Genomic DNA, 139,178 nt, shown 5'->3' on the forward strand with positions numbered 1-139,178 from the left:
AAAATAAAAAATAAAAATTCCAAACAAAGAAAGTTTCTATTTAAAAAAAGCTTCTATGTAAAGGTGTATATTTTTGGGAAAGTTTCTTTAAAAAAGAAAGTTTTATGTAAGGACAGGGTACCCCTATACACATACACATGTGTTGTGCTAAATACTACATAAATTAATAGATAATATTTAGTACGTTTTAACTCGCAAGTGCACAATATCAAAACAATAGTATAGTGCAGCAAGTACGAGGTCGATCCCACGAGGATTGTGATTTTGTTTTGAATTAATTAAAATATCAAATTGTCACAGATTTGATATTAAGAAAAATAAAAAGATATAAAGATAAAGTAAAGGTAAAGGCAGGGCTTTGATATCCACCACTAATCATACTTAGATAATATAACAATATGTCAATGCTTTGATCATGTTATGCATATCTAATGTTTGTCAACCTAAGGGTATGGTGTATACTCTTTAAGCTATAGATTTTCCTAAGCGACGAGTTAGGCATGGCGTATACTCTAACTCTTTTCTTTTATAAGGGATTTAACATGGTGTATACTAAGTTGTTCCTTAGAAAAGCATATACTCTATGAAAATCAACAAATCTGGTGTATACTAAGTTGTTCTTTAGGAAAGCATATATTCTATGAAAATCGACAAACACATGAGGCCTAGGGCATGGGCGTATACTCCCGGTTCCCCATGTTGATTAACCCGAGAACCGCGGTGTGGGTTCTTTTGTAACTTTTATTAAACCCAAGACTCGGCCATCCAAATTGATTTAACTAACAAGTTCATACCACATGCATATGTTGATCAGGCACACACATATGAGGAATTCATGCAAGCAGGTATTAATCAAGTTAAATAGCATAACAAGATCATTACAAAGGCGCAAATATTGAAATATTAAATAAGCACAATTAGAGCTTCAATCTAGCCCTTCTAAAGAGTTAGTTACACATAATGAAAATAAAACTACAAAGAAAAGGGAAAGAAAGAACCGAAAACCGCTCCTAGAAGTAGCCTTCAAATTCCTCTCCCCAAGTTGTGCCTCTTCCAAGGATGTCTTTAATTGTGAGTCTTAGAGGTTTATTTATAGGGCTTAGGAGAGTCCTAGAAGCCCTAGTAATCCTAGAAATTTCGGAGATTTAAGTCCAGGTCTAATTAGGAAAAAGAAAACCTAAGTCCAAATCGGAATAGGATTCGCCCAGAATTGCAGTTCCATTTTACGGTGTGATTTTGGCCTTCCGCCACTCCGAATTGGGAAAATTGTATTTCAAAATTATTTGTAAAATTTTGAGTTAGCTTTCCAATGCCGCTTGAATCACCTCAATCGAATATTTAATCTGAAAGTTATGGTCAAAATACTGAGAGGTATGCAGAATCCAATTTTGCTCCAATCCGATTTTGACTATTATTTGAGAAATTTCGATTTACTCCTTTCCTTTATTGGATTAAACTTAACCATGATTGGTTAAGCTTAACCATATCTTCTAGGTCTTCCAAATTTGCCCTTTGAACTTGAATTTTTTTCCAGAAACGCTTTATTTTCTTCCAAAAACCTATAAAACAAAGAAAATACAAAAAAGAAGTAAAATGACATACATTAACCAAACTAAAGTATTAATACATGTAAGTTAAGGGCTAAAAATATGAATATTTTGACACTTATCACACCCCTAAACTTACATATTGCTAGTCCCTTAGCAATACAAAACTAAAAATAGGAATGGAAAAACAGAAAACAAAAGATAAATCCATCTTTCGTGGGGTGTACGATTGCATTTAGCGTATGCAACAAGCATTTTAAACCCCTAGGAATTCCCTAGTGGATAAGTGAAGTCTCGTGAGGGTTTTCCAGAAATGTTACTCACAAACATCATGCACAGTTCATGTTATTTCAAAAATTAAAGCATCACTTTAAGATCATAATTTTCATTCATAAGCAAGCTTAAAAAGATGAACTTCATCTTCACAATGAATTGAAATCTCAAAATTCAGTTACTTACAAAGGACATGCTAAAACATCTCAAGTTTGAAAGTAGTGTAAAGTGAACTAGCACAGAATTATGAGGCTTCTAAATCTTTCCAATATGCAATGTCTCCATATCTCAAAATTCATTAGAATCCCTATTAGAATGAACAACCATGGCATTTTTTTTTTTTTTCGTCAGGTTGTGCAATGTTGGTTCCCTTAAGCTTTCTATTTGACCCTTGTAGCGAGTGTTAAGTCAATGACTCCCAAACCAGATGGTTTTAGGGCATTAGGTGTAAAGACACCCCTAAGGACCTATTAACTCGAGTCAAAAAGGCTACAAAACCATCTAACCATGACATTGATCAAATCAACAATTTTCACCTTTTGACGTGAACACTCAATGCTTTTTGGCAAGAGGTCCAGTTACTCAGTGAAAAGCCATCAATGATCATTTATTTCACATCTCTTTTTTTTTTTTTTTTTTTTTAATCACTATATATATGCCAAGGTGTCCATCTAATAAATCATCAAGTTTCACCCAAGACATAGAAACACTCACATCAGACTTCATGTCATACCACATAAATTATGTGCTAATGTGCTTGTATAAGATTAGATCAAACATGTGAATTCTCAACTGTCCTAAGCAAGTAACCAAACTGAAAAACTCAATTATCAGATCATGTGTTCAAAATTTTAAGCTCACCAATGAAATCAAATCACAATTTTTAAGATCAACCAAAATTTTAAGACAAACACGAACATGCATTTTATATATATATATATATATATATATATATATATATTTCGAATAAACAACAAACACACAAATAACATGAAATTGGGACAAAGTGTGTGTAAACAACACGTGTGCCCATACCTCCAAACTTAAATGACACATTGTCCCCAATGTGTCTAAGTAAAGGAAAGAATGTATCCGGGAGATGGTCGATAAGATTTTGGAAAGCATGGCTCATTGCACACCCCCAAACTTGAATCGAAGCACACTTGTCCCTGCAAAATAAGAAAACACACAAACAAGTAAAAATAAACAAAACTAAAGATAAATAAAAAGATTAACTTAAAACACACTAAACAAAACAAAATAAAAAGATAACTATGGGATGCTGCCCAAGTGCGCTCGATCGCACGCATGGTGCACTCAATCCCAGTCGCGCAGTGGAGTGCATGTGTGGGTGATGCGCGCTCGATCGCACCTAAGGTGCGTTCGATCGCACTAACATAATGTACAACAGCCAAAAGTCGGTTACTGTGCTCGATCGTACTCAGGGTGCGCTCGATCGCAGTAACAGAATGCAATGAAACCACAGGTGGAGACTTGCGCTCGATCGCACGCAGGTTGCGATCGATCGCAGTAACAAAATGTAAAAACATGACAAAAAACTTAAAACACTAAAACACCAAAGTAAAATAAAATACAAAGGAAAACAAAATCAAAACAAAAGGATATGCTATGGGGTGCATCCCATGAGCACGAAGTTTAACGTCTTCAGCCAGACTGTGGCACTTTAAACTTAAAGCACCAGTCTTTTCTTCTCTTGCACCAAAGAGAATGAATCTTTTCTGTTGCAAGGTGCTTCCAATTGTCTATAGATCGGGGAGGACCACTCTGAGTTTCCTCAAACAGTTGCTCATCCGGTGGGGAATCATGAACTGAAATAAAGTAAGAAGAAAACTCAGGGAGCTTTTCTATCTCAATGTCCTCAATTTGCTCATGTGGTAGCTCTAACAGACTTCTCTCTTGGCCTCTTGGTAATTCGAGAATAGGAGCTAATATTGAAGAAGTCTCAGTGCTCTCTTCCTTTTCCCGATGTGGTTCCTCTAGAACCTTAGGTTGCCCCTCCTTCCTCTCTTCCACCTTGTTGTTCTCAGGAGTTGAATCCAATAAGGCCTCAGCTTGCTCACGTATCACATCAAGGTCCAGATCAAACTCAAATTGAGCAAAGTATTCTGCCAATGGATCCTCCAGACTTGGCTCACTAAACATCTTAGCTTGCTTGAGGAACTTGTCAAGATCTAGGTCACATCCAATTTGATCAAAACGCTCTCCCATTGGATCCTCAAGACTTGGCTCATTAGAAGTTTCAACATATTCAAGTAGCTTGTCCAGGTCTAGGTCACCTCCAAATTCATCACAGTGCTCTTCCAAAGGGTCCCAAAGACTTGGCTCACAAAAAATTTTCTCAACAATTTCTTCATTCTCAGGTGTGGTGGTTGTTTGCTCATGATAATAAATGCACTCTTCCTCCATGTATTGTCCATTGGGATTTTTCATCATCTGATTTTGACACTTTTCTTCTTGGTATTGTTGACGCCAATTGATGGGAGATGCCCTCAGCTCCCTGGCCAATTTTTCTATTTGTACTTCTAGTCTTTGAATGGACTGCTCATGCTTGGCATTGGTTTGTTTTTGATCAGTCATGAACTGCTGTTGAGAAGTCATGAACTGCTGTTGAGAAGTCACCAGGGTGTGTATCATATCTTTCAGTCTATTCAGCCTTGACTCTTGCTCCTGATTTGCAGACAAATGACACGTTTCAGTAGAATGATCAAAACAAGAGCATGTGGCACATACCTGGAATTGGGTGGCTGGTTGATTGGCAGAGAAGTTCCGACTAGCCATGGAATAAGTATATTCAATGTCTTTTGCATGGCAACCATCTGATCTTGTACTGGTGGATCGAAATGAAAGGAATATGAATGATTTCTAGGAGCTTGAGCTTGCCATGAAAGATTGGACTGTTTGCTTCATGTTGGGTTATAGGAATCAAAATAGTTATCTTTCCCCGGTCTAGAGAACGATGTGTTCTTATGCCCATTAATTTTGTTAGATAATATAACAATATGCCAATGCTTTGATCATGTTATCCATATCTGATGTTTGTCAACCTAAGGGCATGGCGTATACTCTAACTCTTTTCTTTTTTAAGGGATTTAGCATGGTGTATACTAAGTTGTTCCTTAGGAAAGTATATACTCTATGGAAATCGACAAACACATAAGGCCTAGGGTATGGGCGTATACTCCCGGTTCCCCATGTTGATTAACCCAAGAACCGTAGTGTGGGTTCTTTTGTTACTTTTTAACCCAGGACTCGACCATCCAAATTGATTTAACTAACTAGTCCATACTACATGCATATATTGATCAGACACACACACATATAAGGAATTCATGCAAGCAGGTATTAATCAAGTTAAATAGCACAACAAGATCATTACAAAGGCGCCAATATTGAAATATTAAATAAGCATAATTATGGCTTCAATCTAGCCCTCCTAAAGAGTTAGTTACACATAATGAAAATAAAACTACAAAGAAAAGAGAAAAAAAGAACCGAAAACCGCTCCTAGAAGTAGCCTCCAAATTCTTCTCCCCTAGTTGTGCCTCTTCCAAGGATATCTTTAATTGTGAGGCTTAGAGGTCTATTTATAGGGCTTAGGAGAGTCCTATAAGCCCTAGTAATCCTAAGAATTTCAGAGATTTAAGTCCAAGTCCAATTAGGAAAAAGAAAACCTAAGTCCAAATCGGAATAGGATTCGCCCAAAATTGCAGTTCCATCTTACGGTGTGATTTTGGCTCCGAATTGGGAAAATACTATTTCCCAATGATTTGTAGCATTTTGAGTTAGCTTTCCAATTCTGCTTGAATCACCTCAATCGGATATTTAAGCTGAAAGTTATGGTCAAAATACCGAGAGGTATGCAGAATCCAATTTTGTCTCTAATCCGATTTTAACTATTATTTGAGAAATTCCAATTTACTCATTTCCTTTATTGGATTAAACTTAACCATGATTGGTTACGCTTAATCATATCTTCTAGGTCTTCCAAATTTGCCCTTTAAACTTGAAATTTTTCCAGAAACGCTTTATTTTCTTTCAAAAACCTATAAAACAGAGAAAATACAAAAAAGAAGTAAAATGACATAAATTAACAAAACTAAAGGATTAATACATGTAAGTTAAAGGCTAAAAATATGAATATTTTGGCACTTATCAACATGTTAAGTTATATGATTATTGAAACTCTAAGGAACTAAAGAATGGATGAGGTGGAAGAATATTTGAAGAAAAGTTTTAAGACATTTGGCCCAAGTATTAAAAAGGAAAGGTATGTGGAGTACACCACACTCAGGTAACATCTACATGAAGGTATGACCATGACTAAGCTTGTCACGCCGAATGCACGTAAAAGTTAATAAGCTAGCTAAGGCGTACCTACGCCCATGAGTGTTGCCAGATCCTCGTAGGTTGGATCCCACAACCCCATGCATACGAAACATAATAATATGGGAAACCATAAGTAACAAGTAAAAAGACAAGCTTTTATTCATTCAAGAATCATGATTTATGTTAAGATTGATGAAAGTAGTTGATGTATGAAATCTTTTTTATAGAACTTGTTCACACAGTTTGCCGGCCATCGATTTGGGCTGTTCGAAGCTAGCATAAAAATTTCCTTCCTTTTTCTATTCAAAAGTTGTCTCTCTTTTTCATTTACAAAATTTTTCCTACTTATATTTGTCTTTCTTGGGATTTGCGCACTAACCACACTAAAGCTCGACACGTGTTGCATGGGGATCTGAGGTTGAGCAAGCATGTAAGGTCTGCCAAACTTCCATACGACTGTGACGACCTTTCACTACAAAAAATTGCATTTTTCTTGACCATCCATTTTTGACGTGTTAAGACTCTTAACATGTCACTAAAGTTTAGTGTCAAGGTGTCAAAATTGGGAATTTTTTGACGTGTATTTTTTGAAACTGCCACGTCAAAAACTTTATTGAAGTGGCAATATTGCCATGTCGCCTTTCTTATTGACTTGGTAATATGCCACATCAATAAATTTTTTGACGTGTCAAATAGTACCACATCAAAAAAGAAGGTGATGTTGCAATATCGCCACGTCAAGAAAGTTTTTGACATTGCAATTTCGGCATGTTTCTAAAGTTTAAAAAATTATTAAAAATAATAATAATAATTTTTTTTAAAAAAAAGTTTTTTTTTCAGGAATTTTTTTTACTCATGAAATTTCTCAGAGCCGTGCTTGGTTGCCGAGAAAACATCTGAACTAAGACTAATAAATTTTCTTTAATAATTTTCCACAGTTAAGGATGGAAAATTGCAACTAAAACTAATAAATTTGAATTTTACATGCTTTAAACTTAAATCAACAGAAAAAATGAAACTAAATAATTGTCTTCTTTTACTTTGCAGCATTTTCTTGGAGATCAAACAGACCAAACATGAAAAATGCAAAAAATTGTCTTGTTTTACCGATTGTGAGATTGTAGTGCCGGAGAGAAGCAAAAGAAGCAGAAAATGCAAGCATACTGAAAAATCAACCTAAAAAATAAAACCAAGACAATCAGAAAAATCAGTTTCAGAAAAATTTCAAAAACCCAAACTCATCAGCAAATAAAAATTCAAAATCCGAAACCCAGCAGAGAAAAAAAAAAAAGAAAAAAAGAAAGAAAGAAAGTAGTAGATCTTCTATTCTCTTTTTCTTCATATCTTCTCCTTTTCCTTTTCTTCTTCCCATCTGAGAGAAGAGGGAGCTGGGGGATGGGTGTGCAGAGAGAAAAGGGAGATAAAGAGAGGAGATCAGAGAGAGAGTGGGGGACAAAATAAAAGAAGAGGGAAAAAGTTAAATAAAGAGAGATTTGCGCGCATGCGAGGAGAAAGAAAGAGGGAGAAGAAAAAAAAAGAAAAGGAGGCAGCTGCCTCGCGCCTTTCCGATGGAGTTTACTGACGTGTTCACAGGTGACACGTCAATACTTTATTGACGTGCCATGTCAATTAGTGGCGTGCCACATGTGACACGTCAAGAAATTTTTTTTATATTATTATATTATTTTTCTAAACACTAATTAGTGTTTATAAGAGAAAAAAAGTCATCATATCATTTTTTTTTTCTCTTCTATTTTTTATTTTCTCTTGCATATGTTGTAATTATTTCAACACCCAAGCTAAATTCCTACCATAGATGAAAGGTCTAAATAAGTAGGATTTTGTTTAAGTATTGTCTATAGTTTTTTCAATGGTCTAGATTTGATTTTACTATCGCTATTTTTTTCATAAGAAACTTGGTATTATGATGTAGGACGTTCTCTCCTTACACTGGGGGAAAAGTTTCTCCTTACATTGGGAGAAAAGTCCCTCTATACCAGGACATTAATTCAGGGAGAAATTTCTCTCTCAACCGGGACTACTTGTCCCTTGGGCTCAACGACTATGATATAATTATAGACATATATAGGGTATACCAATTGAATTTTGTTACATAATATTTTTTTTTTTATAATTATTTAATTAATTAATTAAAATTGAAATTCCGTTATTGACGTGTGAAATAATGGCACGTCAATAATTTTTGACGTGTTAAAATAGCACTTCAATCATTTTTGACACGTCAAAAATTATTAACGTGTCATTGTGACACGTCAACCATATATTGGCGTGTCAGTTTAACACGTCAATAAAAGGTGACGTGTCAAAATGGCACGTCAAAAATTTTTGACGTGTCATTTTCACACGTCAAACATTATTTACATGTTGAAATAACACTTCAATCAAGAGTGACGTGGCATGATTCGCCACGTCTCTAATGGATATAATTCAAATATTTTTTTATTTTTAAATTGAATTTAAATTTACAACGTGGCAAAGATTGCCACGTTGCTATTTATTGACGTGTAGAGTTTGATGTGGCACTTTTTGCCACGTCAAAAATTAGTGACGTGGCAAAAAGTGGGTTACTGTAGACACGTTAAAAAATTTTCCTTTTTTTGTAGGCTGTGTTTGGTAAAGGAGTGGGCTGAACTGGACCCAAAATTTCAAAAAATTATTCTCAAAATCAACCCCAACATTCTTACTTTTTACATCACATCAATAACTTTTTATTACTATTCAAATAAAAAAATCACTACTAAACAAAAATTTTCACTTTTTTATACAAAACATTCTTATTTTTTTCTCTCACATCAATCAAATCTGCTACAGTTCTGGCTTACTTCTTAAGTCCACTCCTTTGCCAAACATAGCTGTAGCATTTCCAGATACGGTAGGGATTTGATAGGACGTGGACGTAACCGAATCCGTCTGACGTGACAACTAGTTTACTTTGATTGGACATCTACTTTTTCTCTTATCGAGGCTGGTAGAGCTTCGCTTTGGCGAACCCGTCCTGTGACGACGATGTTGGACTTGGATCGAGCTTCGCTCGAAGGTCTCGAAGCTTGTCCAGGCGATGTATATGACCTGTGAACCCCGATCTTGGTTGTCGAGACTGAACGTCAATGTTTTACTGTCAAAGGCAAGTACAACCTTTGGCGACAACCGCATGTCCGACCTAAAGTACTTTGGCCTTGGAAGTGGTTTGGGCTTTCTACGACATGGATTGTTTCAGGTTTGGCGATCTTCTTAATTGGCCGGACCTTGGTCCAACAGAACTTATGTTTTATTTGTAAGAATTCAATATATAATTAAATGCTAATTGATAATAAAATTAGCAGTGGAATGACTAATTATATAAATACCTCTAACCATGCCTTACACAAGCCAATTGAAGAACAGTTTCACAGAAACAAAATCTGGAAAACTAAAAAATATTGAGAGGTTCTTCTGACCTATGCCTACTAGTGAGTGCCAATTGATGGAATACACATGCCTTATTTATAGGTAGGTCAGGGACCCTCAATTAGAGCTGTTACCTTAATTATTTCTCCCATCAAGGAATAACAATCAAATAAATAATCAATACAGCTAATTGATTCCACAAAATACAATCAATAATGAATTAAAATATTTGTGTCCACAAGAATTAAATCGACAATTTAATTCAAAATATTTGATTTTATAGAATAAGCTTTAATTGGAATAAATCACTGAACACCGTAATTATATGTATTTTATAATTACAATAATATATGTGACATAAGGGACATACTTTAAACGAAATTTCTTACATTATTAAGAAAGATTAAGAAAAAAATAAGTTCATCAAGAAAAAATTATGTTATATGTCATATGTTATCTAAGATGCTAACTTTTTGCTTACAAGAATTTTAAACCAACTGTTTTTAATTGGTTGGGAATGTTAATTACTTGATGAGCCTTTTGTTCACTTTTAGTTTTTTCCCTTTTTCCAAGAACTGATGCAACCGAGATAGGAGGTCGAGATGTAACATGCACCATGGGTTTAAAACACAAGCCACAAGTATAAAATATATGAATTTTCCATGGGACTCTGCTACTTAATTTCTAAAATACTCGTAGTGGAAATAACTTGCAAACTCAAATCTATTTCATAATTTTTCTTAAGATGCACATATATATTATTGTGTACATGTGGAGAGAGAGAGAGAGTAGGGCTAAGAAGTTTGTGCCACGTGTGGAATTGGTGCTTAGTGATTGGGTCCTTTTTTGTGATGAGCTCCATCTTCTACAATGCATTGTAGGATACATCCCAAGATACAAATATTTTGAATTCTTTCTGAAACCTCTTTCTTCAAGCATTTGTTTGCGCAGAGATTAAAACAATTAGTATCATATACCCAGAAAGGCACAAATTCATTGGCTTGCACTATAGTTGTAAACACCATCATCATCATCATCATCAAACCAACTTTCCTGCTCGAACTTCAAAATGATTTTTTGTTACTGAAAAACTCATTACAACCCATCATCACTTAGGGTTTCAAAATGACAAAACCTTTTGAGTCGACGATGGATTATATGATTTCTCCTCCTTTCAATATTTAAAGGAGTTGTACGTACAAAAGTCTGTCCACGCAGCCTACCTGCTCTTCCCGTATCAGAGTATTTGGGACTCTTCTCTTACACCAACTTCACATGTACTGTTCAATCCAAATTAAAAATGCAAAAAGAGGCAATATCCCTTTACGGAATTAAAAGGCAAACAAATTAAAAAACTATAATATCTTTATAAACTGATTTGGTTTTGAAGTGACCAAATTAAAAATTATGATTTAAAAGCAAAAAAATAAAACAAAAACAAAAATAGAAGTGTTTTGCAATATTTTTTGTTTTTTTGTTTTATAATTTTTCCTTTATACCTCTTCGTACTTTCATGCACATCCAAAAAATAAAAAAATCCAAATACTCAAACCCACTTCGTAGTCAAGAAGGTGGAGAGAGAAAATCAGTTTTTTTTTTTTTTTCCTGCTTTATTTTTGTTGGTTTATATAAAGATACGTCTTAGAAAAATGACATTTTGGTAGGGGATGAAATTAAACTGTCCATAGAGAGAGAGAGGGTTTGGAGAATATTTATATATATAAGTTGATTTGAGATTGTGACAAATAACTTTAATAACACAGAGAGCATAACAGAGTGGGGGGAGGGAGTTACGACTCCCTCCTCTCTGCCCCCTTTCTCTTTCCCCCTTCTCCCTCCATTTTCCCGCCTCCACCATAGATCGATTAAGGCGCGTATGTCAATGGTTCTCAGGGTGCTTTTTAGCTGGGCGTGGCTGGCCGACGGTGGTGTGTGAAATGCGTGAGGGTGTTTTGGGTTTTTGTTATTGTATTTTCGTTGTTTTTAAATAAAAATTTATTCTCTCTAGATTTGCTTTTAGTAGCGATATATGAGATGAAGTTTTATTCGTTTTCTTAGGTTTTGTTTTCACGAATCCTTAAGAATAACATAATTAGTTTTCAGTCGGTCTTTTGTTTTCTTATGATTCATTTTCTGTAAGCAAATCATAAATCGATGATTGAGAAGTTATCAAGCATAAAGAAGAATTGTCACTTTGGTAAAGGCAACGAAGGTGATTGCGATTGATAAAGCAGTAGTAAGAAATAAAAAAAAAAAATAGCGAGAGAATCAAGGACCTAGAATCATGAGAATTTGCTGTAGATCTAAAACTGATTGAAACGGTGACTTTTCATAGATATTGTCTTATAATAGCACGAGAGGTTATTGTGTATGTTATAGATAATGTTTGAGTTGTGACGATTCCAAATTATATCTTTGGCATTGTACGAAACATTTTTCCCAATTTGATTATTATATCAATAAAGAGATAATTCGTTCAAAGAAAAAAAAAATTATTCATTATAAATAAACAATCACAAATTTAAGAATTGTATCACTTGCAATGCCTAACGTTCTTACTCTTTGGCCTGAGTGATAATATTCTATGTTGAACTCATGAATTTTATATGGGCTCTCTCATATTAATCTCAAATTACTAGTAATTGTGGTAGCTAATTGTTATAGATATGTATGCTTCCCTTTAATTTGTTTGTTTTGTAAAACCTCTTATTTGAATAAAGAAAGATATATATATATATATATATATATATATATATTATTTTAGTTCTTTTTACAAAGCTAATTAATAGTAAAGCTGGAATATGAGACATGAGACCATTGCCTATTATTAGTAAGGCATATCTGAAATGCCATTCTAGTATTTTTTTTTTTTTGGCCCCCCAAAAAGGTTTTAACTTGTAAATGAAGCAGCAAGCAAAATGAAATCAATTACGTCAAATATGTCCCCACGAGAATCGAAGGAGAATCGATTCCAAGGCTGCCAACCCAATATTACGCAATCATGAGAAACGTATGACGTCATGCTTCTATTCCATTCATATTTCTTCGGAATTATGAGGAAAGGGACAACTCCATGCAGGAATTTTCATTATTCCCTTCCCACATGAATCACCCTTTTTCTTTCATTTCTTTTTTATATTTTTTTCACTCATTTTTTTTTCCACATTTTTTATCATAATTATTTTTCACTGGCATAAGCCAACCAGTATAAAATGAGTATAATAATGAGTGTTGAGAATAATATTACGCCTATATTATGACAGATCTATGAAAGCTTTCGGTGACCTATTTTTGTTAATTTTTTTTTTTTTTTGTCTTTTCAATTTCTTAAGGGTTAATAACTTTTTTGGTACCTGAATTTTAAGGTTTTTCATTTTTTCTCCATAGGTTTTAAAACGTTACTAATCTAGTACCTCACCTATGGGAAAAGACAGAATTAATACCTCTGTTATTTTCTGTCAGTCCCAACTAACGGAATTCCACATGTCACTCCCACAATACGCCACGTGTCCTAAAATTTTTTTTTATAAAAAAAATTAAACCTAAAAAAAAAAAGGCGCTCTCCTGCCTCCTTTCTCCTTCTCCCTCGTCGTCTACCCAACCCTCCTCCACCTCATCACCGATCCTTTCCCCAAAAACACCCAAGTCCTCCTTCATGCCCACCATTTTGATTTCCATACCCACCACCATCATCGTCATCAACAAGAACCCATCTTCTCCAACAACGAACTCCTTTCTCTCCTCTACTCCCTCTTCATCTGCGCCTTCTCTCTACTCGCCGTCAGCTCCATCACCTTCAGTGTCTACCACGACTTCTATGCAGAATCAAACAAAACCGAAACAATGTCAGCTTTCAGTTGAAACCTGGTCGGAATAGAAGAAAATGGGTTCAAATTCCGGTTTGAAACGGAATTTTGATCCGATACATTTTGGGTTTCGGATCGGATCCAAAGTTGTCGCCGAGAAAATCGAAGGCTTACAATAATCTTCAGATTTGGAAAAAATTTTATAAACTAAATACAATGCAAAATTCTAATCCAATCTGTTCTCTCTCTCTCTAAAATTCTGATTGTCTCTCTAGATTTTTTTTTGTAATTCTTAGCTGCAATTCGGTTTGAATGCTTTATTTTAGTGCCACTATTGGTAAATAATCTTGGTGGGTGTGGAAATCGAAAGGGTGGGCACAAAGGAGGACTTGGGTGTTTTTAGGGAAAGGATCGTGAAGAGGTGGAGGATGGTTGGGTAGACGACGAGGGAGAAGGAGAAAGGAGGCAGGAGAGCGCTTTATATATATTATTTTATTATTTTTTATTATTTTTAATTTTTAGGACACGTGGCGTATTGTGGAAGTGACACGTGGAATTTCGTTAGTTGGGATTGACGGAAAATAAGGGAGGTATTGATTCCGTCTTTTCCCATAGGATGGGTACTAGATTAGTAACATTTTAAAACCTAGGGAGAAAAAATGAAAAACCTTAAAACCCAAGTACCAAAAAAATTATTAACTCATTTATTAATTAAAAGGAAGCTTCTAGTACCAAACCCTAGGGTTCAAGCCAACACACCTATCATTGTTGTTGAGATAAAGCGAGAAAAATATTGAATTTGATTCCATTGGAATCAATTGATGCAACATTAATGGGACAAAAATCAGTCGAAATGTCAAAAAGAAATTAAAACCAAAGCGACTTCCTTTTTATTGCTTTCATGAAAGTGGGGGACCTTTTTACTTGATGCAAACGTAAAGCACCTTTCACAGTTCACTTTGAGAATATTATCATCAAATTTACCAGGACTCTCTCAAATTTACTGCTAAGGTGGGACTTTTTCATATGGTTTGACAACTATTTTTATTTTATTTTTTATTTTTTAAATATTTTTAAGTTCAACAGTTTTTCAAACTTGTCCATTATTGTCCAATTTTCAATAATAAATTAAATAATAAATTCTAGCTTTCAGTCATTCACAAATAATAAATCTAAAGGAATTACTAAAAGCTATATATATATATATATATATATATATATATATTGTAGGTCTAAAATTTATTAGACATACTAAAAATTAATTAATATGGTTGTTTATTAATGTTTTTATTTCGATAACATAAAACAAAGAGTTTAACAATCAGGGCTGTTAATTTTTTTTTTTTAAAAAAAAAAAAACTACATTCCTAAATGAAATGGGTTTTAACTCGAGAACATTCCTTGCACTTCAAAGCTGAATCTGCCTGTTTAGAAATTTAAAGCTTTTTTTTTTTTTCCTCTTAACAATTTTTTAGAAATAAATGGAATTTTGAGAAATTAACTTATATTGCAGTTACGAGATTGAGTAAACTGACTAATAAATCCAAGCTTATATATAGCTTAAATATAAATGAGTAAGAAAAAGTATACAAAAACAAAAAATTACATTATAAAGACCCAATAGCAGAGCCACTTGACGCTTTGGGGATGCCAAAGCTTTTAATTTTTAATTTTTTTTTTGCTATTTTACTATCCAAGTTCCACATGGCACCCCCAAAAAAAGAAAAAAAAAATTATATTCTACTTATGTAAGTTACCACTTGGCACCCTAAAAAAAATTTTAGCGGCACCCCCAATATCAATTGTCTGGTTCCGCCACTAAGACCGAAAACAAAATTCAACCTTGAGAGCGATCTATCCATAGCTCCATACGAGATTCTCAAAGGCGGAAAAGACAATAATTAATTAAGCGGTGGAACATCAAACACAATTTAAAAAGAAGATCAAACACAATCTTGACAGCAATCCAACCATACCTCTCAATGTGTATTCATTCATGGGTCAAATCATCTAAAGGAAAAGAATATGAAGGATGATTATTTATAAAGATCTGCCCTCTCGCCCTAGGCTAATTCTATAGGAATTAGTAATTTATATGCAACGAACAGCTGTAAATGTAATGGGTACTCATAAAAAAGGTACTGCTCAGGTGTAATGGGTTTCCAAATAGCTTAGAGAATAGGAATTTTTATGTTAGGGTTGGGGGATAGCTTTAGCTATGCACCTTGTTTGGTTTTCTTTTTGTGTTTTGTCTTTTCACTATAGCTTTGCTTTCTCTCTTGTGCTGCACATGCAGCATGCAGGTCATGAGGTTGATTTTTTTTTTTTTTTTTTTTTAATTTTTTTATACATAGTGAATCCTAGCTTATAATTCATTCTTACTTGTGTGACAAGACTTGTTGGTTGTTTACATGTAAATTTTGAATAATTTAATTGGATTAGATTATGAGCTTTAAGTGAAAGACATAAAGATACCTAGTTTTCTTGGTATGCTTCTCTAATGTTTATTCCATAAATGAGCACCACCCTCTTGCATTGGGGATATTATGCTTGTACTTTATGCATAATCTTGTAAGTTAGAAACTTTTGTCGTCTATTCAAGATGGTAACTCTTTTCGATCGTGTGCTCGCCAGCTAGGGACGAATCAGGATTTTCTTTGCGTGAAGGATCCGAGCCTATGTAAATAAATAAATACATAGACACAATAAGTAATATAGAGTAGGAAGTTAAAGCATCTAGCCATCTAAGACGTGAAAAAGTTGGGCCAAGATTTTTATAAATTTTGGGGTTACCAAAGATCCCTCCCAACCACTAAGATAGGTTCAAGTTCGCCCTGCTCGCCAGCTTCGCAGGAAACTTCTGGCCTAAAAAATGAAATAAATAAATAAATAAAAATCATCCTTGAGGATCAAGCTGCACTGCACTAGTTTTGAAAAAAGTTGCAAATTCTTTGTTTTGTGTACTCAAATTTTTCTAGTTAAGTCCAGCATTGAAGTATTTTAATCCCCTATTAAGACAGTAGTGCCAACAGCATATGTTGTCCTCTTTATAGCAAACCCACAAATTAGTATCAAACCCTTTTTTTCTAATCCTCATTGATTCTTTCTTTAGTAGGGTGTGGGGTAAGGAAGGAGTTGACAAACAAAAAGCTACCCCTCCAATCTCTTCTCTAAAGAGGGAAGTGCCATAATATTGACCTAGGAAAGAAATCTGATGCCGCCATTTATTGCCATAACCAATCCTGGCCTGCCATGTAAGTAGGCTTTTTTCAACCCTTTTAGTCAACCACTTAAATATAGCTAGAGTTTGCTTTTTCTGCATTGACATTGTCTGATTTGTGTATAAAAGCCTAAAATATATTAGTAAGTAACAAAGTTAAAAGTGATAAATACTAATATGATAAGATCTTAACTAATTAATTTAAAAAACAATAGTTGGGATTTTAGGAATTTAGTGATAAGGAAGGATAGCGTGTTTAAAAGAAATGGAGATTTGAAAACGTGAAAAAATCAAAGTTTTTGTTAACTGGGTGTGTTTTTATAAACGCACGGTTTTAACTGCTAGACCAACTGGACAGTACTATATTTTGTAAAAGCAAGTCCGCTTTCTTTACACTAAAAAAAGGAAAAGAGGGGATTTACACATAATTATTAGTAGACGTTTGTTCTCAGAAATGGCTAGAGCATGAGAGCTCTTAGTCTTGGAAATGCATCTCAAAATTTATCATGTTAAGGACAGTATATATGCTGATGGCACTTTTAGCTAATTTAAATGTTTAGTGATCAGAGTATCTCAATTTGAAATGCAGACAAGGCTACAAGCCATAGGCAATTAATTGATATTATGTTCCACTGGAAAGTTTAAATAATTCCATAATTTGGCTGTGGAAGAAAATGGGAAGCCTCTATGCTTTTTGTCATTTTAACTTTAAGACTTTAGTTTTCAATGTCATATATTTAAGACTATAGTTTATATCTATTCTAAATTTGAAACCGCTGTCAACATTTTTGTCATAGATAAATGTAAAAATACAATTCTTCTCCTCAAATATATATATATTATTTAAAAAACAAAATAAAGGGGGTCAATGGTCGTGAAGCACAACTTAACCATGGTTGGGTCGTTGCCAAAACATATGGTTATGCTCTTCTATACCCTGTGAACGGGGTCACGAACCAACCCTTAAATAGGGAAGGCCACGAGCTGCCCCCTATATAGGAGATGGTTCTCAATCACCCCGATTTAAAGGGTGGTTCCACTCCTCATATTGGAGTAGCTGCGAGCCACCATGGATGGTGGAAAGCACGACCTAATCACGGTTGGGCCGTGCCACCAGCCACTGTTGTGGGTGGACTGCTTGAGTCAATTTTTTTTTTTTTTTTTTTGGTTTATAGTTCTTAATCTTTTATCTGAGAGTACAGTTGTATACTCGCAGTCATTGACAAATGTCTCCACTTTAGAATTGGCCTAAATGAAGTCTTAAATCTATCACATTGAAAACTGACATATTAATTTGGATATCATCAACATATTAGTCTAATTAAGGGATACAATACAAATTTAAAACATTCTGCTTTACTTTTGAGTAACAGAATACAGAGAACTAGCAAGAGATTTCGGAAATAAATTGAGTGCCATAGTAAAGAAATCAACTTTCATCAACAATTACTATGAAAAAATGCTTCTTCAAGATTTCTCTGCTGGGGATTTCTGTGATTCCACAATTGATTTTGAAGAACCACAGATAACTGTGTTAAGAACACACAAGATTATAAGCAGGTTTTGGTGGCACCAATATCATTCAAGAAAATCTCCTGTTCTGGACTTACTATGTGCTTGTGCTGTCCCCATTAGTATAAAAAAAAAATAAATAAAAAACTGTTATTGTGGGGCTTGAGTATTCGAACAACCAAAGTAAAATAGTGGCAGCGAAGAAAAGCAGGAATGCAACTATAGAAGAAAGAAAGAGGGAAGGAGAGGAAAAGTTCACAATCTTTTTCTTTTGTCTCTTCCACAAGAAATCCAGGTTGGTGTCCTTAATTGATAATATAAATTACTATTTACATTAGATGAAAAATTAAATATAAAAAAATGGAAATATACCCAAACCCCAATTTTCATTTTCTCCTTGAATTATTGACTAATTCCATTTTCCAGAGTTTTTTGAGGGATTGCGTCTCATAGATAAATAGGACACTGGAAACTTTGCTTTCAGCTTAATGGGTATCCATCAATCATCAAAAATGTATAAACAAATGATTGTAAAGAGATATTTTCTTTTACAAACCTGGATTATTCTCTCTTGTTTTCAGTAATATTCTTTCAGTTGTTGTTGGGATTTGCTTTATTTTCTGGCCACTGCCCACAAGCATAGATTCTCTCTATGTTGCAAAATCAGAGCCCTCTCTCCTAGCTGGGTGGCTTAGGAATGGATGAATGTGCTCTGCCTCTGCTTGGATTCTCTCTGTTCACAAAAGATTTGCTGCTTTTGTCCTTGCCTTTTTACCTTTCCTTTTCATGGATGCCTCGAGTTTCTAGGCGGTTTTAGGTGCAAGGTGCAGCTGGTGTACACAATACACTTACACAGTGATGCATACGTGCACGTTTTATTCCATCCATATGGGTATAAATACACATTAGCATTCTGTGTTTTTTCCATTGCAGTACCTATTCTTTAGTCATTGCAATAGGTTGTCTGTTTAGTGCAGATCCCACAACTGTGAAGATGAGCTATATGGGTTCTGGTTTGTATCCTTTCCACCTTCCATTGCCTTTTTCATCTCAAATATCATCTAGTGTGGACTGCTATTACCTGGAAAATTTCTTTCTATATATTCGTTTCGGTTTTCTTTGGTTTGATGCATGGTACTATTATAAATGAATGCTGAAGTGAATATATATATATATATATATATATATATATATATATATATATATATATATATATATATATATTTCATCTTTATTTGATTTGAACTTGTATGGCTTTTTGAGTGGTGACATTTTGATGACATGAATTCAGGTAGTCGAACTGCTAGAACACTCGAGTTCGGACGGACACATGTAGTGAGGCCTAAAGGAAAACATCAGGCTACTATAGTTTGGCTTCATGGACTTGGTGATAATGGCCCAAGGTGATGTTTTGTTGCTATTTTTCCCCGCTGTTGTCTTCCTTGCTTACCTCAATGTTCTTGCTTTATGCATTCTTGTGATTGTCTCTCAGAACCATTATCACAGATTTTAAAACTCTTCAAGTAAGGAAGCAAATAGTTTTATGTTTTCTATATGATGAGAGCTTGATAATTGTGGGGGAGAGGGAGGTTTAATACTGAGATGTTGGTAAATATAGCTTTAACGGCATGTTCAACATGGAATTTTAAGTATTTCAGCTTGCACATCAATGATAAAAACCTAGCTTTGGATCGTTGTTTACATTGACTTCTTTAGTTAATAGTGTGAGACATTTAGGTTAAACTCAAAAAATGTAGTGGTCTTTTTTTTTTTTTTTTTTTTTTAATTTTTTAATGCCCTGTCTTTTCCATCGAGGGTTGATGCTATTCTTTCCTTTTGTATTTTAGTACATAGCCGGTATTGGAAAGAAGGACTTTTTGGTTCCAAAAGGCGCCAAAAAAGAAGAGTTCAAGGATGTCAACATCCTGACATGGTCTATAATGTCAAATTATTTGATGTTGTGGGGGAGATTCTCATGAATAAATTTGATGGGAGAGAGCAGTAGCACCGTGAATGAGTATAATTAGTTTATTTGTCCTTTTCATCTCTTATTTGATTTGATGTAAACTTAACTAGAGAAGCCTTAATTTGGAAAAGAATATATGCCAAATTCATGAATGGGACCAGAAGTTCACCCTAAACAATTAGAGATGACCTTAACAAAGGATATTCATATGCATACAGAGAAATACAGTCATTGAGATTCTTCTAGGGAACTTGGTAAATTCAATAGGGTGGTGTGATTAAGGGAAAATCCAAAAAATTCAATGTAAAACTCTTCCAATTTTGAGTTCTTTGTGGACAATTACACTTTCTGGAAAATAAACATACTCAACTACTTGGTGTGTATTATGTACATATATTTTTATTGAAAAACAAATAATTAAAGAATGATATGGTTTCTGATTCCACGCTCTATTTGGTTGCAGCTCTTCCCAGCTCTTGGAATCCCTTCCTCTTCCAAATGTACAGATATATGTCTTTCATTATTTATGAACATAATCAGCTTGTACATGCTATTTTCTGTGCACATACTACTGCCTCCTTTATCCTAATTTTAATTATTCTTCTCCACAAGTATCTTAGGTTTCTGCTAAATTTCTGTGATGCAGATTAAATGGATCTGCCCAACTGCACCAACGCGCCCTGTTACATTACTTGGTGGTTTTCCTTGCACTGCATGTAAGGATCGATCTCCTTTTGGTCTCTCTTCTAAAATGATAAAATTAGTATCATATGTATAATATCACCCATCTCAGGTGTAAATAACACCATTTATCTTTTCATGCTTTGATCATCTCAATTGTTTCCGCGTTTCATATCAGGGTTTGATGTGGGAGAGCTTTCAGAAGATGGTTCAAATGATTGGGAGGCTTTAGATGCTTCAGCAGCACATATTGCAAACTTGTTGTCAACAGAACCAGCTGATGGTACTTTGAAGGCTAAATATTTGCAAAATAACTATCTCCCCATAATAACCGATTTCTTTATTATCATGGTTATAAACCATACTCTCAATGAGATTATTCAACAACCAGGAAGACCAATTTTCCTGCTGAGAATTGAAGTTCAAAACCCTGTAGTTTAACCTGATGTCAAAAGTAATAACTGATCAAATTTATTGTCTTGCTAAGCTATGCCTGTGTCGTCTTTCATGTTTAACTTTCCAAGTTATGTCTAGCATACTTCTTTTGAAAGAATATCTTGTCTGTATAAATTGATGTCATGCAAATTCAATTGTTGGAAGTTTCATTATCACACTATTTTTTTGACAGTAAAAGTTGGTATTGGAGGATTCAGTATGGGTGCTGCAATGGCGCTTTACTCTGCAACTTGTTATGCTCTAGGAAGATATGGAAATGGTAACCCATACCCTGTCAACCTAAAAGCAATTATCGGACTAAGTGGATGGCTTCCAGGGGCAAGGTAACTAAGACATCATTTAGAGCATATTCCTTTGCAAACAAACCCACATATCCAACCTCTCTTGTTTATGTTGAGAATGGCTAGCACTAAACCTGTGTACTAAAACATGTTTCAACTTTGGGGATTTGTTCTATGTGAGAAATTATAATGATCCGAAAGCGTCTGAATTCAAGCCGTTCCAGCAGTTTCTATATGATCCCCACCTGAATTACAAGCTTAATGGATCTCATCTAATGATCCTAATTTTTTTTCTTCAAAATATTCCCATGTTTGATAGTTAAATGGTGTTTTACCCTGCAGGAGCTTAAGAAGCAAAATACAAAGCTCACATGAGGCTGGAAGGCGTGCTGCTTCCTTACCCTTTTTGCTTTGTCATGGAATTTGTAAGTATCTGCTATAAATTCTATTTGTTGGGGCTGTCATTCCATTGTTAGGTTGCCCCTTGTGGTCACACTTCCCGTGTCAATTTGATATTTAGTAGACTATTATACAACTACTACACAACTTGATGATATCCAATTGTCTTATCTTGTTGTAGGCGATGACGTTGTCCTCTATAAATATGGGGAAAAATCAGCCCACTCCTTAACTTCAGCAGGATTTCGCTATGTAACATTCAAATCCTATGAAGGGTAACCATCCTTTTCTTTTCTTTTCTTTTCTTTTTTCTTTCTTCTTTTCTATGCATTAGCTAGAAAAAACTCAGGATCACTTGATGGAAACTGAAAAGAAAAAGCTCTTTGTGTTTGGTTTGACTTTGCAGGATTGGTCACTACACAGTACCTGCAGAGATGGACGAAATCTGCCATTGGCTGGCCCCAAAACTAGGGCTTGAGGGCTCTCGCCCATAAAAAGAATGTAGTTGGAGGTAGTGAGTAGGAGGAGCTATTCACAATAATAATTTTGAGAGGAGAGCATGTTTTGAATGCATATGTATAAGTAGGTAGTATATAGAATGGAGCATGGGGTATATGGTATATTAGCTATAATAACCTTCCTGATTCCTTATGTCATCTTCTGCCCTAAATAAAAGACTTCAGATATACTTGTTTTTGTGTTCAACTTTCTTGTGCTTTCCATATCAAGCAACTTTACTTTGTGTGTCCATGTTAAGCAAACAAGTAACGCTATACTACCCTCATGTTCCACTATATTCTATTCAGCTAATGTGTCACGTCATCGTTTGTTTTAAAGAAAAAAATTTCAAAGATTAATGAACACTGCCGCATCAGCTCAATAGAATGAGAGTTGGATATGAATATAGTATAGCATTACTCTAAGCAAATCAAGTTGAGGTAACTCCAAACCACGCCAAAAGGCAAAAGAGAATATAAAATGAATCATTCATGCCTTGGGGAACAAGAAGACAAAAGTAATATCCCAATTTAGTGGCAGGAAAAAAACAAAAACAAAAACAAAAAAACAAAACTCCGTTATTCTCATCAATTTTGATTGGTGCAACTTTCCAATAAGGCAATAATCTTTTTTTCTTTTTAAATTCCATGTTGGTGCCTTGGTGGAGTAATGGCTGGCGTGATGTCTACTTAGAGGTACCGAAATGTTAGCATTCATGTCCGGTTTAGCAAATCTTTATATAAAATTTAACTAAAGAATATTATTTTTTTATTATTATTATTTTAACTACTCACTTTTTAAACGCACCTATATCTGCTTCAATATTTTAACTATATACTTTTCAATATTTTAACTATATATATATATATTCTACTTACATTATTCCCAAATGATCTGGACCCCACATTTATTTAAGAAAAAAAAAATATAAATCTATTTATTTATTGAATGGACCAGATCATTTGAGAAAAGAAATTAGGGAAAAAGTAACCCCACATTTATTTAAGAAAAAAAAAACAATATAAATCTATTTATTTATTGAATGAACCAGATCATTTGGGAAAAGAAATTAGGAAAAAAGTATTGGGATGTCTAGTATTATCCTATTTTGAGTGTATTCTTGTGCTACTTTAAACCCGATATGAACGTAAATATCAAGTTGCGTTACTGGATAAATTAGGGTCGTTTTTTAGAGAAAACTTAGGCCTCCTTCAAACCTAGTTTGAATTCAAATTTTCTGAATGATTTTTATTAGGAGAAACATTACTTAATCTCCTAAACATCCATGCTTTTTGAAATTATCCTCCCGAAATTCAAAAACTATCAATTCAAAGTATCGATTCAATTTTTTGCAACATCCCCTTCTGTTAGAGTTTTCCATTAAATATGGTTAAAATTTTCAAAATACCCATATTTTTTATTATAAAAAAAATATAAAATAAAAAGTTATAAAAATTCAGGGTTGATCAGTATTTAATCGAATTTGCAAACAAATAAGGTAGATAATACTCAAACTAATAATACAACTAATTTGAATCCCAATTGATAAAAATACCTACTAATTCTTATTAAATAAAATCCGATTTTACATTTTAAAACAACTTATAACCTTATCCGTAGCACAACCTGAATGTGATAAATGTAAGCTGCCCATAACAATTTAAGCATTACCAAATGAGAACTCTTGTAGCACATGTAAAATTTGAACTATTTTCTTCATCTGCATGTGATCAAGTCCTCAATTTCTAGGATTCGTTCCACTTTCTGTTAGAATTTTTAACGGTGTGTTTGGCAAACCATTTATTTATTAATTTTTTTTAAAGTGAAATTTCATTCTTTCATCCATTCTTACAAATCAGATATTACAAACTATCCAAGCATACAACAGTTTGCAAAAATTCAAGATACTCCTCCATTCAAATTTTCCCAATAGATGTTTAGAGCGCCACATTTGCCAAAGTACGTGCCGTTATATTTGCTTCCCTTTTTCTATGCACCATCTTTCAATTAAGTCTGTGCAAGACAATCTTTACATCCTCAATCAAATTATCATACCTCTACCGCAATCAATCATCAATTTGATAAGCATGAAGTATTGACATAACATAAAAAGTAAAATAAGTTTTGAGTTTTTTTGTTTGAATAGTAATAAAAAATAAATGATGCAATATAAAAGTGAAATAAGATAATAGCTTTTGTGACAAAATAGTAAAAAAAATTGTTTTGAAAAGATGTTAATTTTTTTTTCCCCTTAGAAGTGAGAATAAGGGGAAGAAAAGGAAAGATGGATTGCCAAACCCATATATATTGAACACTTTCCATCTCTTTTAGATTAAAGTGAAGAGTCAAATTCACAATAGTGGCACAAGTCAAATATTACCAGTTTATTCATGAGTCTTAAAAAAAAAAAAAAATTAAAAATTAAAGCCGCAAGCATGTTATAGACAAACATTATTATGGCTACTGTCATTAATAGGAGACAAAACCTCTTCTATTTACAGCAATACCAAAATTATTGTATGGGGTAAGAGAAGGGAAAGAAGGCACAGCCTGCAAACTTTATTTTTTGTCTCTCTGGTTTGGGGAGCTAGCTTTCACCACGTCCTTGAGCATGGCAGTTATATCAATCTCCCCCTTTAAATCATCAAAGATACCGTCGAACTCAGGAGGTCCTTCCCATGTTGGTGAGAAATGCTCCATACTCGCATCATTTCCACCCTCTGCAACCTCCAGCTTCTCATAAGAGGGTTTATCACATCTTTCAGCTCTCCTATATGCTGTTTTCATAATTCCAGGGTTATGGATAGTTAGTTGTATGTAACCAGAGAAAAGAGATAATAAAAAAACCTCTAATATCCATTTTGATGCAAACTGTCTGTATTTAGTGCTTGCAATTTGCTTGTCAATGAAAATGCATTCTCCAACATAACATTCAAAGATTATTTGTCTCCAGTATATAATGACAGATATATATACTACAACTCATAACTCAGACAATGATCACTCTTCCCCAAAATGAACTGTAAGAAAATTCTGAGACTAAGGCCTGCACATATCACAAAAGAGTATATATCGAATGTCAGACAGTAAACTAAGTCAACCAACTCATTAGCTGCTCACTGATATCAAGAGATTATTGGCAACTTGCTAGCATCATTCAGACCAAGAATGCTCAAATACATTTATGCATAATTATTTTAAAAAAATTATTCCATTTGTTAAAAGTATCACCAATCACCCTCAACTGTTATTGTCAGCACAAAAGCATCCATCATTTTGTCCAATGCCACAGATAAAGAGTTTTAGAGCCTATTTGGGATTGCGTTTGAGAAATAAAATTTTTAAGTTAAACAGAGCTCTTGGATAAACACTTCATTTTTAAGCTTTTGCCAAAAATGTTTGTTGCCCATTTTTAGGCTTTTTGGACCATTAAAAGCTCTTTTAATTTTTTTACCAAACGAGTACTTTTTTTTTTTTTTTTTTTCAAACGGACTTTTTAAGTGTTAAAAGTACTTTTAGGCCCCTCAAATGCAATCTCAAACAGGCTCTTAGCCACACTATGTGGCCCTCTCAAACTGTATTTTTTAACTTGCCAAAGTTTGAAATTAATGTAAATCATACCCCATGGCGAAAACGTATGACTGCTACGAGTTCAATAAGACTGCATTTATGATGGCAAAACATGCTAAATTTTACCAAAATAAACTACAGACCAGATAATAAAAAATAAAATAAAATCTGACCTGTCTTCTTCCCAAAAGAATTTTGGCAACCCTGGCATCGACATCCATCGGAGCATCCGACTTTAGCCTTAAATAGAGCAAAAGCTGTGTCTAATTAGAATTAGTCAAAGAGCGAAAATGCATACGTACTTCCTATCCCAACTTCCTTACCTTGTTTGAACTTTATGTTTTTAAATTTCATTTCAAACAAAAAAGCAGTGACAATCAGTATGACATGAATTTTGGGAATGTCATGCCACAGTTATTAGGAAGGAGATTCAGAATAATGCAGTTGGAAGGAACAACACTTCCGGATATTATTGGCTAAAACAAACTTCAAGCCATCGCTGTAGAATGAACCTGATAACATTCACAATATCTTTTAAAACACTCTGACTTCCTGCAATTGCATCCTCTTCTGTGCCTGGCTGAAGATGGAGTATTCTGGTTCCCTTCTTCCTGCAGAGTTCTTTTGCTTATATATTTAATTCAATCACAATAAAGAACAAGATAGATACTCTGATAAGTGATTACCATAACATTTTTAGGAGAGTCAGTGGCATGCATAATAATCTTTGGAGTAAACGCAAGAGGATTACGAGATTCAATTTGCTGCCGTGTATCAAGAACCAAGTCATCATATTCAGGTTTGTTAATACAGCTTTCACATGAACAACAATCCACGCAATAAAGTCCAGCTGCAAAGCACTTACAATAACTGCAAATGACAAAAAATACAACTGAATCAAACTGCAACAGCAATGGCAGCTTAAAAGTTGAATGTTTTAGAAAAACGATACCGTCAGAAAATCTGTCATGGTTTATAAGCTCATAATTTCATTCACAAAATTCCATCCATTAAAAAATAAAAAATAAATAAAGGTTGAACAAGCTGAAGCTTCTTAGATATTACATTTTCACTCAATACATTTCAACATTCTGCCAAAAGCCCAGGTAAAAAGATACAAGTTTTAAAATGTGCTCAACACATGCCTCCTGTGCACTTACAGTTTCAAGCATTCGGACTTCCTACAATGACATCGTGTGCAGCCATCACTCTCACGTTTGTTTGCTGCCCTTTTCCTGCATGCATCCCAAAAACTCAAGTTGGCTTACTGTGAAAAACTAAATGAAGCATGACTAAGACAATAAAAGCATACTTGCCTTTTCCTTGTGCGGCTTACTTGGTTCGACGACTCCACACTGTCAGCATTTTGTGAAGTGGACATTCTCCCCTCACCAGAAGCCACCTGCTGCTCAATTTGTATCAAAGAAAAAGAACCACATGGGGGATTCAGACTATTAATGGCATAAGTGGCTGCCACACCAGCTTGCCTTTCCTGCTGATCTACATCTGCATGAGAAAACATTGGCCTAGCTACAGCTGAAATTGAGATACTATTTGGGTCCTCAGGCACTAGCTTATCTTGTGAACTCAGGTACCCAGTTGAATTCTTGCTTGCAAACATATCCGAGTCCAAGACAACAGATCTGCCGATGCTATTTACATGCAAACCAATACCAGAAGGAAGGGAATTTCCACTAGTCTGAGTGGATCTAACCTCTTCAAAGGGGCAGAAAGGGAACTGGGAATTTATGGACCGAGCATATCTGACTGACTCCCAAGTGTTGGAGATTGTACTTCTCTTGCCATGAGGCACAGCCACATTCTTCAAGTTTCGTAGGCTATCCCTTGAATTTGCCATATTTCCAGTAGCTACACTCTTGCTGGCTATATCAGGTTCAAAATGAAGATCTCTACGTGTACTGTGTTGGTGATAATTGGCCTCCTACATTTCAATACTCAAATTACTCTACTGCACAAAATCTTAAAAGAAATGACAAGGATAGATTACCTTCTCTCATGATGCATATGAAAGATCCTTATCAGGCAATTCAGTCACGTTCTTCCAATTTCATGGTTGCTAAGGATGATCATCCCAGAAGAGATAAAAATTGAACACAAAGATGATGCAAATAGTGATCTAAAACTTTTCTCCAAAAGTAATTTCTGTCATTCCATATGGTGAACTTTAGACATACTAGATATAACTTAGTACAACTAAATTAAAGACAAGTTGTATTGCTAAAATGATTAAAATCCAGTTACCATAATCAAATTCTCCCAAAAAGCCAAAATTATTTCTTTGATTGCTTAGAAAATGTAGAAGTAAAGAATTATAACAAAAAAAAATTAACTTCCACAAAACCTATCATCATTCATGTCCATAAACAAACCCTCAAGCGACCATCAAATTACCCTACAGTGCCAATTCATATAAAAAAAATAAAAGAAAATAAAAAAATGAAAATAGAGAAATAAACCCTATTTCTTTTTCTGATTTCACTATTTTCTCACCAAACAAACAGTCTGTGAACACAACCAAACACTATTAAAAAATTGAACGCTTACCTGCATTTCCAGAGACTTCGCCGGAGATGACAATGGGGCGGCGACCTGATTGCGCTGAGGAGAATCCATAAACGAATATTCAGTTTTCTCGTAAATTTTTTTTTTTTAAAAAAAAAAAAAATAGTTTTCTCCTAAAAGTGAAGTGCTTACGTAGGTTTTGAACTCTTTTTTTTATTTATTTATTTTTTTTTTTTTTATTTAATTCGAACCTTAAATAAGCGGGAAAACTCTAACCACAGGCCGCAAGAGTCGGCTTTTGTTTCGGGTGCTCCTAGGCCCATACTAGTCTTTCCCAACACTTTCCTTCACTTCCTAGGGAACCAACGTATTACATGCAACGAGTCCACCTCGTGTCTTGTCATGAACTAAAAAACGATGAGACCAAACCTTTAAAATGGGCTGGATACAGCCAATGTTTAGGCCTGGCCCATATATGGAACCAGTTCGGGTTTTAATTCGGATGGATCACCCGGTCCATGACCAGCCCCACCGGAGAAACCCTAGATAAACCCTGACAAGAGCTTCGAGGTTCATCCTAATCATCTGTTTGGTTGATTGAGAAAATTGAAAGTTTATTATTGTACAATTTAAAACAGCTTTACCTTTGATTCAAGCGATGAACTACCGGTTTCAAAACCTGCTGGGAGCCCCCTACCGAGGAGGCAAGGTGGTGATCACTAAAAACAACCTGCTAATCTCACCGGTTGGTAACCGCGTGAGCATTACCGACCTCGTCAAGTTCCAAACACTAACCCTCACGGTGCAGTCCTCCTCTGACATCTGCCGCCTGGCGGCCTCCCCGGACGGCGTGTTCCTCCTGATCGTCGACGGCAACAGCCGGTGCCTCCTCGTGAATCTCCACCGGCAGGTGGTCCTCCACCGGATCTCCTTCAAGAACGCCATGAAAGCCGTGGCCTTCAGCCCCTGCGGGTCCCTCATCGCCGTCGCCGTCGGCAAGCTCCACCAGATATGGCGCGCGCCCGGCTTCAGGAAGGAGTTCTTCCCCTTCGAGCTCATCCGGGTGTTTGGTTTGACTTTGGAGGATTGGTCACTACACAGTACCTGCAGACTGTGGCGGAGCCACGTACATTTTGGGGGTGCCGTGATTTTTAAAATTTATTTTTTTCACCCCAAAATTATATGTATATATTTCTTTTTACCTAGCCAACACACTGCTCCCCTAAAGTCCAAAACTCACTCTCTTTCGTTCTTTCTATCTCAAAGACTCGATACTTAATAATTTAGTACTTTTAAGAGACGGTAAAGTACAATTATATATATATATATATATATATATATAGTGCCGACATGTTACATTTCTAATATATTAATTTGAACACATATTTATGAATTTTTATAGATATTTTTTTGTGATGCATATATTATGAGAATTACTAAACTTTTAGGGTAGAGAAAATTTTTACTACGCTAAAAAAATTTTTAGCAATACCCCCAATATAAATTGTTTGATTCAATCACTGCCTGCAGAGATGGACAACTCTGCCATTAGCTGGCCCCAAAACGAGGGCTTGAGGGCTCTCGCCCATAAAAAAAATGTAGTTGGAGGTAGTGAGTCGGAGGAGCTATTCACAATAATAATTTTGAGAGGGGAGCATGTTTTCAATGCATACGTATAAGTAGGTAGTATATAGAATGGAGCATGGGGTATATGGTATCTTAGCTATAATAACCTTCCTGATTCCTTATGTATTGTTCTGCCCTAAATAAAAGACTTTATATACTTGTCTTTGTGTTCAACTTTCTTGTGCTTTCCATATCAAGCAACTTACTTTGTGTGTCCACCAAACGAGTAACGCTACATACTATCTTCATGTTTCACAATATTTTATTCGGCTGATGTGTCACGTCATCGTTTGATTTAAAAGAAAAAAATTTCAAGGATTGATGAACACTGTTACATCAACTCAGTAGAATGAGAGTTAAATGTGGATATAGTATATAGCATTACTCTAAGCAAATCAAGTTAAGGTAACTCCAAACCACGCCAAAAGGCAAAAAAGAATATAAAATGAATCATTCATGCCTTGGGAGCAAGAAGACAAAAGTAATATCCCAATTTAGTGGCAAGGAAAAAAAAGAAACAAAAATAAAAACAAAAGTCCGTTATTCTCATCAATTTTGATTGGTGCAACTTTCCAATAAGGCAATAATCTTTTTTTCTTTTTAAATTCCATGTTGGTGCCTTGGTGGAGTAATGGCTGGTGTGATGCCTACTTAGAGGTACCGAAATATATGTTAGCATTCATGTCCGGTTTAGCAAATGTTTATATAAAATTTAACTAAAGAAATTTTTTTTATTATTATTAATTTAACTACTCACTTTTTAAACGCACCTACATCCGCTTTAGTATTTTAACTATATACTTTTAGTGTATATATATATATATATATATATATATTACTTTCATTATTCCCAAATGATCTGGACCCACATTCATTTAAGAAAAAAATAATAATATAAATATATTTATTTATTTAATGAACCAGATCATTTGGGAAAAAGGAATTTGAAAAAAAAGTGTTGGGATGTCTAGTATTATCCTATTTTGAGTGTATTACTGTGGTACTTAAATCCGATATGAACGTAAATATCAAGTTGCAAAACTAGATAAATTAGGGTGGTTTTCAGAGAAAACTTAGGCCTCCTTCAAACCTAAGTTTGAATTCAAATTTTCTGAATGACTTTTATTAGGAGAAACATTACTTAATCCCCTAAACTTCCACGCTTTTTGAAATTATCCTCCTGAAAATTCAAAAACTATTAATTTAAGGTATCGATTCAATTTTTTGTAATATCCCCTCCCGTTAGAGTTTTCCATTAAATATAGTTAAAATTCTCAAAGTACCCATATTTTTTATTATAAAAAAATATATATAAAATAAAAAGTTATAAAAATTCAGGGTTGATCAGTATTTAATCGAATTTGCAAACAGATATGGTAGATAATACTCAAAATAATAATACAACTAATTTGAATCCCAATTGATAAAAATACCCACTAATTCTTATTAAATAAAATCCTATTTTACATTTTAAAACAACTTCAAACCTTATCCGTAACACAATCTAAATGTGATAAATGTAAGCTGCCCATAACAATTTAAGCATTACCAAATGAGAACTCTTTTAGCACATGTAAAATTTGAACTATTTTCTTCATCTGCATGTGATCAGTCCTCAATTTTTAGGATTCTTTCCACTTTCTGTTAGAATTTTTCACGGACAAAGTTTTCCTCCAAACTGGGTTGGAGGAATTTCCTCCAACCTACACTATAAAAGTGACATGTGTCTCTTTTTTTAATAACAAGTGAGATGCACATGAGTTTTTTATAAAATTTATTTCAACTTTGTCCCTGCTATTAAAAAAACATGTGCATCTCACATGTTCATGGGACACGTGTCACTTTTATAGATTAGATTGAAGAAAATTCCTCCAACCCAGTTTGGAGGAAAACTTTGTCCATTTTTCACGGTGTGTTAGGCAAACCATTTTTTTTTTTTAAAGTGAAATTTCATTCTTTCATTCATTCTTACAAATAAGACATTACAAACTATCCAAGCATACAATGGCATGCAAAAATTCAAGATATATACTTTCTCAATAGATGTTTAGAGCGCCGCCTTTGCCAAAATACGTGCCACCATATTTGCTTCCTTTTTTGTGTGCACCATCTTCCAATTAAGTCTGTACAAGACAATCTTTGCATCCTCAATCAAATTACCATACCTCTACCGCATTCGGTCATCAGTTCGATAAGCATGAAGTATTGACATAACATAAAAAGTAAAATAAGTTTTGAGTTTTTTTGTTTGAATAATAATAAAAAATAAATGATGCAATATAAAAGCGAAATAAGAAAATAAATTTTGTGAGAAAATAGTAAAAAAAATTGTTTTGAAAAGATGTTAATTTTTTTCCCCATAGAAGTGAGAATAAGGGGAAGAAAAGGAAAGAGGGTTTGCCAAACCCATATATATTGAACACTTTCCATCTCTTTTAGATTAAAGTGAAGAGTCAAATTCACAATGGTGGCGCAAATCAAATATTACTTGTTTATTCATGAGTCAAAATAAAAAATTAAAAATTAAAAATTAAAATTATAGCCGCAAGCATGTTATAGTCAAACATTGTTATGGTTACTGTCATTAATAGGAGACATAACCTCTTCTATTTATAGCAATACTAAAATTATTGTATGGGGTAAGAGAAGGGAAAGAAGGCACAGCATGCAAACTTTATTTTTTCTCACTCTGATTTGGGGAGCTAGCTTTCACCGCGTCCTGGAGCATGGCAGATATATCAACCTCCCCCATTAAATCATCCATCGAAGATACTGCCGAACTCAGGAGGTCCTTCCCATGTTGGTGAGAAATGCACCATACTCGCATCATTTCCACCCTCTGCAACCTCCAGCTTCTCATAAGAGGGTTTATCACATCTTTCAGCTCTCTTGTATGCTGTTTTCATAATTCCAGGGTTTTGGATAGTTAGTTGTATGTAACTAGAGAAAAGAGATAATAAAAAAACCTCTAATATCCATTTTGATGCAAACTGTCTATATTTAGTGCTTGTGATTTGCTTGTCAATGAAAATGCATTCTCCAACATAACATTTAAAGATTATTTGTCTCCAGTATATAACGACAGATATATATACTACAACTCATAACTCAGACAATGATCACTCTTCCCCAATATGAAGAGTAAGAAAATTCTTAGACTAAGACCTGCACATATCACAAAAGAGTGTCTATATCGAATGTCAGATAGTAAACTAAGTCAACTAACACACTAGCTGCTCACTGATATCAAGAGATTATTGGCAACTTGCTAGCATCATTCAGACCAAGAATGCTCAAATACATTTGTTAATAATTGTTTTAAAAAAATTATTCCATTTGTTAAAAGTATCACCAATCACCCTCAACTGTTATTGTCAGCACAATGACAAAAGCATCCATCATTTTGTCCAATGCCACACATAAAGAGTTTTAGAATTTGTATGAGATTGCATTTGAGAAATAAAGCTTTTAAGTTAAAAAGAGCTTTTGGGCAAAAATTTCATTTTTAAGCTTTTGTCAAAAGTCTTTTTTTGGCTATTTTTAGGCTTTTTGAACCCTTAAAAGCTCTTTTAATTTTTTTTACCAAACGAGTATATATATATATATTTTTTTCAAACTGACTTTGAGTGTTAAAAACACTTTTAAACCCCTCAAATACAATCACAAAGAGGCTCTTAGCCACACTATGTGGTCCTCTCAAACTGTATTTTTTAACTTGCCGAAGTTTGAAATTAATATAAATCATATCCCATGGCAAAAACGTATGACTGCTACGAGTTCAATAAGACTGCATTTATGATGGCAAAACATGCTAAATTTTACCAAAATAAACTACAGACCAGATTAAAAAAAAAAAAAAAAATCTGACCTGTCTTCTTCCCAAAAGAATTTTGGCAACCTTGGCATCGACATCCATCGGAGCATCCGACTTTAGCCTTAAATAGAGATTAGAATTAGTCAAAGAGCGAAAATGCATACATACTTCCTATCCCAACTTCCTTATCTTGTTTGAACTTGATGTTTTAAAATTTCATTTCAAACAAAAAAGCAGTAACAATCAGTATGACATGAATTTCGGGAATGTCATGCCACATTTATTAGGAAGGAGATTCAGAATAATGCAGTTGGAAGGAACAACATTTCCTGATATTATTTGCTAAAACAAACTTCAAGCCATCGCTGTAGAATGAACCTGATAACATTCACAATATCTTTTAAAACACTCTGACTTCCTGCAATTGCATCCTCTTTTGTGCTTGGCTGAAGATGGAGTATTCTGGTTCCCTTCTTGCTGCAGAGTTACTTTGCTTCTATACTTAATTCAATCACAATAAAGAACAAGATAGATACTCTGATAAGTGATTACCATAACATTTTTAGGAGAGTCAGTGGCATGCGTGATGATCTTTGGAGTAAATGCAAGAGGATTACGAGATACAATTTGCTGCCGTGTATCAAGAACTAAGTCATCATAGTCAGGTTTGTTAATACAGCTTTCACATGAACAACAATCCACGCAATAAAGTCCAGCTGCAAAGCACTTACAATAACTGCAAATGACAAAGAATACAACTGAATCAAACTGCAACAGCAAAGGTGGCTTAAAAGTTGAATGTTTTAGAAAAACGATACCGTCAGAAAATCTGTCATCGTTTATAAGCTCCTAATTTCATTCACAAAATTCCTTCCATTAAAAATAAAAAAATAAAGGTTTAACAAAACTCAAGCTTCTTAGATATTACATTTTCACTAAATACATTTCAACATTCTGCCAAAAGCCCAGGTAAGAAGATACAAGTTTTAAAATGTGCTCAACACATGCCTCCAGTGCACTTACAGTTTCAAGCATTTGGACTTCCTACAACTACATCGTGTGCAGCCATCACTCTCACGTTTGTTTGCTGCCCTTTTCCTGGATGCATCCCAAAAACTCAAGTTGGCTTACTGTGAAAAACTAAATGAAGCATGACTAAGACAATAAAAGCATACTTGCCTTTTCCTTGTGCGGCTTACTTGGTTCGACGACTCCACACTGTCAGCATTTTGTGAAGTGGACATTCTCCCCTCACCAGAAGCCACCTGCTGCTCAATTTGTGTCAAAGAAAAAGAATCACATGGGGGATTCAGACTATTAATGGCATAAGTGGCTGCCACAACAGCTTGACTTTCCTGCTGATCTACATCTGCATGAGAAAACATTGGCCTAGCTACAGCTGAAATTGAGATACTATTTGGGTCCTCAGGCACTAGCTTATCTTGTGAACTCAGGTACCCAGTTGAGTTCTTGCTTGCAAACATATCCGAGTCGAAGACCACAGATCTGCCGATGCTATTTACATGCAAACCAATACCAGAAGGAAGGGGAGACAATATTGCAGAATTTCCACTTGTCTGGGTGGATCTAACCACTTCAAAAGGGCAGAAAGGGAACTGGGAATTTATGGACCGAGCATAGCTGACTGACTCCCAAGTGTTGGGGATTGTTCTTCTCTTGCCATGAGGTACAGCTGAAATATATTGAAATTGCTTTAGGCTTGAATACCTAACCAGCACACTATCACGTTTATTATATAGAGTAATGTACAGTTTGAATTCTATATAATCTTTTCAAGAGAATTTGAATATGATACTAGAGTCCTACTTGGAGTACAATGTTATCTCTTAGAATATAAGATAAATAAGGAGATAAATATATGAGGAGATAATATAGAAGAAAAATATTATCTCCTTCTTGATCTTCATTCCTCTGGTGGCTTATCTTTGAAGTGGTCTTCTCTAATATGGTCTTTATCTCTAACAACAGCCACATTCTTCAAGTTTCGTAGGCTATCCCTTGAATTTGCCATATTTCCAGTAGCTACACTCTTGCAGTTCAAAATGAAGATGTCTACGTGTACTGTGTTGGTGATAATTGGCCTCCTTCATTTCAATACTCAAATTACTCTACTGCACAAAATCTTAAAAGAAATGACAAGGATAGATTACCTTCTCTCATGATGCATATGAAAGATCCTTATCAGGCAATTCAGTCACGTTCTTCCAATTTCATGGTTGCTAAGGATGATCATCCCAAAAGAGATAAAAATTGAGCACAAAGATGATGCAAATAGTGATCTAAAACTTTTCTCCAAAAGTAATTTCTGTCATTCCATATAGTGAACTTTAGACATACTAGATATAACTTAGTACAACTAAATTAAAGACAAGTTGTATTGCTAAAATGATTGAAACCCAGTTACCATAATCAAATTCTCCCAAAAAGCCAAAATTATTTCTTTGATTGCTTAGAAAATGTTGAAGTAAAGAATTATAACAAAAAAAAAAATTAACTTCCACAAAACCTATCATCATTCACGTCCATAAACAAATCCTCAAGCGACCATCAAATTATACTACAGTGCCAACTCATAAAAAAAAAATAAAAAAAATGAAAATAGAGAAATAAACCCTATTTCTTTTTCTGGTTTCACTATTTTCTCACCAAACAAACAGTCTGTGAACGCAACCAAACACTACTAAAAATTTGAACGCTTACCTGCATTTCCAAAGACTTCGCCGGAGATGACAACGGGGCGGCGACCTGATTGCGCTTAGGAGAATCCATTAACGAATATTCAGTTTTCTCGTAAAAGTTTTTTTTTTTTTTTTTTTTTTTGAAAATAGTTTTCTCGTAAAAGTGACGTGCTTACATAGATTTTGTACTCTTTTTTTTTTCTTATTTAATTCGAACCTTAATATATTATCACTATAATTTATATGATTCTATCATATGATCAATTGATCTTTAAATCATTTGATTATATAATAAAAAATTATAAATATATAATATGACATAACTCATAAGTCATAAGTATGTAAGTTCATACTAATATAACAATTAAGCATCTAGACACTTAATTCCAATGTATGTTATAAACTTATAAGTCCATATATGTTACAAATTATAATTATATATTATACATATATGCAATTATGCATATTGAATAATATAAATGTATAAGATCAATACTTAATCATATGATTCAATGACAATTCAAATACTTATTAAAGTTAATCATGTTATTAATGTACAATGATAATGTGATTCGTATAATATCAAATTAAGTAATTGACATTGGATTAAACAATGTGTTACTTCTAGCCACAATTAAAGTATTAATGTATTATCATTCTAATTTATATGATTATATAATAACAAATTATACATATATAATATGACATAAGTTATAAGTATACCAATTCATACTAATATAACAATTAAGTACCTAGAGACTTAGTTCCAATGTATGTTATAAACTTATAAATTTATATATGTTATAAATTATAATTATACATATATGCATATTGAATAATACAAATGTATAAGATCAATACTTAATCATGTGATTCAATGACAATTTAAATATTTTATTCAAGTTAATCATATTATTAATGTACAATGATAATGTAATTTGTTTAATATCAATTATTTAACTATTTTCTATTTTCAATTGTATAATATCAAGTTCTACTCAATTCTATTTTATATTTTCAACTGATTTGTATAATATCAAGTTAATCATATTATTTTTTTAAAAACTATTTTCTCTTAATTTCTTAGTAATTTTTTAAACCAATTGTTTTATGCAAAACCAATGGGTATATATTCATCATTTTCTTGATTTCATCTAACCCTAAGTCCTAACACTCTCTCTCTCTCCCGCCTGCCTCTCTCTCACTCTCACTCGTCACCGTTTTTCCCTCCATCACACTCCTGTCACTGTCTCCCTCTCACTCTCGGCACTGTCGCCACTCGCTGGGACTGTCTCTCCTCACAGGTCGTTGTTGCTACTCTGTCTCTGTTGCCGCTCGACAATGTTCATCATTCATTCATTCTTACAAATCAGATATTACAAACTATCCAAGCATACAATAGCATGCAAAAATTCAGGATACTCCACCATTCAAATTTTCCCAATAGATGTTTAGAGCGCCACCTTTGCCAAAGTACGTGCCGCCATATTTGCTTCCCTTTTTGTGTGCACGATCTTCCAATTAAGTATGTGTAAGACGATCTTTGCATCCTCAATCAAATTACCATACATCAATCGCAGGCAGTCATTAGTTTGATAAGCATGAAGTATTGACATAACATAAAAAGTAAAATAAGTTTTGAGTTTTTTATATGAATAGTACTAAAAAATAAATGATGCAATATAAAAGCGAAATAAGATAATAATTTTTGTGAGAAAATAGTAAAAAACATTGTTTTGAAAACACGTTAATTTTTTCTTTTTTTCCCCTTAGAAGTGAGAATAAGTGGAAGAAAAGGAAAGAGGGTTTGCCAAACCCATATATATTGAACACTTTACATCTCTTTTAGATTAAAGTCACAGTCAAATTCACAATAGTGGCACAAGTCAAATATTACCAGTTTATTCATGAGTCTAAATAAAAAATAAAAAATAAAAATTATAGCCGCAAGCATGTTACAGTCAAACATTGTTATGGCTACTGTCATTAATAGGAGACAAAACCTCTACTATTTACAGCAATACCAAAATTATTGTATGGGGTAAGAGAAGGGAAAGAAGGCACAGCCTGCAAACTTTATTTTTTGTCTCTCTGATATGGGGAGCTAGCTTTCACCGCGTCCTTGAGCAAGGCAGCTATATCAACCTCCCCCATTAACTCATCGAAGATACCGTCGAACTCAGGAGGTCCTTCCCATGTTGGTGAGAAATGCTCCATACTGGTATCATTTCCACCCTCGGCAACCTCCAGCTTCTCATAAGAGGGTTTATCACATCTTTCAGCTCTCCTGTATGCTGTTTTCATAATTCCAGGGTTATGGATAGTTAGTTGTATGTAACCAGAGAAAAGAGATAATAAAAAAACCTCTAATATCCATTTTGATGCAAACTGTCTGTATTTAGTGCTTCCGATTTGCTTGTCAATGAAAATGCATTCTCCAACATAACATTCAAAGATTATTTGTCTCCAGTATATAATGACAGATATATATACTACAACTCATAACTCAGACAATGATCACTCTTCCCCAATATGAACTGTAAGAAAATTCTGAGACTAAGGGCTGCACATATCACAAAAGAGTGTATATATCGAATGTCAGATAGTAAACAAAGTCAACCAACTCATTAGTGCTCACTGATATCAAGAGATTATTGGCAACTTGCTAGCATCATTCAGACCAAGAATGCTCAAATATATTTATGCATAATTATTTTAAAAAAATTATTCCATTGTTAAAAGTATCACCAATCACCCTCAACTGTTATTGTCAGCACAAAAGCATCCATCATTTTGTCCAATGCCACAGATAAAGATTTTTAGAGCCTGTTTGGAATTGCGTTTGAGAAATAAAGGTTTCAAGGTAAAAAGACCTTTTAGGCAAACGCTTCATTTTTAAGCTTTTGCCAAAAATGCTTTTTGGCCATTTTTAGGCTTTTTGAACCCTTAAAAGCTCTTTTAATTTTTTAACCAAACGAGCAAAGCACTTACAATAACTGCAAATGACAAAGAATACAACTGAATCAAACTGCAACAGCAAAGGTAGCTTAAAAGTTGAATGTTTTAGAAAAACGATACCGTCATAAAATTTGTCATCGTTTATAAGCTCATAATTTCATTCACAAAATTCCTTCCATTAAAAATAAAAAAATAAAGGTTTAACAAGCTGAAGCTTCTAAGATATTACATTTTCACTAAATCCATTTCAACATTCTGCCAAAAGCCCAGGTAAGAAGATACAAGTTTGAAAATGTGCTCAACACATGCCTCCTGTGCACTTACAGTTTCAAGCATTTCGACTTCCTACAATGACATCGTGTGCAGCCATCACTCTCACGTTTGTTCGCTGCCCTTTTCCTGGATGCATCCCAAAAACTCAAGTTGGCTTACTACAAAAAACTAAATGAAGCATGACTAAGACAATAAAAGCATACTTGCCTTTTCCTTGTGCGGCTTACTTGGTTCGACGACTCCACACTGTCAGCATTTTGTGAAGTGGACATTCTCCCCTCATTGGAAGCCACCTGCTGCCCAATTTGTGTCAAAGAAAAAGAATCACATGGGGGATTCAGACTATTAATGGCATAAGTGGCTGCCACACCAGCTTGACTTTCCTGCTGATCTACATCTGCATGAGAAAACATTGGCCTAGCTACAGCTGAAATTGAGATACTATTTGGGTCCTCAGGCACTAGCTTATCTTGTGAACTCAGGTACCCAGTTGAGTTCTTGCTTGCAAACATATCCGAGTCCAAGACCACAGATCTGCCGATGCTATTTACATGCAAACCAATACCAGAAGGAAGGGGAGACAATATTGCAGAATTTCCACTAGTCTGAGTGGATCTAACCACTTCAAAGGGGCAGAAAGGGAACTGGGAATTGATGGACCGAGCATATCTGACTGACTCCTAAGTGTTGGAGATTGTTCTTCTCTTGCCATGAGGCACAGCCACATTCTTCAAGTTTCGTAGGCTATCCGTTGAATTTGCCATATTTCCAGTAGCCACACTCTTGCAGGCTATATCAGGTTCAAAATGAAGATGTCTACGTGTACTGTGTTGGTGATAATTGGCCTCCTACATTTCAATACTCAAATTACTCTACTGCACAAAATCTTAAAAGAAATGACAAGGAGAGATTACCCTCTCTCATGATGCATGTGAAAGATCCTTATCAGGCAATTCAGTCACGTTCTTCCAATCTCATGGTTGCTAAGGATGATCATCCCAAAGGAGATAAAAATTGAACACAAAGATGATGCAAATAGTGATCTAAAACTTTTCTCCAAAAGTAATTTCTGTCATTCCATATGGTGAACTTTAGACATACTAGATATAACTTAGTACAACTAAATTAAAGACAAGTTGTATTGCTAAAATGATTAAAACCCAGTTGCCATAATCAAATTCTCCCAAAAAGCCAAAATTATTTCTTTGATTGCTTAGAAAATGTTGAAGTAAAGAATTATAACAAAAAAAAATTAACTTCCACAAAACCTATCATCATTCATGTCCATAAACAAACCCTCAAGCGACCATCAAATTACCCTACAATGCCAACTCATTAAAAAAAATAAAAATGGAGAAATAAACCCTATTTCTTTTTCCGGTTTCACTATTTTCGCAGCAAACAAACAGTTTGTGAACGCAACAAAACACTACTAAAAGATTGAACACTTACCTGCATTTCCAGAGACTTTGCCAGAGATGACAACGGGACGGCGAACCGATTGCGTTTAGGAGAATCCATAAACGAATATTCAATTTTCTCAAAAAAAAAAAAAAAAAAAATTAGTTTTCTATTGTTTACATAGGTTTTGAACTCTTTTTTTTGTTTTTTTTTTTAATTCGAACCTTAAATAAGCGGGAAAACTCTAATCACAGGGCACAAGGGTCAGCTTTTGTTTCGGGTGCTCCTAGGCCCATACTAGTCTTTCCTAACACTTCCCTTCGCTTCCTAGGGAACTAACGTATTACATGCAACGAGTCCACCTCATGTCGTGTCTTGAACTAAAAAACGATGAGACCAAACCTTTAAAATGGGCTGGATACAGCCAAGGTTTAGGCCTGGCCCATATATGGAACCAGTTCGGGTTTTATTTCGGATGGATCACCCGGTCCATGACCAGCCCCACCGGAGAAACCCTAGATAAAACCTAACAAGAGCTTCGAGGTTCATCCTAATCATCTGTTTGGTTGATTGAGAAAATTGAAAGTTTATTATTGTACAATTTAAAACAGCTTTACCTTTGATTCAAGCGATGAACTACCGGTTTCAAAACCTGCTGGAACCCTACCGAGGAGGCAACGTGGTGATCACTAAAAACAACTTGCTAATCTCACCGGTTGGTAACCGCGTGAGCATTACCGACCTCGTCAAGTCCAAACGCTAACCCTCCTGGTGCAGTCCTCCTCTGACATCTGCCGCCTGGCGGCCTCCCCGGACGGCGTGTTCCTCCTGATCGTCGACAGCAACAGCCGGTGCCTCCTCGTGAATCTCCACCGGCAGGTGGTCCTCCACCGGATCTCCTTCAAGAACGCCGTGAAAGCCGTGGCCTTCAGCCCCTGCGGGTCCCTCATCGCCGTCGCCGTCGGCAAGCTCCACCAGATATGGCGCGCGCCGGGCTTCAAGAAGGAGTTCTTCCCCTTCGAGCTCCTCCGGGTGTTTGGTTTGACTTTGCAGGATTTGTCACTACACAGTACCTGCAGACAGTGGCGGAGCCACTTACATTTTGGGGGTGCCGTGATTTTAAAAAAAAAAAATTTCTCTTCCAAAATTATATTTTTAAATTTTCTTTTTTCTCCTCCAAAATTATATATATATATATATATATATATATTTCTTTTTACCTAGCCAAGACACGACGTCCTTAAAGTCAAGGACTCACTCTCTTTCGTTATTTGTATCTCAAAGATTCGATACTTTGATTATTTTGTACTGTGCAATTATATATATATATATATATATATATATATATATATTTGTTTTTTAATATAGTGCCGACATGTTACATTTCTAATATATCAATTTGAGCACATATTTATGAATTTTTATAGATATTTTTTTGTGATGCATATATTGTAAGCATTACCAAATTTTTAGGGAGGAGAAAATTTTTAGTACACCAAAAAAAAAAATTTTTAGCGACATCCTCAATATGAATTGTCTGACTCCACCACTGCCTGCAGAGATGGACAAATCTGCCATTGGCTGGCCCCAAAACTAGGGCTTGAGGGCTCTCGCCCATAAAAGGAATGTAGTTGGAGGTAGCAAGTTGGAGGAGCTATTCACAATAATAATTTTGAGAGGAGAGCATGTTTTGAATGCATATGTATAAGTAGGTAGTATATAGAATGGAGCATGGGGTATATGGTATATTAGCTATAATAACCTTCCTGATTCCTTATGTCATCTTCTGCCCTAAATAAAAGACTTTAGATATACTTGTCTTTGTGTTCAACTTTCTTGTGCTTTCCATATCAAGCAACTTTACTTTGTGTGTCCATGTTAAGCAAATGAGTAACGCTACATACTATCATCATGTTTTACTATATTCTATTTAGCTAATGTGTCACGTCATCGTTTGTTTTAAAAGAAAAAAATTTCAAGGATTGATGAACACTACCGCATCAGCTCAATAGAATGAGAATTGGATGTGGATATAATATATAGCATTACTCTAAGCAAATCAAGCTAAGGTAACTTCAAACCACGCCAAAAGGCAAAAGAGAATATAAAATGAACCATTCATGCCTTGGGGAACAAGAAGACAAAAATAATATCCCAATTTAGTGGCAAAAAAAAAAAAAACTCCGTTATTCTCATCAATTTTGATTGGTGCAACTTTCCAGTAAGGCAATAATCTTTTTTTCTTTTTAAATTCCATGTTGGTGCCTTGGTGGAGTAATGGCTGGTGTGATGCCTACTTAGAGGTACCGAAATATATGTTAGCATTCATGTCCGGTTTAGCAAATGTTTAGATAAAATTTAACTAAAGAATATTTTTTTATTATTATTATTTTAACTACTCACTTTTTAAACGCACCTACATCCGCTTCAGTATTTTAACTATATATATATATATTCTACTTTCATTATTCCCAAATGATCTGGACCCCACATTTATTTAAGAAAAAAAAAACAATATAAATCTATTTATTTATTGAATGGACCAGATCATTTGGAAAAAGAAATTTGTGAAAAAGTATTGGGATGTCTAGTATTATCCTATTTTGAGTGTATTCTTGTGCTACTTTAAATCCGATATGAACGTATATATCAAGTTGCGTTACTGGATAAATTAGGGTCGTTTTTTAGAGAAAACTTAGGCCTCCTTCAAACCTAAGTTTGAATTCAAACTTTTTGAATGATTTTTATTAGGAGAAACATTACTTTATCCCCTAAATTTTCACGCTTTTTGAAATTATCCTCCAGAAATTCAAAAACTATCAATTTAAGGTATCGATTCAATTTTTTGCAATATCCCCTTCTGTTAGAGTTTTCCATTAAATAATTAAAATTCTCAAAATACCCATATTTTTTATTATAAAAAATATATATATATATATATATATATATATATATAAATAAAAAGTTATAAAAATTCAGGGTTCATTAGGTTTTAATCGAATTTGCAAAAAGATAAGGTAGATAATACTCAAACTAATAATACAACTAATTTGAATCCCAATTGATAAAAATACCTACTAATTCTTATTAAATAAAATCCTATTTTACATTTTAAAACAACTTCTAACCTTATCCGTAACACAATCTAAATGTGATAAATGTAAGCTGCCCATAACAATTTAAGCATTACCAAATGAGAACTCTTGTAGCACATGTAAAATTTGAACTATTTTTTTCATCTGCATGTGATCAAGTCCTCAATTTTTAGGATTCTTTCCACTTTTTGTTAGAATTTTGGAGAAAGTGCACATGACTCCCTCAAACTACCACTTAATTGACAATGTTTTTCCCAAACTTTCAATAGTGACAATGTCTCCTCTCAAACTACCAAAAATTGTCAATGTTTCCCATAATGACGAAATTACCCTTAGTAATTTTTTTTTTTTTAAATAATAATAATAACTAAAACTTCTAGAAAAAACCTAAAACTAACAAAAAATAATAATAATAATTTTTTAAATCAATTTTATAAGAAAAAAATTAAAAAAAAATTGAAAATTTTTGTTTTTTTATTTTTATTTTTGTTTTATATTTTTATTTAAATAAAAATTTACGTTTAAAAAAAATAAATTTTTCGTTTAATAAAATGAAATTTTTTGTTTTTTAAAACTAAATAAAAAAAATAGTTTTTTTTTTAAATAAAAATTTCCGTTTTACAAAAAAATTAAAATTTTTTGTTTAAAAAAAATTGTTTTTTTTTTAAAATTATTTTTAAATTAAAATTTTTCGTTTTTTAAAAAAATCAATTTTTTTAAAAAAATTTATAGGGGTATTTTTGTCTTATTGAGAAATCTATAAGGGCATTTTTGTCTTATTGCTAATCTTGAGGGGGGACATTGACAATGTTTTAGTAATTTGGATGGTTTGGATGGGACATTCTCACAATTGAAAGCTTGGGGGGGACATTGTCAATTGGATGGTAGTTTGAGGAGGGTATGTGGACTTTACCTTATAATTTTTAACGGCGTATTTGGCAAACCATTTTTTTTTTAAGTGAAATTTCATTCTTACAAATAAGATATTACAAACTATCCAAGCATACAATGACATGCAAAAATTCAAGATACATTCTCAATAGATGTTTAGAGCGCCACCTTTGCCAAAGTACGTGTCACCATATTTGCTTCCTTTTTTGTGTGCACCATCTTCCAATTAAGTTTGTGCAAGATAATTTTTGCATCCTCAATCAAATTACCATACCTCTACTACAGTCAGTGATCAGTTTGATAAGTATGAAGTATTGACATAACATAAAAAGTAAAATAAGTTTTGAGTTTTTTGTTTGAATAATAATAAAAAATAAATGATGCAATATAAAAGCGAAATAAGATAATAACTTTTGTGAGAAAATAGTAAAAAAAATTGTTTTGAAAAGATGTTAATTTTTTTTCCCCTTAGAAGTGAGAATAAGGGAAAGAAAAGGAAAGAGGGTTTGCCAAACTCATATATATTGAGCACTTTCCATCTCTTTCAGATTAAAGTGAAGAGTCAAATTCACAATAGTGGCACAAGTCAAATATTACCAGTTTATTCATGAGTCTAAATAAAAAATAAAAAATAAAAATTATAGCCGCAAGCATGTTATAGTCGGACATTGTTATGGCTACTGTCGTTAATAGGAGACATAACCTCTTCTATTTACAGCAGTATATACCAAAATTATTGTATGGGATAAGAGAAGGGAAAGAAGGCACAGCCTGCAAACTTTATTTTTTGTCTCTCTGATTTGGGGAGCTAGCTTTCACCGCGTCCTTGAGCATGGCAGATATATCAACCTCCCACATTGAATCATCGAAGATACTGCGGAACTCAGGAGGTCCTTCCCATGTTGGTGAGAAATGCTCCATACTCGCATCATTTCCACCCTCTGCAACCTCCAGCTTCTCATAAGAGGGTTTATCACATCTTTCAGCTCTCTGGTATGCTGTTTTCATAATTCCAGGGTTTTGGATAGTTAGTTGTATGTAACCAGAGAAAAGAGATAATAAAAAAAACCTCTAATATCCATTTTGATGCGAACTGTCTGTATTTAGTGCTTGTGATTTGCTTGTCAATGAAAATGCATTCTCCAACATAACATTTAAAGATTATTTGTCTCCAGTATATAATGACAGATATATACAACTCATAACTCAGAAAAATGATCACTCTTCCCCAATATGAACTGTAAGAAAATTCTGAGACTCAGACCTACACATATCACAAAAGAGTGTATATATCGAATGTCAGATAGTAAACTAAGTGAACTAACTTATTAGCTGCTCGCTGATATCAAGAGATTATTGGCAACTTGCAAGCATCATTCAAACCAAGAATGCTCAAATACATTTCTTCATAATTATTTTAAAAAAATTATTCCATTTGTTAAAAGTATCACCAATCACCCTCAACTGTTATTGTTAGCACAAAAGCATCCATCATTTTGTCCAATGCCACAGATAAAGAGTTTTAGAGTTTATTTGAGAAATAAAGCTTTTAAATTAAAAAGAGCTTTTGGGCAAAAGCTTTATTTTTGAGTTTTTGTCAAAAGTGCTTTGTGGACATTTTTAGGCTTTTTGAACCCTTAAAAACTCTTTTAATTTTTTTACCAAACAAGTACTTTTTTTTTTTTTTTTTTTTTTTTTTTTCAAACGGACTTTGAGTGTTAGAAGCACTTTTAAACCTCTCAAATGCAATCCCAAAGAAGCCCTTAGCCACACTATGTGGCCCTCTCAAACAGTATTTTTTAACTTGCCGAAGTTTGAAATTAATGTAAATCATATCCCATGGCTAAAACGTATGACTGCTACGAGTTCAATAAGACTGCATTTATGATGGCAAAACATGCTTAATTTTACCAAAGTAAACTACAGATTGACCAGATAAAAAAATAAATAAATAAAAAATAAAGAAAGAAAAAAAAAAATCTGACCTGTCTTCTTCCCAAAAGAATTTTGGCAACCCTGGCATCGACATCCATCGGTGCATCCGACTTTAGCCTTAAATAGAGCAAAAGCTGTGTCTGATTAGAATTAGTCAAAGAGCGAAAATGCATACATACTTTCTATCCCAACTTCCTTATCTTGTTTGAACTTGATGTTTTTAAATTTCATTTCAAACAAAAAGACAGTGACAATCAGTATGACATGAATTTTGGGAATGTCATGCCACATTTATTAGGAAGGAGATTCAGAATAATGCAGTTGGAAGGAACAACATTTCCTGATATTATTTGCTAAAACAAACTTCAAGCCATCGCTGTAGAATGAACCTGATAACATTGACAATATCTTTTGAAACACTCTGACTTCCTGCAATTGCATCCTATTTTGTGCCTGGCTGAAGATGGAGTATTCTGGTTCCCTTCTTCCTGCAGAGTTCTTTTGCTTATATATTTAATTCAATCACAATAAAGAACAAGATAGATACTCTGATAACTGATTACCATAACATTTTTAGGAGAGTCAGTGGCATGCGTAATGATCTTTGGAGTAAATGCAAGAGGATTACGAGATTCAATTTGCTGCCGTGTATCAAGAACTAAGTCATCATATTCAGGTTTGTTAATACAGCTTTCACATGAACAACAATCCACGCAATAAAGTCCAGCTGCAAAGCACTTACAATAACTGCAAATGACAAAGAATACAACTGAATCAAACTGCAACAGCAAAGGTGGCTTAAAAGTTGAATGTTTTAGAACAACGATACTGTCAGAAAATCTGTCATAAGCTCATAATTTCATTCACAAAATTCCTTCCATTAAAAATAAAAAATAAATAAAGGTTTAACAACCTGAAGCTTCTTAGATATTACATTTTCACTAAATACATTTCAACATTCTGCCAAAAGCCCAGGTAAGAAGATACAAGTTTTAAAATGTGCTCAACACATGCCTCCTGTGCACTTACAGTTTCAAGCATTCGGACTTCCTACAATGACATCCTGTGCAGCCATCACTCTCACGTTTGTTTGCTGCCCTTTTCCTGGATGCATCCCAAAAACTCAAGTTGGCTTACTGTGAAAAACTAAATGAAGCATGACTAAGACAATAAAAGCATACTTGCCTTTTCCTTGTGCGGCTTACTTGGTTCGACGACTCCACACTGTCAGCATTTTGTGAAGTGGACATTCTCCCCTCACCGGAAGCCACCTGCTGCTCAATTTGTGTCAAAGAAAAAGAATCACATGGGGGATTCAGACTATTAATGGCATAAGTGGCTGCCACACCAGCTTGACTTTCCTGCTGATCTACATCTGCATGAGAAAACATTGGCCTAGCTACAGCTGAAATTGAGATACTATTTGGGTCCTCAGGCACTAGCTTATCTTGTGAACTCAGGTACCCAGTTGAGTTCTTGCTTGCAAACATATCCGAGTCCAAGACCACAGATCTGCCGATGCTATTTACATGCAAACCAATACCAGAAGGAAGGGGAGACAATATTGCAGAATTTCCACAAGTCTGAGTGGATCTAACCACTTCAAAGGGGCAGAAAGGGAACTGAGAATTGATGGACCTAGCATATCTAACTGACTCCCAAGTGTTGGAGATTGTTCTTCTCTTGCCATGAGGCACAGCCACATTCTTCAAGTTTCGTAGGCTATCCCTTGAATTTGCCATATTTCCAGTAGCTACACTCTTGCAGGCTATATCAGGTTCAAAATGAAGATGTCTACGTGTACTGTGTTGGTGGTAATTGGCCTCCTACATTTCAATACTCAAATTACTCTACTGCACAAAATCTTAAAAGAAATGACGAGGATAGATTACCTTCTCTCATGATGCATATGAAAGATCCTTATCAGGCAATTCAGTCACGTTCTTCCAATTTCATGGTTGCAACGGATGATCATCCCAAAAGAGATAAAAATTGAACACAAAGATGATGCAAATATTGATCTAAAACTTTTCTCCAAAAGTAATTTCTATTATTCCATATGGTGAACTTTAGACGTACTAGATATAACTTAGTACAACTAAGAGTACTTTGTAGCCTACACTAAGAGTGTAAAGGTGGGTGGTTATTTAACTGCCCGCTAACCGCTATAACCGCTTAACTGCTACCCGCTAACTGCTATAACCGCTAAGTAGTTAGAGGTTAGCGGTTATTCGGTTTATTAACCGTAATAGCTAACTGTCTTTTTATATAGTATATTATTATAATTATAATTATAATAATATTTATATATATAACATAATCAATTGATCATTAAATCATTTCATTATATAATAAAAAATTATAAATATATAATATGACATAACTCATAACTCATAAGTATCCAAGTTCATACTAATATAACAATTAAGTATTTAGACACTTAATTTCAATGTATGCTATAAATTTATAAGTCCATATATGTTATAAATTATAATTATATATTATACATATATGCAATTATGCATACTAAATAATATAAATGTATAAAATCAATACTTAATCATATGATTCAATAACAATTCAAATACTTATTAAAGTTAATCATGTTATTAATATACAATGATAATGTGATTCGTATAATATCAAATTAAGTAATTGATATTGGATTAAATAATGTGTTACTTATAACCACAATTGAAGTATTAATGTATTATCATTTTAATTTATATGATTATATAATAACAAATTATATATATATATATATATATATATATATATATATATATATATAGTATGACATAAGTCATAAGTATACCAATTTATACTAATATAATAATTAAGTACTTATAGACTTAGTTCCAATGTATGTTATAAACTTATAAGTCTATATATGTTATAAATTATAATTATACATACACGTATATTGAATAATACAAATGTATAAGATCAATACTTAATCATATGATTCAATGACAATTCAAATATTTTATTCAAATTAATCATATTATTAATGTACAATGATAATGTAATTCGTTTAATATCAATTATTTAACTATTTTCTATTTTCAATTGTATAATATCAAGTTCTACTCAATTCTATTTTCTATTTTCAACTGATTTGTATAATATCAATTGTATAATATCAAGTTAATCATATTATTTTTTTAAAAAACTATTTTCTCTTAATTTTTTAGTAATTTTTTAAACCAATTGTTTTATGTTAAACCAATGGGTATATATATTCATCATTTTCTTAATTTCATCTAACCCTAAGTCCTAACACTCTCTCTCTCCCGCCTGCCTCCCTCTCACTCTCACTCGTCACCGTTTTTCCCTCCGTCACACTCTTGTCATTGTCTCCCTCTCACTCTCGGCACTGTCGCCACTCGCTGGGACTATCTCTCCTCATAGGTCGTTGTCTTTACTCTGTCTCTGTTGCCGCTCGACGTCTTTGTCTGCCTGTCGCTACTGTCTCTATCGCCGCTCGACGTCTTTGTCTGCCTGTCGCTACTGTCTCTATCGCCGCTCGTCGTCTCCGTTCTATCTCTCTATCACTGCTCTGTCTCTGTAGGCCCAAAAAGCCCAATTTTTTTTTTTTAAAAAAAAAAAAAAAAAAAAAAAAAAGGTTATAGCGGGCGGTTACATGTTTTACTAACCGCTAACCGCTAGGTAGTTACGGTTGCGGTTAGTGAAATTTATTAACTGCTAAGGCGGTTACGGTTAGCGATTTTTACCAATAATAGCTAACCGTAATCATCTTTACACCCCTAGCACACACAAGTTTCGTATCAATGCAGGGTTCCATCGTCAAATCTCTCTTCCATACAGTGATCACTGAGATTTTAAGTCATGTTCTCCAAATGAAAGGATATACATATCTAGTTGGGCCAAAAGAAGACAACAATTTTGCACTAAATTCCAACAAGTATAATTGTAATTGTGCAAAAAAATTATCAATACACAGATGTTAAAGCAAAATATTTATTTACAACATATTCTGTCAAAGGAAGACATCCTACCAAGTATACTTTACAGTTCAGGATTTTTAAACTTATTGGCTTTTAGAAGTTAGTGACATAATAAAAATAGATACCATCCTACCACAAAAGCTTCATTATGGATAAAAGTAGTATCCTCATCATAAATAGATATAAACGGCAAATTTAAAACGGATTAGTTGTTACTTCTTATTCATAATTTCATTAAAAGTCTTGTAACTAGGGGCGGACCCCTCTCGACCCTCAAAAATTTCCCTTACCTCTGGTAGAATTTTTTAGGATACCTTAGTTGCCCACCCTCGGTCACTCATCAAGAGCATTAACATCACCGGTGGGGCAAGCGGAAAACAATGCTTTATAATTTCAGACTTATACTGTTTCAAAGATTTAGAAATTAGGTTAGTCTTAAACTCACGGAAACAGACTATACAAACGATGCCATTCACACTTTAGTCTTTAGTAAAATGCTCTGTTTCAATTATAAAGCTTGAGTTGATTTACTTTGACTAAAATGCTGACCTTTATACTTGAGCTTGAGTAGCTGTCCAGCCTGTCCTGATTTTAAACTCGTGATATGTGAGTTGCGCGTTTTTGTTTTGTTTTTGTTTTTTTTTTTTTTTTTTGATGAATGACAAAACTGTCAAAACGCTAGTTATGTGAGAGTGTTATGTGACAAAATGCCAATTCTAGTTGAGAAAAAAAATGCACCGTTTCGTTTAGGCTTTCAATCTTTAGCGTGAGTCAGTGAGCACATAAAATTTATGCACCATACAAACAAAAAATGTCAATTAACACATATTTTGCGCACACTTTTCATTTGTACTGTTGGCTTTGACTTAAAATTAGGGTAATTGTATAATAAGTCCCTGAGTCAACCCTTTAAAATTTTTAAATTCTTAAGTTTTTTTTTTTTTTTTTGTCGAATTTTTACTCCTTAGGTCAAAGAAAATAACAATAAAATCTCTGTCATCAAAATTTTTTCACAGCCGTTAGTCTAGGTCAAAATGCACCGTTTCACCTCATTAAAATATTTATTTTTTTAATTTAATTTTAAAATTTAAATATTAAAAAAAAAGAAAAAAAAACAGAAAGGACAGGTGGTTCAGACAGGGGTGGCCTAACCACCCCATAGGCCACCCCATTTTCCCTGGGGGTGGTTCGGCCACCTCTAGACGGGCTGTCTAGGGGTGGCTGGCCCAAGGGGGTGGCCAAACCCTCAAATTGTTTTTTAACAGTTTGGCCCTAGGGGGTGGCCGAACCACCCCCTTAGGCCATGGGGGTGGTTGAACCACCCCCAGATCGACGTAGGCCACCCCTAGACGGCCGGTCTAGGGGTGGCCGAACCACCCCCAGGCAAAATTGTCATTTTTTTAAAAAAAATGTAAATTTTTTTTTTTATTTTTAGATTTAAATTTTAAAATTAAATTAAAAAAATGAAAAAATATAAAAAAGCCTCCCAAACTACTAGCTGTTTTCGATTTAGCCCCCTAATGTTCCAAAAGTGATAAAATAGCTTCCCAAACTACCAAGCTATTGCATTTTGGCCACTCCGTTAGTCAAAACCGTCAGTTTGGACGTAAACTGCAAAACGACATCGTTTTGTTATGGGTAAGTTACTACAATGCCCTTTTATGAAGAAAAAAAAAATTGGAAAAAATATAAAAAAGCCTTCAAAACTACCAGCCGTTTTCATTTTAGCCCCCTAATGTTCAAAAAGTGATAAAGTAGCCCCTCAACAAAACGACGTCGTCTTTCAGTTTCCGTTCAAATTGACGGTTTTGACTAATGGAATGGCCAAAATACAATAGTTTGGTAGTTTGGGGGGCTACTTTATCACTTTTGAAACATTATGGGGCTAAATCGAAACAGCTAGTAGTTTGTGAGGCTTTTTTATATTTTTTCCTTAAAAAAATTAATATTTTAACGAGGTGAAACGGTGCGTTTCGACCCAGACTAACGGCTGTTAAAAAATTTTTATAAAAAAAATTTTATTGTCATTTTGATTGACCAAAAAAGTAAAAATTCGAAAAAAAAAAAAAAAAAAACTAAGGGATTAAAAAATTTTGGAAGGTTGACTCAGGGACTTATTATACAATTACCCTTAAAATTAAAAGAAATCATAATTGGATATGATTGATAACCATACAATAACATGTATGTAAAGAGGTATGCAGATTAACTAAGAAATGCAAACAATAAAGAAAGTCACGTTGTTTAAGAAAAAAAATTTTGCTTAAAGAAAGTCAATTTTTGCTCGTGTTGAGATAGATTTGGAAAATCTACCCATAGATCTTTACTTAAGAGAAAACAATTATGAGTACCATCCTAATCAATTTTTGTTCAACTCTCTTTTTTTTTTTTTCGGGGGGGGGGCTCTGTCACTGCTTGGACAACTTTGAATCTTGAGAGCGGCCGAGTTCATGAAAATAACAGAAAATGCTGAAAAGTAGAGCCATATCAAAGCCACCCCTTAGGTGGGACCAACACTAGTAAATGACTCTTCTATATAAATTAACAATGTAATAGATGTGTGAAGAAGAGTCTGACTCCTAAACAATGAAGAAAAACAATGGTAATAGCATAGTTAGTTTGTGCCTTAAAAAATTCTTTTGATAATCTTCTTGAGCTCTCATCAGAATTTTCACATCCCTCATCAATCTGCAAAGGTTCAAGAAATGACTGGCAAGTACCATTTCTGAGTCCCCAAGAGGTAGCTCAATCGGCTGGGACCACACATAATGAAGTGGAGGTCACTAGTTCGAATCCCCCTCCCCCCTCTTGTGCGGACATGTCAAAAAAAGTACCATTTCTGAAGTCCATGGCATTTACAAAGTTAAGCTTTAAGACCTCACCAAACCTTTCAGCATTGCTCAGATTGACTGCAGTTTCAACCACTTTAAGTGAACTTAAAAGGCAGATTGTTTTCAGCTTGATACGATGATGTAAGACCTCCAGCCTCTCTTGTGCTATCAACAGCATCATCAACTCTTTTGATGGTGTCTTTGGAGCCAGTATAACCACTCTGTAACAGCTGACACGCTTCCTTATTCGATTGGAACCATGGATTAGCTGAATTTATATTGTCCACCTCCACAGGATTTGCCAGATATTCACCAACACACCCTGAAGAATGATATGACTGGACTTCCTTCTCTGAGCTAGAAATTTGCATTGAATTCAACTGGGTATTACACTATCATAAAAATTTGAATCTGATGCAACTATATTGTCTCTATAAACATTAAAAAAAAAAAAAAAAACTACAAGTTTAAACATTAGGGGTGCAAAGGCGGTTACGGTTAGCGGTTAGTGGCAATAACCGCTAACCGTAACCGCCCTAGCGGTTAGTAAATTTCACTAACCGCAACCGCTAACCGCCTAGCGGTTAGCGGTTAGTGGCCGGTTAGCGGTTAGTGAAATAGATAACCGCCCGCTAACCGCTTTTTTAAAATTGGGCTTTTTTTTGGGCTTTTTTTTTGGGCTTTTTTTTACCCTCATTTTTTTTTCTTGTATTTTTAATATCTTCTTGGGCCCAATTGCTATAAATATTTGAATTGTCATTGGATCATATGATTAAGTGTTAATCTTATAAACTTACAAACAAACAAAAATACTTCAATTGTAGTTATAAGTAACACATTGTTTAATCCAATGTCAATTACTTAATTTGATATTATATGAATCACATTGTCATTGTCATTGTACATGAATAATTGATTAAGTATTGGAATTGTAATTGGATCATATAGTTAAATATTTATCTTATACATTTATATTATTCAATATGCATATAATATAACTATAACCAATTATATATAATTCAAAATTGTTCAAAATTTTTAATTTTCTTTTTTTTTTCTTTCAAAAAATGGTTAAATTTCTTTTTCTAAAAAATGTTCAAAAAATACATTAATACTTCAATTGTGATTATAAGTAACACATTGTTGAATCTAATGTCAATTACTTAATTTGATATTATATAATCATATAGTCTCATTAAATTATATAATATGATTCATATGATTAATTATTTAAATTCTTATCATATTTACTTATAATCTTTTTTCTTTGAATTGAACTTAATATCTAATGGTAAATGGTAATGTTCAAACTCCTAAATCCTAAATTCCTAAAGTATCTAATAATGCTTTAATTAAATTGTAGACTTGTAGTTATAAGTAACAGATTGTTTAATTCAATTGAATCAATTGTGATTATCATTGTACATGAATCATATGATTAACTTGTAGACTTTTGACTTATGAGTTATGTCATATTATATATGTATTATTTATTATTATATAATCATATGATTTAATGATCAAGTCATCATGTGATATAATCATATCAATTATAGTGATAATATATAAATTACTAAAATTATAATGATAATACATTAATACTTAAATTATGTTTATAAGTAACACATTGGTCATTGTTTAATCCAATGTCAATTACTTAATTTGATATTATACGAATCATATCATCATTGTACATTAATAATATGATTCACTTGAAGTCTTGAATAAAGTATTTGAATTGTCATTGAATCATATGATTAACTATTGATATTATACATTTATATTATTTATATACATATGTAGACTTATATAAACTTATAGGTTTATAACATACATTGGAAATAAGTCTCTAGATATTTAATTGTTGTATTAGTATGAATTAGTATACTTATGAGTTATGTCATATTATATATGTATAATTTGTTATTATATAATCAAATGATTTAATAATCAATCTCATGTGATATAATCATATAAATTATAGTGATAATATATTAATACTCAAATTGTGATTTAATGATCAAGTGATTATATGATATAATCATATAAATTATAGTGATAATATATTAATACTCAAATTGTGATTTAATTATTTTTTAAAAAAATTGTGATTTAATGATCAAGTGATTATGTTATATGTATAAATATTTTTATAACTATAATTATAAAAATATATTATATAAAAAGGCGGTTAGCGGTTAGCGGTTACGGTTAGTAGACCCAATAACCGCTAACCGCTAACCGCTAGGCGGTTATGGCGGTTAGGCGGTTAGCGGTTAATGCGGTTAAACGGTTAGGCGGTTAGGCGGTTGGCGGTTAGAGCGGTTAGCGGTTAGCGGGCGGTTAAAAACCGCCCGCCTTTGCACCCCTATTAAACATACAAGACAATAATCTTTTAGTTAACAAGATTGCCTCAATAACTAAAAAAAAAGCTTGAGTCTATAGAAAATAAATAAATAAAAATAATTGATTGCTAAATTAAAGACAAGTTGTATTGCTAAAATGATTGAAACCCAATTACCATAATCAAATTCTCCCAAAAGGCCAAAATTATTTCTTTGATTACTTTGGAATATGTAGAAGTAAAGAATTATAACAAAAAAAAAAAAAAAAAATTAACTTCCACAAAACCTATCATCATTCATGTCCATAAACAAACCCTCAAGCGACCATCAAATTACCCTACAGTGCCAACTCATAAAAAAATTAAAAAAAAAAAAAAATTAAAATAGAGAAATAAACCCTATTTCTTTTTCTCGTTTCACTATTTTCTCACCAAGCAAACAGTCTGTGAACACAACGAAACACTACTAAAAAATTGAACGCTTATCTACATTTACATAGACTTCGCCGGAGATGACAACAGGCGGCGACTCGACTGCGCTTAGGAGAATCCATTAACAAATATTTAGTTTTCTCGTAAAAGTTTTTTTTTTTTTTTTTTTTTTTTTTGAAATAGTTTTCTCGTGAAAGTGACGTGCTTATATAGGTTTTGAACTCTTTTTTTTTTTAAAAAAAAAAAAAAAAAATTAATTCGAACCTTAACTAAGCGGGAAAACTCTAACTACAGGGCCACAAGGGTCGGCTTTTGTTTCGGGTGCTCCTAGGCCCATACTAGTCTTTCCTAACACTTTCCTTCACTTCCTAGGGAACCAAACAAGATATATCCTCGTATTACATGTAACGAGTCCACCTCGATCATGTCTTGTCTTGAACTAAAAAACGATGAGACCAAACCTTTAAAATGGGCTGGATACAGCCAAGGTTTAGGCCTAGCCCATATATGGAACCAGTTCGGGTTTTATTTCGGATGGATCACCCGGTCCATGACCAGCCCCACCGGAGAAACCCTAGATAAACCCTAACAAGAGCTTCGAGGTTCATTCTAATCATCTGTTTGGTTGATTGAGAAAATTGAAAGTTTATTATTGTACAATTTAAAACAGCTTTACCTTTGATTCAAGCGATGAACTACCGGTTTCAAAACCTGCTGGGAGCCCCCTACCGAGGAGGCAACGTGGTGATCACTAAAAACAACCTGCTAATCTCACCGGTGGGTAACCGCGTGAGCATTACCGACCTCGTCAAGTTCCAAACACTAACCCTCCCGGTGCAGTCCTCCTCCGACATCTGCCACCTGGCGGCCTCCCCGGACGGCGTGTTCCTCCTGATCGTCGACGGCAACAGCCGGTGCCTCCTCGTGAATCTCCACCGGCAGGTGGTCCTCCATCGGATCTCCTTCAAGAACGCCGTGAAAGCCGTGGCCTTCAGCCCCTGCGGGTCCCTCATCGCCGTCGCCGTCGGCAAGCTCCTCCAGATATGGCGCGCGCCGGGCTTCAAGAAGGAGTTCTTCCCCTTCGAGCTCATCCGGACGTTCGCCGACTTCGACGACAAGGTCACGGCGCTCAAGTGGAGCCCCGACTCCAAGTACATAATCGCCGGGTCGAAGGACCTGACGGCGAGGTTGTTTTCCGTGAACAAAACCGGCGTTGTCAAAACGAAGCCGTTTATGTTTCTGGGCCATAGAGATACAGTAGTGGGTGTGTTTCTGGGAGTGGACAAGATGACGAATACAGTTTCTAGGGCTTATACGGTCACGCGGGATTGCTATATGTTTAGCTGGGAGTTGAGTGGCAGTGACGGTGAATTCGATGAAACGGGAGGGGAGAATTCGGAGCCGGACTCGCCAGGGACGCCGGAGAGGGAAGTCGAGACCGAGAGTGGGAATGAAGTGAGTGTGAAGAATAAGAAGAGGAAGGGTTTGGATGGAAATTTGGAGGAGAACGGAGGGAAATGGAGGTTGTTGAGGAAGGATGGTTTTGGCCAGGCGCCGGCGAAGCTGACGGCGTGTGACTATCACGGGGGGCTCGATATGCTGGTGGTGGGGTTCTCGAATGGGGTTTTCAGGTTGTACCAGTTGCCGGATTTTGTTTGTATTCAAGTCATGTCGATATCGAGGCAGAAGATCACCACGGCGTTGTTTAATGAGGCGGGGAATTGGCTGACGCTCGGGTGTGCGAAGCTCGGGCAGTTGCTGGTGTGGGAGTGGCGCTCTAGCACTTATGTATTCAAGCAGCAGGGACATTTCTTTGATGCGAATTGTGTGGCTTATTCAGCGGATTCACAGTTTTTGGCTACTGGAGCAGATGATAACAAAGTCAAGGTAAATTTAATGTGTGAAACATTGGTTCGGTCATTTTTCCTAACAAATGGTTATGTTGTTGATATCAAAGTCTAGCTCAAATGCATTACTCATATGTGTTATGATCAAAATAATAGCAGTTAGTAGTCTATGCAGTTTGTTAAAATTCGGATGAAAATTTATAATACTTGTAAAACTAATAACAAGATAATTGATATTGTGCATCTGTGTCCATGTTGCAGAGCAAGTTTTTGCTTGAAGTTTGAGCCATTTGATTTTATTGGCGCACTGAAGTGATGTGCCAGATTTAAATTTACCAGTTAGTAACCTACTCAAAGATTTTTCTTGAAACGCTTTTGTGTTCAACAGTTGAAAGAAGTCCTCATATGTCACCCTTTGAATCTCCATTACCTGAATCCTACCTCAATCATAGTCTTGTTTCTGCTTCCGCACTGTGAACAATTTAGAACCAAAATTCATGTTCCCTTTGCAAAGTATGCAAGTTTGCATTCTCTTGCGATTGCAATAATGCTTAATCTATTGTGGGTAGTGGGTAACAAGCATTGCTTTACCTCTGAATCAATTTTCTCTTTTCCACTTGAAGGCTCACCTCCATTAGGAATCAGCTTATTGTTGTCATGTATGTTTTGCCCTTAGCAGTGATTGGGTCATTGGCAAATGTTAGGACTCATTTAATCAAACTCATTTATTTTTTCTTTTACAAAAACTAATTTCCTAGGTTATTTTTCTAATTGTTTTGGTATGGTTATGTTCTGAATGTTCAGCCTTTGTCTCCTTTTATCCTATGAAGTTTGTACTTGAACTCGTGTGAAACTTTTAGTGTTTGCTTCATACAGGTGTGGACTGTTTCATCAGGCTTTTGCTTTGTAACATTCTCAGAGCACACTAATGCAGTCACTGCTCTCCATTTTATGGCTACTAACCAGTGTCTCTTAAGCGCATCTCTGGATGGGACTGTTCGTGCATGGGATTTGGTCCGTTATCGGAATTTTAGGACATTTACAACCCCTTCATCTAAGCAATTTGTTTCCTTGGCAGCTGATCAAAGTGGTGAAGTGATTTGTGCTGGAACTCTAGATTCATTTGAGGTATTTTTGTGTCAATTTTTGATGGCTGTTAACAATCAACACTCCCCTCGTTTTCCCTGACACGTTCTTTTCAATGTCATGCTTAGATATTTGTTTGGTCAATGAAGACGGGCCGTTTGTTGGATGTTCTTAGTGGTCATGAAGGACCTGTTCATGGGCTAATGTTTTCTCCCACAAACGTGAGTTAACCTGTCTTTTTCCATTTTTCTGCACTGATGATGTGTGCCTTATGTTCGTCTTGGAGAATGTATCTAACCACAGTGTATTAGAACTATTTGAGGTCTTTATTCACAGCATTTTAGTTTTCCCCTTAACTCAATAGGGCGCTTTATGAGGTTTCCTGTTTTCACATGTAGGCAATCTTAGCGTCTTCATCATGGGACAGAACTGTTCGATTGTGGGATGTTTTTGAGGGTAAAGGTGCCGTCGAGACATTTCCTCACACACATGACGTTCTTACATTGGTTTATCGTCCAGATGGAAGGCAATTGGCTTGCAGCACATTAGATGGACAGATTCATTTCTGGGACCCAATTGATGGCTTGTTAATGTACACCATTGAGGGCCGTAGGGATATTTCTGGTGGTCGTCTCATGACTGATCGAAGATCTGCCGCCAACTCAACTTCAGGGAAGTTCTTCACAACCTTGTGCTATTCTGCTGATGGCAGTTACATATTAGCCGCAGGGAATAGCAAATTCATCTGTATGTATGATGTTGCAGATCAGGTTAGTTTGCACACATTTATTTGTATACAGATAACTTATCATCTTTGTGGTAAAACTGTGCTTTTTTTCTTCTTCAAGTTTTCAATGCATTTTGTCTGGTCATCATTTCCGGACCGTTTTCATGATTCCAGATTGCCTTTTTTCATTTGGGTGGGTAATTGTTCTTCTATATGGATGTTTTCTCTTGTATACTTCTTGTGTATTTGAGAGCGCCTTACGCTTTTAATGATATCTCAATTACTTAAAAAGTTTGGGTGGGTAATTGTGAAAATTAGCAATTCGCTTTTAAAACTAGACAGAGCCATGTGGAAGAATTTTATTTTATTTTTCTTTAAAAACATCAAAAATGGGTGTGGAATAAGTGATCCGATTATGTGCTAAGTTCAATTGTTCATAACATTAAATTATTTTGTACATATGTATCCCTTTTGCCCCTTTCAGAAGCTTCTGAAGACAATGAAATCATGAACTTTGTTCTGAAAATTTTAATTTATGCAATATATGTAAGATGAAGTACATGTTCTGGCACATTACTTATATCATAGAATTGATTTAAAGTGGTTTGTCAAACTCTCAACGTTGTATAACCTAATTTTTTTGATAAATAACATTTATAACCTAATTTCTGAGCATTTTGTGCATAATTCACAATAATTTATTTCTGTGCCCCTTTGTCGAGTTCCTAGACTTTTTGGTTAAAGTGGACCTCACAGTCACCTGAAATGTCAACAAGATTAGCACAGTAATATTTTTTTTGATAAGTAATAATGCATTAAAAGAGCGCAGAGGGGCGCAACCCAAGTACACAGGAAGTATACAAGAGAGCGACTAAGTAGGGGAGAAAGAAGAAGAGAACATAAGGAGAAAATCAGAAAAGTTGATCACTAAAGGAGCAAGCCAGCCTGAAGTCCAAGTGAATAAAGTGTACAAAAAGAAAAGAATAAGGTCCTCTAGATTCCTCGACGCATCTTCGAAGCATCTCGCATTCCTTTCCTTCCAGAGGCACCAAAGGAGACAAAGGGGAGCCATCTTCCAAACCACCGCACTACTCGTTCTCCCACCCGCCCACCAACTAGCGAACATCTCTTTTACACTTCTAGGCATAACCCAACACATGTTAAAGCGAGAAAAGATAACATCCCACAACTTCCGTGCGACTACACAATGAAGAAAGAGATGATCCACGGACTCCCCATCCGCCTCACACATACAACATCGATTAATCACAACGATGCCTCTCTTCCGAACATTGTCCAACGTGAGAGGTTTCCCAAGGGCAGCCGCCCATGCAAAAAACGCTACTCTCAAAGGAGCCTTGGTACGCCAAATGCTTTTCCACGGAAAGTGATTAGGAACCTTAAGGGCAAGCATCCTATAGAAAGAGCGGACCTCAAACTTCCCTTTGCTTGAGTGAATCCACCACATCCGGTCCTCCCCTTCCCCCCTAATCAAAGACGAGTACAAGAGCGAGAAGAAAGAGGCTAAGGCCATCTCCTCCCAATCATGAATACTGCGGGTGAAAGTAACATTCCAGTGAACCATCCCGTTTACACACTCTCGGATATCCGCAATGGAAGCGTCCTTGTTGCAAGCAATATTAAAAAGACCCGGGAAGGCATCCTTGAGAGACGTCTCACCACACCACCAATCCTCCCAAAATTTAACCTTCCCTCCCACACCAGGATCTAATCGGAAGTGACCCCGAAACGACCTCCAAACTCCACAAATGTGTTTCCATAACCCCACCCCATGCGTTCCACGAGGAACTTTGGTGCGCCAACCCCCCCAAACCACCCCATACTTAGCCACCAAAATACTTCTCCACCAAGCTCCTTCCTCATTTGCAAATCTCCATAACCATTTCCCCAAGAGAGCTTGATTGAAAAGATGCAAACTCCGAATCCCTAGTCCTCCCTCAGCAATTGGAGAACACACCTCATGCCAGCTCACCAACCACTAATTCTATATTTCAATAAAAATCTTCTTTTATCTTTACATTTTCGTACTCAATTGGTGGTTGGTGAAACAATTTGTTTGTCAAGAAGACAGTAAAGATTAACATTCAATGTTTTATCAGAAATCTATAAAGGTCTAATCAATGATTGTAATGGATCATTATAGGTTGCATGAATTCTTTTTATAGGAACCTATAATGGCTTATAGCTTAAGGCGTATCTGACTTTGAAAACATTGTGTGGGTTTTGTTAGTTGTGGTATATGGAATTGAATGTGTATATATTTGCATCCACACTGCACAGGTATTGCTGCGTCGATTTCAAGTAACCCATAATCTCTCTCTAGATGGAGTTCTTGACATCTTAAACTCAAAGAATATGACAAGAGATGGCCCTCTGGATCTAATTGATGACGACAACAGTGACACGGAAGAGGGTGTTGACAAACAAACCCGAACAAACTTAGGTTCTGGTTTACCAGGATCCATAGGAAACGCCGGAAGGTCTTCTATTCGTACAAAATGTCTGAGAATTGCACCCACTGGGCGGAGCTTTACAGCTGCAACAACAGAGGGGGTGTTAGTTTATTCAATTGACGAATCCATTATCTTTGATCCCTCAGACCTTGACGTAGAAGTTACACCAGAGGTATTTCCATGTTAAAATCTGCAACTAATAAGGAAATGAAGATCATGAGAAAATCAAAATTTTCATTTCATATTTTTCTGTTTGTCAAATGTAGCTTGGAACAGAATCTGAATCACATTAAGGTAGTCGACCAATTAATATGTACCATATTATTTGGGTTGCGTCTTTGTGTTTTTTATGAAATTCATTTACTTATAAAAAATATAGGGAGAACTTCACTTAATCCTTTGAACCTTTATCATTTTTGTAATCACCCCCATAAAGTTCAAAAACTCTTTATTTAGTATATCAATCTTTAAAAAGATTGCGATGTCACCTCTCTGTTAGGATTTTCTGTTAAATCCTACGGACGCCTTAGAAATTCTCAAAATACCACCTATATTTTTTTAAAAAAAATATTTCATTTGTAATTTTATAAATTTTATGGAGAGATAAAGGTCATTTTACCCTTTTTCATCTAATTTAGCCCCAAATCCTAACGGGATGAGTGACATTACAAACTTTTTAAAGTTTGATACACTAAATTGAGAGTTTTTAAACTTTAGGGGGATACTTGCAACAGCAATGAAAGTTCCAAAGGTTAAGTGAAGTTATCCAAAAATATATTATTTGGATAGCAGCATTTCCCTTTTCTTTTTAGTAGCAGGTTTCCTTTTCTGTTCAACAGCACTGTTTTTTTCATTTCAGTGAAGTAGCAGTATTTTTCCTTTTGCTGATTTGATAATTCTTTTTTTATTTTCTCTATTTTTGTGGTTATGCTGTTATACAGGCAGTTGATGCAGCACTAAGTGAAGGTCAACCAAACAAAGCTTTAATTCTTAGCCTTCGTTTGAATGAGGATGCTCTAATTAAAAAATGCATTTTTGCCGTCAGTCCCGTGGATATACCGGCTGTTGCCTCATCAATCCCTTACAAATATTTGCAGAGGTTAATACAAGCATTTGCAAATCTTCTTGAAAGCTGCCCGCACTTGGAGTTCATACTTCGATGGAGTCAGGTATATTTTCCTCATAACTTCAACTTTTCCAACTAATTCTATTCATATTAGATGCAGATAACCTCTGCACTGTGCTGCTTTCTAGATCTATCTCATGGATTGTGATTTGGTTGTTTGTATGGCAGGAACTCTGCAAGGCCCAAGGCAACTCTATTAAACAGAATTCGAGAAAACTGCTTCCTGCTTTAAAGTCCTTGGAGCAAGCAATTGTCAGAAGACATCTGGATTTGGCAGATACATGTTCTTCTAATGAATATAAGCTTCAATATTTATGCTCCACCAGCACCACAAAATGAATGGGTGTAGGATAACTTGTAGGCGCTTGGGCAAGATTTTTTTGAAACATTATTTACATCTGGTTGTTCTACTGCAAGGCGGACCAGTTTTAACTCTCTTCCTACTATGCATTGAATCCATCCTGCGGCCCTCGAGAAGCCGGAGAATACCCATTATGCAGGCCTTCCACGAGTGGTCCGGTGTGTTCGTTACAAAATCATCCATGCATCAAATTCTGCTGTTCATTACAGAAGTATTTATGGCATCAATTCATGCTGTTTCTGATTATTTATATCAATTTTGCCATTACAAACATTAGCCTGTTAAGATATGCGTTGCAATACGGTATAGTAGTATTAGAGCTATCAATATTGTAGATTTGTTGTAATGCTCAACAGGAGATTTGATGGAATCAAAAGGTTCTTATTGCGTGCACTTCTCTTTTGAGTTTCTTATAGCGTTCAATTTATTTATAACTGTTCATACAAGATCATTTCCATCACTCTTTAATCAAAAGGTTCTTATTGCGTGCACTTCTCTTTTGAGTTTCTTATAGCGTTCAATTTATTTATAACTGTTCATACAAGATCATTTCCATCACTCTTTGGTTTATATTATTTGAAGTAATTGTAGTCCATAGGTGAAGAACGTATGACCATCTAAGGGCCTCAAGCCTACCATCTCCGTTGACAAAAAAAAAAAAAAAAAAACAGGGGTGCTCTCCAAATTTTTAAATTTGTCTCTTTAACTTTTTTAGTTTTTATAATATAAACCCTTTAAAATAGTTTTTTAGTCCCCTTAAAAAGAGTTTGTTTAGTTTTGCTCTCCCACCTCATGAGAAGAAAGAGATGGGAATTGGCGGGATTGAGATCTTGCAATTCTTGCTTCAAGTATCTATGTAATTCATTAAAAATGAACGGCTTGGATTGAATTGCATAAGCATTTATAAAGGAAAAAAAAAAAAGTAAAGAGAGTGACTGATCATCCTTCACCTTCTGACGGGTCAAAGGACCACCCCAACCACTTATGAGAATGGCCGGCCACCTCTCCCCTTGAATTACCAGGATTGATTGCGTAACCATCAAGCCCTTAGGAGTTGATTACACTATTCTGTCATTCCCCCCTCCCCCCAAAATTATCAAGGGTGGTTGCACCACCTCTCAAACCCTCAAGGGTGATTGCACCCCGTCTCTTGAACTACTAGGAGGTAGTTGCACCACATCCATGAGGTTACTGACCACCACCATTAAAAGGTGTGGTGATGATTGGCTACTCTTTTAGGAGTGGTTGACCCACTCCCAATAATACAGTTGGGGTGGTCAACCACCACCTCAAAGATTGAGAGGGTGGTTTGGCCACTCCCGTGGATGATCAATCTATCACAGCCACATCTCTAGGTAGTCGGCCACCCTTTGATAGTGAAAAGGTGGTCTAAATTGTTCATTTTGAATTAATGATCTAAATTTTTAAAATTGTAGGGACCTCAATCTAGGAATAGGCGGTAAATATTGGGTTCTGAGCTTGAACTCAATGAACTGTAAAGAGATGGTAAATGCCAACAATTTTGGGGGCTCGAAGGTAGGTGGAGAAGATGAGGGGATAACGTGGGAGTGACTGCAAGGCTGTTGGCAAAGGAAGTAGAGTAGAGGATGGTGGTCCGTAAGGTGGAACACAACAAGCTCTCTGCAGAGGAAGTGGCCCAATGCTAAAAAGATTTAGGGTCATGGGAAGAAAGTGAGGAGGAGGAAAGAGGTGAAAAGGGGAGGGGAGAAGACCAAGCAGGGTACAGGGGAGGAAGGGGGAGATCGAAAGCGAAAGCCAAGGGAGGGAGTATAAAAGATCAAGCCTTGCTCATCTATACTGTTGATGCGTTTTTTTGTTTAAGGATTTGCTAACTAGTGATTTTTCTTCGTGGTTGAGCTATGAGAGGACTTCTTGTATGACAATGGTGCTCTTACAAAATAAGGACAAGGTCAGAGGGTTTTCGGTCAGTTAGGGCCGAAGACCTTCCGATGCTTAAGTTAGCTTAAACATCTTTATATTTCCATCTATAAATCAGTGTGTGAAGAGTGTGAAATGTATGTAAGATTTATGAAGAGAAGAGTACAAGAGAGAAGTGGGATTGAGAGTCCCAAAAATGTGTTAGAGAGTGTTTTGAAGTCCTGGGAGGACTCGTGGAAAAGAGAACTCCTCGAAAAGGTCCCTGGACTTTTTTTTTTTTTTTTTTGACATATACATGTAAATACAAGAGAGGGAGGGGGATTTGAACTAATATCGATAAAGGCATTTCGTACTTAATTAAGGTGAATGGATGAAGGCACATTGGCCATGGCGAGGTATTTTCTCCCCAACATATACTTGATTCATTATCTTCTCAATCTTATCATATAGCACCCTGCGGAAAACTAGCCATATAGAGCCTCATATCTTGTAACTTTTAACAATAATACAAGATTATAACATCAAAAAGGTTCTAGTGACGTCTAACTCTGCAATATCTTTCAGCTTTTCCTTCCCTTCACCAAATACAAAATGATGAAACACTGATGACCAACGGATGACTTGACTTCTAAAATTCTAATAGAAGCTGGTTGCGTCTACTATATATATTCGTCTTTCACAACTACTATGATTATTATTAATATTTTTTGAAAAACACATTAGTAATGATATTCAACAAATCATCACAAATACTTGAGAGCACGAATCTAATCCCAACTGAGACAAATGCCCCCATTTCATTTCTTTAATTTAAAGCAGAAATCACATTAAAAAAAACCAAATACAACACTCCCTTTCACTAAATGGGAGTAGTAGTAAAGGACTTTTGATAAAAACATGCCCAACAACAAAATAAACACTTCAGATAACATAACAAAACACAAGCCGCAGGCAAAAGCCTTCCAAACTAGTCCTTATTGTACCCCTGCCCCTGCTGCTGCTGCTGCTGCTTATTGGGAGTATCATCCTCAACAGCATTACTATTATTATTATCTTTGCCCATCCCCAATGTATGCTTCACCGCATCAGCTGCACCTTGCGCCATCTGCTTCACCTGCTCTCCAGTCTTCTGCAGCACCCCGCCGGTCTTCTCCTTCCCGGCCTGCGCCTTCTCGCGGGCCGCTTGCGCCGCCTCCGCCGCCTTCTGCTTGCCAGTCTCCGCTGCTTCTGCCGCCTTTTCCTTGGCCGATTGGGCCGTGCTTGAGGTCTTCTCTTTGGCTGCTTGGGTTGTCTCTGAGGTCTTGTCCTTTGCTTGTTGGGATTTCTCTGATGTCTTGTCCTTTGCCGCTTCCGCCTTCTCCCTCATGGTTCCCATTGTCTGGTCCGTTTTCTCCTGAGTAATTAGCAAGCACACAAAAACAACAAAAAAAAAAAAAAACATTACTTTTAGTAAAACGACTGTCATCAAAAGAAAAAAAATTATACCTCTGCTCGACCCTTGGTTTCACCAGCTCTGTAGCTCTGATCATGGGAAGCCATTTTCTTTATAGTTTGAGAAATTGCTTTTGCTTTGTAAAATCTGAGAAAACTTGAAGAGTATCAGAAATTTTTTGCTTGCGAGGATATTATATAAGGGTGTCTTGGGTGGATGGATATTTGTAGTATTTTCATGTTGCCTAAGTGACAAACACGTGCACTGCGTTTTGACAGGTGCTGAGCACGTGTCGCGATGAGGTTAAGGATGGTAGTTTTGCTGCAAGCCTGCAACTTTTATAATGACTCGATTGGTGACTCAGCCTATAGAATATCGCCACCTCGTGCCTCTGTTGTTGTAGACTACGTGTCTAGCTTACACATGTTTTTTTCTTTAGAATGCCTGCACTCGATTTCGAGGACAATTTTAAACAAATTCGCTGCATCATTTACTTTAATCGTGCCACCACACCAATGTTAGCTTCAAGCAAATGTGAAAAGACGGTTACGGTTAATGGTGAGTAGTTATTAGTTAAAATTGTTAATCGTAATCGTTTAAGTGGTTAATAATTTACTAATTGTCTCCGCTAATCGCTTAGGCGTTTAAACGGCAATTAGCGATAAGTAACTCTAATAACCATTAACTATAATTATTTAAGTAGTTAGTAAAATTCATTAACTGTCTCTACTAACCGCTTAGGTAACTGCTAACCACTTTTTTAAAAAAATAAAAAAACCAAAATAATGTCGTTTCTTTGGTAATACAATAATATCATACTACATACCAGGGCCGGCCCAACCGCTAGGCGAGTTAGGCCGGTGCCTAGAGCCCCAGATTTCTAAGGCCCAAAATATTTTTTAATAAGGCGAAAAAAAATTTGCACAAAGGCCCTCAACATGCTTTAAGAAAAAAAATTATTATTTGTTTATAATATCAAGGCCTTCAACATGCTTTAAAAAAATAATATTATTTTTTTTATAATATGGAGACCTTCTGCACAACAGCCACAATGCACTCAACAGTTAACATATTTTAATATATATATATATATATATATATATATATATATTATTTGTTGATAATATTGAGGCCCACGAAAAAAAAAAAAAAAAAAATCTAAGAATCCCACAGACTTGTCTGTTGTGGTTATTTTGCAAAAAAGAAATGATACAAATCCCAAATTTTCTTCGCAAAAATGAGTTCTCAAATGATGTGTCACCATCCCATGAGTTGGTGACACACTTCCAAAAATAATAAATCTCATGAGATTGTGACACATCATTTGGGAACTCATTTTTGGGAAGAAAATTTGGGATGTATAGCATTCCTTTTTGCAGATATCCAGCCCCTCACAAAAGGTTAAAGTGTTCAATTTTTCACATTTCAAAAAGATTAAAATGGTTATTTTGCAATTTACGAAAATGCTGAAAGACAAAAATAAGTCTACTTAATTTAAGTATAAAGAACAAAGAGTAAGGGCAAAATGGTAATTTTAGTCTCAAACAAAAAATCACTGAGTGCGGAATCAGTGCTTATTAGGTGAAGATCTTCTACAATATTAAAATAAATATTATTTAATTAATATTTAAATATTAAAAAAATAAGGCTCAATTTTAAAGTTTTGCCTAAGGCCCCTAAATTCATTGGGTTGGCCCTGCTACATACGATATTATTTCTAGATTTTTATACATTGTTTATATATATTTAAAATTTTAAACACAAAAAGACATTGTTTCATATATATATATATATATATATATATATATATATATAGCGGTTTTGGAAAAAAATTAAAACCGCTAACCGAAACCGCCTTCAAAAGCGGTTAGCAGTTATTACAGTTAGCGATTAGCAGTTGGAGGGCGGTTATTAGCAGCCCGCCGTTTCACCCCTAGCTCCAAGGCCGACTAAGCCCAAAAAATTATAGGAAAATCAAAAACGAAAAATTCCTGGTGGCATGCTACTTAATTGGTTTACAACATTTTTTTAATTGGCTGTAATAAATATGGACATAAATTGTACTGAATTAAATTTATGATTGTTTTCTAAGTTATTGGTGAAAAAGGAAAATGTAATATACATGCAATTTATATTTTACTTTACTTTTTTTTTTTTTTGTTTATATTTTACTTAATACTGATGTCACTCTTTACTAAGATAAACAATAAATACAGGTGAAGGAGATGAAACCTTTGTAGGTCCTAGATGAAATTTTGATCCTCTTTTATCAGCTTAATAAGGTTAGTTTTGTTAATTTTTGTGTAAATTATATTTTTATTTGCTTCTTTAAGCTTGTATTCTTAGTTTCAGTGGTTGGGTTAGGGTGCATATTCTCTTAATATTGTTGGGTTGAGCACAGAGTATCTATATCTATATCTTCATTTTAATTAATTTATATCTATATCCTCATTTTAATTAATTTCATGATGATAAGTAAGTAAAAATTATAGGATTTACATTAACAAATAACTTAAAACACAAAATATTAACAACATACTTAAAATTATTATTTGTGTCACATCAAAAGACCCTTTTTTTTTTGTCAAATAAAAATCAAAATGCACATTCCAAAACATGTTTGGGTGGTTACCATGTGTAACCTTCTATCTTCGAGGACAACTTGAGATCACTAAAAAAATATATCTATAACGGCGCATTATTTTGTTATGAGAATGGAATTTTATACGGAACAATTATTAATATTACGATATATTAAAATATATGATACAGTAGAATATTTTATTGTCTTTATTTTTATTTTATTCTATGTAAGAGTTTTGACAACTTAACCCTAGAAAATATTGTAATGGTTTGCATATTTAAAGGCAATTATGTTATGAATAAAAGAAGCACAAAATTAATTCAAAACATTGTGTTTGCAAATGTTTTAGGTTCCCTTCAACGAATCTAAAAGACTTCGGTTCCTTCAAAACCTAATAATCTATCCCGTTGCGTGTATGTAAAAGCATTCACGTAACATTGGTATCAGAGCCAAGTTCAATGGCAGATCAAAAAATAGATCGTTTTGAGCAACAAATTGGTCATATTAGGACTTTGTTGGAGTGTTTGAAGAAGAGTATGGAGGAGCAGGCTTAAAAATTAGAGAGTTATCTAGCCACAACTAATCGTGCAATCCACTCATTCTACCACGATGAAGCAACCCACAACCCAATCTTATCGCCCAGTTCTGTTACGATCCTAGTGTTACACATGGGTTAAGTCTAATTTTAACCATGTGTATATAAGCTCTTGGGCACCATTTCCTTGTAAGCCAATTTTCAAGGGTGAGTTGTACCCAAGCTTTGTATCATTTAATGTTACGAGTTTTTCCATATTAGGCTAGCCTTATTAATTTTATGTATTAGGTTTATATTATGTTAGCATACGTTGGCTAACCCTAACTGTATTAGGGTTATGATATTATTTCAATAAGAGCTGATGACTCAGCCCTACCTCTCTTATGTAATATGTAATGAATCCACTATTTGAAAGAAGCGATGCTATGAATAAAGGCATGAGAAGAATTAAGCCCAAACCTTGTGTTTGAAAGGTGTAGGTTCTCTTAGAACCTAATTTATCCCGTTACGAACTTAGGCTCGTAGCAAGTTCAACCCCAACCATGCACAGCTACCACCTTCATCCCAAGCCAGAAGCCATATTTCCCCAGCCCCAACCGCAGATCCACAAGCCAACGCTGCTCAAAGAGATTCGCCGTTGCCGCCGTCCCGAATCCACCGCACCAACGCTACCACCATCTTTACAGTGCTGCTAACACTACTAGACACATCACACACCACTGCTCAGCCCTAGATCTAGCAGCGTTTCCACTTGCCAGGGTCTTCTTTGATCGCTACCACTCCACCATCTTGCACGTCAATCCACCCTACCCGCTGAGGTGGAACTGTATCCATAAGGAAAACGACCAGCTACAAAGTGGTTGGAAAGTCTAGACAAAAACACTGCAAGGCTCTCTCATCAACGCTTAAAGATCATTCCTTTTTGAGTTGGCAATTGTAAGAGGTGCTGAAGGGGCCGATAGAAGAAAAAAAAATGAGATTGCATCAGAAATGGGAAAAGAAATAGAAGAATTGTGATTACAGTGCTTTTTCAAAGCATCGGAAATTGAAGATTGCCACGGAAGACTAAGCAAAGGTGAAGTTAGCAGGAAAGGGAAAAAAAAAAAGTGGGTCAGAATTTTTGTTTAAGAGTTAATGAATCCAACTTCAAGAGCCAATTTGGCTCATTACGGTGCTTTTTCAGTATTGTTAATTGGTTTACATTATTATTGCATACATCTGGCAACCGACTTCAAGATCAAGATTTTAAGACCTTGAGGAAAAGGTCATCTTCAAGGGGAAAGGAATGTTACAAGAATGAAATTTTTATGTGGAACAATTATTAATATTAGGATATATTAAAATATATGATACAATATGATATTTTATTGTCTTTATTTTTATTTGATATTGTCTTTATTTTATTCTATGTAAGAGTTTTGATTACTCAACCCTAGTTTATATTCCAATAAGAGCTGATGACTCAGCCCTATAAAATATAGTAATAGTTTGACTATTTAAAGGCCATCATGTTATGAATAACGCTAAGCATAAAATTATTCAAAACATTTTGTTTGAAAATGTTTTAGGTTCCCTTCAACGAATCTAAAGGGCTTAGGTTCCCTCAAAACCTAACAATATATCCCGTTGCATGTATGTAAAAGTATCCACGTAACACATTTCATGGCGCATATTTAAGCACCTATATTTCTCCTTTATTCCAACGCTTGAGCAATTTACGCCGATTATTTTCCTATTTAATTGTTGTCGGCATTGGTTATTTGCAATGATTATTTTCCTTTTCAATTACCAAAGCCTAGTCCTAGTGCCGATAAAATTGGTTATTTGTGCTAGTTATTAAATTTTAATTCCAGGCGCATATTTTATGCAAGAGTGATGATGCGCCGGTAATTTAGACATAAAATTAATTCACAATCAAAATGATCATAAAGTCAAAATAGGAAATAGTTCAAGAAGCTACAATGTATTTTTCTCTCCTTTTTTTCTTTCAAAAGTATATTCTTTTCCTATTTTCTCTTGTATATTCTTATGGAAACAAATATATATTGTGTCGCATTTAAAACAGACTAATAAAAAGTGGCATTGAATCCATATCCAAAGTAAAATGAAATAAATGTAGAAAGAACTAAACTAGGGATGCGAAGATTTTCCTAAATTCACAATCACCTTCTATATGTAAAATAAAAGAGATTTACACTTGAAGGGTTTCCAACTTATAATGTATTTCTATTTGTGGAGAAGGTCATTCATTTTGATATGTCTTTTTTTTTTTTTTTTTGATGAATGAGTAACTTTCATTAACAAAACAACTAAACCATTTATAAAGAAAAGCTAAAGCAAGGAGCTAAAGCTTAAAACTTATAAACAAGTAAATAAAATCTCTATAAAAAATTAAACCAATATCCTATCTATACCCAAAGTGTTGGGGTTGTCCCTCTTTATGTGGGGACCAACCCACGTGGACTAGTAAACAAAAGGTGCTACCTTTTTGTTTGCTATATAAAAGGAACGTGTAAGTGTGTTTAGGTGAGACTAAGAGACAAAAGAAGGAGAAGAAAGAAACATTGCAGCGCAGGGAGAGAAAGAAGAAGAAAAAGAAGGAAAAAAAGGTTACGCCTTTTTCACATCCGTTAGAGATTGGAAGGTCATTTGTGGTTCAATCTTAATGCAATTTTAGAGTGTTGCTCCTGATGACGAGTGCTACGTATTGACTAGTGTCGATCGTTGGAATTCCTCTCCAATCGCTTTGTTGCTAATACCTATTTGGTAAGATCTTTCTTTATTCTTGTTGAAATCCACTTTAGGGTGATGAATTTTATGTTTAATCCAAGAATGCATATATTCTTGATGTGGTGATAACCTCTAGATATTTCTCTAGAGAAGATAATTGTAAACTCATTATTGTTGACAGTGGAAGATTTAACTGGACTAGGTCCCGAGGTTTTTACCTTCGCATTGGAGGGTTTTCCACGTAAAAATCTTGGTGTCTTGCTTGTGGGTTTGCTTGATTATTATTTTACTACTGTGTTACTATTTAATTTGCATAAAGAGGGGTAGATTAATTCCGCAGAGCATCTAAGATTGGTTTTCACCCCTAACAAAGTGGTATCAAAGCCTTTGGTTCATTGTTCGTGTGAAGTTCTTGTGTGAATTAAATGGAATAGTCATCTAATAGCATGGTTAAACTCACAGCTTCCAATTATTCAATTTGGAAGACTAGGATGAAAGATATTTTGTATTGCAATGAATTGTTTGACCCCATTAAGTTGAAAGGTGTCAAACCAGTTGCTGCAACTAACGATGATTGGAATAAATTGAATAGGAAAGCCGTTGGATATATTAGGCAGTGGATTGATCAAAGTGTCTTTCATCATGTAGCTAAAGAAGTTGATGCTTATGGTCTTTGGCAGAAGTTAGAGAGTCTTTATGAACAAAAGGCTGCTCAAAACAAAGCCTTTGTGATAAGAATGCTTGTGAATTTGAAGTACAAAGATGGACATAATGTTATGGACCATCTGAGTAATTTTCAGGGAATGTTGAACGAGTTGTCTACCATAATGTTACTCTTTTCTTCTTGTGCAAGCATTACTTGTGTTGAATTCTTTGCCAGACAGTTGGGAAACCTTGGTGGTGTCACTCAGTAATTCGGCTCTCAATGGTGTGATAACTATGGGTATGGTAAAAGACAGCATGTTCAATGAAGAGGCAAGAAGAAAAGAGTAAGGTATTTCTTCTTATTCAGAGGCACTTGTTATAGAAAGGCAGGGAGAAGTAAAAGCAGAAAACCTCACAGGTATGACAATTGTGACAAGTCAAGAGGAAAGTCTTATTCAAAAATAGACATAAAATGTTTTCACTATGGCAAGCCTGGGCATATAAGAAGAGATTACAGAAAGTTTAAAAGGGAACAGTTGAAAGGAAAAGACGAAGAACGTCAAGAAGAAAAGACACTGCAGCAGTTACATCTGATGGTGATGTGGTATTTGCTTTTGATGAAGCTTATGCTAATCTCGCATGTGATAAATCTATGTGGGTAGTTGATACAGCAACATCTTTTCATATTACTCCACAGAGATTTCTTCTCTTCCTACACCAATGGCAATTTGGCTAGGTTAGGATGGGAAATGAAGCAAAGTGTAAAGTTGTGGGCATGGGAGATATACAGCTAGAAACTAGCATTGGGTGCAAATTGATTCTCAAAGATGTCAGACATGTTCCTGAAATGCGCTTCAACTTGATTTCTATTGGGAAACTTGATAATGAAGGCTACCACAATTACCTTGGAGGTGAACAGTGGAAACTGAGCAAGGGTTCTCTTATCTTAGCTAGGGGAAAGAAGACCAACACTCACTACAAGACAGTTGCAAGACTAGTCAAGGGAGATGCGATTGTTGTTGAAAATAAAAACTCCACTGAGCTATGGCACAAGAGGCTTGGTCACATGAGTAAGAAGGGACTTCAGATTCTTGCCAAAGAACAGCTCCTATCTAATAATAAAGATACGTCACTAACGCCCTGTACTCATTGTCTTGTTGGAAAACAAAGAAAAGTTTCATTTCAAAATTCTCTTCATCAAGAAAGTTTAATATTCTTGATTTAGTTCACACTGATGTCTGTACTATGAACATTAAAACTCTAGGTGGTGCACTTTATTATGTAACTTTTATTGATGACCACTTTAAAAAGGTATGGGTGTTTGCTTTGAAAACCAAAGATTAGGTATTGGGTGTGTTCAAAGTCTTTAATATGAAGGTTGAAAGAGAAACTGGAAGGCAGTTAAAATGCGTCCGTGTAGACAATGATGGTGAATACAGAGGACCGTTTGAAGAGTATTGCAAAAGCCATGGCATCAGGCTTGAAAAAACTGTACCCAAGACTCTGCAGCATAATGGCAAAGCAGAGAGAATGAACAGAACCATCTGTGAGAGAATCAGGTGTATCTTCTCTCATGCAAAATTGCCTAAACATTTTTTGGGTGAAGCAATGAGGACAGTAGTTGACTTGATAAATCTTTCTCCTTTAGTTCCTTTGGATGATGACATTCCTCAAAGGGTTTGGACAGGGAAAGATGTTTCTTTTAAGCACTTGAGAGTGTTTGGTTGCAGTGCATTTGTGCATATTCCTAGAGATGAGAGGTTAAAGCTTGATAGCAAAGTCAAGCAATGTATCTTCATGGGTTATGGGCACGAGGAGTTTGGTTACAGATTGTGGGATCCAATTAATAAGAAAATCATACGAAGCAAAGATGTCGTATTCTTTGAAGATCAAACCATTGAAAACTTGGATCAGAAAAAGGCAGAGTCTCTCAGTGAATACCATGTTGATTTGGATCCAGTTATTCCTCCTTGTGTGATGCTTGAGGAACACATGGGAGATGTACAAGAAGAACATGTTGATACAGTTGGTGAAAATGGTGAGCTTGCAGTTGATAAAGTTGAGTCAGAAGAGCACCTAGTGCAAGCTTCTTCAGAACTAGCCGCTGAGATTCAGTTGAGGAGATCTGCTAGAGACCGACAGCCTTCCATAAAGTATTCAGTTAATGAATATGTGTTACTTTCTGATGGGGGAGAGCCAGAAAGTTATCAAGAAGTTATGCTACATGACCAGAAAAATCAATGGTTAGAAGCTATGCAAGACGAGATGAAATCCTTGCATGAGAATCACACATAAGATTTGGTGGAACTGCCTAAGGGCAAGAGAGCACTCAAGAATAAATGGGTGTTCAGATGCAAAATTGAACCAAACAGATCACAGCCAAGGTACAAGGCGCGACTAGTTGTAAAGGGGTTCGGTCAAAAGAAGGGCATTGATTTTGATGAAATTTTTTCACCCGTGGTAAAGATGTCTTCTATCAGAGTTGTTTTGAGTATGGCTGCCAAAATGAATTTGGAGATCAAACAGCTCGATACGAAGACTGCTTTCCTTCATGGTGACTTGGAGGAAGAAATTTATATGGAGCAACTAGAGGGGTTCATAGCTAAAGGCAAAGAACACTTAGTGTGTCGATTGAAAAAGAGCTTGTACAGACTCAAGCAGGCACCGAGATAGTGGTATAAGAAGTTTGATTCTTTTATGGTTGATCATGGGTATGAGAGAACTACAGCAAATCATTGTGTATTTGTGAAGAAATTCTTTGATGCAGAATTTATTATTCTCTTGCTATATGTGGGCAATATGTTGATTGTTTGTCGTGACACTAATAAAATTGACATACTGAAGAAAGAATTGAGTAAGTCCTTTGCTATGAAGGACTTGGGACCTGCAAAGCAGATCCTTGGTATGAAGATCTCTCATGATAGGAAGAAAGGAAAATTGTGGCTATCACAAGAGAGTTATATCGAGAAGGTTTTGGACAGGTTCAACATGAGCAAGGCAAAACCGGTGAGCTCTACACTTGCAGGTTATTTGAAGTTGAGTTCAAAGCAAAGTCCTACAAGTGAGAAAGAAAAAGGTGAATTGAAGAAAGTGCCTTACGCATTAGCCGTGGGTAGCTTAATGTACGCCATGGGGTGTGCGAGGCCTGATATCGCTTATGCAGTTGGAGTTGTTAGTCGATTCCTTTCTAATCCTGGCAAAGAACATTGGGCAGTTGTGAAATGGATTCTCAGGTATCTCAAAGGTACTTCGAGAGTATGTTTGTGCTTTGGTAGTGGTCAACAGGTGCTTGATGGGTTTACAGACGCAGATATGGCTGGGGATATTGATTCTAGAAAATCTCCTTCAAGGTACCTGATTACTTATTCACGGGGAGCAGTGTCATGGCAATCTAGATTGCAAAAGTGTGTTGCTTTGTCTACCACAGAGGCAAAGTACATTGCTATCACTGAAGCCACCAAAGAATTGTTACGGATGAAAAAGTTCTTACAAGAACTGGGTCTATAGCAAGAGAGGTATGTGTTTTACTGTGACAGTCAGAGTGACATCCATCTCAGTAAGAACTCAACTTTTCATTCAAGATCAAAATATATCGATGTTAAGTGTCATTGGATTCGTGATGCACTGGAGGATAAGCTGTTACAGATTGAGAAAATTCATACTGATGACAATGGGTCAGATATGATGACAAAACTGTTGCCTATGCACAAGCTTAAAATTTGCATAAGCGCGGCGGGCTTGGTGGAGCCCCCCACATAATCGGGAGGGGGAGATTTGTTGGGGTGGTCCCTCTTTATGTGGGGACCAACCCACGCGGACTAGTAAACAAAAGGTGCTACCCTTTTGTTTGCTATATAAAAGGAACGTGTACGTGTGTTTAGGTGAGATTAAGAGACAAAAGAAGGAGAAGAAAGAAACAGTGCGGCGCAAGGAGAGAAAGAAGAAGAAAAAGAAGGAAAAAAATATTACGCCTTTTTCACATCCGTCAAAGATTGGAAGGTCGTTTGTGGTTCGATCTTGAGGCAATTTTAGAGTGTTGCTCCTGATGACGAGTGCTACGTATTGACTGGTGTCGATCGTTGGAATTCCTCTCCAATCACTTTGTTGCTAATACCTACTTGGTGAGATCTTTCTTTATTCTTGTTGGAATCCACTTTAGGGTTATGAATTTTATGTTTAATCCAATAATGCATGTATTCTTGATATAGTGATAACCTCTAGATATTTCTCTAGGGAAGACAATTGTAAACTCATTATTGTTAATAGTGGAAGATTTAACTGGACTAGGTTCCGTAGTTTTTACCTTTGCATTGGAGGGTTTTCCACGTGAAAATCTTGGTGTCTTGCTTCTGGGTTTGCTTGATTATTATTTTGCTAATGTGATACTATTTAATTTTCACAAAGAGGGGTAGATTAATTCTGCTGAGCATCTGAAATTGGTGTTCACCCCTAACACAAAGCACTACAAAAAATATCATTTTCTCTAGTCTTTTTAAATATACTTTTGTAGTAAACCAAATCCTCACCTCCCATCTATTACGTTGAATAAGCTTCTCTTCACTGCACAGATTATTATCATGTCTCAAAGCATTATGATTATTCCAAATATTATACATTGTAAAAGCAAAAACTAGCCGACACAAATAAGCTTTCATAGTTTTGCCCCTCCACTCCTCCAACCCAAAAGAAAACCACATCTTCCCAACGAATAGACAGGTTAAGCACACCACAAAGACTCATAACCTGCTGCCAAATTCTACTACTATAACCACAAGCCAAAAATAAATGATCTTTATCCTCAATTACATATCTACAAAAAATGTATTTCACATCCCCTTGAAACCCCCATATCAACAACTTCTTCCCAATGGACAAAGCATCCCTCATTGCTAACGAAGTGATGAAAACTTGTTTAGGAATTGAAAAGGGAAACCAAACCAATGGTGTATTTGTTAAAGGATTTTGGTCCGATATTATAGCAAAAATTAATTGATGTAAAAAAAAGTAATAATGATTTTTATTGAAAAAGTGAAAAAGTAAGAATGTTTGGTATAGAAATATGAAAAAAATTGTTTTGTATTGATTTTTTTTTATTTGAATAGTAATAAAAAGTGATTGATGTGATGTAAAAAGTAAGAAAATGTTGAAAAAATGAAAAAGTGAGATGAATAGTATCGGATCAAAATCGTTTAACAAATGCACCCCAAAGCCTACCATTCCACAACATTTTCCTTAACTTGAACGGAATCCCAAGTTTCTGAGCAAGAGAACTTACCAGTTTTTTAAGCATTCCACTTCGACTTATCCTCATCGCCAATAAGAACCATACACAACCTACTTTGAATTTTAACAAGATGATCCGAACAAGCAGTAGGCCAATACCATTAACCATTCTGGATGATTGAGTTTAACCAGGCCTCAAGTTTACTATGAGCATCATAGATGACTCTATGCTCATACTTCTCATAGAACACCCCATCCGGGTGCCAAGCATCAAACCAAAGATAAATATTCTTCCCATTACCAACATCAAAAGAAAGAAAAAGTTTTGCTTCATCTCTAATCTTCAACAGTTTTCTCCAGTTCCAAGTGCAAATATGAGGGATAAAAACTTGCCAAAAGCTCTTACTCTTTAGAAGATTTTCCTTTAACCATGCAACCCGAAGATATTTAGCTCTCACAAACAAACTCCAAATATACCTCATCATGGCAGCCTGGTTCCATTCCTCAAGCTTTTTAATGCCTAACCACCCCCCCCCCCCTCCCCCCTTTTTTTTGGCAAAGAAAGCACACTCCAATAAACTTTAGCTCTAGCATTCCCTTCATCATTATCATTCCCAAGAAATCTATTAATTTTTTGTCCAATAGCTCTAATAATTCGCTTTGGTAAAATGAAAATACTACTCCAACAAACTTGAACACTATATAGCACAAAGGAAATAAGTTGCAACCTCTCAGCAAAGGATAAATTCCTAGATAGTCAATAATTTATTCTTGCAATAATTTTCTCAAAAAGAATATCACAATCAGTTGCACACACCCGAGAAGAAATCAAGGGAACTCCTAAATAACGAACTGGAAGATTACCTTCACCCATCTTCAGCTTATAAAGAATTTGAGACTAAACCAAAGGAGAGACCCCAGCACAAAAACAAGTACTCTTATCAGGATTTGCCTTCAGACTAGAGAGAGACTCAAACTTACTAAGAACTTTATGAATAGCACCAACATAACACACTCTAGCCTCTAAGAAAATGGGAAGATCATCTGCAAAACATAGATGAGTGAGACCAACCTTAGAGCATAAATGATGATAGCCAAATCCCTTCTTTTTAACCACACATTCTGCCAAAAGACTAGACAGAACTTCTATGGACAAAACAAACAAATATGGAGATAAATGACCACATTGCCTAAAACCTCTATTCCCCTAAAAACAACCAATCAAAGTACCATTTACAGCCACAGAAAACCGAGGAGAAGTAATACACTCATGAACCTAAGAAACAAATTTTCTAGGCATACTAAAACAGCAAAGACTATGAATAGCAAAATCCCAATTGACTGAATCATAAGCCTTCATAAGATCCACTTTCATTGTGCAACGAGCCTTTCCACCACTCTTATGATAATTCTTCATAACTTCTTGAGCTAATAACACATTTTTAGCAATACTTCTGTTAGGAATAAAAGCCGTTTGGTTAGGACTAATTAAGTCTTCCAAACAAGAAACCAACCAATTCGCCAAAATTTTAGTAATGTATTTATAAAGAAGATTGCAACAGGAGATAGGACGAAAATCACCAATTTTCAAAGGATTTACTTTCTTTGGCACCAACGTGATGATGATAATAGCATTTGCTGCTTTTAGAAGCTTTCCGGATTGGAAAAAATTCCTAATAAAAGCAATAACATCATGACCAACAATAGACCAAGCCTTCTTAAGGAACTCAATAGGAAAACCATCAGGACTAGGGGCTTCTCATTTTTCATAGCAAACACAGTAGCCATAATTTCTGCATCGGTAACCTTAGCTTGTAGCATAGCACATTGAACATTAGTAATTTGCTTAGTAATAAATTGAAAGACCCGGTTAGCTTTATCTTCATTGAAAACAAGATACTCAGAACCCAAGAGCTTCTTATAAAAATCAACTGTAACTTGCTTGATTTGACTCTTCTATTCTACTTTACCTCCATTATCATCCCACAAATGAGTGGTTAAATTCCTAAAATCTCGAATTTTAATTAGCTTGAAAATATAAGAGGAATTTTGATCCTCCAAAAATTCAGCCATTTAACTCGAGACTTTTGTTTATAATAAGCTTCATCAGCCTTACTAATCGAAAGGAATTCATGAAGACATTCTTTCCATTTTTTCAGACAATCAACCTACCCACTATACATTAAAACCTCTCTCTAAGCTTGCTCCAATATTTCCCTAGCTTGAGCAACCTTTTGATGGATAGCCCCATAACAAACCAAAGTCTTATCCTTCAAAATACGTTTAATAGCCTTCAATCGAACATATAATCTGAACATAGGAACTCCCTCAACAAATAAAGTCCATCCCTCTTCCACCCAATTAAAAAATATGCATTCTAAGCTTAAAAGCTAAAAAATTTAGAAGGACGAGGACCAAAACTCCTTAACATACCCACAGTAATCACATAAGAGGAATGATCTGAAATTCCTACCTCAAGAAAATCAACCTAAGTATTGTCATACATCCCCATCCAAGCTGTATTTACAAGCATCCTATCCAGCTTCTTGGCCACAAAACAAGTACCATCTTGCTTATTACATCAAGTAAAAAAACATCAAGAAAAATTCAAATCGACAACCTCTAGATTATTTAAAGAGTCTTTAAAATCAATCTCATAAGAATTTAAATGCTCTTGGCCCCACTTCTCCTTCACACACAATACTACATTAAAGTCACCCACAATCAACCAAGGAGAAGAATCCACAACAGCTTTACCCAAAAACAAAGAATGCCATAATTACATTCTCTCAATGCCTTTGTTAGTCTCATACACAAAAGAATGAAATAAAATCAAATTCTCTTTAACAACAACAATTTTACAACTTATCTCCTTAGTACTTTTGCTAATAACAATATGCACTTTCAAAATATTAGGGCCCCAACAAACCCAAATTCTGCCCAAATGATGACACTCATAATTGGAAATAAATCCCCAACGAGGAAAAATATCTCCTTGGATCTTCACAGACTAATCACTTTTCACCATAGTTTCAATTATACAAATTAAATGAATATGAAGCCTTTTAACCAAACTCCTAATCTCTCTTTGTTTCAAAAGGTCACAAAGACCTCTAATATTCAACGTAATAATCTTCATACTGTAGGTGAAAAACCCATACCTTCATGATCAATCGCCTCATCCACTTGCTCCTTCCCTTTAAGCTTCTTTAATTTCAATCTAGAATGTTCCTTATACAAAGCATCCTCAATAATTTTTTGTTAGCATTGATCACCACTCTGCTATTCTGAACTTCACCTTCCTAAAACTCAATCAAAAAAATTAGGCCAAACCTTTGTATCTACATCAGTATGGTTCATTGAAATTTGTTTTCTAGGATTACCCTTTGAAGAAATACTCACACCCCTATCCCCTTCCTTATGATTCCTTGTCTGGGGTCCCACAATCTCCTTCCATTGAGTACCTTTAGAATTTTGAATTTAAATAGATGGAATCACTCCCTGAACTTTCTCCTCCACCACTTGGTTCTGTGTAGTACAACCCTTAGGCACCCAGATTTTCTTTTCCACCTTATAACAAGAATAAGCTGCATGATCAAAAGACTTACAATTTTTACATAATCCACGGATACTCCACCCCAACAGGAACCAATCGATCACCAGCCATTTTAATCACAATTACCTTCGAAAAAGTGGAATCAGAATGAACTTCCATAAGGACCCTAGCAAAACCAAGTCTCGTTTGGTCTCTTGTAATAGAATCGGCATAGAGAGGTTTCCGAACCCCATTAGCCACATAGCTCAAACAAGTAGAAGTCCAAAATTCCATAGGGAGATGCATCAATTTAATCAAAATCATAATTGAAGTAAGAGACAACTTTAAAATCTACATACCTGGTTCCCACCTTTGAAGAATAAGAGGTTTATTAGAAATATGTCACAATCAAGCAGATAAAACTTCATCTCAAGTAGCCTTATCAGCAAATCGGAAGATACACACACCATTATCCAAAAGAAACACCTCCACCTTCCCAAATTGCTTCCAAAGAATATCCAATGCCTTCTTAACATGATACTAAGGAAGATGCTTATCCAGGAATTGCCTTACTAGACTAGAGCTCCACTTGAAAATGTCTTCCTCAATAACCTCAATTGGTGGCTCAACAACAACATTTCCATCAATAACCTTCGGCTCAAAATACTATAGAGAAGCCCCTGAACTTTCAAATTGAAAAAGCCCACGCCAATTAGGCTTGGAAGCCTCTCTAACCTGATTATTACCTCCAGTCAACCCAACATCGACCAAATTTAATTTAGGATCTACTGAAGAAAGAGATCCCAATTGAGAATTACGTTCTCCTTCCTCCGCATAATTCCTACAACTCTTTATGCCTAAACTGCCTTCAATTTCTGTGACAAACTCATCATCAACCATCTCTTCAATCTCCTATTCAAGCACATTTACACCATCCGCAGAAGCAATGACCTCCTCACCAGAGCTACCACAGATAATGCAAAATCCACTTCCTCCATCACCTTAACATTCTTCCCCTTCCCTTGCCCTCAACCTGAATGCCGAGCCATCTAAAATCAATCAGAGAACAAGAAAATCCAACCAAAAACCAGCCAAATCCATTCACCAAAGACTATTATGGCGCCCCACGTGCCTCCACACATGCAAAATCTGACCACCGTACAGCCAAACACTTAAAGGATTTCCCTAACTACCTTAGAGCAAAAATTGTTACCCACGTCAGCACAAATCTAGTCCTTTTGTAATTTTATTCTTCTTGATATGTCATTATTTTTTTGCATTGATGTTTATAAGAGAATAGTTGTTCCTAAGGCATTAATATATGCTTTTCTGTGCTTTTAAATGAAGTAACTGATTGTAGATTCGTTTGTTTCAATTAATTTATTTGTGTTTGATTTCAATGGTGTTTGCACTTCTCATATCTTAGTTGATACATTTGGGTCATCAATTACTAATGTTTTGTTTTAACTTATTTTTCTTCATTCCATTAAATCGTGTCGTCTTCATACTCCTTCAATTGATTGATTAACATTTTCTATTCAATGGTTTTGCGCAATTTTTTTGCATTAACTTTGCCAATGAAAAGTTTCAACAAGATTTTTAATAAAGTGTGTAATAATGTTCTACAAAATGCTTTTAGACAGATTGATGTAGGACATGTGTGTCCCCACCCCCAAGAATAAATAGCTTACTTTTAATCTTTTCCCTACTAGGAGTATATTTACTTTTCCTATTAGAATTATGTTTACTTCTCTAATAAGATTATGTTTACCTTCCTACTAAGATTAGATTTACTTTCTTTACTAGAAGTAGGTTTACTTTTTCTCCAATGATTTCGCTTCTATAAATAGGCTAGCTTATTATGTAAAAGAAATCAATTGAATTATTATCAAATCAGAGAATTATCTCTCAAATACTATGCGGAGATTATCTTTTTTTTAGCATGCGAGCTTGTTTTTATCTTTTTGGATAGAAGACGAAGACTGATAAGTGCTAAAATATTCATATTTTCAGCCTTTAACTTGCATGTTTTAATCCTTTGGTTTTGGTTAATAAGGTCATTTTAATTCATTTTTGTGTTTTTCATACTTTTGTAGGCTTTTGGAAGAAAATGAAGTAAATCTAGATGATTTGGGCTCAAAAGAGAGAAGATGGAAAATTGGAAGCTCTCTGACACTGTGATTGATCACAGGGTACCTGCGATCGAGCGCAGTACCCTAGAAGACAAAGCACAATTCAGGCCAGGAGAAATCGAGCGCATGACAAAAGGATCGATCGTAGACCTGCGATCGTGCGCACGCGGGTTGCGATCGATCGCACCCGTGCGCAGGAGACATATCAAGTGGCGGCCAAATTGTCATTCTTTCCATATTAGGGTTTTCCAACTCCCAATTGTAATATGTTTTGAAACCCTATGAAATCCCTAGGTTTACTACTTTGTCAAGGACTTCCAAAGCCTATAAATAGACCCTTAAGCCTCTAGAATAGATAGGCTTTGTAAGAAGAAGAATATGAGCTCTTCAAGTTCAAGTCTCGGGTTTATTCTTTTCCTTTCTTCTCTTTTCTTTTATGAAGATGTTTAACATCAACTCTATGTGTAGCTAATTTAATTAGTAGGGCTTGATTGAAACCCTAGTTATGTTTTGTTAATATTTTAATATTGGCACCTTTGTGATGATCTTGTTGTGCTATTTAACTTGATTAATACCTGCTTGCATTAATTCCTCATACGTGTGTGCCTGATCAACATATGCATGTGGTATGGACTAGTTAGTTAAATCAATTTGAATGACCGAGTCCTGGGTTTAACATAAGTAACAAAAGATATCCACACTGGATTCTTGGGTTAATCAACATGGAGAACCGGGAGTATACACCCATGCCCTAGGCCTCATGTGTTTGTCGATTTCCATAGAACATATGCTTTTCTAAAAAACAACTTAGTATATACCATGCTAAATCCTTTAGGAAAGAAAAGAGTTAGAGTATACACCCATGCCTAACTCGTTGCTTAGGGAAATTTATAGCTTAAGGAGTATACACCCATGCCCTTAGGTTGACAAGCATTAGATAGACATAACTTGATCAAAACATTGACATATTGATATATTAGCTTAATATAATTAGTGGTGGATATCAAAGCCCTATCTTTTTATCATTATCATCTCAACCCAATCTTTGTTTTAGTTTACTTTTGGAATTAATTTTAAGCAAGATTCAGCAATCCTCGTGGGAATGACTCCGTATTTGCACACTATACTACTGTGTTGACCTCATGCACTTACGGGTAAAACACACAATTATTTGCCTATTAATTTAGGTAGGTAATTGTGAACAACAAAGATGCTTCTCCTTGCAAAATCAAAGACGCCGCTCTTTGATTAGTTACCTTAGTCTTCCACTTCGTCAGTTGGTATCAGAGTAGGCTTTATCTTGATCATGACCAATCAGCGCAATGGTGACGAACCCCTTAACGATGCTGCTCGTGATAGGGAGGCTCCTTGGAGAGCCGAATTCCAAGAGTTCTAGCAAATCCAGCAAACGATGCAACAGGAGATACGACAAGAGATGCGCCAGATGCGAGAGATGATAGAGTGCATGCACATCGGTCCTAATCGTAATCACAGGGACAATGATACCCATGATGACGATGGGTCGTTTCTCACCAACGACCTGCACCCATAAGCCGACCACCGGCCTATGACGATCTTAGTGACGATGAAGACTTCACTGAAGGAGTATTTGGATGGGACATTGGGGTAGATCGAAGGGGAGGATTACGTAGAGGAGTCGGTCGTGGCGGCACAGGCTTCAGAGGTTATGAGCGCGGTGGAGCTGGCCATATGGGGAATGTCTATGACGGCGTTGGCTACCGGGATGCTTATGGAGAGCAACCCAGACGTTAGGATTACGGTAGGGAGGAATCCCACAAATACCGAATGAAGATTGATCTCCCATCATTCAACTGGCATCTTCACATCAAAGATTTCTAAGATTGGGTGATGGAGGTAGAGAGGTTCTTTGATTACATGAATATTCGTGAGGATCACAAGGTGAAGTTAGTGGCATACAAGTTCAAGGGAGGAGCTTCTGTTTGGTGGGAAAAATTACAGATTTCCCGAGCCGGACAAGGGAAGGGACCTGTAACTTCATGGTTGAAGATGAAGTGGCTACTCAGAGCACGGTTTTTACCACCGGACTTTGAGCAACGGCTATTCCAACAATACCAAGAGTGTCGACAAGGAGGTCGGACCATCCAGGCGTATGTTGATGATTTTTATCGCCTATCTACTCGGAATGATCTCATGGAGACAGAGGATCAACAAGTTGCAAGGTTTATTGGTGGACTGCGTGTGGCAATACAAGATAACGTTTCTATGCATCCTGTCTTTACTTTGAATGTGGCAGTTAGTTTGGCAACCTGAGCAGAGAAGCAACTGGAGAGGCCTAGAGCACCAACCTGGGAGTGAAACCCGAGCGATTTGACGAGATCAACACAGGGTCGGGGAAAACAACCACTAGTCCCGACAGTCACACCAAGTCAACCAGTGACTTCCACGGGAAAAGGAGCCAGTAGCAGTTCAAGCACCCCGAGACAACCAGCCAACAATCCATACGCATGGCCCGGTCTAGACAAGTGTTTCAAATGCAACCAACCGGGACATAGGGCACATCAATGTCCCAGAGGCAGATGGTAAACTTGATCGAACCCGAGCTAGAGGAAGGGTCCGAGAATGGAGATATTGATACACCCGAGTATGAGGAAGAGGAGTTGGCTGACGCTAATGAGGGAATCCCACTTTTCCCGATCGTTAGTAATTCAACGTTTACTCTTGACCCTGTGGCAAGAGGATCAATCTCAAAGGCACAAGATTTTTCGTACTCGCTGCACAGTCAACCAGAGGGTATGTGATATGATTATTGATAGTGGTAGCAGGGAGAACGTAGTGTCTAAGGAGATGGTTTCAAAGTTGGGTTTGAAAATTGAGAAGCACCCAGCTCCATATAAGATCGGATGGATCAAGCGGGGAACCGAGACACTAGTAACTGAGAGATGTCGTTTCACATTTTCGATCGGTAATCATTACTCAAATTCTATTTTGTGTGATGTTGTGGAGATGGATGCATGCCCCTTAATCCTGGGAAGACCGTGGCAGTTTGACGTGGATGCCTAGCAGCAAGGAATAGCCAATGTCTACATTATCTTTTGGGATGGTCGGAAGATAACATTTCGACCCTTACAAGAAGTCGAAAATTCTACTAATTCCAAGGGAAAGCTGGTCATCCTATCCACTGGATCAGAATTTATAGATGAAGTTAAGGAGGCCCGAGACATCATAGCATTGGTGACCGAGGGAACCCCAGGCTCCGTCTCACAAGAAGTTCCCGAGATAATGCGACCGATGTTAGAAGAATTCCAAGACATCATCCTGAAGAGATGCCCGAAGGACTGCCGCCCATGAGAGATATCCAGCACTATATTGACTTAGTGCCGGGAGCAAGTCTCCCGAACTTGCCACATTATCGAATGAGCCCAAAGGAGAATGCTATTTTGCAAGTGTAGGTAGAGGGGTTAATTCAGAAGGGACACTTGCGAGAGAGTATGAGTTCATGCGTAGTACCGGCCCTACTTGTACCGAAGAAAGATGGGAGTTGGCGAATGAGCGTGGATAGCCGGGCAATAAACAAAATCACGGTCAAGTATCGATTTCCTATTCCCCGAATAGGTGACATGTTTGATATGCTATCTAGGGCTAAGATTTTTTCGAAGATTGACTTGAGGAGTGGATATCACCAAATCCGTATATGACCGGGAGATGAATGGAAAACTGCGTTCAAGACTAAAGAGGGGCTTTATGAGTGGATGGTGATGCCTTTCGGCCTTTTGAATGCACCAAGCACTTTCATTCGACTCATGAATTAGGTACTGAAACCTTTTATCAGAAAATTTGTCGTTGTCTATTTCGATGATATTCTTATCTATAGTCACAACCCGGTGGATCACATGGATCACGTGAGAAAAGTGTTAGAGGTCCTCCATGAAAATAAGTTGTTTATCAACTTAAAGAAGTGTAGTTTCATGATGGATCAGTTACTCATCCTCGGATTTGTAGTTGGTGCCGATGGAATCCGAGTGGATGAAGAGAAGGTGAGAGCAATCCGAGAATGGCCCACGCCCAAGTCAATGGGAGAAGTAAGAAGTTTCCATGGGCTAGCAACTTTCTATAGAAGGTTCGTTCGGAATTTCAGCAGTATTGTAGCACCGATCACCGAGTGTATGAAGAAAGGAAAATTCAATTGGGGTGACGAAGCCGAGCGAAATTTCTCAATCATCAAAAAAAAGTTATGCACAACACCTGTACTTGCCTTACCTGACTTTGACAAGTTGTTTGAAGTTGAATGTGATGCATCAATCGTCGGGATATGAGCTGTGTTATCTCAAGAAGGGAAGCCCGTAGAATTTTTTAGTGAAAAGCTTGGAGAAGTAAGACAGAAGTGGTCAACATATGAGTTGGAGCTTTATGCTGTCTTGATAGCCCTCAAGGTGTGGGAGCATTACCTGATCCAACGAGAGTTTGTCCTCTATACCGACCATCAAGCATTAAAGTTCATCAATAGTCAAAAGAATCTGAATCGGATGCATGCTTGGTTGGTTTCTTACATCCAACGGTTCACTTTTTCTCTCAAGCATAAGTCGGGAAAACTGAATCATGTAGTTGACGCTTTAAGCCGCCGAGCTACCCTGCTGATCACCATGAAAGCTGAAGTGACAGGATTCAAGTGCCTAAAGGAGTTATACTAGGAAGATGAAGATTTTGGTGAAACCTGGAAGCATTGCAAGGCGGGGCAACCAATTTTTGAGATACATATTCAGGAGGGGTATTTATTTCGTGGGAATCGGCTGTGCATTCCGTGGAGTTCCTTACGGGAACAAATAATCTGAGAATTACATGCTGGAGGTTTGGGCAGATGCATATAAATATAATTAGTCAGATGCATGTTAAATGACACATGTCATTTTTAGAGGTTGATTTGTAAGAAGTTTTTTATAAATTAATTTGCAGGAAATTTCTATAATTTTTAAAAAGGGGCTAGCTAAACTAAAAAAAGTTGAATTTTCTAACCAAATTTTAAGCAAGGAATAACTAGTTAACATAGATTGCTAACACGATTTTGTATTACTGTGTAAGAACATGTACACGGTGTTCTCAAGTATTACTGTATAAGTAATGTTACACACACTCTTACTTTTTAACATTTATTTTTTTACATTTATATGTGACTTTAAAATCAACATTGGATTAAAATTTAATAAAGATCAATTTCAAATCCAATAATAAGTTGATAAAAATATATATACCCCCTTCAAACTAGGGGTGAAAAGGTGGGCGGTTGCTAACCTAACCATACTAACCGTTAACGACTTTTGAATGCAGTATATATATATATATTATCGTATTACCATAGAAACGACATTGTTTTTTTGTTTTGTTTTGTTTTGTTTTTTTTTTTTAATTTTTTCTTTTAAAAAACGGTTAACGGTTATTAGAGTTACTAACCACTAACCGCCAACCGCTTAGGCTGTTAGCGGAGGTGGTTAGTGAATTTTACTAATTGCCTTTTCACACCAACTTCAAATTATCACTCAATTGTCAATGTTCATTTCAAATTACCAATTGTGTCAATGTCCCCCTAAGGTCAGCAAAAAGACAAAAATGACCTTAAAACAAAAATTTCAGTAAGATAAAAATATTCTTATAAATTAGAAAAAAGGAGAAAAAAAAAACCCGGAAAAATTAAAAACTATCCTTATAAATTTATATTTCTTTTTAAAGTTATATATATATATATATATATATATATATATATAAATTATGAAATAATATATATATTTAAAAAAATTTCCTTATAAATTGGGTTTTTTTTCCGCTTTTTTAATAATTTTTTTTTATAAAAAATTAAAAAACAATTTTTGTAAAACATATTCTTATAAATAGTTTTTTTTTTTTTTTTAATATAATGAAGGGTACTTTTTTTTAGGTGTGACATGAACATTTTGTTGGTACTTTAGAGGGACATTGACATAATTAGTAAAACATTGACAATTGAGTGATAATTTAAAAGAGTATGCGTACTTTTTCTTAATACTTTTAAAAGTCATTTATAAATATAAAAAATGAGAGTATTACTATCGACTGTCCATGCTAATTTGGCCATGCTCTAAATATTAGAGATGGTAACAAATTTTTATTATATCTTTTAACTTTTTTTTTTACTTTAAAAATAATCATAATACTTTTTTTTTTTTGAGAAAAACTTTAAAATTAATGCATTTTCTAAAAAGCTGATTTTGACTTTAAAAATCTCCTTCCCTACGTAATCTCTCAAACAGACTCGAAGTAACTTCTGCAGAGAAATTGACCGACTAGAGTGAGGGAAGTAACCAATAGCAAGTTACAACCATCCGCACCGTATTACAACTTCCAGGCCTAGCGACCCATTGCCCCCAAAGCTCCACGCAGGCGTGCTTCAAACCTTGAAGCTTTTATGAAATCCCTCCCATCTCCACCTTCGTCCAAATTTTTCTAGACCGAGAAAATTGGGAGAGTTGAAGAGAAAGAGAGAACATTTTCGAGAGAGAGAGAGAGAGAGAGGATGTCTCTAACGTGTGTGAACATGTCGGAAGATGTGTGGTTAACATGTCTGACGCACGCATTGTCCACAGAGACTGAAGAGATCATGGGGCTTCTTCTCGGTGATATTGAGGTTCACTCTTTGTTGCCCATTTCCAATTTGTAATGTTCTTTTATGCCCATTTCCAATTTGTAATGTTCTTTTATTTATTTTTTCTGTTGAGAGTTAATATTGCTTTGTGGGTTTGGGGTTTGTACCGGGAGTGGAGCTGAAATAGTTGGGTATTTGTGGGATTTGGGTTGTCTTCTGAAATGGGTTTTATGAAATTGTATTCTCGTTCTTTTCTCAGCGGATTAGTGTTGAATTGGACTGTTGGGAATTGGTATTCTTTAAAAATAATGAGTCGGGTTCTTTAATATTTATATTCTTTTTCTTGAACTTCTTGTAGATGGGTGTTTTCTGAATTTAGGAGAGAAATGTGGGTTTGTTATTATTAAGTCGGAAAAACAGCAATTCCTTTTCATGTAGAACAAAAAACAGAACAATTTTGCACATTACTGTAAATGGAGAGGAAAGAAATTTGGATTATTCTCCAAACTCTGGCTTAAAATTCTGCCAATTCCTTCCGCCCCCACCCCCCCAGATACATACATACTTTTCTTCTTTTCTTGTTTATTATTACTACATGCTGCTTTTATGAATCTGGACATGAAAATTGTGGTTTTGGAACTTCGGCTGTAAGTAGAAACTATGTGCTGACCCAAAATTTTAAATTTTGGGACTGGCATAGAGTTGGTTTTAATACTTTATTTAAATTAGACTGCTTGACCTGCTATGTGAATGATTTTTTTTTTTTTTTTTAATCAGGTTTTCGGTTGGTTATTTTCTATTGCTTTTTGGATTAAAAAATGTTATCTGAAGTCTTTAACGAAATGGGAATCATTTCTAAAGTCTCTATATAGATCTTTCTCCATAGTAGGAGGACAACATTATATATAAAGGAAGGTGAATGCAGCGTCCTGCTAAATCTTGGCTAACCAATCGATGTATTGGCTTACTTTTCTATACTTATGCTATATGCATAATGTGCTTTCTCCACATTTGAAGAACTTGGGACCTGTGATTGGGAATAAAATAGAATACTTATTTGTCTTCAGGTTAGTCAAATAAGAGATCCAATGCATTTTTCAATTCCAATTCTATATTTAGATTCCAAATTCCTGTAGCTCATTGATTATGAGCATGTTTTGTGACTTACATATCTTTCAGACCAGTGGGGTGGGATCCTAGGTTTTGTGTACACTGTGCAATCCATTCCATTGTGGGGTATCCTGTGGTGCCATCTTGTCTTGCCAGACTTAGGCTTGCACTGTCAGTTTGATCTCAAGATTCTAGATATCAGTCTCTAGTGATTACATGCCTCACCTGTTAGATTTGTTATTGCATGGTATGCCCCAAGTTTGGAGAAAATCATTAGTGGACCTTCCCCAGTGCTTGGGCCTGATAACTTGGATGGATCCCCAACTATTTGATTTTTGGTCTTGAAATATGCCAGACACAGGTTTCCCGCTGCAATTCAATCAACCAAGAGTTTCTCTTGAATTTCGTGTCGGGTACAGTGTCTGTGTTCAAATATGAGACTTTTTTCCATTGAAGAACGTATGGCACTTGGTTGATGGATCTGGTTCTTTGAAATTTTTATTTGGCAGGAAGTGAGACTCTTGTAAGTTAGAGATTTTTTTCTTGTGAAATGCTTTTGTTAAGCTGTGTTTTGCTTTCATTCCTTTTGTTTCTTTATCAAGCTTCATTTTGTGTTTTTATGTGTATGATAGTGTTAATTCTGATGCTTGGAATTTCAGTACTCAAAGAATGGGAGTGTAACTGCACTAATTTGGGGAGCATCACCTCAAACTCGATCAGATCGGCGAAAGGACCGTGTGGAGACTAATCCTGAACAATTGGCTGCTGCATCAGCTCAGGCTGAGATATCCTTAGTTCTTCTTCATGTGCTTAATCTACCCACTTGGAATTATTTATTTCTTTATCCATGACATATATACTCAGCGGTTTTCAAAATCGATCTTGATCAATGAAACTACTGTTGCTTTTTGCATGATAATGATATTTTAGACAACTTTAGTGTGGTTGTATCTCTTGTATACATTTTGTGTACGAGGGTTGTGCAAGTTTTTTTTCTTCAATAAATTATTATTTATCAAGAATATGATAATGTTATTATGACATTAAATTAATGATATATAATTTTCAGAAATGTCTTCTTTAAAAGGAAAATGGCATTGTATCTCACCAACTCAGCTTAGCTTCTGTTCTTTAGTTATTTTTTCTTTAGCAAATCAAAATTTCATGGTCAATCAAACAAATGTGCTTTGCTAAAGAATGTAGAGCTTTTTGAGAAGATAGGTTCAATGTATGCTAAGGAAGTGTCCTTCATATTTCACATGATGTTGAGCAATTAACTTTAGAACACAGAATGACCACATTGACTGGAAGAACAACAAGAGTAATTGGGTGGTATCATTCACATCCTCATATTACAGTTCTTCCTTCCCATGTTGGTAAGTGTTGATTATCTACTACTGTTTTCTTTAGTTTATTTTCTTTTAGATGTTTCAATCTGGTTGCATCTGATGTGAATCTTTTTTTGATGTTTGAAATTTGTTTTACCAATTGATAAAAGATAATTTCTTTTAGGTCTTTATTCTTGCATGTCCTTTTTAATTTAATTGATTTTTTTTTTTTTTTTTTTTTTTTTTTTTTTTTTTTTTTTTCATTCTTTCAGTGCTTTATTCTAACATGTCCTTTCCATATTTTTCCCATTATTATTCCTGACCTCATAATTTCTTACATTAACATGATAGCCTTCTTTTTTCCTGTGTTTTCTTTTGTTCCATCCTATTTTTGTTCATTCATATTCCTTTTAATTGTAAAACTATGAAATATGCTAGAGATATTTGTGAGCAATTATTTTCCTATTATTTATATGCCAAAGATACTTACGAGCAATTATTTCTATTATTAATATTGAAATATCTGTAAACATTGATGAACATTGGTCACATGGCCACATTGGGTATTGGCAACCTACATGGTGAGTGGCTACATAACACTTAAGTTTGCAGATATACAAAAAATGCAAAGTGATGTATATCTATTTTTGTACAGAAATAATTAAAACAACACTATATAGTTGGACTTCTGAGGTCTTCTAAAATGCTAGCCCTTGAGGTTCTCTAAAATGCTAGCCCATGCATCGAGATCATTGATTCCTCAATGATCTTCTTGTCAGTTGTTTTCCCAATCAAAAGGTAGATGTTGTATGGCTAATTAACTAGGAGTGCTTTTTCACAAGGTTGTTAGTAATCCTCTCTTCCTAGTCCTTTGACTGCTAAAAACAATAAAACATAAATGGTAAAACAAATAAGTTATTGAATGAAAAATAAAAAAAATCAAGTTATGACTAGTCAAATGCCCAAACAGCCATCAAGAAACCTATCAGTGAACAAATCCATATGTTTGTACATTGGTGCCAACACAACCATCAATGAACCTAAAAAGAAACAAATTAGTAAATGGGCCTAGCAATGAACTTGAGTGCAAGTACCTAAGGAAAAAATAGAAGCATTCTACAGCCCCATTATCAAACCTACTATCAACACATCATTGAACCTAAAAGAAGAGGCAAAGAAACTCATTCACCTATTAATAAATCTGAGAGCCATTTGCTTGGGTGCATCTTAAACACATGTTTGGCTAAAGCAACTGCGATATAGAGATATGGACTCATAACTAAATGCTAGGGAATGCATACTTATTGTCTTCTAGACTCAATGAGAATGTTTTATCAAAAGGAAGGGAAAAGTGCGGAAGGGGGTGGGGTTATTTTAGGGAAGACGTTATGATGCAAGAGAATCAACAGCTGATTTGTTAGATTATTAATGGCATTGGAATATCTTTACAGAGAAGATTAACACAAGAATGACAAGAATCGGGCTGCTACTGTTACGCTATCAGGACAATCGTAGTTCTTCGGGATCACATTACCTCAAATTGGATCTGATATACAATAAAGAAGCTAATTGTCAGGATAACTAATCCAAAAATTCTGAAGAGGTCCAATGTATTTATGCTTGATGAAGTGTTTTCATCGCTATAACTTTGGTTTTTTCTTTCTTTTTTTTTTTTTTAAAAAATTATTTTGCACACTAACATTGTCTTGAAAAGTTTTTGTTGTTTTCAACATTTTCAAAATCCTCATTGATTAGCTATCTGTAGTATTATGCTCCAGGAACAAAAACATTTATTCTACAGGCAGGAGTCCAAAGTTATTTTTTTAGAGAAAAGTATAGCATAAAAACCAATAAAAACAAACTCAAACTCAGATGAAAAACAAAAGTTTAGAGTTTAGAGAACTTAGTCCCAGAAGGCATATATAACACGGTAACAAATATATCAAAAGAGGCAATAGAAGCACCAACAAAAAACTAACACTAATAAAAAGATATACGCCAGATATCAGAGTGCAATGCAAATGAGACAAAGACAAACTTAGATCAAAGAATGGAACATATGCTTAGGAACTCTATGTTTGACAAGCAAAGGTTCAACCTTTTAGATTTTAAAAGATTATGGTGGTTGGAGAGGCACTCACATGGACAAGATTGCTGCCAATGTTGCAGGATAGCTCGATCAATTGTGGAAAATGGCGGATAAACAATGACTATGTGATTGCTTCTTTGGGTGCTTTGGTAAGGATAGAAGAAGATTTGGGCATTTAGGCTTTTATTTAACATTGGGAATAAGTATAAGGTATGGGAAATGATATTCTCCATGAGATGAATAACTGTGTTCCATAAAAGTGTCAATTTGAAGCTTATGTGAAGTAGTTTTTTAGCTTTTGCCGGTTCCCAAAAGTTATATTTGAATGACAGTAAAATGAATAAAAATGTGCATAAGGTGTTTATCATGTCTGAAATCTATTTACATGGCTCCCAACCATAGGGCAAAACGGGCTTTCCAACTATTGGTGGTAGTTGCCTTGGTTTCTAGTTCGTTTCCTTTAGTAGTAGAATCTGACATGATCTTTGGTGTAGAGATACGATCCTTAAGGAAGCCTTTCCAGTTTTATTTGGTATTGTTTGCGCAAAAGATACTTAGGTCCTTTTATAGTATCATGCGTTGTCATGATAGTTTCTATTTCCCTTAGAAGCGTGTTTGGCGAACTAAGGTTCTGTTGAGGGTGGCCTTTTTTGGTTGGTCGGCGGCCCTAGGAAAGATCTTTACTATGTACAATCTTCGAAAGTGCCGTGTCATTTTGGTTGATTGGTGTTGTATGTGTAAAAGGAATGGGGAATCTGTGGTCCATCTCTTGCTTTATTGTGAGTTGCTTGGGCCATTTGGAATATTTTTTTTTGTCAATTTATTTAGGTTGTCTTGGGTTATGCCTAAATGAATAGTTGATTTGTATGCTGCTTGGTGGGCTGGTGGCCGCACTAGGAGTGCTGCTTTGTGGAAGACGGTGCCTTTGCGCCTTTTGTGATGTTTTGGAGGGAAATGAATGATAGAAGTTTTGAGGATCACGAGAGGACTTTAAAGGGGATTAAGTCCTTATTTTTCAACACATTGTATCTTTGAACAACTGTTTTTGTTTCTCCTTTGGTGATTAGTTATCATAATTTTCTTGTTCTTTTTGTAGTTAGGTGGCTTCTCTTGTATAATTCCTGTGTACTTAGGAACACCTTTCATTTTTTACTTATCAAAAAGAAAGGAGACATAGGGTTCAAAAATTTAAGAAGTGTAAATATGGAACATGGATCACCAGTTGGCTTTTGCATTACCTTAGGTTTTGTCTTAGATGAGTACTTATGCCTATTGTAGGCATGTTGAACTACCACCTAGGATAGAACCTAGAATCTAGCATGCTCTTGATACCTCTGCATATATTTAACTACTAGGCTAGAGGAGGGGTGTCATATAGTAATGGAATTTTTTGACTTTGTTCTGGCTATCACTTTTTCATTTCTTTACCCCAATATTCTAGTATAATTTAGATTTCTTCATGTTATTTACTATTTCTAGTGAAATGTACGACATTATTTTAACAATCTTTATTAATGAATAGTTATATAACAAAAATGTGCATTAAGGAGAAGTATTGAAGTACTGCGCTTTTAGAATAGTAAACGACTTAAGAATTAGAATATACTAGAATATTACAAAGAAGGCAAAGCCCTGGCATGAAGCATATGTACTCTGATAGAAAAGTGAAAAGAGATATTAATACCTTTTTTTTTTTTTTTTTTTTTTTGTTGTTGTTGTTGTTTAGAAGTAATCGCAAGTATTATTAAATAGTGCAAAGGCGCAACTCAGGTACACAAAATGTATGCAAAAGAACCACCTAATTAAAAGAACAAAAAGATTAATATATATATATATATATTAAGACAAATATTTTTTTTGATAAGTAAAAGTTATTGTATTAAAAGCGCAAGGGGCGCAACCCATGTACACAGGAAGTATACAAAAGAGCCCACTACACGAGTTTTAAATTGAAAAGGATGCACATAGATCTAAAAATTCCGTAAGCGTTGAAGCTTGCGAAGAAGACCCCAATACCATCCAAGAGAAGAGTGTTTGTAGCACCCTTTGCTTCGATAGTGCCCATTTCACGATCCTCAAAGCTTCGCGCATTCCTTTCTCTCCATAAGGACCACATTACACACAAAGGAGCCATCCTCCAAATGTGCATGGCTGACTGCTTTCCCCTTTGCCCTCTCCAACTTCCCAAGCATTCCTTCAAACTCCCCGGCATCACCCACATTATACTAAATAGCTGGAGGATCGTGTTCCATACCTCTACAGCAACTTCACAATGCACTAAAAGGTGATCAATAGATTCGCCACTCTTCTTGCATATACAACACCATTCCGTCACAATGATGTTCTTCTTTCGTAAGTTGTCTAATGTTAAAATTTTCCCCATAACCGCCGTCCATACGAAAAAAGCCATCCTCGGAGGAGCTTTACTTTTCCAAATTAATGTAAGCCTCACCCTAGAATGTGGTTGAAGAGAGGTATTGGCACAATATCAGCCTAGAAGCTTGGTGTTCCAGCATTAGTTGGTTGTATAAGTCAACAGGAAACAACTATAAATAGTGATGACATAAAGAATAAGCTGAAAGACAAGCACCTGATATCCAATATGCTTTTATTAGTGGAGAGCAGGTGCTCTAATTGTTTTTTCCTTTTATTTTTTTTGATAGGTAATATCAATTTATAAAAAGCGCAAAGCGCACAACCCATGTACACATGAAGTATACAAAAGAGCCCACATATACCAGCTTTTAAGCTGAAAATGAAGCACATAACTGTAAGAATTCCGCAAGCGTTGAAACTTGCGATGAATGCCACAATACTCTCAAGGAGAAAAGTATTTGGAGCACCCTTTTCTTCAACTCTATGAGTCCAAGTTCACAATCCTCAAAATTCCGTGCACTCCTTTCTCTCCATATGCACCACATTACACACAAATAAGCCATTCTCCAGATTTGCAGAACTGTACGATTACCCCTCTGTCTTCTCCAACTTCTCAAATATTCCTTCATCCTACCCGGCATCACCCACATAACACCAAACAGCTAAAAAACCATGTTCCATAGCTATATAGCAACTCCACAATGCAAGAATAAATGATCAATAGATTCACCACTATTCTTGCACAAACAACACCACACCGTCACTATAATGTTCTTCCTACGTAAATTGTCCAATGTTAATATTTTCCCCAGCACCACCGTCCACACGAAAAAAGCCACTCTCGGAGGAGCTTTACTCTTCCAAATAATCTTCCAAAGGCCAACCACCGGTGCCGAATTAACCCTTACCTGATAGTATGACTTCATCTCAAAATTCTCTCTTCGAAGGAATCCAACAAATTTTATCCACCCCACCATGCCTAACCTGTTGGGAATACATCAATCTAAAAAATCGCGAAACCTCGTTCAATTCGCAATCACGAACATGTCGAATAAACATTACATTCCAATGAATAGCACCATTTACTATATCCATATTCTCCTCCACCCATGCCTCCTTTGCACATGCTATATTGAACAAGGCGGGAAACGAAGTCTTCAATGGTAACTCTCTACTCCACACATCCTGCCAAAATAATACTCTAGAACTGTTTCCTACCTCAAACCGCACATGCTGCTTAAAATTATCCCACCCCCTTCGAATACATTTCCACACTCCCACCCCATAAGGTCCCCCTACATCCTTGTAGCACCAACCACCCCTCATTGTATCATATTTAACCTCCACTAATTTCCTCCACCAAGCATCTCCCTCATTGGCAAACCTCCACAACTATTTACCTAACAAAGCTCGATTGAACTGAATCAAATTCCTTACCCCTAATCCCCCCGCCTCCATTGCCATGCAAACCTTGGACTAGTTTACCAAATGAAACTTGAATTCGTCACCTACACCTCCCCACAAGAAAATTTGGGAGGTGTAGGTGACGAATTCTTTCCTTTGCAGCATTAGCCTCCCAAATTTTCTTAATGAAGACCGCCTTCATCTGTAACTTTTCATATAACCATCTTTCTGCTTCACTATTTGTTGAGCTATACGTGAACCATCACACCTACACTCAATACATACTAACCAAACAAGATTGCACTCTCCCATCATATAAGGATGAGTGACACCATTTGTCTCTAATATCTATGGTTGCTTACAATTATGATGAACTATGATTAATGATAACTTGAATTTTGAATATATTAAAACTCTTTTTCTGACTTTTTCATTTATTCCAGTGTATCGGTTTGATGTAGAATTTCTTTTTGTTAGACATGCTATTGTTAGGGGTTGTCACTGGAAATTTATTACAAGTTCTGCTTCCTAATTTTTGCAGATGTGCGGACTCAGGCAATGTATCAACTTCTAGATTCTGGGTTTATTGGGTTAATATTTTCCTGTTTTAGTGAAGATGTAAACAAGGTACATGTTGAATGCATCGTATTCAGGAAGTAGCCTTGTAAATTTGCTCATTTTTCTTTCTTGGGGTAATTGTAGGTTGGGAGAATCCAAGTCATTGCTTTCCAGTCCTCAGATGGGAAGCAGAGTCATTTGTCAAGACCTATATCTCTGTCCCCTGTAAATAGAAGTTCTATTATAGATGTTGAATCATCTTTAAGTTCCTCAGAAAATGCGTCAGTAAGATCTGGCTCTGCAAGGGTGGAGAGCCCGGAACAAGACACTGGAGATTCAAAAGTTGCTGGAGCTAATAAGGTATAAATATCTTTTAATCAAACTTGAAATTTGAAATATTTCTTTATCTGGCTGGTGAATCTCTAAGTATGACAGAAAGTTTGGGAAAACAAGAGATATTTAAGATGATGGAGGATTTTTAGATTTGCTTCATCCTTACATTGTGCTACAGTGGATGAGAATTTGGAGAAAAAGGGGGTTATTGGTTATAGTTTATTCTTTTTGTGTGACTATTTTTCAGTTGTTTATTGTGTAGATAAGCTGTGGTTTCCTGAATCTCTTATAAGTGTAATTCTATTAATTTTAAGTTTTAAACTGGGTTTTATGCCATTGCACAGAAACCCTAGTGCCTTATTTGCTAGTTCTTATTGTTCATATGTTATGATATGAATATGCCACATTAATTTTTTTGAATGGGCAAAGAGCAAAATTCTGGCTTGACTATGCTAACTCCTTCCTTCCCTCTCTGAGGATAAAGAGTTAGAAAGGTAAAGGCCTTCCCTCTATTCCTTCCCGGTAAGTAAGTCAATCCTTCCTTTGCGCCCTGTCCTTAAGGCAAATCCTGTTTTAATGCAAAATAAGGGGTTTCCAGTAATTCCTAATGCTATATCTCATGCCTTCAGTTATCCAATACTGGTGTTTAGCAGCAATTTTTAGTTTTGAGTAGGTCAATTTATAAGGTTACCTGATGGACAAGAGAGCTCGGGTACTTCTTGCATAAGAAGATAAAGAATGTGTTCGTCAAAAGGCAGACATGCGCATGTTCTCATGAGTAAATTTTGGAAAATTATCAAGTTACAATTTCTTCATGTGGTTTTTGGTACCATATCGAGGCTACCATAAACTGGAACAAAGAACTGTTGGTAATCTGTTCGGCTTCTAGCTCAAGCTCAATCTCAGTCTCTAAGTTCCTAAATATATGCCTTTTAGTGTCTCGAAACCTTCTCCCTGTAGGTCATTGTTCTCTTCTTATGGGCCAGAGTGAATGCCTTTTGTCTAACTAATGCAGCAAGGGAAAAATGAGCAAAATGTGGAAGGGGCTTCTTCTAGCTTGTTCTTCAGCCAATAGCAACTTCAGTAGATCGTGGTCATTCGTCTGAAATTCTCCACCTTGCCCGAGGATTGACACCATAAAGGTCTTGCCCCGTCCCTACCCCAATAGGATATGTGATAGCCTTATCAGTTGAGTGATTCCATCCCTGGGGGACCCTACCCTCCATTGATAGCTGATTCCCCCAAGAATCGATACATTTACCCTTGGGTAGAGTGGCCCGCATCTCTATTGGTACTACCAGCGGAGGTCATCTTCTGCAACTGACCACTTTAATACGATCTTCTTAAATTGGGTTATCCTGTTTGCAGTCATTGGTTAGTTTGGTTTCTCAAACACTTTCATTGATCTCATAAAAAACACTTTTCTTTATTGGTCAATGGATCATCTTATGCTTTCTTCAAAAGCCGATGCGCTAGCTTGTAATCGCAAGAGAATCATTGGTTGGTACAAAAGCATAGGTGGTGATGCAGTCAAGGATGAAATGGATGAAGAGAAAGAAGAAGCCACGGCCATAGAGGAAGAACAAGGAGAATAAATGAACGAGAAAACACTAGTGAATCAAGAAGAGAAGGAAAGGCTGAGCAAATAGCCAGAAATTGCCTTGAGAGATTTGATTTATTTGAGGTGGTTGCCTCATCCCCTCAATTGCTTCATTAGCGGGTGATCGATCTGTTGAATCCAACTCAATTTCCCCAACTTTCTGTTGGACCATTCATTGGATTGGTCTACCTGACGCCCTCTAGGGGTGGTGGAAGGATCAACCCTCTTGGGCAAGGGGGATGAACGGATAAAAAGGATGGTGCGTACTATCACATAGCTTTTTGTCTCATGACCCGACGGGTTCATGAGGGAGATCAACCGGAAATGATGACTTTACCTTTCATTCTTTTTATTCAATCCCAATCACCGAGTCATACCCAGCCTTTATGGACCCTTTGGACCTCCGATCAACGAGGTGATGATGCATGCGTGCACATGAACTTCTAAAATGTGGGGTCCAAGCCTAGTTGGCACTATGTAACTCAAGCCATCATAGGGCTATTGGTGACTCTGAGATATAGTAGACTTTAAGGAGATTTTGTCGAGATAAGTAGTTGCAAAAGTGTCCGCATTGTTCACAAAATTTTGGGTCTTCTTTTTCATCCCCGATTACTCATAATTTCCACAAGCACAAATCCCACTTTTGCCCAAAAATTCTTTCACAAAATAATCCATCTTTTTCAGGTTTATTAGTTTTGTAACCAGAATTAGAGTTCGACCGCAGCTGCCCTCTTTTTGGGGGGATCAAGTTCCTTGCCCATTTTCAACCCCAATCTGTTTTCATTTGTTTTGGGTCTTACCAAACCTAGCCTAGCCTTCTTTAATCGCACTAAAGCAGAGCACCCAACTATGTTAAGGCCCCTTTAGGGTTAGGTTAGTCAATCTGGCCCGAGATGTGTTCGTTGACAAACCGGCCATAGGAATGGAGACCTTTCAATAGAGCTGACCAAGGATAGACTGGAATGGCAGGACCTAAACGAGCGCTTCGTTAGCTAGTTATCCTTTTTCTTAATGCTGCTTGGGCTGCCCCTCTATCATCGTATGAGGTACAGCTAGGAACCCTTGCTCAAGTGTGAGTCCAAAAGTTAAGGCAAGAAAGAGATTCTTAATCCCAGCTCCTGCCTTGCTTGCGCTTACTTTGGCTTGCATAGAGCTCACTAGTCTAATGTGTTGTGTTGTGTCCTTATCCTTTCTTATACCCAAGAAGTAACTAGTAGGCTGGGGGAGGATGCCCAAAGTACCAGTTGCACCTATCCAACTGGAAAAAAGAAATGCACTTGAGAGATATTCTTTGGGGAGTTTGCTTTGATAGGAATTGGATTGCCTGAATCATGAGTCTTATATACTGTGCTATGATCACCTCAAATTGATAAAAAATCCAGAGATATCTATTTCTCATTGTAAGTTTTCGAGTCCAACTGTGAAGGTTTGACTACTAACTAAACAATGCTCTATGACTAAACAAAGAGTCTCTACTCTTCCAGAGTATTTACTTCTAACACTTGGTCACGTGGGGGGCAGACCAACCCGCAAGAGGGACTGGCTTGAAGAATTGTTCGACTGCCGCTCCATTCTTGTTGCGAAGGAAAGCCATTCCGATCAATCTTGTGCAATCAAACTACCAATTGTTTATTCGCAATGGCTTGAATGAATTCGACAAAGAATCCCTTTCTTGATAAGCCTTGAGGTTACAAATTGAAGATGAAATCTCGATGCATCATATGTGGAAAGTGGCCTATCAACTATCTCTAAAGGCTGAGGAAAAGCTAAAATGGAGGTACCGAAGGTCATAACTGAAGGTAACAGGGGATCAACCTCTACCATTGGGTGAGGAAAAAGACCCCCTTTCCCTTCCCTCAAGATATATGGCATGCTTTACTAATATAATAGAAAGTCAAGGCTCTGGGCAATGACTAGGATGGAGCCTTGACTTGAGCATTGTACAAGTGCTTGAAGGCTTCTTCGGGCCATGGCCACAACTAGTATATAAGGCAAGGTTTGGAAGCAAGCTACCAGCTCTTATTGGCTAGAACTAGGCTTGGCTTGGTTAGTAGTGCCGGTCCACTCTGTCTCACCCACTTGCCGGCCCATTAATTCTTCAGAGTGGGCTGGCAGGCCGGACGATGGCTCAACAGTCAATTCTTTTGATGTCCCATTTCTTAATCTACCATATCTGTGTACTCAATCACCTATTTTGCTTAAATTATGCAGGGAAGAAAAGTGCATCTAGCCTGAAAGTTACTGTTCCTCTTTTTGGTCAATTGGACCTGATTTTAATTAGAGTGACTATCTCTTTTCACCTTCCTCCCTATCACATATAAATAAAATCATAGCATAAATGATTCTAAAAAATTGTTTTTTTTTTTTTCCTACTAGAGATTGCTTTTTTATCCAAACTATGTTCCACTTATGTGCATGTTGTCTAGGACAAAAAATTATACAAGTACATTTACTTTAAGTGCGAGCATATGAGATACATCTGGAAATGGCAAAATTTTTGGCTCCATTCTTAATCATTGTCACCTAGTTCAGTTTCTCAAGTCCCACCACATGAGATGTAAAAGAAGCCTTGCAACCTATTATATGTCGCACTTGGTATTGTAAGAATGTGATTGTTTTAATTGGACTATCTGATTTGAGTACTTTTAGCTCAAAATGCTTGTACGCCGTGGAAGAAACTGACTGAAATATATTGGAAAATAGTTTTTTGACTAGACTGATTTCATATACTGTCTGACCAGCCAGATGGGTGGTCTTGGTATGAAAAAGCTCAATCCCCCCCGCCCCATCCTGCACGGTATCTGTGCCTTATAGTTTTTATAATTGTCACTAAATACAACATGTGATTATGTATGATTGACTAGGGTGGTGGAAGATCCTCAGACTTGGGCGTTTTCTTTGCTAATGCCGATGCCAGCTATATAGGGAGGGAAAGGGTGGGAGGCAATCACCACACTGATAGCTCAGACAACGTCATTGTGGATATAGACCCCATGGATATGTCAGAAAGTATGCAAGAAGCAATGCACCGTTCAAATTTGGACATGAGGTATGCATGAATATGTACTTGATCACTTGGTATTCTTTTCACTTTTACTTCAAGTACTGGTGTAATCTGCTATCATCACAAGCAAGATAATGGTGCCATTTAATTCTGGCAGAATTTTCCTTTAAATTTGCTGAATTTTTATTTATTGTTATTTATTTATTTATTTATTTTTGTCTATTACAATATCCATCCATGTGACTTTGGATATTCAACCATGTCAGATGTGTAGCATATTTTTTCCAATCATCATTATATTGTGGTATTTCTCCTCATGGTACCTGTGGACCTAGAATTTTTAGACCTGTTTTAGCTTCACCAATTACACTGTGAATCATTGAGGTCCTATATTTTAGCTGTTTCAGGCCCTGAATTTCCTTCTATGAAAATTAAGTGTGTAGATGGTGGGAATCAGGCATCCTGGTGCATTATCCTTTGATTTAGCCTATAGATGAACTCCTGGTTTCTGCTGATCCATTCCCTCATAATGTTTTTTGAAAAATTAAAAAGAAATATCAGGACATAAACTAGCTGATGTAGCCAGCAGCTGCAATGGAAAATGATGCAAGAACTTTTGGTGTAAAAACAGTGTTCCAATGATGGAGAGATTTAGAGTGCAAATAAGTCTCTTTGTTCAGAAGTGTGAATATTAGAGATTATGGATCAGCTCCGTTGGATGTGATCACATTCTATAGACAATTTAATTACACGTCCTGTTTGCTGCAGTCAAAAGTTAAAAGAGACTAGCTGACCATATTAATTATAAAGCATTGAATAATATTAATAATAACAGTGATTAAACTTTATTGCATTACTACGTTACTCGTAGGAGTTATGAGAATACCGACAATGCCCCTAAAAATTTCACAAAAATGAAATGGCTGAAACACCCTAGATTTCAACGTACTTAGCTACGATGTTGATGATGCTCTTTGCAATTACTATTACAGTTACCCTTGGTTCTGGTCTTTATTTGTTGCTATTACTTGATTAATAGTTTTTCCTGTCATCTACTTGTAAGACAAATGCCTCTCTTCTTGTTTTCATGGATTATTCCTACTAACGAGCAAGATTTTAATGCGTATCATGCATTGAGGGGCAGTTGAGATGGCAAGTTGAACTTGGATCATTTTTAGGGCTTAGAAGATTTTGTTGTCATTTCCTTCTTTTCTTTTCTTTTTTTCTTTTTAAAATACACTTTCTGCTTTGCTGAAGCACAATGGTATTTCATGTAAGCGGGGCATTCTTCTCTGTCACTCTCTCCTTTTTCAAATTGTAGATTGGTGTGGTCTGGTTCTCTTCCAGGGTTTTTTTGACATTGTAGCCCTTTTGGATTCTCTTGTAAGCTACTTTTGTTCTTGAGTTTTTCTATTTTATTTTTGAATTTTTTTAACTCTTCTAAGAAAAAGTGTGTTTTATTTAATTTTCATTTGCTTTTTGTTAATTAAGGTCTTGTTCTATCTGGGGTTGTTAAAAGCACCTTAAATGTTGGATCGGTTTTGTTTTCTGGCAGTGGTGCAGAGTATATCAGGAAAGAAATTCCTCTTCATGTTTTGACAACGTCATCCCTTATTAAGCTTGATTCGCCTTTAATGTCATTTGCGGACTTGCAGCGTGTGATATATGAGGAGGAGCGGGCCGCTTATAACCAAGCCATATTTCAGAATTTGAGGTGGTCAAATCATATGCTGCAACCAGTTATTATGACTGCTACTTTCTTCATGTTTTTATAGTGGTCTTGCTAATCATTAGCTATTCATTCTAATACAGGGATGAGAAAGTACATCCTCTTACTTTCATACATCACACCTCAACTTATCAGGCTTCCATGTGCAAATTAATGGAATATTGGTTAGAATCAAATACATCCCTCCTTTTCAATTGTTTGTGCTTGGCTTTTGGTTTGTACTCACTTTTTGGAGTCTATTGCAGTTTAAGTCCTGCCATAAATGCACTCCAGGACCGCTTAAAAGAAAATGAAATTCGGGTATAGAACAAAACTAAAAATATATGCATTTTGTAGACAGGAAGGATGCTTTGTTGATATAGAATTTTGTCAATGTTGCTAGACATCTTGATTCCTTTTGTGCCCCAGGCCATGAGGAATCATGCTGATAGATCATTCTTCAATTTGCTTATTACATTAGTATCAATATTTTTCCTACTTGAAGTATGTGCAAGCTGACCCCGTTTTTGCTTAAGCAGTTAGGAACCCTGATCAATGAAGCCAAGGCTTTAGAGGCCGAGGCTCCTAAAGGAGGTGAATCAAGTTCAGGATCTCCTCGTCAAGTTCCATCGCATGGTGTTCGAGGAAACGCTTCCTTTGGTCACAGGGATCTGTATAGTTCAGCTGAACCCATGAGCATGAGGGGTGTTGCTGGTTCTGGAAGCCGGAGCAGAAAAGGGTCTCAGTGAAATAACAATTAGAGAGCCTCTTCCCAGTGCATGTTATAATGTAGTGTTCAAATTATATTATAAGATTTAGTTTTTTGCTAAAATGATTTGTGTATGGAATGTGGCATTTGATGTCACTCCAGAAATTTTCATTTGTCTTTTTCAGTTTCGCATTCTGGAGTGAAAAAAAAAATGACATTTGGAAAGTAGTAGGATGCAAGCTATGTACAAAAAGAAGAAAAGTAGAATGCAAAATGCATCTGTACTGTATTGTTATATGCATATATAATGTTGAAAAAGTTGAACAGAAATTGCTCTCAGCATCATGGTTGTGATATTAATCCTGCAACTATTCTTGAATTATATATATATATATAGTTTTGATATACAATAATTGATGCCTGATGGTTGATGATGGTGCAATATTTAAATGTCGTGCAACTATGGGAATTTCGACTTCATGATTATAGAGAAAGGATTACCAAAAGTAAATGAATAATGTAGACTGTAATGCCTCTTTCCGTTAGGGTTAGGCACGTCAACAAGTATCCTGAGAGGTACAAATCATTATAAGGTAACTAGAATAAATAAATAATTGTTTTAAATGCATGTTAAGAAAATAGTGTCAAAATAAAACTTTCGTATATGCAGAAATGTTTGGTCTAAATAACATGGAAAAACTAGTCACTAAAGATAGTTCATAAAAAGTAAGTTCTGTATTAGTGCGTTAATTTAAAATAAACATAAGTTCCATGAGATGAACCCTAATGCTCTCTTAAGCCCCGATCCCGGCCTCCTCGTTCATGCTACTCATAACCTAAAAACAGAACATAAATATGGTGAGCGAAAAATGCTCAGTAAGAAGTAAATTAGTTAATAAGTTAAATTCATATTTTTTTAAAAACAATTTTTTTTTTTTTTTTTTTTTCATAAAACCATAATTGAAAACTTTCTTTTCATTAGAACACTTGGATACCATTTATAGTAATCATTCTCGTAATAGTGCCCATGTAGATTATTTGCACAATCCTTGTGACCATAGTAGCACCTGTGACTACAAACGTCCCAGCCCTTCGAATTAACCAAGGTGCACCTAGCGTGGCAAACATAGTAATGAATACCCGGCCACCTTCACAAATCGTTTAAGTGATTGTGCTTCCATTCCAATGTTGGTACCGTGCTTTGCATTCTTTGAATTATTTTGGGGCCAAAATTATCTCCTGCATACACGTACCCTGATCTTATAAAACTTTTCTTATTCCTTTTACATCTCTATACTTTTCATATTTAGAAATTTCTATAAATGAAAACCTTTTCTTAAATTTTACATTCATTCTGAATTTAGGAACTTCCCAAAAATAGAGAATTTCTTTAAATGGAATATCATTTGTTTAGAAACAATAACTAAAAGTAGATCATTGTACTCAAGAAATCGAGTGACAAAATAAATTTTCGAGTTTAAAATTATCTCATGAAAAACATTTCATGTAAGCATGTAAATAGTAGCAATACACAAGCATTTTGCATAAAGTAATAAAGGACATTTACATTAAAATCATGACATGAAATTCATTGAGAAGGGGAAAGCGATTTAACTTACCTCGATATTGTCGCTAAATAGGTTAACTAGTATTGTTAAACTGTAACCCCTAGTGAAATTAATTAACTAGTTAATTTCATGATTTACCTCCCAGTCCTATTTCTCAATGAATAAGACTCAAGAATATCACACTCTTAGAAGAGAACCCACAATGGAAGAATTTTCACTTTCATACCGAGATAGCTACTAAATTAACTCCATAATTCTTTGAACAACAACGAGAATCTAAAACATCATAATATATGTTATAAAATAAAATCTCCAAATATTATGGTCAAAGACTAGTCGGTGTAACATAAATATTATAGAACCAAATCTATGAGTCATAAAAATATTAAATCTCAAGGCCTAGGCTTAAGAAGGTAAACTAAATAAATGAGCTCAATATCTCATGGCGAGTGTCTACATCCTCGTCCCCATTTTCTTCAGCTATTCAGAATCTAGTTTCTCAAAGATAATCATAACTACATCCCTAAAATGAACCTAGCACCTCTTAAGGTCAATCATCAACTAAAGTAGATGCTTGCATATAAAAGACAGTGGATAATGAATTGCATCATATAACATAATACACCCGTATGTGCGGGATAAAAGACATAGGCTTACTATTATAAGGGTTAGCCCTATGATCCAAGAGATTTACTTTTAATGTTTGGTCTTGGATCTAATGAATGTTTTGTAATGAGCGCACCCTGTGGGGATGAGATCACTAGTACGGCTTTGCTAATAGCATGGGCTAGCCGAGGTTGGACTCTGTCAAGTTGCTGGTATATGATGGTATGCGACAATATCCAGAGCACTGATATAGTATTAAGGATTACTCGGGACAACGCCAACCCTACCAAGAAGGGGTTAAAGGCTTGAATAGATCATATGAAGTTGAATTATGAAATGATTCTGTTGAACGCGCGCAGGCACTTGGATTCCTCGCTCTCTCCCTCTGAAAGAGCTCTCCCTAGAAGTTATCTTCCTCCCTGAGACCTAGTCTCCTCCTCCTCTTCCCTCACTCCTTTTCTCTCCTCCTCTCCCCTCCTCTCTCCCTCATGGATATTGAAGCTCTCATTGCTCAGACATCCGCCCTCTCTTGGGAAGATCCCACATCTCAAATAGAAACCCTCCCCCAAAATACCAATCCTGCTGAAATCCTTCCATTAGTAGGACATATCATCTCCCAAAAAACCCACAACAACCACTCAGTAAATGCTGCCCTTCAAAGAGCTTGGGATTTTGCCTGCCCTTTCTACTTTGCAGCTCTTGGCCCAAACAAGTTTTTGTTCAAGTTCAGTAAACAAGATCATATCAATAGGATAAATAGGCAAGTCACTTGGAATGTGAATGGATCTCTGCTTACTCTTCAACACTGGTACCCTCATGCAACGTTGGGAGAGTTGACAAACAATTTTTTCCTTTTCTGGATTCAGGTGCATGGTTTGCCTCTGGTTCACATGTCTCTAAAAAATGCCATTGCTATTGGGAAGGGCCTGGGCAATCTCATTAAGGTTGAAGAAAACAGTAGAGATAATCGGACCTTCAGGAGCTATCTTAGGCTGCTGGTTGAGATAGATGTTTTCGCTCCCTTGAACCCTGGTTTCCTGCTCCGAAGAGAAAATGGAGAGCCAACCTGGATTTCTTTGAAGTATGAGAGGTTGGACATTTACTGTGTCAATTGCGGCAGAATTGGGCATTCAAATCAAAACTGTCGAGCATCTCCAGAAGAAAGCCTCCCTGATAAGTATTCCATTTCTCTCAAAGTCAATTTATTCTCAAATTTGCTTCCCATGCATGCCGGAGCTTGGGGCTACTTAGACGGAGCACTAGCTGTAGTGCAACTCTCACCGCCCAAAACCAAGGTGCTGAGTCATCTCAGGCAAAAGGCACGAGTCCCAATCACCCACCTAACCCCTCCCCTCCCTTCTCCCATAAAAAATCAGAACGTGCAGCCCACTACACCACCCACTACACTCCTTACTCAAAAAAGCAACCCTAGTTCACCCCTCACCTCATTAAATGCTGAATTTGGAAACTCTCCCACCGCTAAGAGAAGTGACCTCTCCTCTTTAATTGAACCCCCTCTTATCAACCATCCCCTCATGCAAACCCCTACTAAAGCTAACAATCTTACCCCTGAATCCCCAACCCATCTAGCTCCTGGTTCAATCTCCATTGAACTCCAACTTTTCCACCCTGGGCCCAACAAATTAGCAGCAGAAAAAGCCCAAAAAAATTCCCATGTGATTCACCCCAAAAACTATTCCCTCCCTCCAAAAGGCCCAACTAACTCCACGTCATCAATTGTGTTTCAAAACATACCAGATTCCCCGCCATAACTTCATTCAAAAAAACAGCTCAAAACAGGTCCTCCCCCTACCCCTCTCGACATCTCAAACCTATTAGACCATTCCACACTGAGAAAGAACCCCCAAACGATAACCCCACCTCCTTAACCTCTCATCTCACCAGGAAAAGAAAGTGTAGTCCTGGTTCCACTGGACCTCTCAAAAAAGGGTCTGATAACCATCACCATGGAGTCATATCTGATGAAATGGACACAACTTACCAAATGGACACCATTGTTAACCCCCCCAGCCCTATCATCCCCCCTCACCTTCGGCAAAACATCCAAGCCACCCGCAAGAACAAACAGGTGGCTGTTTCTCCTTTTCCTACTCTCAGAAATCTCTCTCTCTTAGGGGACAATGATATGTCCCCAAAGAGAATATGAAGATCCTCTCTTGGAACTGCAGAGGGCTTTCCAGGCCAACTGCAGTTCGATCCCTGCAGATGCTTATCCGTGATAACAGCCCTGACATTCTCTTCCTCTCAGAAACTAAATCCTCCCCCTCTCTTGTCTCAGCTTCCCTCAACCTTCTTGGTTTCTTCTTAATGTCTCAAGTTGCCCCTATCGGTTCTAGTGGTGGTCTTGTGCTTGCTTGGCGCCCTGGTATTGATTTAGAATGCTTCATCACTAACAAGAATAACATCTCTACCTAGTGCTATTCTGACCCCCCCATTCCCTTTGGATCATTTCTTGTATATATGCCCCCCCTGTAAGAAAGACAAAACTGCTTTTTGGGACTCCTTCACCTCTGTTGGTGAAGGTTTTGTTAGTCCGTGGCTTTGTATTGGGGACCTCAATTTTGTGCTTGATCAATCGGAGAAACAAGGAGGTTGGCCAGTAGCTAACTCCTCCACTTGCCCTTTTAAACAGTTTATTGATCAATTTGGCCTAGTTGACCTTGGTTTTGTCGGAAATCCTTTCACTTGGAGTAACAATAGGCAAGGTAATGCCTCTATCAAAGAAAGGCTAGATAGAGGTTTAGCTTCCCTCAGCTGGATCCATTTGCACCCTGAATATTCTCTCATTCACCTCCCTGCCACAATCTCTGACCATCATCCCATTTCACTCAACACTAACTATAGTGCTACCCTATTGCCTAGGCCTTTCAGATTTGAAGAATTTTGGACTAGAGATCCTTCATGTGGATTTGTCATCAATGCAGACTGGAATCAGGCGGTTTTTGGTTCTCCTAGTTCCTCCCTTAGCCAGAAATTAAATCACACCAAAGCCTCTCTCAAAAGATGGAATTTTCTCCACTTTGGAAACATTCAGTCCAAGATCAAAGCCACTAAAGCTAAAATTGATCAAGTCCAACAGCTTCCCCTAGTCCTAACTCCTGCTCCTTAGAAGCTAACCTGAAGATTAACCTTGATAAGCTTCTCATCAAAGAGGAGATTCTTTGGAAATCTAAGTCCAGAGAAGTTTGGCTTACCTGCACTGACCTCAACACTAAATTCTTCCACACCTCCACTATCATTAGAAGAAGATCCAATGCAGTAAATTTCCTTAAAACCAGAAATGGAGGTTGGGTTTCAGATAGAGCAGAAATTGGTGGAAATTTTGTTTCTCATTTCACAAACTTGTTCTCTTCCACCTCTCCCCCTATTGAAGAAGATCTTCTGAACCTTTTCAGCCCCTCTATAACTTAAGAAGAAAACCTTTCCCTATGCTCTATCCCTCTAGAAGCAGAGGTGTTTCAAGCCCTCTCTAGTATTGGCTAAAAAAAAGCTCCAAGCCCAGATGGGTTCACAACATTCTTTTACCAAAAATACTGGCCTACTGTTAGAAGAGAGGTGCTGGAGTGTGTCTGGAATTTCTTCAATAACAAGCAGTTGATCCAAGAGCAGAACCACACCTTCATTACACTGGTTCCTAAGCATAATGATGCTCACACAGTGAATCAATTTAGGCCCATAAGCCTCTGTAATATTGCCTACAAGATCATCTCAAAAATCCTAGCAAATCGGCTGAAATGTTTGCTCCCAAAAATCATATCCCCTCTCCAATCAGCTTTTGTTCCTGGGAGAAATATCCAAGACAACTCCATTTTAGCCCATGAGCTTCTACATTCTTTCAAGAATAAGAAAGGGAAAGGAGGTTTCATGTTCCTAAAAATGGATATGGAAAAGGCTTTTGATAAAGTGGAATGGTCCTTGATTCTGGCAGTCATGAAGAAGTTGGGATTCCAGGCCACTTGGATTAGTTGGATTGAAACCTGTATCTCTTCCTCCTCCTTCTCCATTCTCATAAATGGCAGCCCCTTTGGAAAGATCTTTCCTGAAAGAGGGTTGAGACAAGGTGATCCCCTTTCCCCTTTCCTCTTCATCTTGGGCTCAAAAGTGCTGTCCAGATTATTGTTTAGAGAAGAAAGACTTGGCAACTTAAAAGGCATGAAGATAGCCAGAAGATCCCCTGCCATCCATCACATGCTTTTTGCAGATGATCTGCTTATTTTTGGAATGGCCTCCTTAATTGAAGCTAATTGTATCAAAACCTGTTTAGACAAATATTGTGCTTGGTCTGGTCAATCCATCAACACAAGCAAATCCTCTATCAGATTCAGCAAAAATACCTACGCCTCCACTTGCTCCTCCATCCTAAATATCCTGCCTACAACCCTAATCCATCTTGCTCCATTTATCTGGGGCTCCCTATTCTCATTGGTAGATCCAAAAGTGCAGCCTGCCAAAGCATCTTAGACAAGGTTTAGAACAGGATTGAAGGTTGGAGAGCCAAGACCCTCTCCCAAGCTGGTAGGTTGGTTCTCATTAAAGCAGTGGCTGCAGCTATCCCCTCTTATGCAATGAGTACTTTTTTGTTGCCTGCTAGCATTTGCAAAAGGCTAGATCAAATGTTCAAGAATGTTTGGTGGGGTTTCCCTCCAACTAAAGCCAAAAATCTCTCTTAAATCATGGGACTCTCTCTCCATGCCGAGAGATGCTGGAGGTTTGGGATTCAGGAAAATGAGAGAAGTTAATTTTGCTCTCATTGCTAAGCTAGGTTGGAAGCTCCAAAGCAACTCAGACTTCTTGTGGGTGCAGCAGCTCAAAGGTAAGTATATTCCATCTGGTTCTTTTCTCTCCCCCCCTCCCCATTCTTCCCCCTCTTGGCTATGGCAAGGCATCCTCTCTTCTCAACCTATCATTTCCAAAGGAGCCTGCCATAGAGTTCACTCTCTGTCCAGATTTTCTATTTGGCATTCCCCATGGGTCCCAACTATCCCCTCCTTCTTCCCCTCGCCTCTCTCTCCAGCTTCTATCTCTTCCCTTCCTCAACTTATCTCGGACCTTATCAATCCTAATGCTACTTGGAATACCCCCCTCGTTCTCTCTACTTTTGACTTACATAGTGTTAGGGAAATCCTTAAAATCTCTATCAGTCCTTCTCCTTGTGCTGATTTTTTCTGGCCTCTCTCTTCATCTGGAAAATTTTCCACAAAATCAGCTTACAAAATGATCAGCAACCCCAGAGTTTCCTCTCAATCCTCCCTCTTAGAACTTTCTCTTGGAAACTTTTATAGAACCTCAAGCTGAATGCCAGGCTCAAACTTTTCCTGTGGAAAATAATCTGGGACATAATCCCTTCTAAAGCCAGACTTAAGTCTATTTTCCCAATCCCTCCTTCAGAGTCCCTTTGCCCCCTGTGCAAGTCTGAAGAAGATTCCCTTCCCCATTTATTTTTCAGATGCTGCTTTGCACGTATAGCCTGGAGAAATCCCTTCTGGCCAGTGGACTCCATGGCCTGGTCCTCTATGAACCTCCCTAGTTGGATTAAGGGTATCTTCAATTCCCATATTACGTTGGCATTCCAAAAGCTGAGGTTCATCTTTTCTAAATTTATGCTGCTATTTTTTGTGATCTGTTATGGTTTAGCAGGAATAAAGCTCTACATGAAGGTGTCATTCCAAATATTGCCAAGCTAGCCTCTTCCATCAAAAGGACCACTTTATCTCATGCTGCAGCTTGGAATTCTGTTTCTCCTAGAGAAATAGAAGTCTGGTCCCCTCCCCAGGAAGGTTATCATAAGATCAACTTTGATACAACCATTAGAGAGAATTTCTCTGCTCAAGCAGCCGTATGCAGAGACCATAAAGGAAAAATCATCAAAGTTATCTCCATGATCAGTCCATCTTGCACTCCTAACAATGGGGAAGCTCTAGCAGCTCTGTTGGCAGCCACTCTAGCAGTGTCATTGAAGCTCAGCAACTTCACCATCGAAGGAGACTCTCTCATTGTCATCACAGCTCTTCAACATCCATTGATAATACAAGATTGGCATATGGAAAAGGCCATTAAAGATACCTTAGCTCTTCTTCCTCCTTCCCCTAAGTGGGAGGCAAAGAAGATTAACAGAAGTGCAAACTTCTGTGCCCATCATTTGGCTTATTGGGCCGCGGCTAGAGTTCACTCTGGCTTCATTCCCATTTTCCTTTTTCTCCTCTCCCTCCTATTAACTGTAGTGGTGCTGCACCACCTTCTGTTTTCTTTCCCCCTTGAGGGTTGTATGCTCTCTTGTTTCTAATGCAAAGTTTGGTACAAAAAAAAGAAAAAAAAAAAGAAAAAGAAATGATTATGTTATTACAATATATATATATATATATATATATATATATATAGCAGATGATTTTTAAATATTTGAGTTCACCATATGATAACTTGTATATCTTGTACGTGTATTTATACTCACTACATCGTACACTTACATTCGTATCTTTCCCACCTGTAAAGCGTGTATTGTTTCCTTGTTTATTCATCATTCAGTTTCACAAAATAGAGTTTACAATAATTCTAAAATGTATTTCATGTGAGTTGTAGACATGCGCGTTTGATACATAAAATAGTTATGTTATGCGGAAAGAAAATAATAACAAGTATCTGCGTGAGTTTTTCTCAATTGGATCGTATGGTTCCTCCACAAAGTCCTTGTGAGGCTCCACAACCTCAAAATTTGAGAAACGACCTTAAGTTAGTCCTAAATGGTCATTTTGTCTACTCGGTTCATTTATCGTGTTGAACATTCATTCTATCTACTCTTCTCCATGTTAAAGTCTTTGTTTCTTCAAAAGTTATAAATTGTAGACCCAAAAACTAGCATGCAAAGGTTAGCTTGAAGATCTTCCCCATTGCTGCAACCCCAAATAAATAATATCATCCCATTTTGTAGGAGGGTCTACCATATTACACATTTTCGTAACATGCTTCCACTCTACCGCTATAACCACAAGAGACAAGAGAAAAAACAAGTGATCCCTTACCTCTATCCCACTCCTACAAAAAGCACATTGTACATCACTCTTATAGCCCCATTTTAAAAGCTTATCCATGTAATCAAAGTATCCTTCATAGCCAACCAAGAAAAAAAAGATTGTTTTGTGATTACTAATGAGAGCCAAATCAAGGACCATTATTCCACTATACTCTGTTTTTCTCTAAGAGCATTCCAAGTTTCTAAACTTGTAAATTTTCCCAAGTTTGAAATCACTCAATTTGGGAGGTAAACAAAAAAATTATAAGGTAAAATTTTCTTTTTAAACCTACTAGCCTGTAGCAACAAAATTTTTTGACCTCTAGCCCCTGCCTATAATAGTTTTCGACTTCATCCCTGTATATCTTTCTATCCAATTTTAATCAAACACAAGCTGCTCTGAAATATTTACTAACTGTTCAAACCTTGCTGGTTTCCAGTTCCACTTACCAATGTTACCATCCTTAATGACAAATAGATGAATATAATATAATGATTTAGAGAATGAAATATAATTTTGGGTTTTAAAAACAAAAACATAGAGCATCATTAATTGTCTAAAAAAAAAAACACATGCACACATGCACACGCATGCACGCACACAAAGTAGAGTGAGAGTGAGAAATTTTGGGTGAATGAGTTGGTCGTGGTCATGCATGGAAACGATTCCCGAAGCGAATCAGATCAGCCCACTTCTCTTTGCTCTTCTTTACAGTTTGCCTCTGCCCTCCTTTACCCTTCTCCAAGAGAATGGAAGCCAGATCTTCCCAGAGAGAGAGATAAAGAGGGTAGAGAGAGAGAGAGAGAGAGAGAGAGAGAGAGAGAGAGAAATTGGAACAGCAGCCGCAGCAGTAGTGGGGAGAAGGCAAAGAAAAGAAAAAGGAAAAAAGATGGTCAAAATGAAACCTCGAAGACTTGCTATTCTATCATAATCATCAAACTATCTTTATTGAAAGTCACCATTGGCCCTTTCCTTTTCTTTTTTGTTTTCTATTTGTTTATTTTTCAGCTTTGAAATATATTCTTCTTGTATATTTATAGAAGTAGGAGAAAAAGAATATCAAGTGTAATTAATGATCCTCGGGGGTCTTGGCAAATTAAATAGTGACACCAAGAATATTCATCCAAAAAAAATATATATATATGGGACACCAAGAATCTTGCTTTGCCAGATACATTTACTTACATTGATAATTCAGCACACCACCATGTTTTGTTGTATGCTTAATATATCCCACGATGCCAAAAGGCATTTTGGGTCTGTTGTTCTAATTTGAGAGATGGTGAAAGTTTGGTTTAATCAAATCCATAGTTTCAAGGATGTCGACATCAAGATTGAGTTTGATTTATTTATTGAGACTCGAAAATGATCATCTTCATTTTATGATTAGGAATTATAGTTGGCGCATTGAGTGCGGAGTGGAAGAAGAGATCGAGGAGACTCTCGAACAAGAAAAATGATTCAACGACTTCGAAAGAATTGAACGAGGAGCTGTATGAGGTGAACATCTCATGTACGGTTTTGTGGAGTGACAGTAAGGGTAACTTATTTGTAAACTTTTCCACTATCGTCCCAAATAACTAAACTCTGCCTTACGTAAAGCTGTCAGAGTACGCTTAACCTTTGGATTTGAAATCATTGTTGATATATCTAGTATTGGTAATAATTTATAATATTGACACGTCTTTTAAAATGTTTAAATAATGTAAAATCGTGTACACAGTTAAATCTATGCACCAACTTTATATATATCCTTATCATAAAATAGCATTTGAAATGAATAAGATCCTAATCCATGACCAGAAAACAATATTGCAATAATTTGCTGACGTCTAAATAGACAGATTGTATGATTGAGCTAGGAACATGAATGGTGGTGTTAATGATTAAAACTCAAACCTTTTCTGGGAGCTGTGAAAATTAGGGTTTTCTTTAATTAATTGTAAAGGAATAAGGGAATATTCATAATTGTAAAGCAACAAGTATTTTTTCCAACATATTGACTGTGCAATTTTTGTGATTCCCAAAGAAGAATTGAAAGAGATCGATCACTTAACCCCTCGTGGTTATATTGGGATAAGCTGTGGCCCTAGCTCCTGCTCATGGGTTATTATGTTTAGAATATTCATGACATGGTAAAAATTAAATTGTTGATTGATTCCACATTGTCCAATAACTTGCAGCCATGTGGCAATGTATATATTTTGTTGGTGGGTCTTAATTAGGGTACATTTTTTCTTGTGGGGTAGTGCTATTAATTTGGCCATGCACTAAGTGGATGAGGGTCCCCAAATACAATGGTCAAATTGCCTTTTAAGGGTTCAAGGTTCCTTTTGTGGGTCTTGTTATGTTGGGTTACCTAGCTAGCTATGGTTGTGCTCATCTTTGCTAAACTTATTTCAGCCTGATTGAGCAACTCCTTAAATGGTACTAGCTAGCTATATTCCTTCACATTCCTTTAACTTGATGTTTTTTTTAATGGTTCAGATTTAACGTGCAATTCATTGCATGCTTATTGATGAATTAACAAAAGTTTACTTTAGACTCAATAAATAAATAAATAATTTGCTTAGAAAAAAAATATTTGTCTATATTAGTCAAAATAATTATTGAAAAAGTACAAACATCTACTTTTTAGCTACTCATTTTCTACACATATCCTACTTTCTATTTTTTTTAAAAAAAAAATTTATTGGTTTCTTTTCTTTGTCAAGAATGGCAAACAGCAGGATTTCTACTCTTGTTTTATTCTATTATTTATTTTATCCTTTTTTTTTTTTCCCGGTAAGAGTTTCCAACCTTTTTATTGCAAATTTATCTTCTTCTTTTTTGAGCTCTTATAGAAAACTGATATCACATGAAATACAACGTTTTGGTTTTGACATGTATTTTGAGTAAATTGAAAATTGATTTGGTAGACACCACATTAATAAATAAATAAAATAAAATAAAATAAATAAAATAAACTTTTTGTAGTGAGAGAGAGTGAAAGAAAGAGGGGGAGAGAAAATGATAAAAAGCTTTTTGTAGAGTAAGCAGAAGAGCTTATGTACTGCTCTCACTACAAGAAAAAAAAATATTATAGTAGCTACTTAGTTGGACACAAAAAATAACTCACAATAGTTAAATTTGATTATTATAATCCGCCATTTGCTTATTCTGCTGTGAATGCTCTTAGTATGCTCCTAGCATGTTCTTATTGGTCCAAATTGCCTCCTATTTCATCAATGAGACTGAAGTGTCTGTACTGGTTAGTTGAATATATATATATATGTATAACTATTTTTATTTTATAAAAACACTTTTTAACAGGAATAATCATATGGTCTGATTGCATTTGAATATTTGTCATGTATGCAATCTTTATATCATGTTCATTCACTACAAAAAATTCATTTTTTCTTGGCTACCCGTTTTTGATGTGTTAGGAAGCCTGACATGTCACTAAATTTTATTGACGTGTGTCCAACATTAAAAATAAAGGTGTCACTAATGGAGATTTTTTTACATGTCACTATTTGCCACGTTAGAAACTGGTGACGTGGCAAACAGTGGCACGTCAAAAAATCTTTTTGATTTTTTTATGTGTCATGTTTTGACACGTCAATAAAAATATTGACGTGTTAATTTCAATATTGAACTTTACCTTCATTTTGATTTGAGTCGTCTCAATTAGGGTGATATAGAAGAGCTGTTATTAACAGTTAATAATTATTAGCTGCCACTAACTACTAACTGTGTAACTGCATGGGTGAGCAATTGGCCTTTTCAAACTAACCGCTTAGGACGGTGCATGCGGTTAGAGGTGGTAGGGTTGGTGAAGGCAATTATTCCAAGTATATATATAAAAAAAGGCCCAAAAGATCAAAATAGGCTCAAAAGGCCCATACCTAACAAATGATTACCGTGGTATGGTCTGAGAATAAATAACCGCTAATTGGCAGTGAAGACGGTTGATAATCACCTGCTCTAGATAGGCGGTGTGGTTACTCAAAACCGCTAATTAATTGCCTAAGGAGATGCAGTTAGCAGATACATTCAATAACAGTTAATCACAACCGCCTATACAACCCAAAGCTCAATTTGCGAGTACTTAAAATCAGTGCACTAAACATAACCTAATTAATTAGGATCTTCTCAAAGCCCTTCTTAAAATCAGAGAGAAAAAATAAAAAAATAAAAGAAAGGAAAGAAAGAAATACTTCCAAGGAAGAAAATCATGTAAAGAAGAGCAGCACTCATCCATATATAGTTGAAAGTGTCTACATGCATGCAGTAGTCGTTCAGCTACCCTAAAAGAAGGTGGTGTTAGTGTGTAGCCAAAGCATTTATTCAAAATTCAAAGTATCCTTTGGAATCGTAGCCGGAATTTTTTCTTTTTCTCTTTTTTCTCCTTTAGAATTTGTTGATTCCCATTTATCAAGGTTGCCAGTTGAGAGCACCAAAAAAGTACGTACACGGCCCTCCATTTATTCCCTTTATCTCCTCCCTAATCTCCCTATATAAATACCCCCCACATTCTTCCATTCCTTCACCAATCCTCCCTTCTTCATCACCTTCTCATTTTTATATTTATATTTTTATATATTTCAACTCACATTTTCTTCAGGTTTGTTCTTTCATACCTATAATGCTTTTAGAAATCTTGCTTCTCACATTTTCCTTCTGAATCTTGGCTTCTTAATCACGTAACATTTCCTGTTATCAAAATTATTGTTTCTTTCAATATTATTTATATATAAAGTGCGGTGTTTTTTTATCAAAATTTGGAAAGTGTGGTGTTCAAGAATATTAAGAGTACGTTTGATACGTGCAGAATAATTATTCTCTTAGTACATACTTAAAATATTATATTTTAATGTTATGTGTGGGCTCGAACTTTAAACCTAACATATAATTATATGTCTAATTAAAATGAAAAGCAAAATGTAAGATAGCAGCTAATTTAGTTGAGGTTTTAATAGATTATAAAAAGCAATATGTGTTAATATATATAGTTTTGAATTGATTATTGAAAAGCACTGATCCAAGAGCTAATTGGATGCAGGAAAGATGAGCAGGCCCGGCGATTGGAATTGTAGGTCATGCCAACACCTCAACTTCCAGAGGCGTGATTCGTGCCAACGTTGCGGGGATCCTAAGTCGGGTGACTTTGGAGGCTTTGGTGGGAGAGGCGGATCGTCAGCCTTTGGATTCACCGGGTCGGATGTCCGGCCGGGTGACTGGTACTGCACTGCCGGAAACTGTGGGGCGCACAACTTCGCTAGCCGTTCTAGCTGCTTCAAGTGCGGCACGTTTAAGGATGACTCCGCTGGAGGCTACGATAGTGACATTTCACGCTCAAGAGGTTTTGGTGTTGGTGGCGGTGGAGGTGGTGGCGGTGGCGGCGGCGGCGGCGGAGGAGGACGACCTGGATGGAAGTCTGGTGATTGGATTTGCACCAGGTGATGAAATAATATTGATGCATAATTAATTTGTTAACATGATCCGCAACTACTGTTTGTTTAATTTCCTTTGCCACAATGGTGGGCTAGCTTTGTATGTACAACATTTGCTTTTGGCCTTGACCAATTCCACTATCTTTGACTGCTTTTACAAGTTAATTACATATACTTTATCGTTTGATTTCTAAAAGGAATGGAACAGAATCCTCTTTATATTAAATAAAATAGATTATATTTATTTTGTGGTTAGAATTAAAAACCGAGATTATGTTACATAGTTAAATGCAAAAATTTTAAATCCTTCAAATTTATTTAAGCAAGTTAAATCTCATGCATATATATATATAAGACTTTTTTCGCAATGTGCTGCTCGAAATCCTAATCCAAAATGGGTACTATCAATTTCTTTTTATATTATATAATTAATTATAATCTGCTTGCAATGAAATAATGAATGAATTGTTTTGTTTGATTGAACAGGTCGGGATGCAATGAACACAACTTCGCCAGCAGAATGGAGTGTTTCAGATGCAATGCCCCAAGGGACTCCTACTAAATTTCAAGTCTTTATCCAATTTTGGGTGAGAATGCCCTATCCAATAATTAATTTAATTAATGGGTAATTAATTACAAGTTAATTAATATTAAATATTAATTGGGTTTAATTATTTGCAGGCAAGCAAGAGAGAGCATATCATAGACGACTATCACTAGTACTTTTCCTTCATTATTATTTCTTTGGATTGCAAGGGGGTGATCTTATGCTTCACAAGCAGCTGGAGAGAGCATATATACCTCAGCATTTTGCTAAGCTTCTTCCTATAGAAACTATATAACAATCTAGTTGGAGTGTTTTGAACTATCTACCATATCTTTTGTGTTCTTTTGAGTTTCTTTATTAATGCATGTATGGCCCACGTTTTATTTTATTTTCTTTTATAATGGAAATTTATTTCTATCTCTATCTCTTTTTATTTCATGATTGAAAAATGATGCACAACTCTCTCTCTCTCTCATAATGTGATGGACTAAACTTCATAAAGACGTAACTTTTAAAATCATAATATTCACGCTTAAACTAACATCTTAATTGAAGGCCTTGATGGTGCTTTAACCACTCATGAGCATCAACCAAATTTAAATGTATCCGCTAGACAATTGATACTTGCCAGTGACAATCCACCGCTGCTTCGATCACAAGGATTTGTTTTTCATTTTAAGCGAGATTAAGAAAAACTCACTATAAAAAATGATGAATTAGTGACGTGTATACTGTTCATCATTTTTTGCCACGTTACTATTTCGTGACGTGGCAGTAGTACACGTTACCAAAGAAAAAGGTAACGTGTCAGTTTAGTATATATTGTCACATCATTTATTATTATTATTGTTTAAATGTGATATTATGTACACCGTTAAATACAACAAAATTAATTTTAAACCGTGAAATGATTTTTTCTTTGTTTCTCTTTCCCGAAGCTTTAGGTTTAACACATGCGAAAGAATAATAATTAAGGTCAAGATTCAAAAAATAGTAAGAACATGAAGAGAAGAAAACAACAGTTTAATTTGTTCTTGCGGTTCCCGCGGCCTCCGAATTAATCTGTACTATTTTGGAGAGAACATTTTGGTGAGCATGAGAGGAAAATTTTGAATTATTTTCTTCCGTCTTTCTTTTCTCTTTTCTTTCTCATTTGCAAATTCCCAAACCATGAAAAAGGAGAAAACTTTCCCTTTTGCTTTTCTCTCGTGGCAAACCAAAATCTTTGCCCCCACTGATCTGTAGATTATAATTATTTGCTACTACTATAAGTTTTGAGTAATTAAAGAAGGAATTAAAAGAAAGAGTTTTAGGAGTATGTCTCTTTTTGACTTAGTTTACCGGAAAACTTCACATACCACCCTCTTATGTATAAACGCTTTTGCATTTATACCGCATCGAAGTTTAAAAATTGGCTATTTCGGTAGCCCATGTTTTTAGGTCATTTTAATTATACCCATACCATTAGGGCTTAAGATTAAATCAGATGATAAACTGTGAAATGCTTCTTATATCATTGTAAAACTAAAAAAATACAAAGGTACCTTTAATTTTTTTTTTTTTTAAAAAAAAAAAAAGAAAAGAAGAAAGCTCTACAACTTGTGTTCTATATATATATTTATTTATTTATTTATTTATTTTAATGGGAGTACTTTGGGGATTTTGACATCCTCTATTAGGATTTAATAGAAAATCATAGCTAGCTATTACATGGGAACGGGGAACCCAACATTACAAATTTTTTAAAAAATGATTGCAAAAGCTCTTAAACATCCAGAGTAAGTGATGTTTTTCCTAATAATGGGTAAAGAAAACAATGGGTCACCTCCTAGCGAGTTTGTTTTCTTTATATATAGATATTAAGGGTACAGTTATAGTTCTATAAATTTCATGGGACATAATGGACATTTTATATCGTGTGGGGGGTTGAGTGATTTACTCATTATCTGACTTATCAAAAATTCCTAATGGAAGGAGACATTGCAAATAGAATAGTAGATTGAGAGAGATGAGTTAATTTCCCCTATAATTTTCATGAAAGGTTCAGTTTTCCCATTTGTTGCAATGTTTTCTCTCACATTAGTACTTAAAGATTGATTAAATCAAGTTAAAAAGGTGTTCTATAAGATGTTTAATTCATATTTGTTTTAGATCTCAATGCAAGTTGGCTTGTACTAATTACATGAATGAAAAGGAAATAGGATATGCTTTTACAAATCACTTGTAAAATGCATTTTTTCACCTTGGATTCCCTTGATTGACCTCTCATGTGTATCTTTAGAAAGTAAACCTAAACCTAGCAAAAGCATTATATGCACAGCTGTCTCCTCCAGCACTCCATCTCCCTGCCATGGCTTTAATTAAGCAAGATTCTTGTCTTCCTTTTAGACATGCTTTTTATGTTACTTAGTGTTGCTCCAGCTCTGTCCCATTCTATCTACTAAACCAGTTATATGGCATGTCAAAAGGGACCCAGGATGTCCTCCTAGTTGCATAAAGTAAGGTATATTGAGCTCTTTTTGAATATTATCCCATGAAAAGGCATTAAATTATGGAATATATTATCATAAAGACAGGCATCTTATAGACACTTTTTCCCATCAAAAGGACATTTTTCGTATGCATGGCTTGCCAAAACTAGGAGCACTTATTTCGTTGTTTGGTTTAAATGTTTAATTGCCCATATGTTGAAATCCAAAGTCTAATTGGAATGGGAAACAAAGGGATTCATTCAGTTGATGCAGATTTTTGGACTGCTGGACTGGCGATGCTTAAGTTAGTAGGTTGTTGTCTTAGAGGAGCTGAATGTAGAGAGAGCAAAAGGGGGAGAATGTCCGTACTTGCAAAGGTAGAGATGTGTGCCTTTTATAAGGCTTCTCCTTGCTTTGGTAGGTAAGGCTTGTAAGGCTAGGGAGGCCTTACAACTTGGAAGGCGACGCTCCCATTTTAGGCTTGGTTTATTTTTGGGGAGTCTCTTAATGACTTTTTCCCTACATGAATGAGTTGAAAATAGCCTGTAGGTGGATGATTAATGAAGGGATTCCATTCCTCATGAGGGTGATTAGCGTATCACCACCGGCAATGATTGGGAGAGTTTTCCTCCAACTTAGTTGATGAAATTGACATGTATTTCTTAACATGTGAAATATATATATATATATATATATATATATATATATATATATATAATAGCCTATGAGAATGAGGTTTCATAGAAGCATGCCTTCAATGTACGTTTGGAAATATTAAAGCATGCAACACATGTATAAATGTAACCCACTTCATCATTATCTGCCAAATATGGAGACTTCTCTCTTGTGATCTAGCACCATATTAGTAAAATGATAGGCTGGAGAGACCAATTGTGGTTCTGGGCGCGACCATAGTAGCACCTACCCGCTGAGAACTGTTGGCGTTCTCTCAAGTCCAACTGAGTCATAGCTCGACCCAGCCCCATCAGGGTATCAATGGGAATCGGCTAATAATAATCAGATATATGTGAGGATTCTCCATTGCAAAGATTCGAACGCACACCCTAGTACATGCCCTAACCACTCGAGAATTTTCTTGGGTCATTGAACTACGGGTACCTTGATGGTGACATAAAGAGATTATTAAAGCACCAAATACACACTGAAGCTTCAATACATAGAGCTGTGAGGCAAGAATCAATTATGGAAAAGATCCAATTCTTCTACCAAGATAAATCAAATTATGACATCTTTTTTTCCCAAACAAAAAATTAAAAACGAAGCAAAAAAACAAATGAAAACATTACAATAGACATTTCCCTCTTATGATTCCTAAACATTGCTATTGTAGACATTTCTTCATTGTTAGAAGAGATTTGAATTGATACATCCTGGCATCCACAATGTTATCATTATTGAGGTCGGCTTGATAAAGAAGAAATTTAAAAGTTAGAAAAACCATAGTTTTATTAAATGGTGATTATGCTTTTATAGGAGACACTTTTGCCGCAGTATATGACAACTGACATGATTATTATTTATTGGAAAATTATAAGGATCATTAACATAAAATAATCAATGATGGATGTCGTATATTATAAACAAACTACAAAGCTAGCTCTTCTCAAAATCCCAACATTTTAAATAATAATAATAATAATAATAATAATAATAATAATAAAAGAGACGTTTCTCTGTTATAGGGTTATAGGTTTCAAGTTGTTAATCTTGTTTCTCATTACACAATAGCCATGTAATCTGTATATGATTTAGGCGTTCATGCATTTTTCTTTTTTTCTAAATTAGTATTTTTCAAAAGTCTAGATGTGAATAAGATCTCTATAGAATCCTGAAAATGGCCCGATAAACAAAATTACTCAATTACTAAAAAAAGAAAGAAAAGAAAAGTCAACATATCCCTTTCAAATTACAACCCAATTAATTGGAATGGCTCATCTAAACTATCAAAAAAATTGACAATGTCCAAGGCCAGTAAAAAGACAAAAAAGACCATAATTTTTTTTTTTTTTGTTTCAATAAGACAAGAATACTCCAATAAATTCAAAAAAAAAAAATCTTTTAATTTTTTCAGTAAGGGTATTTTCGTCATTGGGGGGGGGGAGAGAGAGAGAGAGAGAATTGACAAATTTTGATAGTTTGGAGGAAACATTGTCTCAATTGAAAGTTTGGGATGAACATTGTCAATTAGATGGTAATTTGGGAGGCTATGTGAACTTTAAAAAAAAAAAAAAAACAACAACAAAAAAACAGTATGACATTGTCTTCTATTGGGTAATGGATCAACCACAATGCCAAAATGGGCCCCCAAACCAATAAATACAATGAAGGCCTATCAATGAAAGGCCCAGGCCAATTCGTACCAGCCCATGAAGGTAGAACTGGCAATACAAAGAAGGAAAGCCACGTTCACAATGAACGTGGCCAAGCGTGTAGCACCAAGCCAAGTGTGTAAACGTGCCCGAGCTAAGAGCACCAACCCATGTTCGGCATGAACATGACCAAGCCATCAGCAGACTCCACGATCCCACGATTTAACAACCTACGATCCCATTATCCACAATTTAAGCATTGCACATAGTGGATCCTCGGGAATGTGGGGCCAAGAATTCAGGGACCACTACTTAGCTATAACTGCTACTTGATGCCTATAAAAGGAGGCTCATGCCAGGTATTTGGTTAATCACACGAAAGCATTCCTTTGCTCACTTTATCTCTTTGAGAAATAATCAACTAACTTAGGCATCGGAGCTATACCCCGCCAGCACACCCCGGCAAACTCTTATATATCCTACTTGATCACACCTCTTGGATTGCTGAGTCATTATTCTTGAAAACTGTCATCAACATCTTCTTTCAAAGAAATTAATCACTTTTAAGTTTATACAATTGCAATATATAGTAAAGATGTGAAATCGGGTCATCTCATGAGATTTATTAATCCAAATTTTATATGATTTTTTTTTTTTTTGACGTCCATTTTGTATAGATCACTGTTAAGTTGGCATAATACATTCACCATTTTTTTTTCCTTTCTAATTAATGGTAGATGGAGCATGCTAACTCAGTAGAGATGTAAGTCTATGTTAAGTCCCTTCCTAGTTTTCTCTCTCGAGACGACTAGCGGTGAGGGTTCTGTCTCCCACTGGTGACAGTTGTGGAGGGTGCGGCAAATCGGCGACGGAAGGAGGGCAAGCGTATGGTAGAGTGGTGAAGGAAAGAAGGAGATGGCGGAAAGTATTGAAAGTCTGTGTGGAAAACTCACGTTACTGGAAGGAGAAAAGAAGGGAATCACAATAACGGAGGGCGAGGTCGAAGAGGCAAGGGCTTAAGGCTGTAGGTGTTTGATAGGGAGACTCTGGACGGAGAAGACGGTGAATAAGGAGGCATTCAAGACTGTGCTATCTCGAGTGTGGCGAACAGTCCGAGAAGTAACCTTCAAGGAATTGAATGACAATGTGTGGCTATTTTAGTTTGAAGACGAGTTTGATATGAGGAGGGTTCTCGATGGCCGGACATGGCCTTTTGATCGCCAGGTTTTGGTGCTTAATGAATTTGATGGCAGTATCCCACCCACACAAATGCAGTTCACGCACTCCCCCTTTTGGGTGCAAGTGCATGAAATGCCATTACTTTTCATGTCCAAAAGGATCGGTGAGAAAATTGGGGCGTCATTAGGGAAGCTAATGGAGGTTGATGTTGCCGGAGAAGGTGTGGGCTGGGGACAGTGCTTGCGGATTCGAGTGGTTTTGTACCTAACAAAACCTCTTGATAGGGGGAGGGCCCTCAATTTGGCAGGAAAATCCTACTGGGTTATCTTCAAATACGAGAAATTACCATCAATGTGCTTTGACTGTGGTAGAATCATCCATGGCAAAAAAAGATGCCCTATACAAAGGAGTACCAGATGGAGCTCACCAAAAGACAAAAAGCAATGGGGAGTTTGGCTTCAGGTGGACGACAGAAGAAAGCGAACCGACAGTGACTTCCATGCTCCAGCAGGTGACGAGGGATGGCAGCGCAGCCAGGAGGGGGAAAGGGTTGCAGGTGACGGCCACCTCGGGAAACACAAGGTGAATATGGGAACTTCCGGGGCTCACGGTAGCCCTAGTTCAGGGACCAATAGGAGTCAAGGGACAGGATCGGAAGATTCTGGCTCTTGCCATGTTGGTCTCAAAGGAGGGGCGGACGAAAAGGAAAAAGAGGGCAAGGGAGATTCGGCTGAGCAGATTATAGGTGCAGACATAGCAGATATAAATGGAAAGACAGTAGGAGGGGCTAAATAGGAAAAGAAGGAGCTTCGGGGTGACTCACCACTTGGGGCCACAATGAATAGAGCGAGAATTACGTTGGGTGACGGAATGGGTCCTAAAGAAGGGATCAACATGGAGGTGAGGACCCAAAACTCACCCATGGAAGTCACTAATAGCCCAAGCCAAGAGTCAACCCATGAATGCATGGTAGGCCCGGTGGGTAGCAACTTGAGGGTATGGAAGAGGAGGGCTCGTGTGGGGAAGCATACTGATAAGTTTTTGGCCAAGGAAAGTGAGAGTTTAACAAACGGAAAAAGGAAGGGTACTCACCATGACACTGGTGACAAGGCTGGGAGGTGAGGGAAGCGAAGTAAATGGGATATTGTGGTGGAAAACCAAGAAGAAAGTAACGTGGCGGTGGCTGTTATACAGCCCCGCCAATCCCAATGGGTCTCCTAAGTTGGAACTGCCGAGGGATTGGGCACCCTCGGATAGTTCGGGACCTTTGTCAATTGACAAAGGAAAAAAAGCCCACCATTTTGTTTCTTATTGAAACAAAATGTCGGAAAAATAAAATGGAAGCAATAAGAGTGAAGCTTGGGTTTGAAGGAATGTTTGTGGTGGAACCCAAAGGAAGGAGTGGAGGGCTTGGGCTCTTTTGGAAGGAGAAAGACATGCTAGAAATTCAAAACTATTCAAATGCGGTGGTGAAAATTGGGGATGAGAGAAGCGGATGGAAGCTGACTGGTTTCTATGGCCAACCGGATTGGTCCAAGCGGCATGAGTCATGGTTGCTATCGAGACATCTCAAACAATTTTTCTCGCTGCCATGGTTATGTATTGGGGATTATAATGAGATTACAGATCAAAGTGAGAAAGTGAGAGTTAATCTTCGGAAGGAGACGCAAATGGGACAGTTTAGGGATGCTCTTGATGACTGCAATCTTAGTGACTTGGGCTACATTGGTTCGAAGTTCACGTGGAACAATCGCAGAGAAGATGATGGGTTCATTAAGGAGCGACTGGATAGGGTCACATCCAATACAGGATGGTGCAATCTCTTCAAAAAGTTTGAGTTGCGGGTGTTGGCGGCACGTACATCAGACCATAAGCCACTCCTACTCACCTACACGGACAAGGACGAAGCCTTGGCAGGTCCCTCCCGCGGATCAAAATTTGAGGCACAATAGCTACATGACGAAGAAGCAAGTGGGATCATAAAAAAGGCATGGGAATCGGAGCAGCTGGGAGGGTCGAGTATAATCAGTGTGCAGGCAAAATTAGCTGCATGCAAAGCTAATTTGCGTAAATGGAGTTGGCAAAAATATGGGCATGTGGAGAAAAAGTTAAAGGAATAGACTAAGGAGTTGGAAGCGATACAGCAGCAGGAGAATTCGGAAAATGTGGGCAATATCAAAGTGTTGCAAGGCGAGATTGATATTCTGTTGGAGCAAGAAGACACACGGTGGAAGCAATGGGCTAAACAAAATTGGTACCAACATGGCAACCGTAATACCCCATTCTTTTATGCTTGGGCAAGCCATCGACGGAAAATCAATCATATTGGAAAGATAATCGATGAAGGGGGGAACGAGTGGAGCAAAATAGAAGAAATTAGTAGTGCCTTCATTGAGTTCTACCAAAAGCTTTTCACCACCGGGGCAGTCCAGGAGTGGATGAGTATTTGGCTGGGATGGAGGGGAGAGTTACGGAGGAGATGAATAATACGCTTCTCAAACCGTTCACTCAGTGTGAAGTGGAAGGCGCATTGCATCAGATGCATCCTTTAAAGTCTCCCGGACCTGATGGTATGTGGGTGGTATTTTACCAACATTCCTGGGGCACGATTAACAAGGAGGTATGTATGGCCGTGCTAGATTATCCGAATAACGGAAATTTTGACTCCTCTATCAATGAGACTTATATCACTTTAATTCCAAAGACCAAAGATCCCACACGTATTACTGAATATAGGCCCATCAGTTTATGTAATGTCATTTATAAGTTGATTGCTAAAGTCCTAGCTAACAGGCTGAAGAAGGTTTTGTCACAGATTATTTCTCCCAATCAAAGCGCATTCATTTTAGGCCGATTAATAACAGACAATATCTTGGTGGCTTTTGAAGCCCTTCATACGATGGATGCTAGAATGCCGGGCAGGAAAGGGTATATGTCACTTAAGTTAGACATGAGTAAGGCCTATGATCGAGTCGAATGGGCTTTTTTGGAGGCTATTATGGTAGGATTGGGTTTTGCAGTGAAATGGGTGGAGAAAGTGATGACATGTGTCCGCACAGTCACATATTCTATCCTTATCAACGGCCAACCTTATGGGAAAATTGTGCCAACTCGGGGTATACAGCAAGGGGACCCATTATCTCCTTACCTATTTATTTTATGTGAGGAGGGACTTAGCACCTTGCTGAAAAAGACAGAACGGGAGGGACGGATTTCAGGACTCCCCATTGCTCGAGGAGGAACGAAGGTAAATCACCTTCTATTTGCGGACGACAGTTTACTTTTTTGCCGGGCTAGTATTTTGGAGTGGAATCGTATTCAAGAAGTTTTGGAGGTGTATGAGAAAGCCTCGGGCCAACAATTGAATTGAAGCAAAACATCCATTTTCTTCAGTAAGAATACCAAGACTGAAGCCAAAATGGTTATTCTTGCTGCAGTAGGGGTGAACTCCACAGCTAGGTACGAGAAATATTTGGGTTTACCAGCTTTAATTGGGAGATCAAAGGTGAGTACCTTCACAAACATTACAGGGAAGATTTGGGACCGCATAAATGGGTGGAAGGAGAAGTTCCTTTCGCAAGCAGGGAAGGAAGTTCTTTTGAAGGCCGTGGTGCAGTCAATCCCAACATACACAATGAGTGTTTTCCAATTGCCCAAAACGCTTTGTAGGGACATTAATTCCATGATGGCTAAGTTTTGGTAGGGGTATAAGGAGAATGATTCGCGGATTGCATGGATGAGTTGGCACAAGATGGGTATAGCAAAGGAGTGTGGCGGGTTGGGGTTTCGTGACCTTGAAATGTTCAATTTAGCGCTCCTCGCGAAGCAAGGTTGGAGATTTTTGAACAACCCCGACACTTTAGCATCTACTATATTTCGAGAAAAATATTACCCACAAGGGGCTTTCTTGGGAGCAAATTTGGGGAGGAAACCATCATACGCGTGGCGAAGTATATGGAATGCTAAAAGCCTACTCAATGAAGGCTTAATGTGGCGCATTGGCAACGGAGAATCAGTCCGGATATGAGAAGATCGGTGGCTCCCATCTAATGGTTCACATAAAGTCTAGTCTCCAATTAAAATTTTACCTAGAGATGCTAAAGTGAGTGCTCTCCTTAATCTTGATACTCAGTGGTGGGATACGGCCTTGGTGCATAATGTGTTTAATGAAGATGAAGCTAGGGCGATATGTGGAATGGTGGTGTGTCCCAATACTAGAAGAGATAAGCTGGTCTGGGCAAGGGGGAAAAATGGCGTGTTCACCGTGCGGAGTGCCTATCATCTAGCCAAAGAAATTGGGCAAAGGGAAGAAGGGAGCTGTTCTAAAGAAAATCTGCTTAAGAAGGTGTGGAAAGGGATTTGGAAGATCCAAGGAGCAAGTGTGGTTAAAACTTTCATGTCGCAAGCATGCAACAATATCTTGCCCACCAAGGAGATGCTGTATAAACGAAGGATTGTGCAAGAGCCTTCCTGCCCGATTTGTGGTTTGACAACTGAAACGGTTGGCCATATACTTTGGAGTTGTCCATCGGCCAGAGATGTGTGGACTGAGTGCTCTCCCAAAATTAGTAAATGTTCCAGTAGTGATGATAATTTAAGAGATATTATGGCCCATTTGATGGAGAGACTGGATGCGGATCAGCTACAATTTATGGCGGTAGTAGCTCGACAAATCTTGGTAAGGAGAAACTCGGTGGTGTTTGGGGGGGAATTGACTGCTCCAAGCACTTTAATATGCTGGGCCAAGGACCAAGTAGAAAACTGGTGTACATTCTCCAAACGAAGACCAAGGAGGGAGTTAGTGTCGGGGCCAGCTCCTTCTGCTGCTTGGACCAAACCGCCTCAGGGCTTTATGAAGATCAACTGGGATGCCTCAGTGGACAAAAGGCAAAACAGGATGGGCGTTGGTGTATTGGTTTGTGACCATGATGGAAGAGCTATTGTCATGTTTTGCACGAGCAAGGAGTACGTGCAGGACCCAACTATGGCGGAAGCTATTGCGGCAAGGGAAGCGGTGATGTTGGCACAACGACTGGAATTACGGCATAAGGGGACTCCTTAGAAATTGTCCAAATGCTGCAAAAGGAAGATGGATGCTGGTCGATATATGGGCAGGCGGTAAATGATGCAAAGGAGAGACTGCAAACATGGCAAAGGTGGGGAGTTCAACACGTTAGCAAATCGGCCAACAGTGTTGCTCACCAACTCGCCAAGCTGGCTCTCGGGTATGACGCAGCCCAGGAATGGAGGGGGCTTTTCCCACAGTGTGTGCAATCTATTGTATCCAAGGAATGTTGAGTTTTGAAGCTCGGTTAATGAATACCATTTCAAAAAAAAAAAAAAAAAAAAAAAAAAAAAACTCAGTAGAAATGTACGCGAGAACGCAAAGAAGCATTTCTTTTTTCATATACATCAAATTCAAGAAAATTTACAATAGCAGCTTCTTACCTAAGACATTAATTTTCTAAACATAACTAAATAAGAAATTTCTTGTAAAGAGTCAACAACTCCTCTGAGCTGTCCTTGAACAAATTAACAAGTCTGCTACCAAATGCTAGCTAGTCCTTCACTGGAAAATCATATTAATGGCTAAAGAAATCTGCATTTGTTCTGAGGATCAAAGGAGTTAAACTTGTGTGAAGTAATTGGCATAGACAGAGATCTATAGTAAGCCTAAGTAATTAGAAAAGCTCATTCTCTCATGAAAAGAAAATGTAGATATGATGAACTGAATAGATGCAAGAAGATTTTTTTAATGGGAAAATACATTTTACTTCCTAACAGGCTGAACTATCTACCAATTTGCGCTTTTAACCTCAATGTTTAAAAAGTGACACTTTGCACCCCCAAACTTCCAAATTATTGCAATTCGACCATTCTGAATTTTTTTTTCCCAAAATGCCCCCATCCCAAGTTAAAAATAAAAAATAAAAATAAAAAAATTTAAATAATTAAGGGGTGGCCGGTCTAGGGTGGCCGAAGCCACCCCCAAGCCCAACTGAGATGGCCAGCCACCCTTTAATTTTTTTTATTTTTTATTTTTAAACTTGGGATGTGGGCATTTTGGGAAAAAAAGAAGTCAAAATGGTCGAATTGCAACAATTTGGAAGTTTTTTGGAGGGGGGGTAAAGTGTCACTTTTTAGATATTTGGGTTAAAAGTACAAATGGATGGATAGTTCAGGGGGGTAAAATGTATTTTCCCATTTTTTTTAATCTTCTTCAATTAAAGAGAAGAGAACATAGAATGATAAAATAAAAATAAAAAATAAAAAATCCTCTTTATTGAATAATCAAAAAACCAGTGTGACACTGGCAATGAATACATGCCTCATTTGTTTGAACCACATGCTATATAACACTATCAGCAGTGGATAAGCCCACAAATTTCTCAGGAAGCAAGAGGTGCAAAGATGAACAGATTAAGAAAAGGAAGAAAAACTAGAATTTTAATCAAACCAAGATAAATGTTAGATGTTGAATCAAGAAAGAAAGGTAAACAGATTCTATCATAAGAAAACAAACCTTCTCATTAGAATGCCCAGTAAGGGTTAAGCTGCAAGCATTATTGGACAGACCACTAGGATTGGTTTTGTTGAGATCCCAAAACATTAATTTGTTGTCAGTGGATGCAGAAACAAGTGTTTTAGAGTCCAAGAAGTCCACCTAGTTCACAGCTTTTTCATGGCCAGCTGATACTTAGAGTAATCTTACAAGTAAGACTTTATCTCCTTTTTATCTCTCAAAAGTGATGTAGGTTTTAAAATTACTATTTCATCAAAATTCAATAGTAACTATCCCAAATACCCTTGTTAGATTTGGTAGAAAACTGAAGATTATAGCAGTAAGTTCTATAATCATCAACTCCAAAGGCCAGCAAATGTGAATGAGCAGAGAACTGAACACAGCAGACATCTGCAATGTTCTTGATTGTATCTAAACTGTTTTTCTGCACAAGAAGTTCTGTTGCATAAACCAGTAGCAGGAGCTAGAAAGAACAAGTGTCAAAATGTCACATTATCTTCACATCAGTTGAAGTAAAATTGTCAACATCCTTCAACCTACCTGCACAGTTGTCTTAGTCATTTCTCCAAAAAAAAAAAAAGTATAAATCACAAGATTGCATTTGTTTTTCACCATTTTCTATGAGTAGCATAAAGATAAATATTCCAGAAATAAAACAGATCTCTAGAAAAGGAAACTGTTCTTGAAATATCACTTATTTTACTTATATGATCAATAACCTTGCAGTCTTCTTCAATCCCTTTTTTCCTTTTACTTTAAAATCATCATAAAAAGGAAAAATCTAAAGTAAAACACTGTTTTTTACTGAATTGGACAAGGGGGAGACACTTAGGCCCCCGTTTGGTTTGCGGAATAGACCATTGGAATGAACTACATAATCATAGGTATAACTATTCATTTGTTTAGTAATACACTATTCCTGAGAATAGTTTATTCTCATGGGACTACTAATCTCATACACACAGAATTAGTTAAGTCACTAAAAAATAAGTAGATTAACAAATCCTTAAGGAATCAAATTCATTTTTCAAAAATACTCACAATAAAATACTCGCAATATATATATATATATATATATATATATATATATATATTCATTTTAAACTTAAAACAAAATAAAAAAATAAAAAATAAGAAAAATAAAGTTGGTGGCTTGACCACCCACCCATGGCCGCTTCTGTGCGTGCCACCCATTTTATTTCTTTTTTTTTTTTTTTTTTAATATGAGTTTCAAAAAAAAAATATATGGAGTTTTTCATAATTTTGATTCAATTATAATTTTTGCGTGTGTTGTTACCAAACTGAGAAATATGAACTGCTATTATATTCTATTCTCGTCTATTTTTAGTAGTAGCTATTCTTTTTCCAATGGACTAAGCATTCCGGAACCAAACAAGACCTTAGAATAGTCATCAAATTAACCAAGCCGTCTTTTCATGCTCTGTGAATTAAGAAAATCATTGGCAAGTGCTCGCATCCCATAACCGGAAATCCATCCTAGCAAATCATGTCATGACAAATGCCAAAAAAAAAAACAAACAAACAGGCTCAATCTTTAGAAGAAGCAGCCATAAGATCAAAAAAGCATAAACTTATACCAAGAAATATTTTGTAAATGTTTTAGGGTTCAATACCTAAACAACATAACTAGGAGTTTATTATATAGAAATGTTTAATACAGTTCACCCCCACGCCCAACTGGGGTGGCTTACTTTTTTATTATTTTATTTTATTTTAATTGTTTTTAAAATATAAATAAAATAAAATTATTATTTATATTAATGAGATATATGTCTTATTTATGGCCTCGGGATCTCTATAAAGAGATCCTGGCCATTAACTAGATACTCTTCCGTCTACAATGGACTGGAGAGAATCCAATTCCCCCTTTTTGTCCCTTCATTAGGTTGAAAGTGGCCCTGGAGTTAATAACATGAACACTATGATACAAAATTATTTACTCAATTTTTAAAATTATCATTAGATCAAAATCTAATAAAGAAGTATCTCATATTCAATTGCGATTTTAAAAGCTACCTATGAATGTGAAAATATTGTGTAAAAAATTTGGAATAATTGTAGCATTATTTATATATATGAGTTGAGATTGAGAGCATTAAACAACTCAATACTTGGAGAATGGATTTAGGATAATTACTGGCGAGTCCATTGGAATCCTTAGTCTATCCATTCACCAATAAATTCCAAATTGTTAAAATATTTTTAATATTATGATTGATTTAGTTTTCTTTCAGGGTTTATTTCCTTTCTTAATATTATAGGTTTATTAAGCTTAGATTGACCTTGGGAGTTATATTCAGTACATTAATTGCAAACACACTTTTTTTAAGTATTAAAACGTATTTTTTCATTGTACAACCAAACAGGTTCTTAAAGCACTGAGTGCATATAATGTAGAAAGAGACTTGCTACATGCAGTCTCTTCATACATAGGTGGTCTATCTTTTTTTGTGAATTTGAGTCCCACAAATTCAATAGTTAATTATAGAGATGGAAAGAACATGTACAAGAGATGTAAAAAGGCATTTGTATATATATATATATATATATATATATATATATTTGTATATATATATATATATATATATATATATAGCGACTAAAGAAATGTCACGTTTAATAAGAATATAAATTTATTTAAACTTGACATTGATAAATTATTAAAGAAATGTTATGGATACTAAATATTTTATCAAAAGATGGGTGCTAAAATAATGTGGAGTTTATTTACTGATACTCGTAGTATTTTTCTTTATTAATTGTTTTGATCATCCCGGATGAATAAGTTCTACATCATCTTAGTATTAATCTCTTGATAAAAATTATTACCCTTAACATTACTCAAATTATTATAAGGTTGGCAAATTAAGTTCGAACAATGATATTTCCACAGTATAAATAATTGCTTCCATATCACCATTTTTTTTGTTTTCTGAAGTTGGTTTTATCGAGATTCATAAATCTTATTTCTTGAGAGAATTAAACAAAATTTATTTTATGATAAAAAAATAATAATAATAGGCTACGAAGAGTTTTTTATATTGGAATTACCAAATAAATAAAAAATAGAAAACTTCGCTTATCCCCTCGAACGGTTACTGATTTTGCAATGTCGCCTATAGATTATCAAAAGTTACAATCTTGAGTATTCGATGTTTGAGCCGCTTTCAATCCCTCTTACCATTAAGGTTTTTCGTTAACGCAAACGGCTAACACGTTAAATGTTTCTTATACCTGGTAAAAATAAAAATAAAAATTTATAAATTTGTTTTATGATAAAAAAAATAAAATAATAGGCCACAAAGAGCTTTTTATATTGGCATTACCAGATAAAAAATAAATAAATTAGAAAACTTCGCTTACCCCCTCGAACTGTCATTGATTTTGCAATGTTGCCCATTAATTATCAAAAGTTATAATATTGAGTGTTCGATGTTTTAGCCGCTATCAATCCCTCTTACCATTAAGGTTTTTGGCCAATATGTTAAATGTTTCTTATACCCTGTAAAAATTATAAATATAAATTTACCTTTAATTAAAAATAAATAAATAAAAGGGGTGGCAAG

General features: G+C 36.1%; 8 protein-coding genes and 2 pseudogenes across 12 annotated transcripts; 5 read left to right on the forward strand and 5 right to left on the reverse strand.

Annotated features, from left to right (window-relative positions):
- Positions 1 to 18,536: 18,536 nt before the first annotated feature.
- On the forward strand, positions 18,537 to 22,573 carry LOC132187627 (alpha/beta-Hydrolases superfamily protein). Of its 2 annotated transcripts, XM_059602002.2 has the most exons (10): positions 18,537 to 19,005; positions 19,091 to 19,126; positions 19,405 to 19,516; positions 20,543 to 20,579; positions 20,726 to 20,795; positions 20,939 to 21,043; positions 21,389 to 21,539; positions 21,840 to 21,922; positions 22,078 to 22,171; positions 22,303 to 22,573. In XM_059602002.2, the coding sequence occupies exons 1-10, from the start codon at positions 18,972 to 18,974 to the stop codon at positions 22,388 to 22,390; spliced, it is 810 nt and encodes a 269-aa protein (XP_059457985.1). In that variant the 5' UTR covers positions 18,537 to 18,971; the 3' UTR covers positions 22,391 to 22,573. The 2 variants fall into 2 exon arrangements, with proteins under 2 accessions (XP_059457985.1, XP_059457986.1); XM_059602003.2 differs by lacking the exon at positions 19,091 to 19,126.
- Positions 22,574 to 24,863: 2,290 nt separating this feature from the next.
- On the reverse strand, positions 24,864 to 29,654 carry LOC132188470 (uncharacterized). Its single transcript, XM_059602926.2, has 7 exons — positions 29,132 to 29,654; positions 27,281 to 28,583; positions 27,125 to 27,199; positions 26,651 to 26,834; positions 26,477 to 26,575; positions 26,138 to 26,204; positions 24,864 to 25,171 (listed from the first exon to the last, which is right to left on the reverse strand). The coding sequence occupies exons 2-7, from the start codon at positions 27,820 to 27,822 to the stop codon at positions 24,954 to 24,956; spliced, it is 1,185 nt and encodes a 394-aa protein (XP_059458909.2). The 5' UTR covers positions 27,823 to 28,583; positions 29,132 to 29,654; the 3' UTR covers positions 24,864 to 24,953.
- Positions 29,655 to 32,578: 2,924 nt separating this feature from the next.
- On the reverse strand, positions 32,579 to 36,848 carry LOC132188472 (uncharacterized; annotated as a pseudogene). The gene is made up of 7 exons (XR_015912692.1): positions 35,855 to 36,848; positions 35,107 to 35,720; positions 34,951 to 35,025; positions 34,480 to 34,663; positions 34,306 to 34,404; positions 33,982 to 34,048; positions 32,579 to 33,009 (listed from the first exon to the last, which is right to left on the reverse strand). The product of XR_015912692.1 is annotated as an uncharacterized LOC132188472 (transcript).
- A 1,980-nt stretch (positions 36,849 to 38,828) lies between these two features.
- On the reverse strand, positions 38,829 to 42,399 carry LOC132188471 (uncharacterized). Its single transcript, XM_088517831.1, has 4 exons — positions 41,876 to 42,399; positions 40,065 to 40,705; positions 39,909 to 39,983; positions 38,829 to 38,920 (listed from the first exon to the last, which is right to left on the reverse strand). The coding sequence occupies exons 2-4, from the start codon at positions 40,367 to 40,369 to the stop codon at positions 38,905 to 38,907; spliced, it is 396 nt and encodes a 131-aa protein (XP_088373957.1). The 5' UTR covers positions 40,370 to 40,705; positions 41,876 to 42,399; the 3' UTR covers positions 38,829 to 38,904.
- Positions 42,400 to 45,997: 3,598 nt separating this feature from the next.
- Positions 45,998 to 56,623, reverse strand: LOC132187984 (uncharacterized; annotated as a pseudogene). Its single transcript, XR_015912693.1, has 8 exons — positions 56,610 to 56,623; positions 53,773 to 54,409; positions 48,365 to 49,005; positions 48,209 to 48,283; positions 47,743 to 47,926; positions 47,569 to 47,667; positions 47,230 to 47,296; positions 45,998 to 46,242 (listed from the first exon to the last, which is right to left on the reverse strand). The product of XR_015912693.1 is annotated as an uncharacterized LOC132187984 (transcript).
- Positions 56,624 to 57,233: 610 nt separating this feature from the next.
- PWP2 (periodic tryptophan protein 2) lies at positions 57,234 to 64,770 on the forward strand. Its single transcript, XM_059601320.2, has 7 exons — positions 57,234 to 58,641; positions 59,478 to 59,729; positions 59,816 to 59,908; positions 60,086 to 60,457; positions 62,716 to 63,060; positions 63,830 to 64,057; positions 64,183 to 64,770. The coding sequence occupies exons 1-7, from the start codon at positions 57,445 to 57,447 to the stop codon at positions 64,351 to 64,353; spliced, it is 2,658 nt and encodes an 885-aa protein (XP_059457303.2). The 5' UTR covers positions 57,234 to 57,444; the 3' UTR covers positions 64,354 to 64,770.
- Positions 64,771 to 67,052: 2,282 nt separating this feature from the next.
- Positions 67,053 to 67,890, reverse strand: LOC132188498 (uncharacterized). The gene is made up of 2 exons (XM_059602972.2): positions 67,760 to 67,890; positions 67,053 to 67,667 (listed from the first exon to the last, which is right to left on the reverse strand). The coding sequence occupies exons 1-2, from the start codon at positions 67,811 to 67,813 to the stop codon at positions 67,242 to 67,244; spliced, it is 480 nt and encodes a 159-aa protein (XP_059458955.2). The 5' UTR covers positions 67,814 to 67,890; the 3' UTR covers positions 67,053 to 67,241.
- Positions 67,891 to 91,367: 23,477 nt separating this feature from the next.
- LOC132187439 (uncharacterized) lies at positions 91,368 to 108,126 on the forward strand. 2 transcript variants are annotated; one of them, XM_059601749.2, is made up of 10 exons: positions 91,368 to 91,724; positions 93,452 to 93,577; positions 94,081 to 94,168; positions 100,531 to 100,616; positions 100,692 to 100,907; positions 105,345 to 105,529; positions 107,040 to 107,198; positions 107,297 to 107,377; positions 107,459 to 107,513; positions 107,732 to 108,126. In XM_059601749.2, exons 1-10 carry the CDS (start codon positions 91,614 to 91,616, stop codon positions 107,939 to 107,941), a joined length of 1,317 nt encoding a protein of 438 aa, XP_059457732.2. In that variant the 5' UTR covers positions 91,368 to 91,613; the 3' UTR covers positions 107,942 to 108,126. The 2 variants fall into 2 exon arrangements, with proteins under 2 accessions (XP_059457732.2, XP_059457733.2); XM_059601750.2 differs by lacking the exon at positions 91,368 to 91,724 and adding an exon at positions 93,218 to 93,315.
- Positions 108,127 to 121,651: 13,525 nt separating this feature from the next.
- LOC132188380 (RNA-binding protein involved in heterochromatin assembly dri1) lies at positions 121,652 to 123,493 on the forward strand. Its single transcript, XM_059602812.2, has 4 exons — positions 121,652 to 121,712; positions 122,151 to 122,547; positions 123,028 to 123,128; positions 123,223 to 123,493. Exons 2-3 carry the CDS (start codon positions 122,156 to 122,158, stop codon positions 123,101 to 123,103), a joined length of 468 nt encoding a protein of 155 aa, XP_059458795.2. The 5' UTR covers positions 121,652 to 121,712; positions 122,151 to 122,155; the 3' UTR covers positions 123,104 to 123,128; positions 123,223 to 123,493.
- Positions 123,494 to 130,405: 6,912 nt separating this feature from the next.
- On the forward strand, positions 130,406 to 131,020 carry LOC148585002 (uncharacterized). The gene has a single exon (XM_088517647.1). The coding sequence runs from the start codon at positions 130,406 to 130,408 to the stop codon at positions 131,018 to 131,020; it is 615 nt and encodes a 204-aa protein (XP_088373773.1).
- Positions 131,021 to 139,178: the final 8,158 nt, after the last annotated feature.

The sequence above is a fragment of the Corylus avellana genome, chromosome 6 (assembly GCF_965113065.1).
Source record: "Corylus avellana chromosome 6, dhCorAvel1.hap1.2, whole genome shotgun sequence".
Lineage (NCBI taxonomy): Eukaryota > Viridiplantae > Streptophyta > Magnoliopsida > Fagales > Betulaceae > Corylus > Corylus avellana.

What these genes read in the sequence shown, in the direction of transcription:
- LOC148585002 (XM_088517647.1), top strand. Translation starts at nt 130,406, where the DNA reads ATGGAAGCAATAAGAGTGAAGCTTGGGTTTGAAGGAATGTTTGTGGTG.
- PWP2 (XM_059601320.2), top strand. Translation starts at nt 57,445, where the DNA reads ATGAACTACCGGTTTCAAAACCTGCTGGGAGCCCCCTACCGAGGAGGC. An exon ending in CAGATGATAACAAAGTCAAG is followed by an intron (nt 58,642 to 59,477) that starts GTAAATTTAATG and finishes TGCTTCATACAG; the next exon opens with GTGTGGACTGTTTCATCAGG. An exon ending in TGTATGATGTTGCAGATCAG is followed by an intron (nt 60,458 to 62,715) that starts GTTAGTTTGCAC and finishes CACACTGCACAG; the next exon opens with GTATTGCTGCGTCGATTTCA.
- LOC132187439 (XM_059601749.2), top strand. Translation starts at nt 91,614, where the DNA reads ATGTCTCTAACGTGTGTGAACATGTCGGAAGATGTGTGGTTAACATGT. An exon ending in GCCATATTTCAGAATTTGAG is followed by an intron (nt 107,199 to 107,296) that starts GTGGTCAAATCA and finishes ATTCTAATACAG; the next exon opens with GGATGAGAAAGTACATCCTC. An exon ending in TAAAAGAAAATGAAATTCGG is followed by an intron (nt 107,514 to 107,731) that starts GTATAGAACAAA and finishes TTGCTTAAGCAG; the next exon opens with TTAGGAACCCTGATCAATGA.
- LOC132188380 (XM_059602812.2), top strand. Translation starts at nt 122,156, where the DNA reads ATGAGCAGGCCCGGCGATTGGAATTGTAGGTCATGCCAACACCTCAAC. An exon ending in GGTGATTGGATTTGCACCAG is followed by an intron (nt 122,548 to 123,027) that starts GTGATGAAATAA and finishes TTGATTGAACAG; the next exon opens with GTCGGGATGCAATGAACACA.
- LOC132188471 (XM_088517831.1), bottom strand. Translation starts at nt 40,369, where the DNA reads ATGTTTGCAAGCAAGAACTCAACTGGGTACCTGAGTTCACAAGATAAG. An exon ending in GTAAGCCGCACAAGGAAAAG is followed by an intron (nt 39,984 to 40,064) that starts GCAAGTATGCTT and finishes GGATGCATCCAG; the next exon opens with GAAAAGGGCAGCGAACAAAC.
- LOC132188498 (XM_059602972.2), bottom strand. Translation starts at nt 67,813, where the DNA reads ATGGCTTCCCATGATCAGAGCTACAGAGCTGGTGAAACCAAGGGTCGA. An exon ending in AAACCAAGGGTCGAGCAGAG is followed by an intron (nt 67,668 to 67,759) that starts GTATAATTTTTT and finishes CTAATTACTCAG; the next exon opens with GAGAAAACGGACCAGACAAT.
- LOC132188470 (XM_059602926.2), bottom strand. Translation starts at nt 27,822, where the DNA reads ATGGCAAATTCAAGGGATAGCCTACGAAACTTGAAGAATGTGGCTGTG. An exon ending in GATATTGTGAATGTTATCAG is followed by an intron (nt 26,205 to 26,476) that starts GTTCATTCTACA and finishes GCTCTATTTAAG; the next exon opens with GCTAAAGTCGGATGCTCCGA. An exon ending in TTCTTTTGGGAAGAAGACAG is followed by an intron (nt 25,172 to 26,137) that starts GTCAGATTTTAT and finishes TTATGAAAACAG; the next exon opens with CATATAGGAGAGCTGAAAGA.
- LOC132187627 (XM_059602002.2), top strand. Translation starts at nt 18,972, where the DNA reads ATGCATACGTGCACGTTTTATTCCATCCATATGG. An exon ending in GATGAGCTATATGGGTTCTG is followed by an intron (nt 19,127 to 19,404) that starts GTTTGTATCCTT and finishes ACATGAATTCAG; the next exon opens with GTAGTCGAACTGCTAGAACA. An exon ending in GTCAACAGAACCAGCTGATG is followed by an intron (nt 21,044 to 21,388) that starts GTACTTTGAAGG and finishes TTTTTTTGACAG; the next exon opens with TAAAAGTTGGTATTGGAGGA.